Genomic DNA, 127351 nt, shown 5'->3' with positions numbered 1-127351 from the left:
CCAAAAATAGGATGGGATTGTTTAATTAAATTGATCTCAATATACTTGAGACTAGTGGCCCCACATTGTAAAATAATGCATCAGTTAACAGAGCGTTCTCCATGGTCCAAACTGTAGAGGAACTGCATAAATGCACACTTTGCTCAATATATTAGGTGAGGGTGTGCATACTTAGAAGAATGTCCCAGACTTAATAGAAGCCTCTTCTCAGTACCTGGTAGGGTTTTCCCAGGTTTCAATGCAGCTATTTTGGTTGTCTGCTGCAGCCTGGTAGAACCCTATTGACTACCAATAAGAGACTTCTATGGATTCCAGGACATTCTTCAGTGGATTCTAATTCATTGCCTAATTTAATAATGTTGAAGGTTTTTGTGGAGCCAAACCTGTCAGAATTCTGAACCTACTCATTTACTTTTTCTTTTTTTTTGGAAGTGCAGTCTAGTATATATTTTTTTCAACTTTTATACAGTAAATCAAATCAATATAAACCAAACAGAGTACTTCATTATAGTTTATTTTTAGTGATTTTGTTTTATAGTGTTATCTCTGTTAAGTGAAATGTACAATTTCGAAAGGGGAGATGTATGTCTGCTTAGGTCCTTATGGGGTCAATTTGATATTTATAAGTATATCACTTAAAATGTGAATACTCCCTAGAGTGTTATGCATTGTTCACATGTAGGACAGGTAATATAATGTTATAGGCAACTTTTTTTATGTCCTGTACCTATTATTAAGTGTACATTCTTATATCAGAAACGTGTTATGTTTTCTTTTGTTTGTCCCTCCTCACTGCAGTAAGTTGCCTTTTTAAAGAATTTAAATAAAGTTTATTTTTCCTTTAACTGACTTCTCAATGGGCTTATGAGTATTATTCAACATTTTGTTTGCTTGTGGATTCCTTGTATTGTTTTATTGTCCTTGCACCATAATTGCTTCAATAAATTGAACTTGTATTGTGCTTACATTGTCCATTTAAATATTACAACTAATAAAAAACAAAGTAAATATTGTCACAATTTTACAGTGCAAAAGTAAGGAGCTCTTAAAGAATTAGATAATCTTACTTACAAAATTAGGAAACATACACTAAACATTTAGTTGATCCAACTAGAGAGGTAATTAGTTCTGTTTGGCACGTGATGGAATATGGGTGCTGTGTGTGTGTGAGAGGTGCTCTGTGTGAATGTTTGTTAGGGGTGCTGTGTGTTTTAGGGGTGCTGTGTGCTAGAGGGGTGCTCTGTATGTGTGTGTATGTGAGGGGTGCTGTGTTTGTGAGGGGTGCTGTGTTTGTGAGGGGTGCTGTGTGTGATGGGTGTTTGTGTGTATGTGGGGTGCTGTGTTTGTGTGTGAGAATTGCTGTGTGTGTGTGAGGGGTGCTGTGTATGAGAAGTGTTCATTATGTGTGTGTGGGAAGGTGCTCTGTGTGAGGGGTGCTCTGTGTGAGGGGTGCTGTGTTTGTGTGTGTGAGGGGTGCTCTCTGTGTGCTGTGTGTGTGTGGGGGGTGCTGTGTTTGTGAAGTGTGCTGTGTGTGAGGGGTGTATGTGTGTGTTTGTGAGTAGTGTACTCTATGTGTGTGAGGGGTGCAGTGTGTGGGTGATGGGTATTGTGTGTGTGTGTGACTGTGTGGGCCTATATATTGGGGGGGAGGTTAAAAGTAATTAATCATTTTTTTTTTGTTATTACTATTTAAAAGAAAAAAAAAAAGCATAAATAAACGGTATGGCCCCTCTCTCCTCTTCTTACCTTTTCCTCAGGGAGGAAGGACATTGCCCTGGTGGTCCGGTGGAGATTAGCAGCACTACCCTGCCTGCAGCTCCTCTGGCTGCAGGCAGAGTTAAGTACTCCCGCAAGATCCTTGGAGCGTTGCTGTGGTAACCCGCGGCAACGCTCCGAATTGCCGAGCTCGCGGGAGGAACCTTCCGCCTCCCAGCTCTCCTTTCGTCCCTCCCTCTCCCGCAGGTTGCAAGTCAGTGCCTTTGATCTCCCCACTGGCCTATGAAGTACCCAACTCGTGTGGCCGCCATTACCAAAATTATTTTGCGTACCCACTGGGGCACTGAATTGTACCACTGGGTGTACGCATACCATGGGTTGGGAACCCATGGACTAGATGAAAATTCTTGTTCTTGGGTCGAACGTTGGCTTAAAAATACAGAGACATCATTAATGGTTCATTTTCAAGCTGGACAGAGGTGGCAAGTGGTGTCCCTCAGGGTTCTGTTCTGGGACCCCCTTCTATTTAACATGTTTATAAATGATGTTGAAAAAAGGATTGAAAGTCATGTTTCAGTTTTGCAGATGGCACAAAACTCTGTAAAGTAATACAATGTGAGCAAGATATCCACTTTGCTGCAGAGGGATTTAGATAGATAGAAATTTAATGTAGAAAAATGCAAAGTTATACACTTCAGCGTAATGAATGCACAAGCAATTTATACACATAATGGAAGTGAATTAGGGATAACAACACACGAGAAGGACTTGGGAATTGTTCTAGACAACAAACTATGCAATAGGCATGTGCATGGGGAAAATTTTCGGTTCGGTCAGGCATTCCGAAATTCGGAATTTTCGCAATTCGGAACTTCGGCAACTTCGGCACTTCAGCACTTCGGCAGTTCGACACTTCGGAAATTCGGCAACTTCGGCAACTTCGGCATTTCGGCACTTCTATTGCAGCCGCTTAGTAGATAACTCTCTAATTCCCACGATATTAGGGAGTTATCTACCAAAAGGCTGAAAGACCTAAATTGGTCTTTCAGACAAATTTACTAATACTAAGTAAAAATGACTTAGTATTAGTAAATTTTGCCCCTACTCGCTATACCGCGAGTAGGGGCATGTCTAGTAAACAGTGAGCAGCCTGTGGCTGCTCACTGTTTAAAAAAAAAAATTATAGGCCCCCCAGCGGGTGGTGGCCCTTAAGTAAATTGATGGGGGGGAGGGACCTATTGCCTCCCCCCCGGCCCCCACCCCTGAGTGGTGGGTTGGGGCCCTAAATTGGAATAAGGGGGGGACCTAATGTCCTCCCCCCTGGCCCCACCCCTGAGCGGTGGGTGGGGGCCCTAAATACTAATAAGGGGGGACCTAATGTCCTCCCCCTGGCCCCCACCCCTGAGCGGTGGGTGGGGGCCCTAAATACTAATAAAGGGGGGGACCTAATGTCCTCCCCCCTGAGCGGTGGGTGGGGGCCCTAAATACCAATGGGGGGACCTATTGTCCTCCCCCTTGGACCCCACCCCCGAGTGGTGGGTGGGGGCCCTAAAAAAATGTCCCGTCCCCCCCCCAGGTGACTAGGGGTCCCCAAACCCCTAGTCACCCCCTCCCCCTTGAAAAAAATGATCCCCCTACCTACCACCCTCACCCTAAAAATAATGAGGGGGGGACCTTTAACTAAGAACCTGTAAAAAAATTTAAAATAACACCATTCGATGTTTTCTTTCTTCTAAAATCTTCTTTTTTCAGCCCCAAAAAAGGCCAAATAAAAAACCATAATAACCGACGCAATAAATTCACCCATGGAGGGCTCCGCGCAGACTGAGCTCTGCAGGGCGGGGGAAGGCTTATAAAGCCTTGCCCCGCCCTGCAATTAGGCTCAGAGCATTCTGATTGGTGGGTTTAAGCCATCCAATCAGAGTGCTCTGACAGGTAAATGAAGAGACTGACAGGTAAGTCTCTACATTTACCTGTCACAGCACTCTGATTGGTTGGTTTGAAATCCACCAATCAGAGGAGTGCTCTGTGTCATTTTACACAGCGTGGGAAAGTTCTTTGGAATTTTCCCATGCTGTGTAATTTGACTCATAACTCTCTGATTGGTGGATTAAGTAACCAATCAGAGTGCTGTGACAGGTAAATGTAGAGACTTACCTGTCAGTCTCTTCATTTACCTGTCAGAGCACTCTGATTGGATGGCTTAAACCCACCAATCAGAGTGCTCTGAGCCTAATTGCAGGGCGGGGCAAGGCTTTATAAGCCTTCCCCCGCCCTGCAAAGCTCAGTCTGCGCGGTGCCCTCCATGGGTGAAGAAGGATTATTTTTTTTGCGCCGTGTTTTTTTTTTTTTTTTTTTTTTTATTGCGTCGGTTATTATTTTTTTTATTTGCCCTTTTTGGGGGCTGAAAAAAGATTTTAGAAGAAAGAAAACATTGAATGGCAACTTTTTTTTTTTCTTTTTACAGGTTCTTAGTTAAAGGTCCCCCCCCTCATTATTTTTTAGGGTGGGGGGGTAGGTAGGGGGTTCATTTCTTTTGGGGGGGAGGGGGTGACTAGGGGTTTGGGGACCCCTAGTCACCTGGGGGGGACGGGACATTTTTTTCAGGGCCCCTACCCGCTCAGGGGTGGGGGCCGGGGGGGGAGGACAATAGGTCCCCCCATTGGTATTTAGGGCCCCCACCCGCCGCTCAGGGGTGGGGGCGAAGGGGGAGGACATTAGGTTCCCCCCCTTTATTAATATTTAGGGCCCCCACCCACCGCTCAGGGGTGGGGGCTGGGGGGAGGACATTAGGTCCCCCCTTATTAGTATTTAGGGCCCCCACCCACCGCTCAGGGGTGGGGGCCAGGGGGGAGGACCTTAGGTCACCCCCCCTTTTAGTATTTAGGGCCTCGACCCGCCGCTCAGGGGTGGGGGCCAGGGGGGGAGGACATTAGGTCCCCCCTTATTAGTATTTAGGGCCCCCACCCACCGGCCAGGGGGGAGGACATTAGGTCCTCCCCCTTATTTTACTGTAGGGCCCCCACCCACCGCTCAGGGGTGGGGGCCAGGGGGGAGGACATTAGGTCCCCCCCCCTTATTATAATTTAGGGCCCCCAACCCACCACTCACGGGTGGGGTCCAGGGGGGAGGACATTAGGTCCCACCTTATTATAATTTAGGGCCCCCAACCCACCACTCACGGGTGGGGTCCAGGGGGGAGGACATTAGGTCCCCCCCTTATTATAATTTAGGGCTCCCACCCGTCGGTCAGGGAGGGTTGCGGGGAGGGGGGCAATTGGTCCCCCCTTTAGTTTAAAAGCACGGCTGCTCACTGTTTAATAGACATGCCCCTACTCGCGGTATAGCGAGTAGGGGCATCATTTACTAATACTAAGTAATATTTACTTAGTATTAGTAAATTTGGCAGAAATTTCAGCCTTTTAGTAGATAGCTCCCTAATACCGTGGGAAATAGGGAGTTATCTACTTATTCATTCCTGTCATTACATTGACTGGCCAAGTAACTTACATTTTAAGTTATAAATTGTTGTAAGTGTTGTAAATGCTTACAGCTGAATCCTGGCTATGTTTGTATACTTTTTATTTAAAATTGTATACAATGTAACATTCTTCTTCTTTCACTGGGTAAGTATATTAGTACTTAGGCAATACTGTGCTTCGGAACTTCGGCAATTCGGACATTCGGAAGTACCCGAATGTCCGAATTTCCCGAAATTCGTCCGAATTCATATTCGGACCGAAACGAATTGCAGATGTCTACTATGCAACAATGTGCAATGTCAATTAGCAGTGGCTAAGGCAAGTAAAGTATTGTCATGCGTGAATAAGGGCATTAATTCTCGGGATGAGAATATCATTTTGCCTCTTTATAAATCACTGGTAAGGGGGGCGGAGCCAACGGCACACCGAGGCAGTCGCCATCTCTGAGCGCTCTGCACGACCGGCACTAAAGAACCCAAAAAACGGGTACACCCGAAACCCATCGACCCAAACCAACGACGGGTACAGCGTCTAGGCACCCTGCTGAACACGCAGATGCCTTTTTTTCAACCGTCGGGCACGAAACGCCGGAGCAAGGGGCAAGGGGCCTATCGCACACGCGACCAATACCTCACCAGGGAGCTGACAACGTGGCTGGAACAAAGCCCGCAATTAACAGAGGTAGACTCCCCGGTAACTGCAGATATGGGACGGAGGTCCAACAAACTGACCGCAAGTACCCCCACACATAACAGGGAGATCAGCGGCATGCTGCAGCACCACCCGCCCGCACAGGCCCAGGCTCCCAAGGCAACCTCACCCAAGAGGTCTGACGATGAGGACTCAATACACAGCACTGCTGAGACCACTGCAGGCACCTCAAATGCACAAGCACATAGTGGAATAACCCCAGCGACGAAAATGGACATTCAGACCATGTTAATGGGACTCCAAAGTAACCTGCAAATTATGTGGCAAGCTGACCTGAAAGGGCTGGCAGCAGAGGTACAGACATTGTCGGCCCGAACACAGACCACGGAAAAAGAAGTGAAAGACCTGAGCCAAGCCCTGAACTCACTGACAGACAAGGTGGCCCAGTTGCAAACAACACAAGCTTCTGTCGCCAGGCAGGTAAACATCCTTGATGATAGGGGTAGGAGGAAAAATATCAAGATCAGGGGGGTCCCAGAATCAATACCATTGGACGAACTGCCCCATTTTGTAAGACGCTTGGTGGCCTCGCTCATCCCTAACAAGCAGGTGAAGCACTTTACATTTGACGGAGTATACCGTATTGCTAAACCCCAAAAGGCACCCAAGTCGGCCTCACGTGACATAATCCTACGCTGTCAAACCATCACAGATAAAATAGCCCTAATAACGGCCATAAAAGGGAAAACGCCATATGACTTTGAAACTCACCAAATCACGTTCTTTCAGGACTTATGCAGAGACACACTAGCATGGCGCAAGAGTTTGCAGACCGTAACCACCACCCTGCGCACAGCGGGTTTGATATATAGATGGGCAACCCCCAGAACGCTATGGGTGACAAAAGGAGAGCAGCACTACAGAATCGCCAACGAGGACGAAGGGCGGGCATTGCTGCACACACTGGGACTCTCCAACAACGCTGCCGGGGAAGACAACTCGCACCCAGAACCAGTCCCCTGAAACCTGGACTGTTCACACGCAAGACCTCCAGTTCTTGTTATTGTTAAAAGTTGTATTATGCTTTAATCTCCTGTCTCACGTACTATACCAAGTTATGTATAACATGTTTACAGTCAGATCTATTTCTCTAACGAAGTTAGGTCGTAATTGACCCTGTGCGTAATTGACCCTGTGCAGAATGCCGTATACCCCTCCCCCCCCCAATGCCTCAGGGTTAAGAGGCATAGCAACCGTTGGAACACATTACGCCCTGAATGGTCCAATCTTTCACTCACACAGACCTCCACCACCATCTTCGAGAACCCCATCTCCACACGGCTCAGACACAAATATCTTGGGTTATAGACCACCCACACATAGACGACACTCGAACCCCTAGTCCCTACCCTAGTACACTCACCTATGCCTTCCCGCGACTAAAGGGGACAGGTGGATTCATAGCGCAACCCCCATACCAGAACCATTTCGTCTTAGGTGCAACACCCTACTTTCCCACTAGACATGACACACATAGTCCATACTGGTATCGGCGACCATGTCGTTATAACTATTTAGCCTCATATGAAAAAATGTGTATGACTACTCCTAGCCCCAATGGCAGAATTTATTGATTGTTGAAACGCTTTGTACGTTTGCTGTTGTGGCATGTTTCAAACTTGTAATATTGAATTTACACTGAAAAATAAAGATTTACAAACAAAAAAAAATCACTGGTAAGACCACATCTTGATTATGCTGTGCAATTTTGGGCACCTGTTCTAAAAAAGGAAATCATGGCACTAGAAAAAGCGCAGAGTCGGGCTACAAAATTAATGAAAGGAATGGAACATATCAGCTATGAAGAAAGATTAACAAATGTAAACCTCTTTATTTTAGAAAAACGTCACCTCAGAGGGGATATGATAACATTACACAAATATATCCAGGATCAATACAAACCATTGTGTGGAAATCTATTCACAAACCGGACTTTACATAGGACACGAGGTCATGCATTTAGACTGGAAGAAAGAAGATTTAGTCTAAGGAAAGTAGTAGTTTTATCAGTCCGTACAGATGTTTAAACAGCAACAAGATGCATACTTGCATAACAGAATATTTAATGATATAATCATTCAACTGTAGGGTAATAGCTTCTTGGTCCAAGGATAAATCTGACTGCCATTCTGGGGTCAATAGGGAATGTTTTTCCTAGTTTGTTGCAAAATTGAAAGTGCTTCAAACTGGTTTTTTTTGCCTTCTTTTGGATCTGAAGCAAAAGCCAAATGTGAGGAAGGCTGAACTTGATGGACACACATCTCTTTTCAGCCTATGTAACTTGACACCATGTGTCAAGCTCAGAGCCAGAGATATGTGGAACTCTGAACAAGTTACGCTTTATAATATTTTCTAAACTGCAGTAACATTTCTTCATTTTACACTATTGGTATCCCTTTTGTGTCTTATATTTCTGTTGATATCTTGGAAAGACTTCAGGAGACAAGGTATGGTGCTGCCAAAAAAGCATTGTACAACAGATTGAGCTAAATATATAAGCTCTAATCAATATGAGTGGCTCTTAACCATCTCTTGCACTTGCTGTATTTACCATCTTCACTATATGTTTTTCTCCTATTTATCTCCTTTATGTATAATTTGATGAAACATCTACTTTCCCAAATATTGTAAAGGGCACCAAATAAAGATAATCATGGTGCTGTGAGAGGACATTAGAACGCCCATTGGAAGCCCTTGGTGCAAAGAAAGTGTAGACAACACAAGAAGGAGTTCTCTCAAAAAATTAACTGGGAGAAAAGTATCAACTTTGTTAGAAGAAAAGACCAAGGAGATGGGTTGTGAGAATAGCAAAGGGATAAATATGAAGGGGGACATCTGCTTGCATAGAGAAGAAATATTTGAAAGGACAGTTAAAAGAAGAGTCATGGTGACACAAAGAGAGGCAAGAATTGGACAAAATGATGTCCATGTGCCCAGGGGAGACAGCAATTTACGGAAAGTACTTGATGTAAATTATGGTAATGTTGAAACAATACAAGAAGGAGAGAAGGATAGAGAAAATAAACTTGCATCTGAAAAGAAAAATGTAACGTGCAACGCGATGACAAGTGAAAGAGGAGACCCCCTAACCAAGGTAGAAGGGGAGGAAGATGATATAGACTTGATGGTTCAGAGGAAAAGAGAAAACAAAGAGGAATAATGCCAAAAAAAATCTAGAGGGGATGAAGATAATGAGGTTGAGCGTGTCTCTTCAGTTGACGTCATGCAGCTTGCAAAAGAAAACCATAGTTCTCAAAAGCACATAGATCAAAATATTGTTGAGAAACAAACGTTGTTTTCCTGGCACTATTGAATCCATTTTAAACAAAATTAGGGTGACTACTGGATAAATTGACCATGAGTGCAGATATGAATCTTGAAGTCCCTGATTCAGAAGACTGTGAGTGGAGGTTGCAGGATTTGTATGCGTTTATATTTATTATATATTGCAACACATATTGGAATTAACTTACTAGCAACTCTCCCTTCCCCCCAAAAAAGCTCTCCTGTTGCTGAAAAGTTACAATGTTTTGCTATTCCTTAGCTGGTGTAATTCAGCAGCAACACACATTTTAAACACATTTTATGTGAGGCCAAAAAGCCCCAAGAAGATTATTCTGCTTTAGTAGTTGGTATTGGGAGATACACTCAGAAAAAATATTTTCTGGCATCCATGTTCATTTCTAGTTTCCAGAAACACCTGGAGCTTGAGCCAAAGGAAAACTTGAGGACCCCCAACAATAATAGAGAGGTAGAGATAGCCATGACATGTCCATGGCTTTCTATGTCATATCTTGTCCTCTAAACCCATGTACAGTGTGTGGCTTATGCTCTCCAGGATCTCAATGACAGCATAGCCAGAAACATTCACATGCTCCGTAGCCAGACACTTAATGCAATCCCACCTTACTACCCAACTAAAAGACCTCCGACCTCCACGCTAACCTCACCAGCCCCCGAACCCCAGCCTGCGACAACAAGACTCACCAGAACGGTGAACATCACACAGGGACCTCGGGAAGGGCCCGGCGAGAGGAACGACCAAAAGCCTTAACCACTGGTGCGCTGGCACTCGAGCAGCCCCGCCACGGCAGCCGTTCAGGATGCGACCAAACAAGGAGCTCCCACTGTACGCCCACAGCACCCCTTACCAAAGAGACCATACTGCCCTGCAAGCAGATGACCAAAGCAGCTCCCAGTCATGGACACAGCAAGTATCCACTAATGATGCCTGACACAGGCTAGGCTGACAATCTCCCTACAGACAATCCATAGCCCCCATCTAGCTTGCACTATTTACTTTTATTTACTTTAATTTTTTTTTTAGTCACTCTGGCGATATTAAGCAACCTGTCCCACGTGTTGCCACCTGGTGGACTCTTGCCTCATGTATCTGAGGATGTAGTGACATATCTTATCTTTATTTTTATCACCAGCTTAAAATCTCTGCTCCATGATTCATAATTCTTAATGTTTATTATACCATGTCTGTTATTGCTACAACCTTACCTACTTTTGGTAACCATATTGTTATTACTTAAATACAAAGTTATGTTTAGTTCAAATGTTCCCACCTCGGATGACTAGACAAGAATGTACCCTGCAACATGTTAGCTTACACACTAAACCTGTAATGATAAGACCGTTAACCTACACAGATCTCAAGTAGCCCACTGTGACAAAGGTAGTTGTAACATATGCCTAGCCTGTAAAAGTCTCATTACCATATAACTTCTTTTGTAGCCACATGCCTTAACGTTAAATATAGTCCACATTATTGCAGTGTGTGGCTCAAAACGACACACAGCCTTTAACCTGGGCCTACTACTTATGCCTTGCTGCGACTACCCTTAACCCCACAATACAGAGCATTTACTATAGCCTATTTTGTGTCAGATTCGCCACACTTGCTTTAATTATCTAATCTAATCTGCCTATATACATGTCTAGATCGTTAATCATTTGCAAACCTATGTCGGAAGCCTAGCTTAGATGTGTACTTCAAGCATGTTTATATAATCCTGATTCCAGTAATGCATTCAGTACACTAATACAACAGTTGCAGCTAATTTGTGTTACTATGCATACGTATTTTTTTTTTTTTTTTAATTCTTTATTTTTGTAGTGCATATCAGATGAACAGACGCATGTGAGGTGCCCCAACAGCAGTCCTCATGCGTTATTAAGACATATGTAACAATGGGGTAGTCAAGTATACAAGCACTTTTTTTTTTTTTTTTTAACAAATAGTAATATTCATAAGCAATAATCAACAGCTATAGCCAACATGAACTGCGGTGAATAGGTTATCAAGTCTAAGACAGTGTGTATTTTCAGGCAGCTACATACTGGAAAATATATTAAAGTACAGGGTCTGTAGCTTAACAGAGACTATCATTCACTTCCTATATCTACAGATGAAGCTTCGTTTACCAAGCTGTGTTTATCAGTAGGCTGTGAAAGTATGCATATTTAACTGGTGGTGTGAGGAATAAAAGGTTAAACCTGGTGGTCCTGAGCCGCTTGTCTGAGTATTTTAATCACGTTAACAGGCTGCTTAACCCTCGCTGATTGTGCTCTCGACTTATGTGTAGCATTCAACGTTAATCAAAGCCCTTTGCAAAAGGGGACTAATGGGCTGTGAGCCCGGCAGGGAACACATAGATGTGTAACTTAACGAAACACAAAAAGGGAAGCGAACTAAAAAAAAGATGAACACATGGGTAAACTAGTAATTGGGCTCATTATGAAGCTGAGAATGTTCATACAAAAGTAGTTAGCTGTAGGTAGGGTTAATTCTGCTTCGTGACCACTGGGTACTGGTCGCACCGTAAAGACTCTTAGGGATCAGTTAGTTTAATTTTTCTGCCCGAGAACTGGTGTACATTACGTGCCGTCCGTGTATCCTACACCTCTTGTGGGCCATCGAAGCTTGTCAGGCTGTATGGTCAGTCAGCCGACGCCTGTTCTGCTGGGCTGTGGTCGCTGTGTGTGAGCCTCCTGGGCTAGTGTTATCCCGCTTGTGTGCCACAGAGGGGCTCTCCAACTGTGCCTCCCGCCGGCATCGAGTCTCGCTGCCCCCTGGTCGTCGTTACGGCTGATACCGTAAGTTTGCAGGTGCTTTGTTGCGCCTAGCTGGATGAGGGTCGCTGGGGTGCTGGTGAGTCGGCGTGTTGCTCCCTGAGGCGTGGGGACGTGCCCGTTGGGGCCTCGGGTATCTGGTGCTGCTGTTCTCCGGCATCGTCTTCCCCCGAGAGCCATTTGGGAGGTGCGAGGGGCATTCCTGCTTAGGAGTCGCCGGGTTGCTGGGCGGATCCATGCTTCCACCTTCCTCATCGCCCTCTTGTATGTCCGTACCTCGGTGTGGTGCTTGGTCCAGAGGCCGGCGCGCATCTGGTCATGGAACATCCATGTATGCTTAGGAGGCTTAATGCGCACACGTGTGAGGGTCGGCTGTGAGTGAGCCGCCATCTTGTTTGGGTCCAGGTAGGCCCGATTTGCTTTGGGTTCCCTTGCGTGGTCATGCTTGATTGCGGGGGTGTTCGCCCCCATCGAGGACCGGGATATCCCCCGCCGGTCCAGAGGGGGGGGCAGCAGGGCTATGCCGTTTCTGGGCTTTTGTGTCGGTCCCTTGCCGAGGGATCGGCCGTCTCCCTCGGGCCGTAGGTTCCGTTCCACTACAGGCCGCATGGTCGGCCGCATGGTCTGCCCGGGCCATTCCGCCTCACTTTTGTGCCAGTCTGGTATCATTCTGTTCCTCTAGGTTTCGTGAGACGGATTCTGGTAACCTTGAGCCGCCAGCGTTAGCAAACCAGTCGATTATCGCTTATTTGTGTTTAGTGTTGCTGGAGCTCTGAGATTGTGCGTCCGGCCATCTTGGCTGTCAGGCCCCGCCCCATGCATACGTATTTACTCAAGTATTACTAACCTACCTGCTTAAACAAAAAATAGTGCATGTATTTTCAACAACCCCATTGTTACATATGTCTCAACATTGCGTGAGGATTGCCGTTGGGGTACCTCACACACGTATGTTAACTCAATATGCACTGCAAAAAAAATTAAAAAAAAAAAATTAATTAAAATATACAGTTATATTAATGCACTCATTTCAAAATTCATATTCAACCCGTTGGGGATAAAGTATCTAAATTAAAAATCCAATCCATCTCACATTTACTAAGGGTTGAATTAATGTCTAGTAATGGTCTGATTAATGGGATGTGGAGTGGTTACAGATGTCCCAACACAAGTCATAGCTAGCTCTCCTCCTGAGATACTTACCAATGTCAATCCATCCCAGTCTACATCAGACACGAGTTACTCTAAAAGTGAAAAGTAGAATTCTTATATTTGAAACAAGGGGTGTATTGGAAAGCAATCACATTGAGTTTGCAAAATGTATTGCTGATCTTATGTGTCTGTAACAAAAATATACCCCAACACACAGAATTCAACTAAACAGAAGACAAAACAGAGGGGAGATACGTCTACCGGACCTTAGAGTGGCCGGACTCGGCGTATATAGGAGAAGTACAGAGTCAGGAGCGATCCGAGGTCAAGGGCACAAAGAGACAGCGTAAACTAGGACTAGCCGGGGTCTGGTACATAGTAAACAGCAAGCCGGCAAACAGAACAGATAAGGATAAAGAGATAACGTAGTGAGAAACAAAGCCGAAGGTCAAGTACGAAGGAACACAACTGAACACAACAAGCGCTAAAGGGAACTGAAACAGAAACCACGATAGGGCAAGGAACTAAGGGAAAAAGGTGAGTATAAATGCCTAAACATCTATTTTGATTGGTCCCTGTCACATCCACGCCCCCAAAAGGTAAGTGTATGGGGAGTGTGGCATGACAGGGACCAATGGGAGGCCTTTGCCAATTTAGGCTCCCAGTGTCCCTTTAAGAGCGTGCCCGAGACCCGCAGCACACTCTTAGAGTCAGGCAGGACACATGACCGCTTCTCGCGGTCACTGCCCACATTCCTTTTGCAGCTGTCGGATGAGCCACACGCGGCTCGTGCAGCAGGAGAGCCACGTGCGGCTTGAACAGAAGACCCCGGCCGGCCCCTGGAAAGGGTAAGTACCACTACAGTGTCAGCACTGACTGATCTCCCATCCAGAAACAAACCATGGATAAGTCTACTTAGCTTTTCATACTTGCCAATGTCAAATCACCTCAGACTAGAGGAGATACAAGTGACATGCAATGTGAAAAGTAGAATTCTTATATTTGAAACAAGGGGTGTTTTGGAAAACAATCACATTGAGTTTGCAAAATTTATTGTTGATCTTATTTGTCAGCAATGACTGGTCTCCCATAAAGAAACAAATCATGGATAAGTCTGCTTTTTTTTTGTCACTATTGATAAATGTAAAAAATATATATTTTGAAACAGCAATTTCCTACTTGTACTTATAGCCCTATAACTTGCAAAAAAAAAAGCAAAAAAAACACATAAACACTAGGTGTTTTTAAACTCAGGACAAAATTTTGAATCTATTTAGCAGTTTTGTTTCATTAGCTTTCGTAGGTAAGTAAAAGATTTTTCAAGCAAAAGTCAAAAAACTTTTTTTTTTTCATTTTTTCACCATATTTTATCGGGTTTTTTTTAAAGCAAATTATATGACATGATACAAATAATGGTATTAAAGAAAGCCCTTTTTGTCCTGAAAAAACCCCAATATATAACTTGTATGGGAACAATAAATGAGAGAGAGGAACATTACAGCTAAACACAAACACCACAAAAGTGTCAAAACTGCTCTGGCCCTTAACGTACAACATTGCAAAAACAGGCCGGTCCTGAAGGGGTTAAACATAAGAAGTATACTTTTCACCTTAGGTGTCACTTGTGTCTCCTCTAGTCTGAGATGGCTTGGCATTGGCAAGTATCAAAAGCTAAGCAGACTTATCCATGGTTTGTTTCTGGATGGGAGACTAGTCAGTGCTAACACATAAGATCAACAATATGTTTTGCAAACTCAATGTGATTGTTCCTCCCCCCCCCCCCCCCCCTTTGTTTCAAATATAAGAATTCTACTTTTCACTTTTAGAATAACTCATGTCTGATGTAGACTTGGATGGAATGACACTGGTAAATATCAAAAGCTAAGCTGACTGGTTTGTTTCTGGATGTGAGACCAAACAGGATTCACATATGCCCATGCCTGTACTTGACAGAGAAATTGGGATGAGAAAGTGGTAAGATGAAGGATAGCAAGGGTGAGTACGATCAAGCACATGAATGAGAAATTGAGATGAGATGTAAAGCAAGCATGTCAAAGTGTGAGCTGGGTGCTGGAATATGATGTCATATTGTGGCATCACTAAGGACCCAAGGGAGATGCTACATAAGGTAAGGAGCAATAATGAAAAGTGTGTGTGAAATATTGCTGTGGTGGCTCAGGTTGATGGGAGTCAGAGTTCCCTGTTCTTCCTCCTGGTCAGTGTTAGCTGGGAGGAGTGCAGTTTGTGGTCTTGCTGTTAAATTGCTGCAGTGCTGAATGGGCCCCCTGACAACCCATCTCCATCGGATTAGCATGTGGGCTGGGGCCGCAAATGATGATGCGACTAGTGTTATGGGAGGTAGATAAGGGGAAAATGGGTGGTTTGTCAGAGGGAGGGGGAAATAAACTTTACAGTTTGGAGAACTGAAGTAATATGAGACCATAGAAATCATAAAAATGTGAGTTTGTCCTGAAGCAGCACTTTGTGGGAAGAAGGTCGATGTGGACCAGGGATCAGCCCTGGCAAATATGTTCGGTTGGAACATGAGCCTGAGTTTTGTGACAGATGACATTGACAAAGGAATCCCCAAAAAGGAAGCTTTTAGTATGAGCACCTGGTACGGTGAGCACCAGGTTATCAATTTGGACTCAATTTTAAAGAGGACAGATTTGTGGAACTCCTTGGATCGCATTTCCAATCAGACAACCCAATCTCTGGATCCATGGATCCAACCTCAAATGGTTACAGGTCGACCACGTGGCCAGAGGCTGAAATCTTGGAGAGAAATATATGCCTCTCTTGGGCTTCCAACCAGTCTTGCTAAGAAATTTTAGGGTCAACCATGGATCTCTTACAGATATCATCAGGAAATGTGGGGCACCTTTTCCAACAGTTCGCATACACGGGAAGCAACATAGCGTGCAACGTGTTCAGAGTGTGACCAGCTGACTGTGGACGACGCAAGTCATAAGGGTCAAACAAGGGTTCACCCTGCGGATCCAGTATTTTCCCTTTAATACCCAAAAAAGGGCAATTCAGAAGTATTCTCTATACTAGTCTGTGAGAGGGGATCTGCCCCTCCCCGCAGCACATTCACAATCAGAGTCAGAGAGTTCATCTGACAGGTCCAAATAGCACTCATGGGAATCCTCCTCTACATCATTGAAATCTTAATCTGATTAATCTATTTGGGCTTTAGCCTGTTTCCACAGTCTAGCTAATTTTGACAGGCTAGTGGCTCTATTGCACTGTGGTTAAAATTGTGCGCCATCAGTGACAATCTTAAGCATTTTGTAGGAATGCTTAAATTTGAACAAGGCCTTACGACCGTGGCGTGCAGGTTAAGAAGTAGGAAATGCCACTATCACTTGAGAGGTTGAAGGAACCCATCTCTGGACCTGTAACAAGGCCAGCGTGAAGGTCTAGGAAAGCGAGCTGGACATAATCCTCATTGCAAATACCAAGGCTTTAGTCATGGATCTAGACATGGAAGAGTCAAACATAGCCTGCATTTTCTCAGAGACTGGAAAATCAGCCTCATGCCCAGATGCCATAAGGGAAGTCCCTACAGGGACCTGAGGGTGGCCTGTGGCTAAGAAGGGAGAGGTAGTTATTTATTAGACTGCATGGTACCCCAAACAGGAGGAGTAACTGAAAGACTAAAATAGCCTAAACCCAAATAGTCTAACCACTTAAAAGACTTAGTGTTGAATAAACCAGAGTGAGGAAATGAGAAAAGAGGAGTGTAGAATGCTAGAGGTTGCAGGGAGTCCAAAGTCATCCAAAACTAAATACCAACTCTGAGTTTAGGGCAGTCAGGGGGCAAGGCAGAGCAAAAGGGCGCAAACATGCCAAGAAAATGGCTGCTGTAAGGACCGGACAAAAACTGTAAAGATGAAGATGGCAACCGCAGATAGTATATGGAAACCAACCAAATGGCCACCGCTTATGTCTTAAGTACGCAAACGCAGGTGTGGCTATGCAAATAGCGTCTGAGAGCATGATTTTTTTAAAATGTTATTTCTTTGCTGTTGAGGGAAATAAAGAGTGGAGCATAAAAGGAGCACCAGTGTCTTTAATACAATTCTGCTTTCAGGCTAAAGCTCAGGTTCCCTTAGGAAAAGAGCCAGATTACCCGCTAGGTAAACAAGGCTAGGGCCCAGACTGAGAACACAAAACACCCCCTACTGCAGCTCTCACCCTCTTCCACACACACATCACTCACAGAAACAGAGCCAAAGGCTCAAGGAGAGGGCCACATCTGGCAACTTGCCTAGAGCTCTGGGAAATCTTAATCCAGCTTTGTTTAGGAACCTAGCAACTCCAGGTAAGGCTCATTAGAACACCTGTCGCAGGACCTGCACTGACTTAAAGACAAACTAGGCACCCAGACCCAGGGCCGCCACCAGAAATTTTGGGGCCCCTAACTCAACTCAGGGTCTGGGCCCCTGGGGGCTCACCTCCAATCCCGCCCACAGGGTCCGCCTCAAAATCCCATCCACAGGAATACATACACAGACACACACACTGATACAAAAGGACACAGATACATAATAACAGACACACATACTGAAACAGACATACACGCATATAGGCATACATATTGACACACACATACTGAGACATACACACATATATAGACACACAGGCATACATAGTGACAGACAGACACATACTAACATACATACAGACACACATGGATAAGGACATACAGACACATACATACACACTGACATACATACAGACACCGACATACATACACACAGACATTCATTCATAATGACATACAGACATACATACATTCATACTGACAGACATACATACATACATTCATACATACAGACACTGACATTCATACACACATACACACAGACATACGTTCATAATGACATGCAGACATACGTACATTCATACTGAGATACAGACATACTGACATACATATATACATACATAAAACATACAAAATATGGCGTATACTGCGCCCAAGGGTAATACGTACATACACCTCTGAGGGGAAGGTTGGTAAAATACCTCAAAATAAAAACAAAGGAAAATAATAGTGCAATACAGTTTGTAACAGTGCAAGTATTAGTGCTGGGTAACTTTAGGAAAATCACTCACATAGGGTAGAGCTATAAAAGAGCTCTACTTTGTTCAGCGTGGACGGTATAATCCCCGTCTAAGGATACAAGCTGGTACAGATGATTTTGATCCTCCAGGTGAGAATATATAAAAAACAAGAGGGAGAGACACTCTGATAGTGTAGTAAGTACTGTAAATCCGGGATAGTTGAATAAAGGTATTGTACTTACAATTTGTAGAGCAAGACCTGCTCTAGTGATTACAGCATGGGTGGTACTATCCCCACCTAAGGATATGATGGAACACACATATATAGACACACAGGCATACATAGTGACAGACAGACACATACTAACATACATACAGACACACATGGATAAGGACATACAGACACATACATACACACTGACATACATACAGACACCGACATACATACACACAGACATTCATTCATAATGACATATGGAACATCATATCCTTAGGTGGGGATAGTACCACCCATGCTGTAATCACTAGAGCAGGTCTTGCTCTACAAATTGTAAGTACAATACCTTTATTCAACTATCCCGGATTTACAGTACTTACTACACTATCAGAGTGTCTCTCCCTCTTGTTTTTTTATATATTCTCACCTGGAGGATCAAAATCATCTGTACCAGCTTGTATCCTTAGACGGGGATTATACCGTCCACGCTGAACAAAGTAGAGCTCTTTTATAGCTCTACCCTATGTGAGTGATTTTCCTAAAGTTACCCAGCACTAATACTTGCACTGTTACAAACTGTATTGCACTATTATTTTCCTTTGTTTTTATTTTGAGGTATTTTACCAACCTTCCCCTCAGAGGTGTATGTACGTATTACCCTTGGGCGCAGTATACGCCATATTTTGTATGTTTTTTGTTTCACTAATATACAAGGTTTTTGGGAATACTTGTATTGTATACAGCAGCCCTCACTGATTCACCACGTTATAGCGAGCGCCTATACACTCTGTTTTTTTCCCATATATACATACATGCATACAGACATACGTAATGACATACAGACATACATACATGCATACAGACACACAGACATACATACATACATAATGACATACAGACATACATAATGACATACAGACATGCATAATGACATACAGACATGCATACAGACACACAGACATACATAATGACATACAGACATACATAATGACATACAGACATGCATACAGACACACAGACATACATAATGACATACAGACATACATAATGACATACAGACATGCATACAGACACACAGACATACATAATGACATACATGCATACACACAGACATACATAACGACATACAGACATACATACATTAATACATACTGACAGACACACACACAGAGCTCATTTTCCAGCCACCCTCCTGTTTCTTACCTTTTCTTTGCAGGACGGTGGCTGGGGCTGATGGGAGTCGGTGCGGCTCTCCCTCTTCATTGGCCTCCATGCTGGCTCTCATCCCGCGCAGAGTGAGCAGCACTTGCGCTGCGGCTGCATTTTTATTTTTTTTAAAGGGCCCGGTCGCGCTATTACGCGGCCACAGCGCTGACCGGGCCCCTGAAGATATGCAAGTGTGTGGGCCACCCGGCGGGCCCCGGTGCAACTGCGGCAGTTCTGCTGCTACACGTGGGGCACGGGCGGCCGTCATGGTTGTCACCCCCTGATGGCGGCCCTGCCCAGACCTGTCTGTCTCATTGAAGTGGTCTGGGAGCAGTATTCCGGTTCTATTAACCTTACAAAGGCAGATGCTCGATCCAGCGTCAAGGGACATAAGTGCTGGAATTGGGTAAGTGTAAAACAGGTTGTTTTTTTAAAACCTTTATTTGCCATGGAGGAGGGCAGGAAAGATGATACTATAGTATTAGGAATACAAAACAAACACTATTATTTTCCTTTAGTGTAGAACGTTCCATTAGCAGTATGGGAACTATAACGTTTTAACTTAATAGTTTCAGTTCTTATACAGGACTAAAAATTGCAGGATGGGGCCTCGTTCTTTTATCATAAAATGTCTAATTCTAATCCTTACTGATTTAAGGCAGTATGGTCTGTTAGCAGTGTGTAAACCAGTCTGTTTATTCTGAGTGGTCTAGTGCCCACCCTAGTCATACAGGAGCTGGCCACAAGTGAAACAAGGTCCATTAGCAGTATGGGAAATCGCATATTCACATTGAGCTAGTTCCATACTCAGAATAGACTATATCCATGTGAGTGATGGAGAACCAGTTACAACCCTACTAAAACACACAAACAGCTTGCTCTCAGAACACTGGGGAATGGAATGTATTGTTTTGTGTAAATAAAGTTTGAGCTGAGCTGCTCCCCCCTCCCCCTTGACTGGGAGGTCAGCTGACTGGGCTTGCTCAGGCAGTCACATGACGCGCCTCATTCCGGTGTCAGCAGTCTGAGGCCGAGTTGCGGGAAGGACGTATCGTATCACTCATTAGGGACTGAAGATGGCAGGCCTGGCCAGGGGGAAGCTGATCGCGGTGATCGGAGATGAGGATACCTGCACCGGGTTCTTGCTGGGCGGCATCGGAGAGCTGAATAAAAACCGCAAACCGAACTTCTTGGTGGTGGAGAAGGAGACCAGCGTGACGGAGATAGAGGAAACCTTCCGGTGAGCCAGCCGGGGTGTGAGAGGGAGCTGGGCAGTCGGATACCGGGGAGACATTGTGATTACTGGGAGCGGTTCATATAAACATCAGGTGGAACTCTATGAGGGTGATCAGATAATATAGAATACTATACATAGAGCAAGCTCTGTCCTATGGGTTAATCAGATAATATAGAATACTATACCAAGAGCAAGCTCTGTCCTATGGGCTAATCAGATAATATAGAATACTATACCAAGAGCAAGCTCTGTCCTATGGGCTAATCAGATGATATAGAATACTATACCAAGAGCAAGCTCTGTCCTATGGGCTAATCAGATAATATAGAATACTATACCAAGAGCAAGCTCTGTCCTATGGGCTAATTAGATGATATAGAATACTATACCAAGAGCAAGCTCTGTCCTATGGGCTAATCAGATAATATAGAATACTATACCAAGAGCAAGCTCTGTCCTATGGGCTAATCGGATAATATAGAATACTATACCAAGAGCAAGCTCTGTCCTATGGGCTAATCAGATAATATAGAATACTATACCAAGAGCAAGCTCTGTCCTATGGGCTAATCAGATAATATAGAATACCATACCAAGAGCAAGCTCTGTCCTATGGGCTAATCAGATAATATAGAATACTATACCAAGAGCAAGCTCTGTCCTATGGGCTAATCAGATAGTATAGAATACCATACCAAGAGCAAGCTCTGTCCTATGGGCTAATCAGATAATATAGAATACCATACCAAGAGCAAGCTCTGTCCTATGGGCTAATCAGATAATATAGAATACCATACCAAGAGCAAGCTCTGCCCTATGGGCTAATCAGATAATATATAATACTATACCAAGAGCAAGCTCTGTCCTATGGGCTAATCAGAGAATATAGAATACTATACATAGAGCAGGCTCTGTCCTATGGGCCAATCAGATAATATAGAATACTATACATAGAGCAGGCTATGTCCTATGGGCTAATCAGAGAATATAGAATACTATACCTAGAGCAAGTTCTGCCCTATGAGCTAATCAGATAATATAGAATACTATACCTAGAGCAGGCTCTGCCCAAGGAGCTTATCAGAGACATCTTGTAATGGGGGCATGTGATGGAGATCTGTCAGCCCCCAATTTACCCCTCGAGGAAAGAAGGATCACCCATTGAGTTATCAGGACAAAGTGCGGTCTAAGTGGGATTACATCACCTTTATCCTGGGGCCTTGAGCACCCAGTGCTGCTGTGTATTTATCTTGCTTTATCCCTGGACAATGCATTTCAGATTGTAATTGGACATGGGTACAAAGAAACTATGAAGAAATTAGTGTTGAATCCAGGCAGTTTAATATTTTAAGCATGTGTACAGTTTGCCAACAGGGATGTTTTTTTGTTTGGTTTTTTTTTTAACACTCTGTGAAATACCTCGATTTGAAATCTTAATCTACAATAGTTTAATTGATGTCAGTTGTGCTTTCAGTTTTGGTCTAAAATGTAAAATCCACTTGGAATAACCCTGTTTGGGATTAATTTACTAAACAACAAATTGTATTGGTTTTGCAAAATTTGGGACAAAATAGCTGGTGTGGAAAAAAGTAATCTAGACTTTAATTTTGCAATGCCATTTTTATTTCACTTTCAAACGGTGTTTAGTGAATAAACCCCTATATTTCTTTTGCTCTTCCTGCATGAAAAAAATGGTTCCTCAAACAACTTACAGTAGTGTTAAAGTGAATTTGTCATTTTTATGACCTTTAATTAATTTTGCAAAGACATCTGAAGTTGAATTCCTCATTCGTGGTTAAGTGGCCCTGGGTGAACATGAGTGGCAATTTACATACCTACAAGACAGTGGCATCCCCATAGATCAACTCTCTCAATGAATAATAAGATGAAAATTATCAAAACTTTGATGACGAAAAACTGTCTTTTGTTAACCTCAGAATAGATCATCCTTACTTTGTCTTATAACTTTTGATTGTGTTTTAATTCCAACACAGTCATTCTGAAATACTCAGTAATATTGCTCTTATAGAGCCGCTTTAATCATACTGCCTTGTTCCTCTTTCGTCTATCCTGATTGTGAGATTTGACCTCTGGCCTGCAGTGTAGGGCATCGATTTTGAAAAGCTGGAATTTTTGTGTTTTGTATATCACTAGCTGTAATCATAAAAACTGGCACTTGTTGGATAAAACAACTCCTGCTTGTTTTTGCAGGTTTGAGACAAGAAGTGGTTGCATTGCTCTTGTGCCTGGAGCTATTTTTCTGCTGGACACCAGCTTTTCTAATGTTATTTATTGCAATGCAGCCAGGGAAGTCTGTTTAACATACAAACATGGGATTTGATATGAGATAACCAATCTACCAAATCAAAACTGCCAGCCCTTTTAAAAATATAGGAAATGAAAACTGTTATATTGGTGTAAACAGTATAAAACCTGCACCAGTTTTAATCATAAAATATGAAGACTATTCAGACAGTTTAAATTCATATTAACTGCAGCTACAAAAGCACACATTTACAAAAGTTAAACAATTTATTTTTCATGAACTTGGAATTTTTAGTTTTTGAGTCCTGATTTGTCTTTGTAGTGTTTTAAAACAGGTAATTTTTTTTATCAGTTTTGTTGAATCTACTACATTGTATAATGTTTCAAAATTCATATTTTTTACTCTGATGCGAATTAAAACTTTTATATTCTGTTATTAAAAAAAAAATAATAACTTTTAATTTATGCATTCTGCCATTATGACCTTGCATTCAATACTCCTTAAACCACTCAGCCTTTTATATGAAATAAACTGAAAGTAGCTGTTGTGATTTACGTTCTCGGCAGTGGAGTTGAAGGGACTATCTTGAACTTTACGTTTGGTAGTTACTTTAATTTCCTTTCTGTAAATTGTACATTTTGTCTTTGACCATTTATAATTCCTTCTCATGAATTGTATAAAAGGGAAACTCCCCCGGACATAGATCAGTTCTCTAACCTGGGGAATCTCTCAAATCCCCACGCTAGAGAGCTGGTTGTAAGTCCAAGCAGTTGTAAAACAGGTAGGTCGTAAAGTAAGGATCACCTGTACAGTGCTTTCATATGGGGTTTCGGGTAATGCTCGATGTCATCGTACATAGCCAGCGTAAGGTGGCCAAATGTCGACTAACAACCCGAAAGTACCTCAAGTGGTTGTCTGGTAGACAGCCACTAGAGGTGGAGTTAACCCATGAAGGTAATTATTTCAGTTAATCTGCAATAATTACCTTTCCAGGGTTAAGGGACCTGGAAATATGCATCCAGACCACTTCAATGAGTGTGTGGTTGAAGATTCAATTTGACCCTTTTGGTCTAAAACTTTCTGTTTAGTGAATTAATCATTAAATTGGTTACTTGCCTGGTTCTTGGATTTTAGATGGTTTAAAGTAGCTACAATATTCTGAGCCTTCCTTTTCATTAGCATTGATTTTTACATGCATTATTTATTCCTGCAGGAGTTTCTTAAATCGTGATGATATCGGGATTATCTTAATAAACCAGTTCATTGCTGAGATGATCCGTCATGCTATTGATGCCCACAATCTTTCCATCCCTGCTGTGCTTGAAATTCCATCCAAAGAGCACCCATATGATGCAAACAAGGACTCCATCCTACGCAGAGCCAAAGGCATGTTTACCTCTGATGACTTGCGGTAACTCTGCAGCATAAGTTGTAGGTCTCAAGTTAACTCTTGCTGAATCCTTCAGTCCTTCCTGTGGCATTTGGTTGAATTAAATCTTAAGTGTGTACTTTCCTAGAAATGTTGAACGTTTTTTTTCCTGTTGTCCAAACATTCCTATATATCCAAAACAGTTGATAGCATTAATATATTATAAGTAAATAAATTTTAATGAATGTTTTTTTTTGTCTGCACAATAAAACTAATAATAATAATGATGTATGTTTTCCTTCTATCAACAAACATAAGGTATACGTTATATAGTGGAATTGTGTTGATACAAATTATTTCAAATAATACTTTAAACTATTGTGTAAATGTATATTATCTAGTTATTCATATAGTTTATGAATGTTCCAATCTGTTACCAAGGAGGAAACTTCTTTTATACATACATGCATACATACGTTTCTTGCATAAGAAATTAAGGCACTGTTCTAGCAAACAGAATGGAGACGGTTTATAAAACAATAGCTTACAGCTGATGACCACCACCATATTGAATAATTATATAAAAAGCTTGCACCCTCTATCCATGTCAAGTTCCTATGATGCATCTCCATTGACTTTTAATGGAAATATATATTTATAGTTTGATGACTTTGCTTGGGTTTATATCCAAAGTATGTATGAATATATATTTAGGAGTTTGCTGGGTGAGAATGAATGGAAATAGAAATTGATTTGTGTTAAATTTAAGTTTTCAGAAGCAAAGTGTTTGTGTTAAGATATACTTATTTTAGAACAGTTTTCCTTAAACATAAACCATATACAGTTTTCCACACTGAATGGGAGTCACGGGGACACTTCCTCCGTATTAGAGTACCGTGGGCGGAGAAGAGGGGGTGGTGGGAGCACATAGACTACCTGAGGCGGCAAACTCCTCAGCACAACCGAAGACGACGATGATGAGCTGGCAGAGCAGATGCCAGGTTTATTTGGGGAGCGACCCACAGGGACGAAGGCCCGGGCAACACTATAACCGCCGATGCGCCCCACACAACACCCTGTGGACCCGCAGACAAAAAAGATTAGGGAAGTTGTATACTCCTTAATTGTATTACACTAGATTGCATAAACACGTGGATAAAACGATTACATTCCCGTGTAGGTAGTTACCTCCAGAAAGGCATGATAGGTAGCTGGAGAATGAATGAGCAAAGTTGGTAAAAATCATGTCAAACAGAAACAGAGAACGCTGTTATACATGTCTCATGCTAAACCTTTAAAAGTCAAACCACAGATACGTGTTTTTACGGCCTGTTGAGAAATCTGCGCATCTCGATTTGTCTGACATGAACCAAAGCCTAAACCTGCATGTTTCACCATACTAACCTAATGCATTTCTTTCTTTCTTTCTTTCTTTCTTTCTGTAATGCCACAAAACTCTTTAATAAAACAAAAATTTACCAAAAAAAATAATATACAGTTTTGAGCGCTGGATTAAAAAAATACTCATCTTGAATGCAATAGGGTTGCTTTAATATCAATGTACCATAAATTGTCATTGAAGACCTTTCTTACACACTTCAAATGAACTTTGCTGGATCTTGCATATCCTTAATTTTAAATACCACACTGTAACAAAGTGCCATGTGCAATATTCTCCCTATCTATTTTAAACATCTAGCCATGCAATATAGCAACTGATATTTATCAAGACCAGTGCTAGAGTAATGTGCTATAGCGATAAATCATTTTACTTAAAATATTTTTGTTGCTGAATATATACTGTTTGGTGCAATGTGGTAGTTGATTTCCCCCTGTGCAGTAGTGAATTTTATTTATTTCCCTGATTTTATGTACGTTGCACTCATTTTTGTTTAAGCTGACATATTTGCTTTAATAAACATGATGATGGTCAATACTTGTGTTTCTTCAGTACCTCTTTGACTTACTATTATATACTTTGTCCACAAATCCTTGCTTGTTTACACCAAAAACATAATGTATACAGTAAACAATGCTTGCTTTGTACTCCTCCCTTTCCTCTCTTTTTTGAGATGCATTGCTTATTAGCTTTCAGAATATTGTAGACAAAAGGTGCGCCAGGGAAAATACAAATATGACCACTGGAAATGGATGTGAGCAGTTGCATCTACAGCCTCCCATCCTCAAAGAAGCCGGCACTATGCATTTTGGGGTGCCATTTTAGTTGTACAGATATGGCTGCTGTGATTTTAGCTACTCAAGTTAATTTCCAGCAGCTACTGTGGAGGAGAGACATATGACCTTCTTCATTATGACTGCTAGAGCATTATGGGATATGTAGTCCAAAACATCTGGAGTGCCAAAGCTCGCTGCAAAAAAAACATCTAGGCTGCAAAAATAGTTTCTGGCGGAAATTCTATATTTCACATGAAACTTAAAAGGCACTAAATCATGCACAGCTTGGTGAACCTAACCCATTTAGTGCCACAGCAGAGCGCAACGTACCGTGCTGGCATTTTCTAAAGCAAGTTAGAGGACAACATATGTAAAATTATCACTTAAAAAAAAAAAAAAAAAAAAAAAATTGTTTAATGAAACTTGCTTTTTTATGATTTATATTTATTTATTTAATTTGGCTTTGTCTTTATCTGGCCATTTTGTGTCAGACTCTACTGTTATCTGACCGACTGCTGTTTAATCCAGTTTGTTTGCTACTGCGATTGCTCTCTCTGAAACTGCAGCAGCTCACAAATTAGGTTGATCAGCAGTTGGTCAGATAACAGTAGTGTTTGAGTTAGAGTATTGAAGAAAATATACATAATTAAAAAAAAAATTGTTTTAAGTGTAACAAATGGCAAGGTTCCTTGCATAGCAATGGGAAGGAGAAGGGGTGCATTTGTTGAGTAAATAGGAAACTAGTGAGGAGTGGAGTTATTGTTATGTAGGTTAGTTTTAGAACTTTGAATTGCATACGAGGAGAAAAGGCAAGACCATAGTCAAAAGTAATGCCAAGGCAGTCTGGAGTTGGGGTAGTAGGTGTTCCATTGACGTGCACATAGATAGATGGAGGAGAAAATGAAATGGATTGCAGTTTTAGACAGATTAAGTGCTAGAAAGCAGGAAGTCATTCAGTTGGAGATGGAAGAGAGGCAGTTTGTGGTGCTTTCCATGAGGGTAGGAGAGAGGTTAGGGGTGGAGAGGTAAATCTAATATTGTCAGCATATTGATGCTGTCGAAATCAAAAAGAGTAAGTAAGGTTACTGACAGAGGCAGAGGGGAGGAGGTGGCTCCAGAGAAGAAGACACTTAATAAGTGCTTCAAAAGGTAGGATGAAAACCAGGAAAGTATTGTCGCAGAGAAGGGGAGGCCAATGTTGCAAAGGGTGAGGAGAAGAAGCTTATTTACCCCAGTGTCAAAAGAATCTATTCTTTTAAAGTAGTATACTCTTTACCATAGGATTTTTCTGTAATTAAAGGACCACTATAGGCACCTAAACCACTTCAGCTCAATGAAGTGGTCTGGGTGCCAGGTCCATCTAGGGTTAACCCTGCAGCTGTAAGCAGCAGTTTCAGAGAAACTGCTATGTTTACATTAGGGTTAAATCAGCCTCTAGTGGCTCTCTCATTGACAGGCGCTAGAGGCGCTTCTCACAGTGAGAAGACGCCAACGTCCATAGGAAAGCATTGAGAAATGCTTTCCTATGGACTGATTGAATACATCGGAAGAGGGAGGAGAGTCCCCAGCGCCGAGGGAGCCCGGTGCTGGAGAAATTTAAGTGATTAACCCCTTCCTTCCCCTTCAGCCTGGCGGGAGTGGGACCCAAAGACCCCATCGAGGCAGGAAAATGAGTTTGTTTTCCTGGCACTATAGTGGTCCTTTAAGTCATTGGTCATCATGTTTAGAGCAGTTTCAATCAAGCTGGCAAAAACAGATATGAAAGGAGTGAGTTGGTTTCATCGAAGTTGGACAGGATAAAATGTTCTAGTGTTTCTGTCAGCAAATGGTAGAAGGAAGGTGGACCAGTACCTGGATGGAGATAATTCATCAAGTTAAGTTGTTTTTTGTTTATTTTTTTTTAAAGATGTAGGGATTCTTAAATTCAGTGGGAGATATACCAGATGGTATAAAAGCAGATGGCAAAGACTGACTGAGATAAGCAATATGGTCAAGAGGACATGTGGTAGGGTGGCAGGACTAAAGAAGAGTGGAAATCTTGACCTCGGTAGAAGGTGATAGAGAGCTTAGGATAGATGGGGAGTCAGGATACAGAGCAAGTTGGGCAAGGGCAAGGTTTACGATATTTTTCCTTTTCTTTAAAACAGGATGCAAAATCAAGAGACTGGTGAGAGACAGAGCCACAATAGAATGAAGTATTGTGTTTAATATTTGGAACAGGCATCCTGGGGACATAAGAGTAGATGATGATTAAGGCGATAAAGTAGAAGTGTTTTACAAGATTAGAGTACGGAACTATAAGAGTGCAGCACAAACGTATAGTGCCAGAAGGCAAATGTAGCGTATAACTCCCTCCAGGTACACTCAGCCGTTCTGGTGCACATTTGAAGGTATCAAGATAACTTAAGTGACAGTGTTGGAGCTTTGGCTTTGGAAAGGAGTAAATTGTTGGTAATGCTTTCTCAAGCAAGGATGAGAGGTGATATATACACGCGAGAGGTTCCTCTTCTATACTAATCATTTATTTGGAAATACAGCATACTAAAACATTATTTTCATTAAATACAAGCAGTCCCCATTAAGTACCAAGGCAAAACAAAACCACACAACAATCAACCTCTAACTATAGTGCATTCCTATCTACAATAACTGGATAAGACTAGCAGTCCCCAGTATATATTCATCAACACACAGCCATTGGGACAAGATGGAGATCTCTGAACAGCAGAGCAGGAAACAGACTGACTGAACTAAAGAAGAGTTACACATTGTGAACCTGTGGACCCCTGCAACCGGGGTGGCCACTGGCCATGTCTCGTGGCCCCAGCCCACGTGGTATAACCTTTAGGGCCGCGCATTCAGGTGCCCATGCTATTACCAGGGGGCCTGGTCATGCTGTTAAAGGTGTGATGAGGTCAGTTGGGAGGAAGTGACAGCACCGGTCATTTATTCCGAGCAACCACCGAGAGCCACTCAGGAGTAGAAAGGAGAGGAGGGAGTCAGAATGGGAACTCCCATCAGCCTGAGCCAGGCACTGGACCCCAGTTAAGTCACCCTCCTGCACCTAAAAGGTAGGAAATAGGAGGGTGATTAAAACATTTCGCATGTATGTCTTAATGTATGTGTGTGTGTCTGTCTATGTTCGCAAACGGGCGACCGCCATATACTTCAATAGGCAGGCGAATTTTAAAACCCACAGGGACTCTTTCTGGCCACAATAGTGATGGAAAAGTTGTTTCAAGGGGACTAACACCTGGACTGTGGCATGCCGGAGTGGGATCCATGTCAAAATCACCTAACATTCCTAAATTGTTTGGAATAACGTGCTTTAAAACATCAGGTATGATATTGTATCGATCAGGTAGTGTAAGGGTTACGCCCACTTCACAGTGACAGACCAAACTCCCCGTTTAACGCACGTTAAACGTTTATTATTTACATATATTACTAATATGTTTCTGAACATATATATTATATTATTCACTCACTCACTCACTCTCTGGGCCGGCCTAAGACATCATGCTGCCTAGGTCCAGCGATAAATGACTATGAGGGATAATGTATAATAAACACAGGTTACTGGCTATGGTGGGGATAATGTATAATAAACACAGGTTACTGGCTATGGGAGGGATAATGTATAATAAACACAGGTTACTGGCTATGGGGGGATAATGTATAATAAACACAGGTTACTGGCTATGGGAGGATATTGTATAATAAGCACAGGTTACTGGCTATGGGGGATAATGTATAATAAACACAGGTTACTGGCTATGGGAGGATAATGTATAATAAACACAGGTTACTGGCTATGGGAGGGATAATGTATAATAAACACAGGTTACTGGCTATGGGGGGGGGGGGTAATGTATAATAAACACAGGTTACTGGCTATGGGGGATAATGTATAATAAACACAGGTTACTGGCTATGGGAAACAGAGGTTCCTGTCCCGCGTTCCGCGCCGCCCGGCCACGCTACATTGGCAAGAGGGAAGAGGAAGAGGAGGGTAAGGACCACTGGGGGAGGTGGGAAGGGGGACACTAAGGACCACTGGGGGAGGAGGAGGGGGGACACTAAGGACCACTGGGGGAGTAAGGACCACTGGGGGAGGGGTAGGAGGAGGAGGGGGGGACACTAAGGACCACTGGGGGAGTAAGGACCACTGGGGGAGGGGTAGGAGGAGGAGGGGGGACAAAGGACCACTGGGGGAGGAGGGGGGGAACTAAGGACCACAGGGGGAAAAGGGGGGACTAAGGACCACTGGGGGAGGAGGGGGAACTAAGGACCACAAGGGGGGTGGAGGGGGAGGGGACACTAAGGATCACTGGGGGAGGAGGGGGCAGTAAGGACCATTGGGGAAGAGGAGGGGGAGTAAGGACCACTGGGGAAGAGGGGGGGGGAGTAAGGACCACTGAGGGAGGAGGGGGGAAGTTCCACTAGGGGTTTGCCAGAGGGAGGACCACTAAGGGGGGGAAGAGGGGAAGGACCACCAAAGGGGAGGGAGGGAGGTCCACTAAGAGGGAGATGGGGGAGTGAGAAGACCACCAAGGGGGGACTGCAGAGGGACAGGGGGCCAAGGGAGAACACTGAGGGACAGGAGGGAAGGGGAAATCACTAATTGACAGAAGGGGAGAGCACTACGATTTAAAAAAAAAAAAAAAATATTACTAATATGTTTCTGAACATATATATTATATTATTCACTCACTCACTCACTCTCTGGGCCGGCCTAAGACATCATGCTGCCTAGGTCCAACGATAAATGACTATGGGAGTGATAATGTATAATAAACACAGGTTACTGGCTATGGGGGGATAATGTATAATAAACACAGGTTACTGGCTATGGGAGGATAATGTATAATAAACACAGGTTACTGGCTATGGGAGGATAATGTATAATAAACACAGGTTACTGGCTATGGGGGATAATGTATAATAAACACAGGTTACTGGCTATGGGAGGATAATATATAATAAGCACAGGTTACTGGCTATGGGAGGATAATGTATAATAAGCACAGGTTACTGGCTATGGGGGGATAATGTATAATAAACACAGGTTACTGGCTATGGGAGGATAATGTATAATAAACACAGGTTACTGGCTATGGGAGGGATAATGTATAATAAACACAGGTTACTGGCTATGGGGGGGGTAATGTATAAGAAACACAGGTTACTGGCTATGGGGGGATAATGTATAATAAACACAGGTTACTGGCTATGGGAAACAGAGGTTCCTGTCCCGCATTCCGCGCCACCCGGCCACGCTACATTGGCAAGAGGGAAGAGGAAGAGGAGGGTAAGGACCACTGGGGGAGGAGGGAAGGGGGACACTAAGGACCACTGGGGGAGGAGGAGGGGGGGACACTAAGGACCACTGGGGGAGTAAGGACCACTGGGGGAGGGGGAGGAGGAGGAGGGGGGACAAAGGACCACTGGGGGAGGAGAGGGGAAACTAAAGACCACAGGGGGGAAAGGGGGGGACTAAGGACCACTGGGGGAGGAGGGGGGACTAAGGACCACAAGGGGGGTGGAGGGGGAGGGGACACTAAGGATCACTGGGGGATGAGGGGGGACTAAGGACCACTGGGGGAGTAAGGACCACTGGGGGAGGAGGAGGAGGAGGGGGAGTAAGGACCACTGAGGGAGGAGGAGGGCGGGGACAAAGGACCACTGGGGGAGGTGGGAGGGGAACTAAGGACCACTGGGGGAGGTGGGAGGGGAACTAAGGACCACTGGGGGCGGAAGAGGGGGGACTAAGGACCACTGGGGAAAAGGGGGGACTAAGGACCACTGGGGAGGAGGAGGGGACTAAGGACCACTGGGGGAAGAGGGGGGGACTAAGGACCACAAGGGGGTGGAGGGGACTAAGGACCACTGGTGGAGGAGGGGGAGGGGACACTTAGGATCACTGGGGGAGGAGGGGGGGGGACACTTAGGATCACTGGGGGAGGAGGGGGGGACTAAGGACCACTGGGGAAGGAGGAGGGGGGACTAAGGACCACTGGGGGAATAGGGGGGACTAAGGACCACTAAGGGGGAGGGGACTAAGGCCCACTGGGGGAGGAGGGGGAGGGGACACTAAGGATCACTGGGCGAGTAGGGGTGACACTAAGGACCACTCGGGGAGGAGGGGGCAGTAAGGACCACTGGGGAAGAGGAGGGGGAGTAAGGACCACTGAGCGAGGAGGGGGGAAGTTCCACTAGGGGTTTGCCAGAGGGAGGACCACTAAGGGGGGGAAGAGGGGAAGGACCACCAAAGGGGAGGGAGGGAGGTCCACTAAGAGGGAGAGGGGGGAGTGAGAAGACCACCAAGGGGGGACTGCAGAGGGACAGGGGGCCATGGGAGAACACTGAGGGACAGGAGGGAAGGGGAAATCACTAATTGACAGGAGGGGAGAGCACTACAATTTTTTTTAAAAATAAATAAATAAAAAGCTGCTCCCCTCTCAGTCCCTATCCTACCCCACAACCCCTCTCTTTTACATTACACACATACACACAGAAACATACAATGCATCCCTTACACTCACACAAACACTCATTCTCTTACACACTCAATGCACCCCTTACAGGCACACACTGCATTCAATTACATACACAGAAACACACCTTGCATCCCTTACACACACACACACATACACACAGAAACATACAATGCATTCCTTACACGCAAACACACACTGCATCCACTATACACACACTACATCCCTTACACAAATTGGTATCCCTATACACTACATTCTATAAGAACACACACATTACATCCTCTACAATAACACATAAAACATCCCCTACACACATACACTCCACTACCTGTGAGAGAACTCATAGGTGGGCCATGTAGGTGGATTTATGTGTGGGCATTGTAGGCATACTCACGGTCAAGCCCTGGGGGCCCAGACCTTGAGCTGTGTAAGGGGCCCCATAAAATGGTGCTGCTTCCTGTTCTACACCAGACCTGTGGAGCCAGACTGAGCCCATCATCAGCCTATTGTCCTCATTTGGTGGTAAGTAGGCAATCCAATATATTATTAGTGGCACTAATCTCTAATTTACCTCACATTAAATGGATACTATAGTTACCAGAAGCACTACAGCTTAATGTAGTGGTTCTGGTGTCTATAGCCTCTGCCTGTAGGCTTTTTAATGTAAACACACTGTCTTTTCAGATAAAAGACACTTTGTGCAGACTGACGTTGGCCCATATGGCAGAGCATATGAGCGGGGCATTGTGATGTCACATGGTGGGCAGGACATATGGGGGGGCGGCAAATTTTTTTTTGCCTAGGGCGGCAAAAATCCTTGCACTGGCCCTGGGCATATCATATCCCAGTGAGCAGAAAAAAAGGTGAAAGCGCACAAACAGTGGAATAGAGAAAAATACATCTAAAACAAATAATGAAATACCTCTTATTTTAAATTATGCGACCAATGTCAACTCTTTAAAGGGGATAATTAAGAAAAATTGGCATATTTTAAGACAAGACCAAGATATTTTAAAGCATATAGGGTCAAAACCTAAGTTTGTTTTTAGGGGGGCAAAGAATTTTAAGCAGATCTTAACAAAAAGCTATATTGATAAAGAGAAACCAAAGAATTGTTTAACAAATTGGGCAGAAATACAGAAAGGTTTTTACTATTGTGGTATGTGCAATGCATGCAAAAAACTCTGATTGCACTAATAAAACTAAAAAAAGTTTTGTATCAAACGTAACTGGAAAATCTTTTAAGATAAAATCCCCCATCACGTGCCAGTCAAAAGGAGTGATATACCTTTTAATATGCGAATATGGATTACAATATATAGGAAAAACCACTAGGGCACTTAATATACGTATAAGTGAGCACATAAGATATATTAAAAAGGGTTTTATTAACCATAGTGTATCCAAACACTTCCTTGAAAAACACAACTCCAATTAAAAAAAACTGGAATTCCATGCTATAGAAAAAGTTACTACGCATTGGAGAGGAGGGGATTTTAACCAAAAATTAAGTTTACAAGAAACCAAATGGATCTTCGAAATGTGCACTTTAACACCTAGAGGGCTCAACATTGATTTTGAAATGAACTGTATTTTATGATTTTTTAATGTATTTATATTTGTATGTATTTATTATTTACTTCATACGTTTGGGCGAAGGATATAGTTCTTATTAAAATAGGTATCTGTTAATACATTGTCTTTTTAATGAAATTATTTTTACTATATTCTTTCTCTCTTTTATGGTTAAATTAACATATACTGTGGACTATCTGGCATCTAATTGGAGATTCATTTGATCTGGACGATATACATATTGCCAGATATATATTACATAAAAGACTGCCGTTCTTTGAACTAATATTTATGGAGAGGTGGAGTTTGAAGAAAGGAGGAGCCAACTACTTAGGAAAAACGTGACGAAAATATGCCGACCGGAAGTAGGCGCATGGCTATTTTGGAAAACAAGTTGACCTGAAGTAGGCGCAGTCATTTTGGAACCCGGAAGATGCTCACCGGAAGTAAAGTCACCGCCATTTTGGAATCCCACATAGTATATAAATGAACATATATATGAACACATATAAATTAACATGTGTTTTCTTTCTTCCCCCCCTTCCCTTCCCTTTTTTTTTCTTTCTTCCCTCTCTTTATTTATGTATGTCAAAACAGGAAGCACCACCATCTTAGTGGTGGCGAGATGCTTCCTGCAATGACCAAATATGGACATTCAATTACCATTTCCTGCTGCTACACCTGTCTTCAATATGGTAAATTGGAGGCATATATAGGTGTTGGTCAGCATATGGGAGGATATACTGCACTTGAAAAAGACCCTGGAGGGTCGAAACGCGTTGTGCTAGCTGCTGTGTCAGCAATTTCTGCTTTTATTATTTTATACCAAATAAATGTTTATTTTAACACTTCACCTTACCTGGTTCCTGAGTTCCTGCTAAGAAAAACTTCTGCAAACATCTAAGAGGAGGATCAGATCCAGTGTATCCCTTGGTGGATGAAATACCTTTACAGTCCAGAGCCTAACTTATGTGGCTCTGGAAAGTGTGAGTGAACCTTTTTTATTGTCCACATATTGTAAGTAGGTTTCAACAGTATACACTATGTTGTTTTCTTGTATATATTATATATAGGGTCCACAGTTACTGTCTGTTTCTGAAAATAGGACCTATACAAGATTTTAAAGGTAAAATATTCCACTGTTTGTGCGTTTTCACCTTTTTTTTCTGCTCACTATATCTCTCATTTGGTGTAATAAGTGACTGTACACCAAGGTGTTTTTAAGCTGCACCAGTTGTAATATTTTGTGTATAGCGCCCTTGTCCCTTCTATTGTGTATTTCTTATATCATATCCCAGGTTACCAAGATGTTCAAACGTAGTCCGCCAGAGAAATCAAGTACAAGTGAACAAGAAATCCTTGTTGCTTGAAAATTGAAATTTATTACAAAATAACCATAAATAAAACAAGAATAAAAGCAAACTGCTCTCCTACAAAAAGTCCCAACCCTACGCGTTTCGTCTGACAATTCAGACTTCCTCAGGGGTAAAATAAAAGTCAGTCTCCTCTATACAGTCTTCTCTGTATAAAATCTCTTTGCCGCCAAGCTCGGTATTTAAATCCATTAAGCCCCTCCTCCGGATGCCATCAGCTCATCCGTGTCGAGGGGATACAGCTGCCGCTTATTCTGTTGAGTATGTGTTCCAAGCCTCGCTTCTGACCGCATTAGCGGTCACGTGAGCGTTCCAAGAGATCTACCTGCGTTCCAAAGGAGACCTGAAGAGAACGCTTGCGTTTCAGCAGAAAAGCGTTCAGAAATTGGGTACTATACTTGTCAACTCAAAAAATCACAAAGTTTTCATCGGGCCATACATAAATAGGAAAAAGAAAAAATATGTATCATGATCTTAATTTAATAATAATACAATATACAGAAAATCTAAATAAAAATATATAAATTCTTCCAAATAATTCATACATATTCTTTGATAAATATCAATACAAATAAAAATAATAAAAAAAACGTAATCATGTAAATAATGAAAAATTCATAAAATATAATAAATAAATATTACTCTCAAAATAATTGTAATGTATATATATATATATATAGGAAAAGACTAAAGTGAAAATGGTTGTTCCATTAAAGATGGAAAAATTGGACCCCCATTTCACCAAAAGATATCTCTAAAAAATTAGAATAAATATACGGTATAACCTTTATTAAGCCGCTTACGGACAAAACAAAAAATAAGTGAAGTAATAGTGATACACTCGTGAAAAATACAAGTGAATTAAAAACTGGGTAGATGTAGTATGGATATTGTCCAGAGGTGATCGAGATGGCAATGATATCCGAAATAAAGTTAAGGTACAAAGTACAGTATGTAGTACAGTATAAACTAGATTGGATATCACATACGCCACATTCCTCTAGAACTAAGTATCCCCAGTCTGTAGGACTGTATAGGTAGCTCGGCTATAGAGGTGGGACTACACCGTAAGGCTGGAGGAAAGTGTATAGCGGTACTATCACTCTATGCTTAAATTGAGTAATAGTACATAGGGAGCTGTTTAGTCAATGAAGAACGTAATGACAGCACCTATGTATATATACGTATACACAATATCCAGTGAATACTATCTGATATCCAAGAGTCTCCTTGTAGTCGTGTAATATAGCCTGGATATAAGTTTGGTAGTGGATAGATAGTAATTCACTAAATAGAAACAGCAGTGAAGGAAAATATCTCAATATATCAATAGAGGTGTGAATATATAGTACCTAAGAGTAAGTTTGTGAGTATCCCAAAATAAATGGTTAGGAATATACGTCCTATACACAAACTGGTACTTGCCAACCACACAAAACTCTCCCAGATGCACAGACCACTTCAGTAGATATACAACCAATAAGGTTGATATTAAAGTAAAAATAAGGTCTAGCTCATGGGTAAATTCCCTACACACTGCTGCTTCAAGGCAGCCTCACACTGACCAGAATGAACAGACTGTCTAACTGACTAAGGAGAGTAGCTGCTTCAGGAACGTCCAGCACTGAAAGGGTACACACCTACTATCATACTGGCTGAAAAGAGTGGCTCGGTCTGTCTCCTAATACCCTTGAGTGCTGCTGCTACAATCATTTATCATACGGGCAGTCTGGTATAACACATGCCTGAACATTACATTCGATAGTCTCCTATAGGTATAGATATACAACCAATAAGGTTGATATTAACCTTATTGGTTGTATATCTACTGAAGTGGTCTGTGCATCTGGGAGAGTTTTGTGTGGTTGGCAAGTACCAGTTTGTGTACAGGACGTATATTCCTAACCATTTATTTTGGGATACTCACAAACTTACTCTTAGGTACTATATATTCACACCTCTATTGATATATTGAGATATTTTCCTTCACTGCTGTTTCTATTTAGTGAATTACTATCTATCCACTACCAAACTTATATCCAGGCTATATTACACGACTACAAGGAGACTCTTGGATATCAGATAGTATTCACTGGATATTGCGTATACGTATATATACATAGGTGCTGTCATTACGTTCTTCATTGACTAAACAGCTCCCTATGTACTATTACTCAATTTAAGCATAGAGTGATAGTACCGCTATACACTTTCCTCCAGCCTTACGGTGTAGTCCCACCTCTATAGCCGAGCTACCTATACAGTCCTACAGACTGGGGATACTTAGTTCTAGAGGAATGTGGCGTATGTGATATCCGATCTAGTTTATACTGTACTACATACTGTACTTTGTACCTTAACTTTATTTTGGATATCACTGCCATCTCGATCACCTCTGGACAATATCCATACTACATCTACCCAGTTTTTAATTCACTTGTATTTTTCACGAGTGTATCACTATTACTTAACTTATTTTTTGTTTTTTTTGTTTTGTCCGTAAGCGGCTTAATAAAGGTTATACCGTATATTTATTCTAATTTTTTAGTGATATCTTTTGGTGAAATGGGGGTCCAATTTTTCCATCTTTAATGGAACAACCATTTTCACTTTAGTCTTTTTCTTTTAATGCCATACGGGGTCCATGCCCTCTTGATATCTCTGTAACCCTTTAGGAATTTCGAGGTAGACTTTGTTCACCTCTAATATTTCCTCTCTTTTTTCTATATATATATATATATGCAACCTAAGATTATAAATGTGATGCGAGAAAGGACACTACTAAAAGATCAAAAAATGGTTCTAGCATGCTAGCTTGAAATAATCCAGCTATTCATAAAGAGAAAAAAATGATAATAATCTAAGAACCTAGAAATGGAAATTTAAATTTAAAATTTCAAAATTTCTTTTTAAACTTCTCGTCGGGGAACCATATTGAAAAGAGTGGAATTACAAAAAGACTCAATTTGAAGGGAACTCAATTTAAAAAACAAACAGGATCAAAGTCTATGTTCATACCTCTTGGTTGTAAAGTTTTTAACCTATGAATCCAAAAGCCCTCCCTCTTTCTTAGTTTTGGCATCAGATCACCTCCTCTTAAATCTAATTGCACCTGTTCAATTGCTATATAAGTAAGATTATTCTCAAAAGAGGAACACAAATTGCAGTGTATGGGTACAGAATGTGTGGTGATCTTTTTCCTCACATTATTATAATGTTCTAGGCATCTTACTTTGGCTTTTCTCCCGGTCCTTCCTACATAGTGTGCCCCACACCCACAGGTGATGAGATATTATTTATTTATTTATTTATAAAATATTTTACCAGGAAAGATACATTGAGATTTCTCTAGTTTTCAAGTCCTGGGATACACAACATGCGTCAAAGAACACAAGATATGGCTATTAATTTTAAAAACTTCAGAGGTCTGGGTGCTCTTTAACTCTTTATAAACCCTGTACATATATCTACATGCTTTACAATTACCGCATGTATGGAAACCAAAATTACCTTTTTTCTTTCCTTCTTCCCTTTGGAAGGTACTAGGGGCTAAAATATTTTTAAAATTGTTACATTTTTTAAAAATAGTACTTGGATGCCTAGGGATTTTGGTCTTCAATATATCATCTTCCAGAAGGAGTGGCCAATGTTTCTTAATAACACGCTGTATATTAAAAGCTTTGGAGTTATACTGGGTATTAAAAGCATATGTCTTCTTTTATATTTTTTAGAGTCTTCTTTTATATTTTTGTGATTTTGAAGGAAGACATCTCTGTCTTTCTTTCCTATTTGTTCTATTTCTTTGTTTAAAAAATCTTCAGAATAACCCTTCTCTAAAAATCTTTTTTTTTTAAAAATATTAGTCTGCTCAAAAAACATATTCCTGTCCGTGCAGTTCCTCTGAATCCGCGTAAACTGACTTCTTGGGACACTAGATAGCCATTTAGGATGATGTCCACTATTCGTGTGTATATAGCTATTGGTGTCAGTATCTTTAAAACAAGTCTTAGTTTTGATCTCCAAATTATCTATATAAAGACTAAGGCCCAAAAAATCGATTTTATCTTTTCCAAAATTGGCTGTGAAATTAAGACATAAATTATTATTATTAATAAAAACAATAAAATATTCCAATTATTTTTTGGTGCCCTGCTAGATTATTAAAATGTCATCAATGTACCTTTTGCAGAGCACCAAGCCAAAATGATTGTTACACCATATCCTTATGGACAATAGTTCATAAAAATATTGGCGTAACTTGGCACGAACTTGGTGCCCATGGCGTTACCCTTGATCTGCAGAAAAAAATTGTTATTAAAAACGAAAAAATTATGAGTTAAAATAAATTCAATTGATGACAATAAAATTTTTTTTAAAATTAGAATCTATCTCTTTATCACTTTCTAAATTGACCCTAACTGCTTCTACCCCTCTAGAGTGTTCAATAATGGTATACAAGGAGGTCACATCTAGAGTGACCCACATAAAATTGTCTTTCCATACTATTTGTTTCAATTCTTGTATGAGATGTTTTGAATACTTTAAGTAAAAGTTGGCCTTTTGGGCATATTTTTGAAGAAAAAAATCTATAAATTCTGAGAGCTTAGAAGTAATGGAATCTATCCCACTAATAATTGGTCTACCGGGCGGTTTTTCCTTACATTTGTGAACCTTCGGTAAAAAGTAGAAGGTAGGTATTCTTGGGGATTCCACAAACAGAAATTTAAAAACTTTATCATCTATAATGCTCTCCTCTCTAGCTTGTTCCAAAAAGCGCCCAAGCTCTCTATTTAACCTTTATGACAGCTGACAATATACATTTTATAAGTCGTTCTCAAATGGTTTGACCCTAAATGAGGATCCTCTGGTGCCAAAGGCCAGCCCCTACCTCTTGCTCGAAGTAATGCTACTGCATTAGTCTGAGCAGGCATGAGTAGCTGTGATAGTCTAGGAGTGTCAATGCTGCCCATTGCTGGGATAAGTTGGTATGTTTAAGCAGAGTGTAACTGCACTTTAATATACAGAAAAGTGAATAAAGCCAGCTCCTCCTTGGGTAGTAATAAGGTTCCTATAGTGGAAAAGTTAAAACAAAACCCATTCTTTATTTAAAAAAAAAAAACATGAAAAGTATAGAGTTCTTTCACTTAATGCTAATGATTCCTTTATTTAATGGTGAAAGGAAGCTGTCAGAGTCCATGCCATGATCAAGTGCACTTAGTAGCACAAAACAGGTTAGGCAATTCATAATATTAATTAATTTTTGAGTGCTTTGATTTAAAAACATATAATTAGAATTCTTTGGATTTTAAACTTCCCTAAAGCGATAGAGTTGGTATGGTTGGCACTCAGAATTTAGATAAACTGTTGCACATTTAGGTGGCTCACCCAAAACACCACTCAAAATCTAAACCAAAAATCAAAGTAAAAGTGAAGCAGTGTTGTTCAGTGTTGAAAAGTTCTAATGGAACAGCGTTTAGGTGGAAAAGCCCAAACTAAAACCTCAGTATTCACAATATGAGCAGTAGATGATATCAGAAACGATCCTCTCATTGCATATAAATATAGAGGAGAGAAAGAACAATACAAATAATAGTGCAGATGGTCTAAATAAGCAGCCAGTATGATGCATATAACATAATATAATCCTTACATTGGTGTAAGTAAGCTAAATAAATAACTAATATGGTGTATAAGTGATAGATTATTATTTTTAAAAATCCATGCGGTGGGGCTGTGAAAGTAACTTGATATCCTTGTGTATTCCTTGGTGCGGCAAATCAATACATCTGATTTCCTTACCTCCGTTTCACATCTTAAGTCGAGGAGTCTCCGCCCCCCACGTGTCGTGTATGTGACGTCGTCTAAGCGTTTCGCCAGTTACTTCTGGCTTCCTCAGGACTTCCTGCTTGACAATGACAGGGTTGAGGATTTCATTTCTTAAAGTGTGGACTTTTGTCTACATAATAAAGAAATCTTTAACTATATTAGAATAAAAGGTTATCTTCAAGATCATTTAAGTATGGATAGACCTGTCAAACATATCAAATTAGAAAAAATTATTAAGAGCATGAAAATGAATAAATTAGTTGCAGACTGTATGGATCTGATTAAGGGGGACCCTGGCAAACCTATCTTACCTGTGATAAAAAAAAGTGGGAGCAAGAATTAAAACATTTATATTATTGAGAAATGGATAGAATCACTGAAAATGTTTTACTTTTATTAATTTCCATCCCAGAGTTTTATTATTAGAATTAAACATTCAAAAATGTTTTGGTTCTGCTTCAACTATTGTGATACACATTTTGGCTGATTGCCAAAAGCTGGAAGATGGCTTCAGCCCCTTGCTGGCATCAAGTCAAAATTTAAATTATCAAATTAAAATGGAGATGGGTATCTTTAGAGCATCATATGATGTGTACAAAACCTGGTTGGAGCAAGTCAAAAAATTACAAGTTAGAGATAACCCGTGATGTCAGGCAGCAACTTCTTTTCCTATGGTTTTCATCTTATGAATTGACTTAGATAAGTCTGTACTCCTCTCCGTATGAAACTTGTTTCTATGTTTTTTTGTTGTTGTTTTTTTAAATATGATGTCAATAGATACATTATTTTTGGTTTTAGGTCTGACCTACCACATTAAATGTATGTATAATATGAAAACTATTAAAGATTATATATATATTTTTAAAAATACTTAAATAATTTATTTCAGTAAAACACCCTTGCAAACATCCCCACACACACATACACACACAATATACACATAACACAACAGACAGCACTCTCACGCAACCCCACACACAGTCCCCATCACACAACACCACAGACATCCCAGATAAACATACACAACACCACAGAGAGGCATGCAAAACACAAATTTCACACTCTGGCAACCTTATATCCAGTACCCAAGTACCCAACTCCTTGCATAACATAACAGTATTACTGGATCCATTGCTTGTGTTTTAAATAACTTGCATGTGTTTATTTGTTTTTTGATAAGACACGTCAGCATTGAAAAAATAATTAAATAAACTGATTGCTTTTGTGTGGGCTGTGCTACTGGATAATCTGCTGTTAGCAAATAACAGGTTTGGGCATGCCCCCCAAGAAACCAATCTTAGTTAATCAAAAGTCCATTCCTGCCAGGGCACCACTAGGAATTTGGTTACATTAAAGAGAGCAGACAGCCATGCATAGCAGATAACATATTATTAACACATATTAAGGCTTCAGGTTTCAATAAAACAAAAACAGTATTAAAAGTGAGTTAGGCAAAAAGCACGGGGCCTAACAGGAGTTTGTGTTTATTGAATAAATTGCATAACTGTTCCTCTATTATACATAGAGACACATTTGAAGCTGTAATAGGACACCCGTCTGTGAAAGGATTACAGTAATGTAAAGAAACTCTCATTAAGTCATATAAACTCAGAGAATTGAAACCTCTGATATCCGTGAACCCTCGATAACCACAAACCTTACATTTTTATATAACCTTTACACATACGTTTTGGAAATATTGAACTAATTTCTCTCTTTAATCTCCAGAGCACTCAAGCATATACATGATTATATTATTTGCAAAGGTTTTCTACAACTGACTGGCCATTATAATATCACTGTATATTTGGGGGAAATCTGCAATGAACTTGGTGGTGGCACCTGAATTATAGGAATTCCACTTCACACTACTGGAAATCAAGTTATCACAAAAGCAACAAAGGCCTGACCCAACAGGGTACTATATTACTATATTATAAATCCTATACGAGGTGTGCACTGTCCTAATTAGGTCAGTAAAAAAAGTTAGATACAAATATGTACTAGTTACTGTATTTTTAAAAATTCTTGTATGGTGCCATAAGCATTATACAAACAAGCAATCTCATTTTAGTTATATTATGCTTGGCTAATTGTATGACTTTGAGAAACATTATATAAACTGTAGGACCAGTTCTAGTTACACTACAGGTAGATAATAGAGTGACATCTATGCACTAAACCAATTTGAAATTGTTGGACATCAACACTATATGAAAGGGAGCAAAGACATGGACAATAAAGGGTGGTAACATGGGCGTCCACGGGGGGGGGGGGGGGAGGCGGGGAGGCAGCTTTTTCTGCTATTTTTTATGTGAGATTGAAAATACACTGCAATACCGGCACCGTCCAGTAGGAGAGATCGGGATAGGAAGCTACATCTTATCCCAACTTCTCTCTCCTGACTGAATCCGCAGGGGAGCAGCACATGCAGCCAGCAACCCAGCCTGCAGAGAGAGCCTACAGATCAGGTAAGTGAGGCATGGGGGGAGCAGCCTATAGATCAGGGAAGTGAGGCATGGGGGGCAGTCTATAGATCAGGGAAGTGAGGCATGGTGGGCAGCCTATAGATCAGGGAAGTGAGGCATGGGGGGCAGCCTCTAGATCAGGAAAGTGAGGCATGAGGGGGCAGCCTATAGATCAGGGAAGTGAGGCATAGGGGGGTGTAGCCTATAGATCAGGGAAGTGGGGGATGGGGGCAGCCTATAGATCAGGGAAGTGAGTGATGGGGGGCAGTCTATAGATCAGGGAAGTGAGAGATGGGGGATCCACCTACAGATCAGGTAAGTTAGAGATGGGAGATCCACCTACAGATCAGGTAAGTGAGGGATGGGCGGGGAGACAGCCTATAGATCAGGGAAGTGAGAGATGGGAGAGACAGCCTACAGGAAGGGTCAGCAAGGAGCAGGAAGGTAAAGTAAGAGAAGGAGCAGAAAGGAGAAGGAACAGAAATGAGCAGGGACATCAAGGAGCAGAAAAGGGCAGCAAGGAGCTGGAAGGGACTGCAAGGAGCACGAAGGGTCTGCAAAGAGCACAAAGGGTCACAAAGGAGAAGGAAGGGTCAGCAAGGAGCAGGAAGGGTCAGCAAGGAGAAGGAAGGGTCAGCAAGAAGCAGGAAGGGTCAGCAATGAACTAGAAGGTAAAGCAGCACAGAGGTAAAGTAGGAGGAGCAGAAACGGTCAGCAAGGAGCTGGAAGGGGCAGGAAGGGACAGAAGGAGCACAAAGGTGAAGTTGGAGAAGGAACAGAAATGAGCATAAAGGGACATTAAGGAGCAGGAGGGGTCTGCAAGGAGCAGGAAGGGTCTGCATGGGGCAGCAAGGACCAGGAACGGTCTGCAAGGAGAATAAAGGGTCTGCCAAGAGTAGGAAGGGACAGAAGGAGCACAAAGGTAAAGGATCAGAAAGAATCAGAAGGAGCACAAAGGTAAAGTAGGAAAAGGAGCAGAAAAGGGTAGCAAGGAGCAGAAAGGGACAACAAGGAGCACAAAGGTAAAGTAGGAGACAGAGCACAAAGGGAAAGAGAAAGGAGCAGAAGGGGGAGCAAAATAGGCAGAAAGTAGTAGAAAGGTAAAGGAGCAGAAGGAGCCAAGGAGGAGAGAAGACAGTGTCAGAAGAAAAAGAAGACTGTGTCAAATGAAGGAGTAGAAAAGGAGATTGGAACAGGAAGGACAAGTGAAGTGAACCCTCTACTTTATTCTGGACACCACATCATAAGGCTTTGGTACCTGGGCCTGGCAGGGAAACTTTGGACCTTCTCATCTCCCCAGGTAAAAAAAAAATATCAGTGTTAATGTGTTCACTTTTATTTACTGACTGTCAGGAAGCACAGAGTGCTGCTGTGTAGGGGTGTCGCTGATTGGCTTGTGCAGTCAGCTGGCACTCTAAGCCAATCAGTAGCTCCCCATTCATAACAAAGTAAAACATTTTTATGAACCGGGAACTAGCGATTGGCTTAGAGCGTCAATTGACCACTCTAGCCAATCTGTAGCACCCATGCCTGGCGTCAATCTGCACTTCCTGACACTCAGTTTCAGAAGCCGAATACCACTGAGTGACCTAAAGATCTGGAAGAAGCCTTTGGGGTTAAACCATTTGAGAGTGGTTTAACCCCTTAAAGGAAAGAGAGCACCCAGGGGCTTCCTGGCATCATAGCATTTTCATTTAGATGAAGTTGTTATGGTGACCAGAATGTTCCTTTAATTTGCTTAAAGGAACACTATAGTGTCAGGAATACAAACATGCGCTATTCACCCTGGCTTTATTTGATAATGACTATGCCCCTTCCCTTTCATCACACTGTCAAAAAGGGACCAAGCATGGATGTCATTACGATTATGCCCCGCCCTGGAAAAATTCCTGTGGACGCCCATGGGTGGTAATGCCCCAAATTAGCATATCAATGGTTGTAACTGTAACAGAGCTCCCTGTACCCTGGCTGGGTACCTCCACCAAAGGACCGCTTCCTAGCTGGAACAGGATAGGGGACTAGCTCAGTGCCCTCCCAGGGACCGGACGACACACAGTCCTGAGAGCTCTGAGTCCTTACAAGGACTTTCCCCGCCGAATTCTCCAAGTACTGGAACAAGCTGGAACAGTGATTAGCCCTTTCCCCTCCCAGTAACGACACATAGTTCTGGGAGTACAAGTCAAACTGAAGTTTATTGGAACACACACAGCTTTTATGTAATAGCCCCTACAAGGGGTTTCCAATCCAACATTATAGGGAAATCCCTCCCACGATCCTCTGTGCCTGAGAGATAATTACCTGAGCAAACACTTATAATTTAGTTATCTCTCAGGGACAGAAAATACAACAATTTATAAAACACCCCAAAATACACATAAAATACACGAAAACCCCACAAAGGTCACATCCCCAGATAGCCCCAATCTTGTTGACGAACATATCCAAAAATCACCCAGATCGGTTCAGGGGTTTGGGTTTTCCATGGAAGTAATGTTTTGACCGACCGCACATGTGGCTTAAGCCCAAAAAAGTTTTATGAAATCAGTGCAAGCGGTCGGTCAACTTCGGTAACATAAAAACAAAAGAATTACTTAACGTAGCCTATATTTGAACCATGGAGCTTGTTCCCCTCATCCAGTCGAACGATTCAACTGAACAGTGTTCTTCTAAGATCTACAGAACCGAAAGCAGGCGATGATTGAAGTCCAGCGTTCCATGAGTCCATGAACTCGACGACCAAACACCACTGCCTGCGTTCATGTGAACAAGATGGCCGCCACCTTGTGGTCGTTCAAAAAAATTACGGCCACCCAGACGAACAATTAGAACACTAAGGTGAGAACCGTTACAAGTTGTTAATAGGGTTTAACAAGCTCACAGGTGATGCCTAGTTTGTGTGGTTGTTCGATTCCCGATTGGTATAGGGAAGTTACATGAACTAAGCCTTTTAAACAGTCTTTTACAGGTTTCCCTGCAGGGCCCATAGTCTGTGGGCAAGGGGCTGGCAAGCAGGCTTCTACAGAAGGCCCAAGTCTAATTAAATGCTTTTGAGTTGAAGACTCTAAATTATGCTGCGACCAGAAGCAGTTTCAGTACTCACTCCAGTATACCTGCTGAGATCCCAAGATAAATGAGCCTTTATTATGGAATATCTATTTAAAGACAGTTATAACTCCCAGTGGTCCAAAGCAGAAGGACAAGGACTCCTAACATGCTTCTGACTAGACAAATCTCACTTTAGGTCAGTAGATTAGTCCATCAGGCATGGTTGACTAGGCCGCAAAGTCTGCATTCTTTGAGTGTAAACTGGCATCACTTTACATGATTTAGTGTTTTAATATCATTGCCTATATAATACAGTGTATGTTCAATGTAATAAATGGCTCAATTTTCATTCTACTGTACTCTTTCTGTAAAACCAATATACTTTTAAGCTACAGGCAACGCAAATGCTGTCACTCATGTAATTGAGATTAATATGTACCTTGCTTAGAAGCTTAAATATCTACAGAATGTTTGATCTGCATATTGTATATAAGATTTCTATTTGTAATCCAGTGTATATGCATGTGTCACAGAGTTGATGTTATCACCCTGGAAACTTACAGCAATATCAACAGTGGTAATGAGCCATGAAATGACTGCAAGAGTAACTTCAGTGGTTCCCATCAAACCAACTCTGACTTTATGGCAGTGACTAATCTCCGTATGTAAGATGCACATTACAAAAGAGGAGGAGACAAATCAACTTTCCTTATGAACATCATAGCATTGCAAGCAATTCTGTTTAGAGAGACATTCTAACATTCTATCTTAGAATTTCCAAGTATACTGAGTTTAAATTGCTGCATCACATATTCTGTAACAGCAAAACAGACATATAACCAAACCTGCATTACTCTGGATTAACTGAGTTACGAAAGGGGACCTAATGTAGTAAGTATTTTTGCTCTTACTATCTTATTATTCAAAGTCTTCTTTATTGATCAATTATTCTATTGACAAAACATGTTTAAAATGTTTGTGCTGCACAACATTTACGTTATTTTTCTCAAATTCTTTTTTTTTATGTTTTTGTTCCTTCTGCTGTTTAATAGATTTTGACTTTACCCTCCTCTTTTTGTCTTCTTATTTAACAGGTACTATGACAAAGTGTTAATCAACATTTAATTCAATTGAATCTCTCCAAGGGACAATTTCTTATGTTGATACAATTTGTATAATTCCCTACCAGTAAACTGCACACTTAACAGAATCCAAAGTTGGAATATTAAAGAATGGCTCGGTTGGTAAGTCTGACGACACAGCAGCAAGATTTTATAAAGGAGTCATATATAAAGGAGATCATGTCACGTGTTAAATGGCAGCATCGCTATGGCCCAGAAATACAAGTCCAAAAAAAATCAAAACAAAAACCCAAAACACAGATTGATATAAAGTTGCCGATAATAAAAAACTCGAGCATGATGACTAGACAGGAACAACAAGAGCTCAAAGACATTGATCAAACTGTAAATGACTTTGAAAGAAGAGGTAAGGATCTGCAAAGTCAGCTGGCCACCATTACTGAAGCAGACATGAGGCCAGTCAGTCCCAAGACGCAGAGCTTACTCTACCAATGCAGATCCAGAGATGGAAAAGGAAGAAATGAATATCTACGAGTGAGGAATCAAATGAAGCCAGAGGAGAAATACTTCTACCCTTTAACAAGTAACTGGGCTTATGGTTGGCAAATAGGTAGGCATGAGTATAATATGATGCTACAATTTTTTTTATAAAATAGATATAAAAGTATTCCTCAGAACATTGAATTCTTATTGTTTTGTGATGACTATAGCTCAATGTAGTGGTTATGGTGCAAATAGTTTCTGGGAGCCATCCCACTTTTTTATTTTTAGTCAAACGGTTTTGGAGTTGTTTGACAAAAAATGTGTCTCTTTCTATCATCCAGGAAAGTCTTCTACTTATTGGCAGTTGCTATGCCTATGACTTGAATCTTCAGTATTAAATAAACTTTTATCTATAGTTTTTACAGTGTTATCATGTATGATGTCTATATAAAACTTGATCTGTATATTGTGTCTATAAAATGTTGCAATGTATTTAGCACAAGAGAAAAAAAAACTCAAATAATGTTTCCTGTTTAATTACACATATTTATCTATTTTAATATTCTGACAAAAAGTCTCTTATTTTCAGGTAACATTGACAAAAGACAGTCCCCATTCTTTCGACGCTGTCATATTGTGAGTGATACATTCTTCCGGAAGAATGGTGTCCTACTTGAGATACATCCAAGAGATGTTGCCTCCTAACTATAAACAAATTATGCTGATCTTGAATATATCACGTATGCTTTCTTATTGTGTAATTCACCAATTTTAGTCAACACTTTCATAATAATGTTAACATATATTCAAGTTTATCCTATGCTGTTAAATTCCATCAGCCGAATATAGCAGTTACTCAAACATATTTGAGGACTTTGAGGCAATTTCAATTTAGATTATAAGCACAAAAAAATAATGGGTGGACAGGGTCTCAGTCCAGTGAAATATTGGAATTATAAACAAAATAATGTATGAATTATATGGTGTTATGTAATCTACCTACAAGCAGGGTCGACGAGGGCGCCTTATGGCGCCAGAGGAGGTGGGCGCAAAAATCCAAATCCCCAGGTTCTGGCTGGGGAGTCAAATTTTTCAAATCACTGCAGCCTACCTCGCTCTCCCTGAAGCCAGCACACAGCAGATTGGTAGTAAAATCAGCCAACTCCTGATGATGTCAGAAGGAGGGCATGACTTTCACTGCTCTTCTCCCAGACTCCCTAGCAGACCTGGGATAAAATTTAACCCCTCCTTGGCAGGGGTGTATCCTGGTTTTGTGCTGCCCTAGGCAGGACAAAACTCAGGTGCCCCCTCACCCCCCCCCCCCCGCCACCCCCACCCAACCCTTCCCCCGCCTTCTAAATACACACACACTGACAGATACGCATCCATTAGCTAACTGTTAGCTAATGGATGCGTATCTGTCAGTGTGTGTGTGTGTGAGTGTATGAGTGTGTCTGTGTGTGAGTGTGTCTGTTAGTGAGTGTGAGTGTGTCTGTTAGTGAGTGTGTCTGTTAGTGAGTGTGTCTGTTAGTGTGTGTGTCTGTTAGTGAGTGTCTGTTAGTGAGTGTGTGAGTGTGTCTGTTAGCTGCTAACAGACACACTCACACACTCACTAACAGACACACTCACACACACTGACATACACACACTAACAGACACACACAGTCAGACACACACACACACACTCTAACAGACACACTCTCACACACACACACTCTAACAGACAAACAGACACACTCACACTCACTAACAGACACACTCACACACACTAACAGACACACACAGTCAGACACACTCACACACACTCTCACACTCACTAACAGACACACACACACACACTAACAGACACACTCACACACACTAACAGACACACTCACACACACTAACAGACACACACACACACACTAACAGACACACTCACACACACTAACAGACACACACACACACACACACACTAACAGACACACACACACACACTAACAGACACACACACACACTAACAGACACACTCACACACACTAACAGACACACACACACACACTAACAGACACACACACACACACACACACTAACAGACACACACACACTCACTAACAGACACACACTAACAGACACACTCACTCACATTAACTCATTTTTTTTTTCATTTACCCCCCCAGCCTCCTTACCTTTGGGAATGCTGGGGGGGTTCTCCCTCTCCCTGGGGTCTAGTGGGGCTGCCGGTCGGGTTGCTGGGCGGGCGGCTGGCGAGGGAGCACTTCCTCTGAGCTGTCTGCTCAGCTCCCTCGCGCGCCGCAGAGTGAGGCTGGGAGGCGGAGCCGGAATATGACGTCATATTCCGGCTCCCAGCCTCACTCTGCGGCGCGCGAGGGAGCTGAGCAGACAGCTCAGAGGAAGTGCTCCCTCGCCAGCCGCCCACCCGCCCAGCAACCAGCCCAGCAGCCACCAGCCCAGGATGTCTGTTAGCCGCAAGGCTAACAAGGCATTTGCCCTGGGCGTTTGGGGGCGGCTTTTTTTGCCGCCCCCTGGAAAATGCCGCCCAAGGCAAATGCCTTGTTTGCCTCGCGGCAAATACGCCCCTGCTCCTTGGCCCAAGGTAAGCCTTAGGGAGGTGGGAATTGACTATTTTAGTTTTGTTTTTATTTTTAATCAAAAAGATTTATTTTTAAGCAGCCCCTCTACAGCCCCTGTGCCCACTTCTACCGCCCCTCTGCCCCCTCTACAGCCCACCTGCCCCTTCTACAGTCCCTCTGCCCCACCCACCACCCCTGCTGCCATCTACAGCCCATTGCCCCCATCACAGCCCCTGGCCACCCTTTACAGCTACTGTCACCAACTACAGCCTCTGCCCCTCTCTACAGCCCCGGGCCCCACCACAGCCCCTGGTCCCATTCTACAGCAATTGTCACCCACCACAACCCCTTCCTCCCTCTACAGATCCTGGCCACCCACTACCCCAGGCCACTCTGCAGCTATTGTCCTTCCCTCTACAGCCCCTGTCCTCGCTCTACAGCCCCTCTGCCCCTACTCTACAGCCCCTGTGATCACTCCACAGCTCCCCTCCCTTTTACAGCTCCCGTTCTACCTTCTACAGCCCCTGCTCCCCTCTGCAGCCCCTGTGCACCCCTCTACAGCTCCGGTGCCCTCCCCTCTACAGCCCCTGTGCCCCCACTCTACAGCCCCTGTGACCACTCCACAGCCCCCATCAACAGCTCCCCTCCCCTCTACACTAAAGGGGGTATGGGGTGGGGGGGAGGGGCAAAATGCATATTTGCCTGTGTAGCCAAAAATCCTTGCCTACAACAACAGACAGACTGATGACCTCATTAAAATGTGGACATTAGCCGCATTCAGTCCTGGCAATACAATATAATTTATATGGAAAACTCTTCGCTAACATACAGAAGTAAAATACTAAACTCAAAATCCCATGGCATTTACTTTGTTTCAACACATTCTTAATTTACAGATTGTCACTTCCACATATTTAAACTACTCTAAGCAAAATATCTGTAACTATAGTACTTTATATATGAATTTTATTTTGAACAATACATTTATTCTACACATTTTGACCTTAGATTTGAAATTCACTTTAAATTCTATTTGAATTTTCACTCTAGGGAATAGCTGTGTGTGTGTGATATGTGACAGGTCTAGGTTCTCTCTGCAGTGGTACATGGGAGCAAAATCGTGCTTGGGACCTGATTTATTGAGCAGTTTTGAGGTAGTGCTATTATCCAGCAGTGTTAATTTTGTCGACTAACAATTTTAGTCAACAAAATTTTTTGAGATTTAGTCAACTACAACTAGACTAAAACTAAAACAATTCAGTTGACTAAAATACGACTAAAATTAAAGTGGCTTTTTAGTCAAAAGACTATGACTAAAACTAAATTGAAATTTGCCGCCAAAATTTACACTGCACAGAGGGGCTGTGGAAGGGGCAAAAGAGACAAACCAGGGCTTGGGAGAGAGAAACCTAAAGGGGCTGGGAGGGCACAAAGAGACACAGAGGGGCCTGGGAAGGGCCAAAAGAGGCAAACCAGGGCTTGGGAGAGAGACACCTAAAGGGGCTGGGAGGGCACAAAGAGACACAGAGGGGCCTGGGAAGGGGCACAAGAGACAGATAGAGGCTATAACTAAACCCACTAGATTTTAGTCGTGTCAACTAACATGTACTGGAGATTTAGTCGACTAAAGCTAGACTAAAACTAAAATAATTCAATTGACTTAAATACGACTAAAACTAACATAGCTTTTTAGTCAAAAGGATATGACTAAAACAAAATTGAAATTTGCTGCCAAAATTAACACTGCTATCCAGAGGGCTTTACATATATGCAAAAAATGGAAGGTAGGCTACTGAGTTTTTGTCCATTCTCAGTACTCTCAGAATGTCTGTTTGTTTTTGCCTCGCCGATGAGGTTTATAAAAAAAAAAAAAGGCTGAAGTGATCATTTGAGGTTTTACTATTTCTTGTAGAAAAATGGCTTGCTGGCAGGATTCAATTTTCACTCGCGACTAGCCATTGGTGGGTGAATATTCAGACCTGGTGAATATAATTTAACCAATGGGTAGTGTGCTCCAGGCTTGCAGTAGCTATTAGTGAGTGAATATTCAGCCAGTGTGAGTACAAATTAATCCCTGGTGAGCGTGGTACTACTGGTACTGGCTCTGTATCTGGAGTTCTCTTGTTGGTAGGATCAGTCTAATGGGCACCAGGCCTAGTTTTCCTCCATAGTGACATATATGATCAAAAACTTGAGACCTGAGCAGGGACTAACTAAATGACAAGCTGTCATGATAAACACATGAGGTGAAATGTATTTGCAAAGTCAAGGGTTACATCTGGTTTGTGACCTCTGGAAAAATCCCCTGAAGTGGACAGCAAGTAAGACTTTATCTATTATTTTACTATGTGTAAACTAAATGATTCATATGAGTTTATTGGTATATGGTTCTATGGTTGTGTGCACGGAAACTCCGGACCCCTAAAAACTTAAGCTTGCTGAAATGCTTTATGTGTGAAGAGTGTGTACAACACTTTGCGAAGTGTAAATGGCAATAGAAATGCTCACCTTTATAAATTTGCCTTGTTGTATCCCCTGGCTTTAAAAGCAAACAATGGGTCCTGTTACTTCCTGGTTTGGTTAGCTCAGTGGAGCTAAACTCAAGGGGCAGCAATTGCCCAGAATACATGCCTTGCAAAGACTTCTCATTTACCTTCCCATTGGGAAGTTTTTGATTGGACAGCAACAGAAAATATGGGCAGAGTTAGACGGGGAGGGCTTGCAAAGGCTTCAGACAAGAGATTTAAAGTTTTTTCAAGCTATTTTTAGATATACCCTAAATGAAAAATGCATAATTAAATGAATGCAAGTTTTTATTTGGTGTATATCTACTAAACATTTTATTTTTATTTTTTTGGACTGTGGTGTATCCCTTTAAATACTGGAGGATTATTAATCATGACCTGAGCAGTCATAGCTTGAGAAAAAAAAAACACAATATTTGCAACGTACAGTTTAAGTTCTTCTAATGTTCACTCACTTTCACTTTTGGAAATGTTTTTGGCAGCAATGTAACTTGTAGGTCATTAGACATCAAATATATACTTCGGTGTCAAATTAATTGTCTAGACTCACAGAGGTGATCAGACCAGTTTACCAAGAGAACAGGTGCACCCATACAAAATATATTGCATTATATCTAATTATAACTTTATACACTTAAAAGCTTTGTAATTCAGTTTGAGAGTCAAATTGTATTTTTTGATTTTTACTTTCCTTACCAAAGGCAGAAAACACAGTTACTTCACTAGGGCAGTAGTGCATACTAACTGGTGAGGTAGCTCAGTTGGTAAATTCCCTAACCCTATAGCCTGTTCAAAGAATGCAAGGTCGCAGGGTCAACTCAGCCTTTCATCCTTCAGAGGTATGTAAAATGAGTACCATCAACTGGATAATAATAACAATGTCTATTACTATTCAGCTGCTGATTTGGTTAATTCTGAGATAGTGCACTGAAAAGCAGTTTGAGTCCCACCGGGAGAAAGGCACTATATAAATATTAGTTATTATTTCTGTTCATGTCTCCATTTTAATTGTGTCTATTTGGTGTAAATTGTTTGGTAGTATATATTATTTGTATTCACTGTTACTATTTTTGTTCATAAAAAATGTTTATTAAAAGTTTTACCTCTGTCTGTTATAAGACTCATGTGACTATAAATGTACTGCCTTTTATTTCAGGTGTGGGGACACACACACACCTTATTTTGCCTTGGTGACATACGACTCCACATATTTAAAGTATCTTGGTGGTGGCAGCTCTCATATTATAATAAGTGAGGGTGGTGTTAACAAAGATTTTTCGTCATTATTTTGGGGATAGAGAAAATAAACAGCGATATTTAACCATTTCTCCAACTGAAGCAAGTCGTGCAAACATGGAGTAGCATTGCTTGTAACATCAGTTTTAATGCCTTTGTTTCGGGTATTCCATAAAAATGCAATATATTATCTGGGATTGCTGGTATATTGGATCTGGGCTGCCATTGTGGGTGGGGCCAGTCCATTATACATTTATACATATTACTGTAGGGTTATGGAGCTGTTTCACAAAACAACCCTAACCTCTTCTACAGGTTTTGCAGCTAAGCTGATCCACCCACTTTCTGCCCAGCCCTAACCTCCTTGGTAATACTGAGCAGTGTCTAATTAAATTCTTCTCATTGAGCAGCATTGTGGACACTGTGAGCATACTTAAAAACTGTAAAAACACACATGAACATAAATATTATAATAAAAAATGATAACATTCTAAAGTAATGCAAATCTCAATAATTTCTAATGGCACCTTTTTCCGCTTTTGGTTAATTATATAATGTCTGAACTTCAGAGACAATCAGATTGTTATATTAACTAAAGGTAATGCTGAGGTTGCTTAAACAATGTGGGTGTATCTACAAACACCCAAATGTGCAGATAGGTTTTCAGATTTTGGTATAGTGAACGGTTGGAAATAAAAAAATAAATAATAATAATGTTCAGCTTCAATTATTTTATACAATTAATTCTATACAATATACAAGAAAAAATTCCAGCAAATGTTCAGATTAAATGTTATACTTAATTGATGGTTTAATATGGGTTTGTTCAGTAAGATTGTCACAGTTCTATCCTTTAATTACATGCATTGCTTTGTTGGATTGCATTACCTTTATAATGCATTAAAAAGTCATCCCCAGCTTCTTAATAAAATGCTAAATGTTATTGTTAAAAGAAAACACTGCAAACAATTACAGCACATTAGCAAATAAATCTTTATTTTTTGTTCTGTATGCACCGATTTAAAGATCTGTTCTAAATGACCATATGCTTTTGAGGGCCATGTGTGATGCATCTAATCCAACTCTCTACAAAAAAGCAGCCTCATGGCAAACTACCATAAGACTTCACCACCGCCCCATATTACAGTGCTAAGACAATCAAAACATATTCCTCAACGACTGGCCGGGTCAGAGGTCAAAGGGCCAAATGGTATATGGTCAAAACCTGCAGGTCTGCAAATTAAAAAATAACTAAAATAGACTAGACTATAGGAATATACCAAATTAAAAAAATAAAAACAAGATGATTAACATGAAATAACAAGACTAAATTTAAATTATTTTTCAGAACCAAAGATTTCATTTCCAATTTGAAAATAATAAATAAAATATGAACAATTTTAAAAATATGGAAAATGTAATCATAATGCAGAATTGTAATAAGGTGAAAATAAAATTTTGAAAGACATTAGGAGTAACACATAATTTTTTTATAAAGTGTTACATTTTCTTTTCATGCCTTTTTAAGCTATAAACAAAACAGATTTTTAATTAAACCAATGAACATAATTTTTATTTTTAGCTACCATTTTAAAATGGAACTATATTTAAGATAAAATCCAGAAAGGGATCTGGTACATAGATGTTCCAGATTACTCAGTGTGCATTTTGTTAATAACCAGCAGTCATCTCACATAAAGACTCATTGACCCCTGATACCTTATTTGACCTTTCACCCCCCAAAAAACATCCCGTCTCCCTCCAATAGAAAAAAAACACATAAAGCGCATATAAAACATGACAGGAAGCGACTTTAAAAAAATAAAACACCAACCGGAATATAAAGAAAAAAATGTAAAAAGCAGAAAGGACACGGGCATTGTGGGTATGTGCATGCTTGTTGCCCTTTTCCCTTCCCCCTCCTCCCACCCACTTATTGCTGTTGCTCCAATACAACGCCCTCATATTATGGTAAAATCCATATATTGGATATACAAAGGCACTTGGTGAATTTATAATTAGCTATTGTGCCATTACAGTTTTTGTTTTTATCAGTGCATTTGCATAAAAAAGGGAGGCGTTTGTTCTTGATTGGCAGGTTGGTAGGCTTTAAGTGATGCCCCCAATGATCGAAGGTGAAAGAGTGCTTCAAGGTACAGAGACTTGGAAGGGACTCCCAGGTACATTTTGGTCTCCCCATTTAACGATGAGGATATAGTCCCCTTTGTCCTTCACTGTGTAGGTCACATTATAAAGACGGTGGCCCATGTGCTTCACATATACCTCCTCACAAGGGGTTTTGGGACCATGTACTCCAACCATCAGCATGTTGGTGCCTGTAAAATCCACAAAATATCTAGTTAAATACATCTCTTTTACTGCCAAGCTAAACCACCACAAAAGCTATTCCATATCATAGTCTACAATTCATAGTGATTGAAAAACAAATTAAAATTCTCACTTAAATGACCACTATAGTGCCAGGAAAACATACTCGTTTTCCTGGCACTATAGTGCCCTGATGGTGCCCCCACCCTCAGGGACCCCCTCCCGCCGGGCTCTAGCGGGAGGAAGGGGTTAAACTTACCTCTTTCTCCAGCGCCGGGCGGGGAGCTCTCCTCCTCCTCTCCGCCTCCGATCCTCCCTTTCGGCTGAATGCTCATGCGCGGCAAGAGCTGCACGCGTTCAGCCGGTATCATAGGAAAGCATTTACAATGCTTTCCTATGGACGCTTGCGTGCTCTCACTGTGATTTTCACAGTGAGAATCATGCAAGCGCCTCTAGCGGCTGTCAGTGAGACAGCCACTAGAGGATTTGGAGGCTGGATTAACCCTCAGTATAAACATAGCAGTTTCTCTGAAACTGCTATGTTTATAAAAAAAAAGGGTTAATCCTAGAGGGACCTAGCACCCAGACCACTTCATTAAGCTGAAGTGGTCTGGGTGCCTAGAGTGGTCCTTTAAACTCTTTGAATTTAGGAAATACATAATATCTGAAGATAGAATGTCACTGGAAATTATCAATTAATTTTGTGACAAATAATATATCGATATATTTTAGCGATAGATGTTTCTCTGTCCTTACCTGCTTTGCTGCAGTCTACTGTGAAAGTGTTTTTTTCTCCAACAAAAGCCTTTGACAGCCCAGGGCCACGAGACACTACTTTGCTGGCATCAGATGTAAATTTGGGAACAGCCATACCATACCCCCCTACAGAAGCTGAAGATTTGGTGACAGTTTCCACCAGCACTGTGGATGTTTCATGGAGACTGTGGCCTCCCGAGAGACGTGGACCTGATAGAATGATAGAGGAGAAAGACATTTTTAAAAAAGATGTTTTAAAAATCCTGATTCCTCTGATATTTGTTTGCAAACATAAATTTTTCTTGGACATTAGACCAGATGAGACATTTCTTGACAAACACTATCCAAAAAGAAAATATCAAACATTTTGGGAACATGGGCTTAATAATTTCTCTAGAAGAATCTAGTATTGTGTACAAAATATTCTGTGACTGTGAACGATCAATATAATATATTGCATTCAACAAGTGAACAATATTTAATAAAACACAATTAATATATTTCTTACATATTTTATATTATATACAACTAAAAAAAATGTCCTTGAACAACTTTCTGACTTTTATTTCACCTTAATAACAATATTTTTTCTTGTTTATATTTAGTAGAACTTTTTTTCCAAACATGTATTTAGTCCATTTTTGCTTATGTGTTTTTGTTGTCCATGCTCGCTGTCACTCACCTGTTACTCTAGCCTTAAAGGGACTTCTGACAATGTGTTGGGGACCTCCATATTTGATGGAGATAAGATAATTTCCTGGGGCCATTGGGGTATATGTGACTTTGTATCCTTCAGGGCAATCTTGGCAATCCAGCTTAACTTTGGAAGGTCCATCAATTGTCACAGAGAGAGACCCAGATCCAGCATTGAGAGTGCTTACAATGAAATCTGAGGGTCTACCTACACAAATTGGAAGGGATAGAGAGAAGGTGTAAGGGTTTTGTGCTAGCAACAGGTAATAACTGATACTAAATCATGTTATTGGTGATGGTGAAACTGAAGAGTATAGTACTTAGCAATGAAAACAGTTTACATACATTACATGAATCATTATTACCTGTGACTCCACCCTCAAGTCCTGGGCCATACGCTGTGACAAGACCAGGATCTCCAACCTGATTCTGCTCTCCTACACGAATCTTGAATGGACTTCCTGGGATATGGCGCCCATTGAACTTAACATCGATTGAGTGCACTCCATTCACATTAGGAATGAAACGGATTGCGTATTTGTCTGAAAATAAAAAGAAGAATGCAAGAATTAAACAGCAACAGTCACTGAACTTTTGTTATGACATCATACCCCAAGATTCCCTTTCCTTACCACTATCTACTTCAGACACGTAGCATTCCTCTACAGCTCCTGATGGTGTGTGTACTTTAGCATCAATCACGCCACGAGCACCATTCAACTGTACAGCAAAAGAGGCTGGCTGGTTGACTATTAAACCTGTTTCCTGTAAATTTTAAACCAAAGATATGTGTGAGATATCTTATGAATGCAAAGATAACAATTTCTAAATCCATCCATGCTTCATTTGTTTAGTAGTATAATTCATATGCATAGCACCTCATGTCTATCCGCCAATTATCTGTCTATATTTTTGAGATTTTTTTATAGCTGTAGATATAAAGCACCACACTCACCTGGAGGCTTGTGACGGTCAAACGACGGGCATCATCAGATCGAGACGCCACTGGGACTACAAATGGGCTGTCAGGGATGTGTTCATCATTAAATTTTATAGACACCTCATAATCACCTGTAACACAAAGGATAAATACTTACATATGGCTAAACCAGCAGATGTTCCTTTGCAGAAAGACATCTCATTAATATGATGGAAGTAACAGATTATATGTTAGGTAACATTATATACAAGATAAGTGCATATCTGTTAATGTCTTACAGGGACACACTATGTCCACTACAGTTCATCTAGTGAATATGGTCCAACAAGTCTGGCCTGGTTTTCTGTCAAACACCCACCGAGCGTAACTTCTAAATGATCTGATTGGATGCAGAGTCAGTTTTTATTTGTTTTGAAAGCAAACATAGGTGTGGTACCCAAATACGCAGTTAAGTATAACCATTACAATAAGCTGTAGTGGTTATAGTGCTCAGAGTGTCCCTTTAACTACTGCGATATTTGTCTGAAGAATAATTCTCAATAGAAAATCAAATATTTGCTTTGCAAATATAGCAACATAACTACCATAGCAATGAATAAATCTATGAATTAATGTGTACTATATATTGCATTCCCCTTACTAACAAACTCACCAGCTTCTTGTACAATGTAGGACACTCCACAAGAACCATCTTTACGGTCCTCAAAAGAGATTTCTGCCTTACTAGGGCCTTCAACAGCGATAGACAGACCTCCAGCTCCAGCCTCTCTGGTCCAAATACTGAATTCAGCTATGAAAATAGACATACAATCATTACACTTTCACTTTTGTTTTCTATTAATATCATTTGTATCTTTAGTTTAGTACTTTTTAATCTAATATTTTCAAAGGTCTGCCACACTCTCTTACTTGGAACTCCAGCAACTCCCCTCTCCAAGCCAGTGCCTCCAGCTCTGACTTTGTGTGCACCGCCTTCCCCCATAGGTCCAACCGTGAATTGGAAAGGGCTCCCAGGTACGTGCTGTCCACGATACTTCACACTAACAGTGTGAGATCCCATCTCCTGTGGCACGAAGCGTACACTGTATGTGCTGTCTTCACCATCAATGATCTCGGCATCTGCAGTTTTTCCTGAAGGACTGGTCACCTGGGCTGTCATATCCTGTGAACCAGCTTCACCTTAATGAGAACAGAGACAGTACTTAGTACAGTACATGAAACCAAACTGTAAGTGCTATTTTTCTCTAATAATTGTGTTAATAACTATACATTTGTATATTTCCAAAATTTCATTTTTTTCTACTGTATTAAGGCTTTCTTTGCAATGGGGATATAAAATGTCCAATAAATGACAAACCAATTCATGTGAACAGGAGCAAGACAGAATGTTAATTCTCTTTATTAAAGATTTAGTTAAGCATCAGATAACTACTCATTGTATGTTTTGCTTATCATATACAATAATACCTATGACATGTACATTCTGCTCAATGCTTACTAAATATAGCAGTAGAAAACAGAGGATTCACATTCCACAGAAAGACACCAAGAAAATGACAGGGACTTGTGTTCAATAAAGAGAGGATTTAGCGATTTGTCTGTCCATAAATCACACCTAATCTCCTAAAATGCAGTTTGATTGTATATTTTTATTCTGCTAACTATTCCGCAAGTAATCCTGCATTTTTTTTACGTTGTTTTCAACAGGTATTGTTATGTTATGTTTTCATGTTATGTAAGTAGGTGTATGTAATGTAATTATGCTGTGTGGAACTCAAGCCGTTTCTCTATGATTCTGTATAGATTTGTGCTTCAGTTGTACTTGGATTCATTTACACATTGTACATTAATGAACAGTTTTATAAATACTCACCCTCTTGTCTTGCAATGGTACTAAAAGTTCCCAGGCTCTCCCGTCCCAGAAAATCTCCAAACACGTTATGGAATGGATCTCCTCCAACCTGCGTTGATTCCTCTACTCGTACTTCCCGTTTTGTTTCACCTCCTCGGGTCTTGCTGATCTCTGTACGTTCTGTGCGTGTGTACGTGTGACTGCTACGTGTGAACGTACGAGTTAGGCGCTCTTGTGCTGAAACCATCTGGAACCAATTGCCTAATGGGGAAAATAGAAAGAGTAAGAAAGGCCTATTCATTTGATATTTTGTGAAGGAATCTACACTTCTTCCATTAATCTACAGGTGTAATAGGTGTAAAAAAAAACAACTTAAAATATAATGTCATATTAACAACAAATAGGCTCATCTAACTTATGAATTAACTATGAAGAATGCTTAGCAAACTGTTTTACTGTCATTATTAGAGGCTACTCTATACATGAACCAAGTTTAAAAAAAAGTCAAATGCTGATGCACGATGGAAATTGCTTTAATTTGAACATGTTTGTAAAATAAGTTTTCAGGAGATTCATCTGATAAACAGCAAATTCAAACCACATAATGAAATCATGGAACACAATATACTCTATCATTATCTAGACAAGTTCCAACGCTGTAATAATTTTAAGTAAGCGTATGTTATGGTTGTTACTCAACTAAGGAATGTCGCTTATGGAATTTACATTTCTAACTAAATATAGTTCAATACCTGGGATCTTGAGATTGAGGTCACATGTGCTGCCAATGCTTGCAATGGAAGGAGCCTGGCGTCTTCTGGTTATACTTTCTTTCATTCGTCCTTCACCTGTAACCTTCACCATAAATGGACTTCCTGCATTGAAAAATGACAATGCTGTGTCACCAAGCCAAAAAAAAAGCATTTTCATGATATATCTGTTTTAAAAGAGGTGTATGAAAGCATGGATATAGAAATTGACTTGCCCATGTATTAGAAAAAAATTACATTCTCTGTTTTTGTTTTTTTTTATTGTTTTCTGAGTGTGTTGGATGTAGCTTTCTTCGGATGAGTGTTAAAGAAGGATCACCAAAAGCACAGCTGACAAGTAGCTGTACATTGGAAAGTTACCTGCTGACCCACCTGGTACATGTTTCTCTGCAAACTTGATGTTAATAATATATGTTCCAGGCTCAGTGGGACTATATGATACTTTACATGTCCCATCTTCAACATCTTCACAATTAATATCGACTTTACTTGGACCTTCAATGGACAACCCCAAACCACCGTAACCTGAGAGGCACATAACGAAAGAGGACGAGTTAGAAGGAAGATGGACATTATGGTTAAGGATAATGAAACTGGACTTTATCAAAAAGTCTGAAATATAGGAAAAGAGACTTAGTGCTTTACCTGCATTCCTGGTGTCCACAATAAACTCCGATATCTCAAAGGTTGTTCCTTCAATTAGTCCTTTTCCAGACACCTTCACTTTACTTGCATCACCAATCTCAGACTGACCAACCATGATTTTGAAGGGGCTGTTTGTAACGTGTTTACCATTTTTTTTCACACTCACCACATGCTCACCCACTTCTTTTGGAGTGAAGGAGATGCCTGTAGTATTAAAAGATAGCATTGTGAAGTGATAGCATCCACAAAATAAGGTCACCTCTTTTTCCAAAGAAAGTTCTTATTACTATTTAAATGTTATGCTCACACCCTTGTGATTCCTTTCTGTATTGTGATTATCTATTTTCTTCCTAGTCCCATACAAGTGCACTTGGTGTTAAGAGATAACAATAAGCTTTTAAGAAGTACTCACAAGCAATATATTTTTTCATAGATATATATTTTGATTACATCTATCATATTTAAGTGTTTTTTTTAAAATATTATTCAAAGTGACATGTTATAAATATGTTGTTGATGTTTGATTATATAAGTTTAAATAAGTGTTGATCTGTTTAGTTCACCTGGATCCTTTTAGTACCATAGTTTAGATTCATTGGTGACTCTGTGATCTCTATCCCTCATCTTGACTCATTTCCTGTCCCTTCCCTTACCTATGTGCCTGTTCGGCAGCCTCTTAAGTAGACAGGGCTCCTCGTTGCCAGATGGTGCTCTGATGCTAGCAGTCAGCAGACTAAGGTCTGACTCTGAGATCTTCAGAGAGACATCTGCTGATGTCCCTACATTAAGTTGAGAAGTCCTCATGGAGTCATCGCCTGATGGGATAATGGAACATATTTAATGTCAATAGAGAAAAGTTAAATTCAGTAGGATAGATATCTGGGAACAGGAAAAGTAAATACTATGATACAGTGATGCACTAGTATGCAATATCCGCTGTATTTCTGACAAACTCTCTTTTCTGGCAATATTAAAGTTGTCCTTCACCTGTTATCTTGGCTGTAAATGGACTGCCAGGGATGTGCTTATCATCAAACCGCACAATAATGTTATAGTCTCCAGGAGCTGTGGGTAAGTAAGATACAGTGCAAGTTCCATCCTTATTGTCCTTGCAGGTGATCTCTGCCTTTGATGGACCTTCAACAGCAAGGGATAAGCCACCTATGGAAGAGAAATAAAATATAAAATATACAAAAAAGAAAAGTCCAAGTTTTACTAATTTATTTAGAACAAGAAGCAAAAAAAAAATCCAAATGTCTGTAAACATGTACAATAATAGGCAAATATTCCTCTATAATACAAAACAAATCAATCTGAATAGCATGTAGAAAGATATTAACTACCGGTACAAATCCTGATACATTAGAACCTTAAAACAACCTGGTTACCAAGATAAACACTAGAAAGGAAAAAATGTATCACAATCACATTTAGCTACAGGAATGGATATTTGTTCCCTCACTAAAAACACATACCTTCTCCAGCGTCCTTTGTAACAATAGTGAATGCGGCTGGTTTGTTCACCATGCCGTGGCTTAGGCCTGGTCCATATGCATTTACATGCCGACTGTTAATAGCATCCACGTAAAATTGTAGTGGACTCCCTGGAAGATAAATGTAAAGTATAAGAAGACTTTTAACATACCAACTCAATTCTGTTTATCACATTTGCATAATTGTAACCTGCATTGTGTTTCACACAAATTTATTCCACCCACCTGGAATGTGATTTCCATCATACTTAATGTCCATCTCATGCAGTCCTTTCTCTACAGGTGCATATTTTACAGTGACCGTTCCGTCTTTGTTATCAGAAATGTTGGGTCGAGCAGTTTTCCCAGATGGCATACGAACTTCCCCTAAGGTTCCAAAGACATAAGTTTGGAAGTTTAAAGGGTCAGAATTAAGTTCATGTCAACATTTTACTAAGGCTTCATCTAGCGATGGGGCGAAATACACATATTGCTTCATGTAATTGTAAACAGTATCTGGCATGTGGAGGTCTATGGATAATAGTAATAAAGTTCCAGTTTCAGACGTGAACAAGGATGCAACAAAGATTAAGTTTGTCTCACAGAGGGGCGTTTCATCTCTGACGTAGAGAGGCAATATAGGGGCAAACAATAAGAACATACTGAATTCTGCATATATGAGATATTTCGCTCAGATCTACCAGTAAAACCAAATGTTTTTGTTTTTTACAATACAATGACTATTTTCTTTTTACCATCACTTATGACTTAAAGTGGCTTTGAAGATGGTTGTCCTAATGCTATAAGTATCTCTACACAGACTGTTACATGCTTTGCCGGGTTCCTTAGGAGTCTTAAAAGTGTCACAATCATAACGTAAACCATTGTAAAGGTTTTGCATTCAATTTTTGCTTGCCCAAGAATTACTCATTTTACAGCTACGCATGTGCCATTGATATTGGAAGTGGTTACACGGTTATGCACTATTAGTCTTCACAATTTATATGCTTAATATAATAAAGACTCTAGGGTTGGCAGTCCCTTGTAATATGTTAAAATACTCTGTTTATAGATAGGGATTGATTGAGACTTGCTGTAGTGTACCTGTGATCTCTCCTTTTTGCACAGTGAAAGGAATAACTAGATTAAAAGGTCTCAGCATAGTATCCAAATTATCCACAGGAACAACAGGCTCTTCAGTGGCCTACAGGGGGCAGAGGAGGAATATAAGTGAAATACATCTTTATACGAAAAGGGAAAAGTGACATGACAATAATAATAATGTGTTCTCAGGGCTGCCAGAATAGAAACACATGCATTAGGAAAGAAAGTTAAAGTGAACATAATCCAATATAATGTCGCAAGTAAAAATAAGCCATGCTCTGTGTAACAAGAAGATAATGGAAACATAAAATAGCAAGAAAAAAATAGCAGTAAGTAGACAGCAGTGTCATATCAGGAAAAACAGCTTTCTAAAAACAGTAATAGATGAGAAACAAATAACCATAATTATAAAAAGGGAATCCATAAACTAGGTAACACAGTTATCAAAATAAATATTTTTGATGGGGAAAAAAGCACAGAATCAAGAGCAGAAAATGAAAGTAGATCTCAGGAAAAAGCACTTGAGGAGTGAAAACTCCTTTGGAATGTACAAACTATGAAAAAGGACAGCACTTCTAGGACAAGAAAAAAGTTGTTTTAGTTTCACAAGAAGTCCAAAGAGTGCTATATTGTTTTGAATGTTTGTGTGTTTGTGCGTGCATGTGTATGTGGTCATTATGGAGAAATAATCATCATACTTATTAACTAAAAAAATAGGGAAACCTATATTAAGTGATTTAAATGTGCTTCCTAACATAGAGCACAATTAAAATATTAAACCTTCGATATTATTGGTGAGATTACAATGCTTTAGATTTTAAGGCATGCATTTTCTTTTTTTCTGACTAACCCACCTGATTACACAACATTATACATGGCAGCAGGTGATGTGTGAATAGCCACTTTTTTATACAAATATTACATTCTGCAAAATTGTGTTAAGGAAATTAGGCTCTGTGTGGAAAGAATGTTTGAACAGGGTATTAATTATAGAGAAGAACCCTTATACTGTAGACTAATGAATGGCAGTGTTCCCTTTCCCATGCCTGTGGCATTAATTCATTTATGTCATACAAAAATAAGAAAGTTATGATGCACTAGATTATAGAACTGTGGATGATGGATAGAAATACAGAATGGATGTTTATAAGAAGGGATGCTGAGTGGAGAATGATTATGATAGGAATTTAAGTGGTACAGGAGCAGAGAATTTTCTCTGTTATACCCAGTGAGTTGGATAGCCGGGGAGATGTGCAGGGTAAGGCTGGTGTAGCTGTACAGTGTCACACGGTTCCTCTATGATGGGAATAGTATCACATGCCTAATGAAAGGGAGGGAAGGCACACGTTACATGCGGAGTGTTAAATGGAGAGAATCTCTCACCATGTCTAGTAAACTTACCACGACATGGAAAGGACTATTGGGGATGTGCTCTCCACCAAAACGGATAGTGATGACATATTTCCCTGGCTCAGGTGCAGTATAGTATATGTCAAAAGTGCCATCTTGGTTTTCAACCACATCTACATCTAGTTCTGCTCCATCTGGAGTTGACACCTTGCAGGTCACCTTTCCCTTTCCTGCAGCCTTGGCATCCACTGTGATGACTGTCTCCTCTCCAATCTGGATAGTAGGCCCAAGACAGGCTCCTGCATGACCCACACACATAGTTATTCGATACATTACCACATGGAATTCCAAAAAAACTGATTGCTTAATATTAATTACTAGTCTAGTTGTTATTCATCCCCCTGTTATGTACATAGTACTAACCAAGTAATATAAAATCTAAATGATATAATGTCTAAATACATTTAACTCTACATACTCAGCTACAACTGTGCAATTGATATTGATTGTTCACTTGAAATGATTTCTAAATTATCATGAGAAACCCCAAATTTTCTCTACATTTTTAAATATTGGTTGTGCTATGTGGCCAAGAATATGGTTATAGAAAAGCTCCGGGCAGCTGGTTCTATCCAGATGGAATTACCCAGTCAGAAATACTATAGGAACCATTTTCAAAATTATACAACAATTCACATTTCTGGAATATAACATCCGATCCACTGAATCGGATTTTTTTTTTCTGTAAAACTATAGTTTACAAGAATCCTATGGGTGGTAATTCGCTCCAATTCCTATAATCATTAATGTTGCTTCTCATAGTACTTTATGTAATTGGAAAGCAATAAGTGTACAGAAGTATAATTAAGGCTATAAACGAGAAACCTACCAACTATATAATCACTTTGAATACAGACACCATCTTTAAATATAATATAGCTATTTATCAACTTACCTAAACCATGTCCTCCGATGGACACTGCAGGGAAAACAGAAAAAAATAGATTTTTTACATTATGTATGCATTTAGGAAGAAGTTGAAACAGCAACCATTTTGATGTTAAAATTAGTGATGCTATTGAAGTGTATGCTCTCTGCCATCCATCCTTCACCATTTTCAAGTAACTGGCACCCCAACCTACCAGTCATGAATATCTCATCCAGTTTTAGACTTCCCTGTGTCAGCAACATGTTTGTCAGATAAGGTTAAAAATCTATACTTCAACACTCACCAGTCACTAAGCACTTGCTGGCATCTCCGGTAGGCACTGCATGGATACGGAATGGAGAGTAAGGGATCTCATCTCCACCATATTTAATGGTGATGGTGTATCTTCCTGCCATATCTGGCACATATGATACTGTGTAAGTACCATCTCCATTTCCTCGAATGTTGGCTTTTTTGGGTTTTCCCTCAGGATCCTAGAGAAGAAGAATTAAGAAAATCAATCTATTTATTTATCTAAGGCACATTCCTAAAACTTTGCAAGTGTTCTCCTCAGAAATTATGACATGTTAATTTTAAGTCATGTCTCCAACCACTCCCACAACTCAGTCATGCATTAGCAAGTGGTTGAAATTTCTAATTTTACATCGTTACACTAAGAGATGCAATTCACTTTACACCCACTATATGGGGCTATTTATCTCTAAACTGATGAACAAGACCTAAATATGAATGAGCTCATTCCAATAGGATGTCTAAATTGCCCAGCTGCTTAAGGAGCACGTTAGGGGTCATACAATTTTATAAATACACCAAATGATCAAAATAGAGTTGTTTAAATAAGTAGTGATTCCATTAACTCTTCATTCTGTCTGATATGCTGAATGTGTGATGTGTTTTTATCATAAGGCATCTTTATCTGGAATAAGATATATGAAACAACTGAAGGAATTGTAGGCAGGACAGGTTTAAGATAGGGGCCCTTGGAGCAGCAGCTCCAGGCCCATTGCCTTTGGAGGCTAGTAAAGTTTATAAGTGTGAGGTAATACACTTCACAGGCAGCCCACACGTAACTCCATTTACTGAACCCCTGAGCCTATGAGTCATCATGCCCTGTTCATTATCATAAACTGATAGAAACATTTATTTGGTAAATGAAAACCTTATGAAATATGCCAAAAAAAACAACATTCTTAAAGTTGGTTCAATTGTAAAACTATATAGGTGAAAGAAAAAGAGTAGATAATAACTGAGGATGTAAAAAAAATGGTAGGTTGATGCCCCTCCTTCACTTATGGATATATCTCCACTGCCCAAACAGCCACAATATGATTTTTACCTGTATTTATTATGAAACAAGGTGTTGTCACTACAATGTAGTTCCAATATTATCACACTGTCTCTTTTATTTATTAATGTGCACAGTGGCTGGGTTTCATATTGTGTGCAAAACCTCAAAGCTGATCTGACATTGTGATCACAAAGGGGGAGGGAGAAATTCCGAGGTAGGACTTCTACATGTCAGACATTTAGACCATAATCTCTATGACAATGAAATGTGAAATTAGCTTCTCTCATTAGGTCCATCAAAATTTTAGTTCCATGTAGCCCAAAAAACAGTACTATTTATATGGCGGTAGTGTATGAATCTATCAAATATAAGGTGTTTTAAGGAATCATAGAGAGAAATATATAGAGTCATTGCAAGAGGAAGTGGATAATGTACATATTGTATATCAATATATTTAATGAGAAGTAATTTATTTGTAATATTTACCAGAATCTGAACAGTCAGCAGCCCCTCTCCGGCATCACGGGCATCAATGGTAAACTCCACAGGAAGGCTAGCAGGTATACCAGCTGTGTTTAATCCTGGGCCACTGGCTCTAACTTTGCTGGCATCATGGGTAGGCAGCACCTTGATCTTGAATGGGCTGTGTTTAGGAAGAATAAGATCGGGCTCAGTTTAAATTCTATGGCCTCTCCTTCAACTTTCATATTTAGCCACAAAATCCTGAATAGCAATACAGTATAAGCTTTCCTGAATCTCACCTGCGTGGTACCTCCTGGTCAGCATATCGAACAGACACTGTGTATGGTCCATCCATGGCTGGGGTGTACTTCACAGTGTGAGTTCCATCCCCATTATCACGAACATCTACTGGCTCTGCCAAACCTGACACAGAAATAAAAATAAATATTCCCTGATTGTAAATAAATCATACATATTCAGGTGCGTCTAAGAAAATGCTTATAAGTGTCCTTCTATATGATAAAATACATTTTAAAAACAAAAACTTTAAATTAAAAAAAGGCTTTGTGCTAGACAATCATCCTATTTTATATTTTCTAGGTTAACTGGTTTGTGTACAATATTATTCCCTGCGCTATATTTTCTGTCTTGTAGTTTCAACCTCCCCCTTCAAGGGTACCTGATGGTCCATGCACCAGAACCTCAAGTGGTGCCAGTCCAGCTTTGCTGCAGTCTACTGTGAAAGTCTGGGGCACATGGGCTCTCACTCCAGCACCAAGACCTGGTCCTGAGCACTTCACTTTGCTTGGATCCACAACTTCCTTTACTGGCACACGAAATGGACTTCCTGTAGAATAAAACAGAGTTAAATCACTCTCACCGTAGTCTCTTTATGAGATATTAAAGCTGGGATTGATTTGCAGTGGTTTATGTGGAAATAAATATTTAATTGTTTTTTCGTATGAGCATCTGTGTGGCGGGCTGGCATCATTGGGTTTTTCTATTTGTGAGAGAGACACAATGGGTGTCACTGTTCTTTTGCACTGTAGCGGTACTTACCCTCTCCAGGGGCCGGCCGGGGTCCTCCCTTCTCGCCGCGCGCGGTCCTGCTCCTGCACGAGCCGCGCGCGGCTCAGCCAACGATGGGATCAGTCAGGCGGGCAGTGACCGCGAGAAGCGGTCACATGTCCCGCCCGACACTAAGAGCGCGCCGCGCGTCTCGGGCGCGCTCTTAAAGGGACAGTGGGAGACTAAATTAGAATCAGTCTCCCATTGGCCCCTGTCAGGCCACATTCCCCATTCACTCACGTTTTGGGGGCGTGGATATGACAGGAGCCAATCAAAGTGAACCTTAGGGTTTTTATTCTCACCTGTTTCCCCTTGCTCCTTGCCCTATCGTGGTTTCTGTCCAGTTCCCTTTAGTGCTTGTATCGTTCAGTTGGTTTTTTGGTGCTTGACCTTGGCTTTGTTCCTGACTCCGCTCTCTCCTTATCCTTGCTTGCTTATCCGCTGTTTTGTCCTCTGTGTACCAGTCCTCGGCTTGTTCTACGTTACGCTGTCTCTCAGTTCCCTTGACCTCGGCTTGTTCTGACTCTGTCTTTCTCTCGTCCTAGTCCGGCCATTCTAAGGTCCGGTAGACGAACTCTGTTTCTTGTCTCTTGACTGTGAACTATTCCTGCGTGTTGGGGTATATTACCGTGACATGCACATATTTGTGATAGGCTTTTGGTGAATCTGTACATCCATGCTGTGTTTATATGTCAGGTTAATAATGTGTGATGAGCTATGCACTATCAAAGTTTGTATGAAAGCAAACATGGTACAACGAATGTGAGAAAAGTTTGTATTGATGCTGTATTTACTAGAATGGGGAAGGATTCACAGTGCTAAATTTAGAACCATACCTGGTATGGGACGTCCACCAAAGGTGATATTGACATCATAATCTCCAGGAGTGAATGGTATATACTCCACACTACAGCTGCCATCTTTGTTGTCCTTGCAGGACATCTTAGCCTCAGAGGGACCTTCTATGGCCAAACCAAGACCTCCAGTGCCAGCTCCCCTGGAACAAACAAAGGACAACATAAGCATCATAACATGTAAAATATAGGATGAATAGTTACTATGGCTTTTCAAAGAAAACTTCTGTTTTTTACCTGGTCTCCACAGTGAAGCGATTGGACTTATTAAGGAGCCCACCTTCTAGACCTGGACCATATGCTCGCACACGAGTTGGGTCACAACCCTCGGTGACAGGAACTCGGAATGGGCTCTTGGGAACTGGAACATCATCATACAAAACTTCCACCAAATGCACACCTACAGGATGGTATCACAGATGAGAAAATGACTACCCAATGCTAATATTGTACAACTCAAAATAGCATTACAGTAATTCAAAGGCACACTCTGCACTAGCTACTAACAAAATGCTATACTTAGAATATGTAAGGAGAAAGGTATTATGGTTATATTGTTTTTTCCAGTCCTTGTTTGACTTCTATATATTGTTGGCTAAGAGATTAAACATATATAGTATTATTAGCACCTTATATTTAGCCACATGTTTATAAAGCTTAATAAAATACAAACTATTTATTGTCCACCATCTACTACCATTGTGGGATAGTCATGGTTTTCTTACCATCCTCATATGCTGTATAATGTACAAGGTATGTCCCATCTCCATTGTCTGAAATTAAACTTTCAGTTACAGCCCCTGATGGACTGAGCACACGTGTGGTCACGTGACTTCCACCTGTCTTCGTCAGAGAACGAGCATCAACTGTGAATTCTGTTGTGACCTCGCGGAGAACACCTGGGAAAAAAGTAAACAGATTAATATTCTGTCTACTATGAACCATCAAATTTGCAACAGAAGTCCAAAATTGTACTAGCAAAAAAAAAAAAAAATTCTGCAGCAGTAGCAGCTAGGGAATTGTAAAGATGGTGGGGTGTTAGACTCTGCCCTTGACCTGTTGGGCTTTACTCATTTAACCCTATGTACTCAACCGCTGACAATGTGAGAGAAAAACTCCTACAACACCATAAACCTACAGATACATGTATTTTGGAAACAGCCACCTTGAAGGGGTTTGATTCCACCCCCCGATACTGCTACCCAATCACAGCTTAGAAGACAGGACAATATGCAGGCCTATCTTTTAGAGTCTCTAGGGTCTGATGCCCCAAATGCAAAGCCAATGAGTTAAGTCTAAGCAAGTCTGAGAGGCTTATACCCTGAAATTTGGGTGTTTTTACACAATGTTGCTCTGCCTCTCTGCAGCATCTCCAGCCATCAACAAAGGGAGGGCAATAAACTGCAGATATAATCATAACAGAAACATGTTTCTTCTAAACCATACTTATAATTAGTCATTGCCCCTCCTGTAGGACATACTAATTAAATATTCCTTTAAATTACTTCTGGCCCATCATATTTCTGTGTCAGCTTTTATGGAAATAGCTTGTTGTTGTTTTTTTCCCCTTAAAATATGTTTTGTGATAGACATCATTACCAATTTAATATGTTCTAAATGCAGTTAATCTACTGGATAAATAGTATACATTTATTTGTCCATTACCTCTTGGTTCCACCCCTGGACCAAATACTTTTACACCACTGGTGTCCACAGCTGGCTCCACATTGACACGAACAGGAAATTTTGGTACAGCATGTCCTCCATATTTGATAGTGATGGTATAGGCTCCAGGGCAGGAAGGGATGTAGGTGATGCTGTAGGTCCCATCACTATTATTCTGGATCAGAACTTCGGCCTTGGAACCTGAGTCTGACAGTATCTCTATGGTAAGCTCAGCCTCACCAGCTTTTGAGCAGTCCACGGTAAATGTGGCTACTTCCCCAGCTTTTCCTCTTTCCAGACCTGGCCCACTGGCTGTAACTTTGCTTGGGTCAAATACAGGGCGGATGTCTGCTTTAAATGGAGAACCAGGAATGTGGGATTCTGCAAACAGGATATTGATGGAGTACTCTCCAGGTTCCGTTGGGAGGTAGGACACTGAGCAGGAGCCATCACCATTATCTTGGCACTCGATCTTGGCTTCACAAGGTCCCTCTACTGTTAAGCCCAGTCCACCAGTACCAGCTCCCTTAGTATCAATGGCAAATGGTGCTGGTTTACCCACAAAACCGCCTTTTAATCCTGGGCCATATGCACGAACCTAGGAAGAATTGGTGAAAAACAAAATTGAAACATGTTAATGTCTAATGCCATATTATTTATAATATTACAACTAGTCATTTAGAAGTGCACAGCTCCAAATGACCATTATCATTTCATGGCAATGGGATGAAAAAAAATAAAACAATGAATTATATAAAATAATTAAATTTAGTTTTAATCCCTATGCTCTATAAAATGGTGTCAGTTATATGTCTCAGGACATATAATATTATATAACAATTTTGTATGTATTTGCTAAAATGTAACATAAAATGACATCTGTAATTAACTCGGTGAGGTCAGGATTTTAGTTATTTTCTTTCTTTGCTCCTTAGGAAGCTCCTGTAAGTTCTCAATCTAGAACATGTAAAATGCAACTTTAACTACAAATTATGCATTTACTCCATAAGAACATAGACTCTATGTGACTTGTAGCAGATCATGTTCCAAATGACTTCATATACCGTAGTTTACAATTTGAGATCCAAAGTCATACAAAAATAAATTAATGAATAGTTTTGTTTGCCAAAAATTCAAACACGTTAAATACATTTCATTACAACCACTCTAGCTGAATTGTGGTTTGACACAAATATATTTTTCTTGGAGAAAAGCTTGTGTTATGTATGCATGGCTGACAGCCCAATATGGGTGGGTTTTTGAATTTATGCAAGAATTTTAAGTTTGGAATGATGTGTTTATTTGTTTAGTATTTGATTTGTAGTTACACATATCAGCAAGGCAACAGTTTGAAATCATTTAAGTTTGCTTTTGTGGGAGATGATTTACAAACACAAGACACATATCAAGAACATCTCTCGCTTTCATTGCATCTCATTTCCTCATATTATCCTCTAAAATAAATATTATCATGCTGTTCCTCACATTGTCGGGGTTTCTATTTCCCGTGGCAATGTCTAAATAAACAGTTAGCTTTACTCAAAAGGCAGTTTATGATAATAATGGTTCCCGTCCTTTAATTTTTTTTTCTGTCTCCAACATGTCTTCATGTTACCTTTGAATCCTCTGCATTTGTCCTGGATTTGCATACTTTATACTCCTATATCCCATCCTGTTATTCTCAATAACATAAATCTTTATTTCTCTTTTCAGTTTCTTAATTTAATCTGTAAATGTTTCACATAGCTAATTTTAATCATTGTAACTTTGTTCAACATCATGCAATTCTCTACACTGCCTTGTTTGTCAGTGAGGCTCATACCATGGTCCTTAGAAGGATACATTCTAGGTCTATGTTATATACTTTTAGAAAATGACCACTGTATAGGTGGTGAAGACTACCTCTTACTGGATTTTTCCTCACCGGGAAATGAAACTAATTTTGTAATTCCGTCATGCTTTGAGAGTCGATTTTGCTGAGACTCTATGTAGCCTATTACAATGTTCTTGACCATTTTGAAAAATACGCATCAAATATGTCTTTTGATTCTTATGTACTTTGACACTTTCATTGTTCCATATCTGTAAGCAGTATAATTGTTACTATATGTAAACTTTAAAATAAAGAATATTGGGAAAAAAGGGATACATTCTGTGACAAATTGTTATCTAGAAATTCCTCGCTTTGTATTAGCAATTATAATGATCATTTATTTATATAATTTAAGTTCAGCACGGGGCTTCTAAATTTGTCTGAGGTCAGAGAAAGATGTTTAAACACCAGTGTTCTATTTAAAATCCTTTGCTCAATAATTCAGAGAACTACTCTTATTGTTGGATTACTATAAGTCCTTTAGAAGTATTACCAGCTATGAAAAAAGTATTGCATGTTGTGATTTATATTTTATACTGCTTTTCTGTTCATTGAGAAAGGATGCAGCTCATTGCCGCTATTGTTCCCAGTTCAACATTATCTTTGGCAGCGAATGGGTTACCGGAATGTAAAAGCAAAGAAAGAATATAAGATGCATGTGTGTTAAACTCTATGGGACAGAGGGAGCTGTTGACCTATGATCTCTGGTGCAGGAGGGCTTCAGAGATGTGTGAGATTTCTTTGGAGGAGGGGGTGGGAGGTCCTTTCACGTCTTTTGAATCTTATGTTCCCCTTGGGGTCAATTTTCAGAGCTAAGCTACGGTTTTATTTAAGCGCAGATATCTATCCCCCCTCTCCTCTGGCTGCTCTACCCTGACACTCACTTTGCATCCTACACACACAGAAATGAAAAACACATGGCAGGAAACGCAGAGTGTGCCAGGACATAGAACAGCAGAGAATCGAAGAGACAAAACATGAACAAGATGCAAAGGTAGAGCTGCAAAGAAATATAACTGGGATATAAAAAAACCTAAAAAATACATATACAAGGTAGCGAGCGACAAAATACTGATATTAACATATGAGGAGCACAGGAGCTACAGAGGGTGATAATGCTGCTGTCATGTTGAAACTGCCTTTTGAGCAAAGCTAGCATGTTGTAATCTTGAAAAGAATTTTGAACAATGTCTAACATGTTACTAATGGCGTGGCAAACACAGAGTAATGGATGAAAACCTGTTACTACCATACATTATTGTATATACAGTATTAGCATTCCTGTATAAATATCAGTTCTGCTGTGATGCAAAGTGCACGCTAGTGCAGTGATTATATAAAAGTACACCATCTTCTGTGTACTGGTAAGTTTGCCACAGTTGCTTTTGCATTCCATGTAACTGTATCAGGAGCTAGACATTCTACACATTAATCAGAGACAAAGGTCTTGGCATTCTTCTGTAATGTACCATGTCTACGTACCAGATATGCTTTTTTGAAAAAGTAGCTCCTCCAACTCTACTTCAAAAATATGGTCAGAAATTCAATATAGCAAATTTGCAATGATCTCCATAAAAAAATGAATTGTGCAGTGATATGTGCTGACAATGATCACCTTCGTACTGACATATCAGATAAGCTAAAATGTTTCCCAGGATCCCTTGCAATTAGTACCTTGGAAGGGTCAGGGGGCATTACTGCTTCCACAGAGAAGGGACTTCCTTGGATAGGATGTCCATCGTAGCTGATATCCACCTTGTATGGTCCTTCCTCAGGAGGCATATACTTTACAGTGTGAATTTCGCTGGTGACTCCAGTTTCCACCTTGCAGGGGATTGGACGGCGTGAGGGAGATGTGATCTTCACATCTACCTTCCCTTGACCACCTGCCCCACTAGTGTTAATGGAGAACTCCTGGTCCTTCCCAACATCCACCTCTGTGAGAGAGGAATAGAAATAACCAACATGTAGATCTGGTTCACACACACATGCATAAACACACACATGTATAAAAGCACACAAACACATATTGGGCCTGCTTTCTTCATAAACTAAAACAAACATAGATTATATAACCACAGTTCTACATTATATGAAAATAAACAGGGCACATGCAAACATATTACTCACTATTATTGAGTCCTTGAACTTTGACTTTGCCCAGGTCAAGTGGTGGGGCCACATTGACAATAAAGGGACTCTTGGGAATCGGATCCCCTCCATATGTCACTGATACAGTTATATTACCCTAAAACAGCAGATGGCAGAAAAGTAAAATTGTTATTATATGGAAACCATGCATTTACACTGCAGAAATGTGTTAGAAAGCTATTACAGACTGAAGCTTTCTATAATGATTTATTGCGACTATATTTCAAAAACATTAAATAATTCTACCACTGGTTACATCAGTTATACCGGTCTGGTGTGGCCATCTACCCACATAATTTAAATTTACAGATTTTTTTATTAACTCATTATGTTGGATTTTTAGCTGATATGAATAAAAACAAACAAATATTCAAGCTGTCTAACATTATTTTTTAAATATATATTTTAGGTTTTTCTGCTACAATTTATTGATATCATACCTAAAGCAACAGACGCAACTCACTATGACGTTTTGCAGGAACTGTCAAACTGAAGATGCCTACCCTGATGGAATGCTAGAAACCCTGTTCACAGAACTCCATGCTGTAGCAAGTAATGTCATTTAATTTGAATCCATCAAGCTATTTTCACATTTTAGAGTATGATATCTTTGAAAATGCTGTCTTCTTTTCCTATAATGTGTCTACTTTGTTTCTTATTCTATAGAACTATACATGGTAAAATAGCATTGCCTATATATATCTATATGTATTTTATATATTTGTGTTTGTGTGTATGTATATATATATCTTCTTATTCAAGTTGGCACCTTGACTAAGTAGTCCCTCTATATTGTTTACATAGGCTATCTGAAAAAAACAATTCCCATGCTTCTTTCCTTTTGTTATCAATGTAAAAACAGTTACATTGATAACAAATTCCATTAGTCAAACTACAGCTACACAGTTTAGGTCAGGGGTGTCATATTAGCAATGACTACTCCATGGTAAAATGAAGTTTTTTCATGAATACTCATTAGGATATCAGTCCTTATATTGCTCTTAGGATATCGAAAAAATCCAGGCACTCCAACAAATTCCAAAGAAAGGCAGTTTTATTGGACCCAAGAACCAGCAAGCAACATTTTGACCCCTTAGGGCGTTTGTCAAAGGCCCTAAGGGGTCGAAACGTTGCTTGCTGGTTCTTGGGTCCAATCAAACTGCCTTTCTTTGGAATTCGTTGGAGTGCCTGGATTTTTTCGATATCCAAATTCTATATTTGGTTCTTTCTGGTACTGGGACCTTTCCAGTATAGCACCCAGGATTCCAGCACGAAGGGTTGAGTGCACTTCCACTATCTATATATGGCTTATATTGCTCTTACTGAAACTGAAATATGCTAACAATAAGCACCATATGCAAGCAATATTGTTTTATATATCAATGTTGAAATCTTTTTTTTCTCTTCTGAGCACATTGATAAGAGTGCATTATGGTTTTGATTTGTATTATTCAAACAGCAGCCAAGCTGCATGCTTCCTTAATTCTATATATAAAGAAAAAAAATAATTTTCATGTAAAGCTGCATTATCTGGCATTCCAAGTTTCACATTTTCACAAGGATGCCTGCATGATTCCTGTTATGTGACTACCTAAAAACTGAATTGCACTCCAAGTAGTTGGGATATGTAATTATTTTAAGTGACGCATAACATAAAATGTCTTTGTTCGTTTGAGAGACATTTCATAAGATCATACAACTTGTAACAAAGACATGCCAACGCTCCAATCCAATCTTTGTTTTGTTTAGTGCCATTTAGAGATACCTCCAAATCTAACAACTACACATAACTCTAGAGTATCTTATAGAAAAAATGGTTTAAATACCTGCTGCACAGCTGTATACTTCACAGTGTATGAATAGTCATGGTTGTCAATGATTTCAAAGTCTTGAACGACTTCACCTTTTAAGGTCCCTGTGAACTGAACATCCAGCTTCGCTTTCCCAGCACCCTTCGTGTACACGGTAAAGTGCGTGGGTTTTCCAACTTCCACCCCTATATCAGGAAAAAGCGTGTCAAATGGCTGCAGGACCTTAATGCCTTCTTACGGCTTTATAACGAGCTACTCAATTGTCAGAGATGTAAGTAATTCTTATTTAATGTAATTGTAACTTATGGGGAAAAAAAAACAAAAAAAAAACACACCACCTTATTCCCCACTCCTAAATACTATTTTTTCATTTATTTTTGATTACCCACATTCTGAACCATTTAAATTCAGCAACATTTCTGAGTGGTCTGTTCATCAGAGTTCAAATGGAAATCTTTTAACAGCTATAACATGTAGGTCTAAACTGTGCAAGTCAATTAATTATCAAATAACCACAATGTATTCCTAAGTTACTATTTATCATTAATTTGTCAGTTATTATTTTTGATTTACATTTAAGCCAATGTGTACAAAGGCTATCATATATGTCCCAAATATATTTATAGCTAATTTTCCTAATAATTATATATAGGACTACTCTATTCTAATCTACGTGAAGTTATACATTGTATTCCAAACTGACATGTCTCATAATTTTACCTGTGCGATTAAGTCCTGGACCCTCTGCACGGACTTTATTGGCGTCATGTGATGGGTCTACCTTGACACGGAAGGGGCTGATAGGTATCTCCTTTAAAATGAAAATAAAAATGATCAGTGATTACTAACAGAGAGTGAGAAATATATATAATTATGAAATTATTGTTCATTTAGATACACACACATTCATATGTCTGCATCACATCGAGGTTCTGGTACTTAATTATGTATAGCTACTGTATGTATAGTCTGCTGTTAGTAATTGTGTCATACCTGGTCAGCAAACAGCACCATGATGGTATATTTCCCAGCTCCAGGGGGCATGTATTTCACAGTGAAAGTGTCATTGTCATTCTTAATGATGTCAAAGTCAATATCTGCCTCTGCTGGTCCCACCACCCCAGGAGCACACTTAATCCCAATGCTGACATCACCTACAGATAAAGACAAGCAATGTTATTAGTTTATTAAATCTTGTATCAGCAGCATTGCCATCAGCAGCTGACCATATCTATGTATTCAGATCTCACCTTGTCCAGCCTCGCTGCAGTCCACAGTGAAGTAAGTAGGCTCATTAGCTTTCAGCCCTGTCTTCTCAACCCCAGGACCATAAACTTTAACTTTATTGGGATGACTCCCTTCACCCACCAATACCTGGAGTTAAGAAAGTAAAGGTTATCAACACAAACATATGTTAAAATTTGTTCCAAGAAAAGGTAGAAATGTAGAGAGATTACTAGAAACTCCAGTGTCACTCCTACTCACCCGAAATGGGCTGTTTGGAATATTGACCCCTCCCCACGTGATGATAATGGTATGTTTGATTGCTTTGGTTGGTACATAAACGCAAACGTATGTGTTGTCTCCATTATCCTTTATCTTGATGTCAATGGGCGATCCCTCGGCATCCTAGCAAAAGTGGCGCACATAAATGAGAGTTCTTTTTATTCACACTTACAGGATTATTGTTGAAATTCAGAGTGAATTCAAAGTGAATTTCAAAGTGTTAGCCTAGTTGAATTAGAATTACCTGGGCATAGATCTTAAGCTCAGCAGTACCAGCAGCACGTGCATCAATGGTGAATTCAGCAGGGTGCTCTACTATGCATCCTGTGGGTTCCAAGCCAGGACCAAATGCTTTAACCTGTACAAAATAGATGCATAAGCTGACATTTCTATGAATCCTTGCAGTGGGGTGTGTATTTGGAAAAACAATGTACTTCACATACACTCGTTACATTCGTAATCAATCATGTGAAAACATACGAGATTATTTTGCTTTTTTTCTTCTTTAGCCTAATTTTCTGTAATGTTTTGCTGCCTTTTCAATATGCATGGTATACAAGCTATATTGTTAAATTTAATAGTTCCACTCAAATATTTTAGCTCCCACCCGATTATTTGACTGTTATTTTATTATGTATGATTGAGTTATTCTTCTCAAATTCTCACCTTTTTTAATTATTCTTAGTATCTTCTCACTTCATGTTTCATCTACCCTATTCCTACTATCTTACATTCCCCCTCAACTCATTCCTTGCCAAAAAAGAGGCCTTCATGTTGGACTTTAGCCCATGATGATCTCTCTCTCTCTCTCCCACTCTCTTGAGATGTCTACCCCCTCCCAACCATTACTGAGTCCATGCGCCAGAGATGTTCTCTGTGCCTTTGATGTTTGTAATAGTTTCCTAGTCATATAAATTATGTTTGGAAAGTAGCGAGGGATTAGAAGATGAGTCTCTAAATGTCAAAACTCCAGTCAGACAAATGCGTCCTCCTCAATATTTTTCAACCCCACCACCAGCAGAACATAATCCATCAATGCGTAAAAGAACAGCTGGTGGAAGATGGACAGACAGTGATAGCTAAGAAGGGGGGGGGGGGGGGGAAGTACATAGGAGGAGAAGATAGTTAAAATGAGAGAGTAAAATAGGAGTGGACTACAAATTTGATTATTAGAGGATAGAAGAACTGGTTAAAAAAGAAAGATGAGATATATAAGTGAATAGTGGTATTATTTACTATCAGAAAATTATTATCTATATCAGCAATGTTGAATTGCCAAAGTAAGTATGTATTAAGAACCTTGTTATGCTGAGATATGCAAACAGTATAAAACTACCATTATTATTATTATTTATAAAGCGCCAACAAATTCCGTAGCGCTGTACAATGGGGGGACTAACAGACAAATATTTGTAATCAGACAAGTTGGGCGCACAGGAACAAAGGGAATGAGGGCCCTGCTCAATGAGCTTGCGTGCTAAAGGGAGTGGGGTATAGTGACACAAAAGGTAAAGGTAGAAAATGAGGTTGCTAGGATAGTATTCATTGAGGGCTTAGTGTTTTGTTTTGATGACAGTTGCAGGAGATAATTCAGGGTGTGGGGATGGAAAGCTAACAGACTTGCAAAACATCCACTTATTAATAGATATTTTTTGTTAAAATAAGCAACAAATAATGTATATCTGTCTGTTTAGATCCATTCATCCTAAACATGACTCTCTTCATTTACATGTTTCAAATCCACATGAATTTCAACACAGCTTGTAGACTGTTTTAGTACCTTCTCAGGGAAACCTTTCTTGCTAGCTGGTAGGATGTGTGCAATGAATGGGCTGTCCTTAATATCCTCATCATCACAGATGACATGTACTGCATACTCCCCAGGTTCAGTGGGCCAGTATCGCACATCACATGACCCATCTCCTTTATCATCGCACTCAATCTTTGCTTGGGAGGGTCCTTCAATTGAAAAGCCTAGGGAGGGAAAATGTGCGGTGTGAGTCAGAACTGGAGGTCTAGACTTGAGAATTATGGTGGCAGAGTTTTCCATGCACGGCTACACACAAGGCAATGATTAATTGATACAGGTATGTTTTTTTTTTTTTTAATAACTTACCAAGTGTCCCTACTTCTGTACCAATAGCCTCCACAACAAAATCAGCTGACTTGCCCACCATGCCAGTCTCCAGACCTGGACCCCAAGCTCTCACCTTCTGCACTCCAACTTCTGGGCTGATGATGACCTCAAAAGGACTGTACATTCCAAAGCAAAGTACAAAATTATTTATGTATGTATTTATTTTATTTAAAAGTTAGAATAATTAAAAATTTTATAATCATAAAGATGATTGTGTTTTCCTGCTACTTAGCAGAGATGTAGAAAAATAGCAAATTCATCAAACATAAGTGTTAGAAATACAATAATAAAGAAAGGCTGATAATTACGAGATGAATCAGGTAGGCTGAAACAAATCACAACTCAGCTTAATAAGCATAAAGATGAAAATAGGATTCAGTAGTCTAGCCATGTAGTCATCAGTTGTATACGTTTCATGCTCACCTTCTAGGAATGGCAAATCCACCCCATGTGATGGTTACTACATATTTTCCTGGAATTACTGGGAAATAGTCACATTCGTACACACCATCTCCTGCATCACGGATTTTCACTGGCTCCTCTGTGCCTTCTAGAAAGCCATGGGACAAACAAGTCAATGTCAATCTCATAATTTCTTGCTTCATTCAATCATTATTGGTCTGTCATGCCATTTTCTATACGGTTAACTTTATTTTTTTATCTATATGTAAGTTCTGTATTAACCTACTGGCCCAGCTTCCCCCTCTTTACTTACTTGGCCCTTTGATGGTCACTTTAAGCTCTCCACTTCCTGCTCCCTTGGTGAACACTTTAAAGTCTGCCACTTCCTTCACACGCACTCCTTTCGGCTGCAGTCCACGTCCAGATGCTCTACATGCACTAGGGTTACATGCTGCAAAAGAAACAAAAGGTTTACTGTTAGGCCCATTCACTGAGCAAGCAGGAGGCTAATCAGCCATACTGCTGATGTAACAAACATGTATCACCCCGTTTTCACAATTATTGGTTACAGAATATTATTCCTCTACTCACAATACTAAACCCAGATCCTACGACAGGCAGTAAGGCTGGTCATAACGGAAAAACCAGCACAAAAAACTGGCAACCATAAAAAAAGCACACGTGCAAAGTGTACTCTTCTGTGAAGAATATCAGACATTTGCACTGTTTTTAATATCAATAACAGCAATGCCTCATGCAAGTGCAAAAATAGACACTTGAAAATATTACTACTGTCATGCTACTAACTGTGTAATTTTATACAAATAAGTTTAGAGCTAGAATATACAGTACAGCATATCCACTAAGAAGAGAGAAAAAAAAAACAGTACTACTCGGTGCACATGTTTCTTTTGTTTAAATATTTCTCTTTGTAACATACAGTTGGAGAAAAGACTATTTCACTATAGAATGAAATCACTGCGTGAAATCATACAATGAACCCTGCCTTCATTTTGCCCTATATTTCCCTACATAAATATAGCTACTAAAGGCTGGCATTATCAATTTGATAATACACGCAAAACAAAAAATAAACCAGAGCAAACAACAGACAGCATTTTATTTGGTTTCTGTATCAAAGTTCAAAGGGAAACACTTGTCACGTTCACACTTTGTAAATACAAAGTGACCATGATTTCAGCCATTTTGTATTAGAGGGTATCAAAGGTAGGAAGATGTAAACAAAGTGGGTAATGTATGAAATGTCTGGGAATACAAACAGACATCTAGTAAGAAAATGGACCTGCTCAGACCACTAAATTTACCTAACAAAATTAGATCTTACAGAGAAAATGCTAGCTCAATTAAAGCAAAATGTGTTGGAGCTGTTATCTTATTTGTAAAGATCTGCAGTAGGGCACTGTTCATTTGAGCAGTTGAAAGTCCACTCACTCTAGTTCAAGGAAGATTCTGCTCACACATTGCCCACGCATACAGAGTTGGTTACACTTCAATGCCAAACTCGGACAATGCCTACTAGACACAGCAGGCCATGCTAAAGCTGAGCTTGATCACATATAGAGGCAGTGCCTATTATTTTTTCCGAATTGTCTGTGTTCTCTATAACAAAAAAAAGCCATGCTCAGGATGTGCCTTCTCATTCTTGGCAAGCCATGCTCAGGCTGTGCCCACTTCTTTTTTTTGTAGGCCACGCTCAGGCTATACTAACTTGACTTGCGTGGTTTGGGTTTGGGTGGAGGTGGAGGGGCCACTTTCTTGGCTTTGTCAGGAGGTGGGGTGACAATGGCCTGAGGGGTGATCTGCAGGGGTGGGGTGCTGGGAGCCTGGGGCAAAACAACAGCTATAGGGGAAGCAGAGAGACATGGGCAGAGAAAGTTAAAAAAAAAAAAAAAAAGCGGAGACAAGGGTTTGCACACAGTGGCACAGCATGACATACAATTACTCGTTTACATCTAAAAAGTATTTATTCATATACAAAATGTCGTACACTACATGCACAGTGGAATAGATTTACACATATCCAATATCCTGTACACCACTGTGTCTGTGTCCATACAAAAAGATTAAATCATTCCAACTCAGCGCTGCCATCTCCCTTTCTAAACATGCAAACATACATACATAGTACCAGGCAACATAGCCACATTTTTAAATACTCCCTAACAACTCATTAATGAGTGGGGGTACCTGAAGAGTGATGACCTGTGCATGAAATCAGTCATTACTTGTTAAAATGCCTACTTTTCTTTTCCAGATACATCAGTTTTGAAACACACACAAATGTGTTCCTATCCATGCATAGCAATTAAGAACAACTGCTACATGTAGATATCTTGCATCAGTGGTCATTTTAAAATGTTTCACCAAGTGAGGGATCAATGTTGGTCATTATGAAGATATAGATTGAATGTAGAAACATTTTGAACAAGAAAAGGGTGCATAATATGGATGCCATATCTGTTATTTGCTGTACTGTGCTAAGACCACTGATTATGATAAATGGAGAAAGCCGGCTTATTTCTAGGTAAATTATGACTATGTCTAAATTGACATATTTAGCTGACAGGAAGATGCTCTTCCAAAAAACAAAATGGACGTCACTACAAATTAGATTACTTTAGACTACTACCATATAAACCTAAGCATTATGTTTGTGAAGAGAAGACAATGTTACAGATGTAATGGGCTTATAAATGGATGATGGAGGGCGTAGTTGTCTAGGCTGGGAAAAGACTGAAGTCCATCAAGTTCAACCCTGAAAGATGTCATAATCACATAAAGACAGAAACAGCAATCTGATGTTCGTAATGTAAATGCAGCACAATGAAGGCAGTACTACGTGTGCATGGAAAAATCACAGAAGTGAATCTAGAAAAAATGCCTTACCCTCTGAGATATTCACAACATAAGGACATTTGGGGATCTGTGACCCAGCAAAGGTAATGTAGATCTTATGAGGTCCCTCGATGTTGGGCCTGTAGGTGCAGCGATAGATACTGTCCCCTTTGTCTTCTAAAACCACTTCCACTATGTCTTGACGGTTTTGGGGATCTACAATGATCACTCCAACATCCCCAGAGCCAGCCCCTGTTGAAACAATTATGCAAATTTAATTGAGCCTACATAACTAATTACTGGTGACTAACTTGTAAAAAAAAAAAAAAAAAAGGAAGATTATGCATTACCTAGCTATGGATATCATTTTATTTCGTCTTAGAGAGTTATGTATGATATTTACCTGCAGTATAGATATCAAAGTAAGTTGGCTTGTTGGCAACATTCCCAACAGGTTCCAATCCAGGTCCTCTTGCAGTGACTTTATTGGCATCACCCAATGCCATGGCAACATTGACATTAAAAGGACTTTTGTTGATGTTTTGTCCAGCAAAAAGCACTGTGACCTACATAAGGAAAACTAGGTCAGTGCCACTTATAATTATTAGTATTAGTAATAGTAGTAGCATTTATATAGAGCCAAGATTTTACACATTGTTACAGAACGAGGATATCTAACAACACATAATGGACATACACAATAATACTGACAGAGACAAAAGGTGAAGAAAGTTAGTTTGCAAATTTGTAATAGCAAAAAAAAGAAACTCAAGTATGTAGGAGTGAACAACAATTCTCCAGCTGTTGTAAAACTACAAATGAAAGGATTGACAGTCTATGGGTGGATGTCCATCATTTGAATTGTAGTGTTGAATAACACTGATCTACAAAACTGATCCAGTAGGGATTATAGTTAGTACACAGACCTGTCAGACTGAGGGACCTCAAAGATAGATATAAAAACCGGATCGATATGTTCGTAGAGTAGCATATGATGTGGGTTAGAGTGAATTGATAGACTTCTATTAAAGAACAAAATGTCAACCATATGGTTCAAGATCTTGCGTATGGTGTGCCAGTACAAGTGTAAATAAATATAGCTGCTTACCTTGTGGAGTCCAGCCACTTTTGGAATATAGCTGACTGAGTAAGTTCTGTCTTTATCATTATTGGGAACAACTTTGGCCTACAAAATAAATTATGATCATGTGATTTAGTGCTACAACTCAAGATATTTAAAATATGGGATTGCAGTCAGCCACCAAAAAGAAATCTGAAGACAGAGTTATACAACCACTATAAATGCCTATTTTATAGACCCTACATTTATAACAGTCTTTATAATACAGTGAAAACAGCTGGAAATAATAAATACTACAGCACTACTTTTTGGGCAACAGTTATGCTACATTTTAACCAGTAAGTTGTTCTTATTTTTATACTGTTATCTATAACTATGGTATTCATGATATATCCATTAGCAGACATACTGGAGCCTTTAAAGTGATGAAACACGAAGAGAAGTATTTATTGTGGTCTATCGGATGTAACATGTCTGCTATACATCATCTACCACTTTACTTCGATATTATTTTCTTCTGTTAGTCTACTCTAAATTATTTGAAAACTGATCTCTAATTTTAACCTTTTTCAAAACCTTTCTCATACTCATCAAAATGATTCTTCTATTCATGAACACCTTCACACATAGTTGAACCCCTCCAGCTCACCTGGCCTAATATTTTTCTCCCTGTTTGTAATGCACAGTCATCTTACTTTTCTAGGTTGTGTGTTTTTTATCATTCTGTCAGAATTTTAAGTTACACAATCCAGCAACAGAGTTTATTTTATCACATATTTATGAAAACATTACTTTTTTGAAAGCTTTTCAATAATATTGGTTACTGTGACAGATCCATCTGTATAGACTAGTATTGTTGGTTCGTCTGTTGGTCTTTATTTTCGCTGGATTTCCTGTCCGTATGCCCCTGTTCGTGTGATTCTGGAATACCGATTGAAACTACCGAACAGATGGCCACCCAGGAGAGGAGTGTGCTGCTGGTTAACCTCTTGGCCCCAATTAGAACGTTGTGGTTAACCGCAGACACCTCTCCATTCCATTCGTACAGGTGGTCGTCGTTCGTATGCCGACCACAAGGCGGCGGCCATTTTGGGACACGAGGAAGATCCGCGGTGTTCGGTGCAAATCTTATGGAACTAAAAACGGACACTTTATCTACCGAACACCGCTGGAAACTGCCGCCAGCCTTCTATTTCGTTGAGGCGTACGAACACTGGTCAGTTCGGGAGTTTTGTAACATTCGTATGGACTTTACCCAGATAGCCGTCCCATGGAGTCATTTGTATACCGAAGAACTGGTGAAAAACTTTGACTCCATGGGGATTGAACTGGGTACATCGGATCTGAGCGCTATTCAGTAGAAATATGCACTCAGATCCAGGCTATCTGGGGATATATTACACAAACCATATTTATTCGGTATTTCTTCATTTATGTATTTTACTGTATTTATCTTATTGTATTTTAAAATGGCGATTATCTCTATCCTGGGAGATAATTAGGTTTCTTCCCAATTATCTCCGGGATAGAGAAGAAGGATTTATGGGTAAGATGGGAAGGGCTTATGTTGAAGCCACTGCGATTGGCTACTGTCCAATATGTTTTACAGTCTTCCACAAGGTCCCCTAGGGGAGTGTCCACCTTGTGGAGACCTGCATAAATACCGGGCAGGTAACCCCATTAAACAGATTCCTGTTTGAACCTCAAGACGGAGCTTGGTCTCGTTTGTGGGGGGAATTATTATTGGGACAGCGCTTTCGTTATTTTTAGCTGTGGAAGGAGTTCGACTGATTTGCTGATCGGGAGTTGCCGCGTTCGTATGCTCCGTTCGGGAGTTTGACGATCGGCTGGATGAAATCTGCATTTCTGGAGAAGGGGATTATTTACTAAACGGTGGCTTCATCTACCTGGCGGTGAGTGTCGTAACAGTTCCTCATACTAATATGACTATTGTTGATTGTGAAATCACATACATTACATACAAATTAAATATCAGCAGTATTATTATTATTAAAGGACCACTATAGTGCCAGGAAAATAAACTTGTTTTCCTGGCACTATAGGGTCTTTAGGTTCCCCCAACCCTCAGGGCTCAACTCCCGCCAGGGGGCTAATGGGGTTAAACTCTTACCTTTCTCCAGCGCCCGGCGCTGGGGAACTCTCCTCCCTCTTCCAACATCAGCGGCGAATGCGCATTCAAAATAGTCCATAGGAAAGCATTACTCAATGCTTTCCTATGGACGTCAGCGTCTTCTCACTGTGATTTTTACAGTGAGAATCGCGGAAGCGCCTCTAGCACCTCTAGCGGCTCTGAAACTGCTATGTTTACAGCTGCAGGGTTAACCCTAGATGGACCTGGCACCCAGACCACTTAATTGAGCTGAAGTGATCTGAGTGCCTTTAGTGGTCCTTTAATATAATTTTATTGGTATAAAACTCTCCCTACAAGATATGTTACTATATTGCAGAATAACATTTTATATCACACCTCTTCCGTGTGTCCTTCAGGATCTTCAACAAATACTAGAACTTCACCCAGGCCAGCAAGGATGGTTTCCACAGTGAAAAAGGCGGGCTTCAGAACTATGTTTCCCTGAGGCTCGATACCTGGAGACACAAATAATAGAAAACACAGCTAAATGTCAAAGAGCAACATAATAAAAAAATATGGCATCCAGCCAAAGGAGCCACAGCTGCAATACAACAATGGGCACACAAGGAATAAATACATCATATTACAATGCATACAGGAAGGTTTACTAAGTGTTGGAAAATTCCAAGGTGGAAACTCTTATTTTATTGAGCCTAATCATCTGCTTAAAAATAGTTATTGCTTGACGATAACCATTGTTTTTCTTCAGAGTAATGTTTCTCCCAACTATTCACCACTTATAAAAACTTGAAATGTTTCAATATGAGGCTGTTACTTATTTAATATGCTTTTGACATGTGAGCTTACCAGTATGATAAAGCAGAAAAAAAAAACACTTTATGGATATTGCTGGAAGCAATTTGGTGTATTTTGTTTTCCCCATCCAGTTCAGTATAGCTCCACTGTGCTGTGTCTTTAAATGGACACTATAGGCACTCCTGAAAATGAAACCATTTTTTCCATACTGGCTGTCAGTCACAGCCGTAGGAGGTGTGACTACGTCAGCATGAACAGAAACAAAACTGATTTAACTCATGAATGGAAGTGAGACTGCAGGGGCATGATCTACACATTAAAACGGCTTCATTAAGCTAAAAAAAAATGTAGTGCCTCTAGTATCCCTTTAATATTACACAAGCATTTATGGTGGAAATGGGGTAATTTTCATACCCATATATACATTTATTTTTCAACATATAATGCCTATGCATATTGTGCATACATAATATCTACAACATATATTTACAAAATGTTTGTAGCAAACTGAAATCTGAATGGCAAACTTTAGACTAAAAAAGGCAACAAAATTTTTATCAGTTATTTTTGCCTACATTTTGCCATTCAAGTTCACTTAACTCAAGTTTAGTGGCTAAACCCGAACGTTTCAGTGAACTTCTCTAAATTATATGCATGCGTCTATATTAAATGCCTTATTTATCCCTGGAACTAAGGTTCCTTTCTGTTCATACTTTAATGCTCGAAATAAATCAGTAGTTGAATTGCATTGACTGCTAGTGGCTAAATTAGAGAAGAGTTCTCTTCCTGTTGATATATAGTCTGATTTATTTGTGTTTACGCTGATGTAAGTTCTTATTTCACATTACTTGGCTTTCTACGGGGACTGAAAAAGGCTGTTCTGAAGTTCATGTTTTGGTGCTGGCTGCCTTCTGATTGTCCACATTTGGGAGTTTTGGCAGCATCATGTTTGACTGCTTCAAATCAACATATTGTAATAATCCTAACACTGCCAAATGGAGATGGAGCAGAGCAGATTGAGAATATGAGGTCACACAGACATTTTGTTACAGTGAGTAAGCCAGCAGTTAGAGAAGTGCGGGGGGCCACCTGACATCTCATAGTAACCCCTTCTTTCCAACACATGAACTTATTTTCATTCAGGGATATTTACTAAAGCGAGAATTGTTGGAATTCCAAAATGTATTTAATATAAATTACAAATTTAATGCCAAACCAGCAAAACTGGAAAAATACTTTGGTCTTACATTTGAAATTTACTTTAACATTCCTAACCATTTCCTACTCTAGTAAATAACCCTGTATGTCTCGAGTATACAATCCTAAACCAAATAGAATTTAGAACATCAGAATATCCTAGGTATACCACATTTTCCACCTATTGAACCCTTTTGAGTATTCACGGGACAATTGATGTGGCCTTGAGCGTTTTTTCATACCTGGCCCATATGCAATGGCTTTCTTGGGGTGCAACTGCTTGGAGCGAAGGGGAGCACCTGGCTTCAGCTTAGCTTTAGGGAACTGGGACAGGTAGGTCATGACTGAATGCTCATCCACATTGGGGTCTACAATCTCCTCTGGTGCAATGACCTGTGACAGGGAAACACATCACTAATTATTTCATATTTTATCTTGAAAAAAATCTACATTAACACCAATAGATTTGACAGAATCTTTAAAATGAGGACAAGTTCTGTAGCAAAAATAGGTAATATATAACAGAATAGCATAATCGAATAGAAAACCAAACATTTCCAGGGATGGAAAAATGACAGCCTCTAAAAACAACTGGATATAATTCTGGCATTCATGTTGACTTGCAAGTAAAAAAAACGCAATGCAATGCTTGTGATCCAACATTTTTAATTTAGTCAAAACAAGGAAGAAGTTGGTCTTTGTACCCCAAGATAGTCCACCTTTCTAACACTTATTTTTTTTTTTTTACTTAAAACTTCACATTTTTGGAAAACTTATTTTTTTTGTATTCTACAAGTCCATGAATAAAATACTGAATATAAACAGAGTTAGCGTTGTGAGCCAATAATCAGTTGTCTTCCACTGAGATATTCTACTTTGTCTCAGTGGTACATTGGTTATTATCACATCAATATCCTAGATGAAATCATTGTGTTTTTTTCTCATTGTTTTAAAGTTACAGACTAAAAACTAATCTTCAGGAATTGATTTGAAACATCCTTACCAGTCCAACAAGTTTACCATATGTAACCAAGATGTGGTTTGGCATACTACAGCAAAGGTTGTGAAAGAAAATACGTGTGGTTTTCTGCAAATTGTATTTTTCTTCTAGCTTCAGAAAGCAAATATTTTAAATCTCCAGCTTTATCCAGTAAATCACCGTTATAATGCATAATTATTGCACAGTCATGGGTTTTCATGACCTGAAGTTCCCTTCATTTGTGGTTTAGGAACTGTGTTATCCCCCAACTCATCATTTTCCATTTCCTCATCTCTGACGTACTCTTTTACAACCTGATATTTTCCCTTTAATTCTGCAATAATTGGAATATATCATATCTGACCTTCGATCTAACTCAAGGGCTCTGTTGTGTTATCTATTGTCTCTTACCTGAGGCACCCCCAGCCAATCATCAGCTTGTTGCATAGCTTCTCTCGCATTCTCCACGGGCTGGTTGGGATCCCATGCTTCCCAGTCTGGACATAGACCTATAAGACAAAGAAACATTGAAATCAGGTACAATGAGCAGGGAAAGTGGTACATGGCCACACTAGATGAAACAAAGTACTAATAACTCTTGCATGGACAATATATTTGAAATATTCATGATACTTTATATGCAGTGAGACCCAGTCTATGCCATGTATGTGATGTTCACGTTGAAGTGGGACAAGGCCTAAATATGGAGCTTTATGTTTTTCAAGATTATCGTGGAGCCTGGAGAATGTTTCAAACTGGGTAATCAATTGTGGTATTGTTGGTAAGGTCTAAGAAAATATTGGACAATGCTTGCAGGGTTATCCACTAAACTCTAAAAATAAAAATAAAATTACAAATTAAAACTGAATGGAAAAACAAGGCAAAAGGCTAATCTGAAAAAAAAAATCTCCAACTGAGCCATAGTCACAATTCTGTTTGCCTAATCTATCCATTTGGGTTTAATTTTCAATAATTTGGAGTTTAGTGAATAGCCCTGATGGCCTGTGGACATTGTGAATTCGACAACCTTCATGACCTTGTCCCAGTCATGGAGCCATTAAGGATTGCTCTGTCTGTTTGTCTTGGGGTTATGTGTTTTAAAAATATTAATTGGAAGAACGTATTAATTGTTTGCAGTTGTATATGCATGCTTCTATCTATGTGACTACAGACTGTAAAACCGTTTCAGCGTTTAAAAAAAAAATAATAATCAGGAAAGAACTGCAAGTCTGGCTTTTACGAAAGCAAACATATAAATGCAGCTTCATGATTAAACTAAACCTTTCTAAATCGCTCCTTAAAACTCTGCATGCTATATGAAAGGTTGGGCCTTCGCTGACGTTGTCACCCTTTAATGTCAGCTTTACTGGCTGACTCCTTTTGAAGAGAGTACCATGAATGGATTTCATTATATATACCATGCTACTTATCCTTTTAATAGATATAGATCACACTTCATATATATATATATACACAGTGCAGCATGAAGTGTGATCTATATCTATTAACAGGATAATAAAATATATATATATATATATATATGTAGTCAATCAGGAGCACTCTCTTGTTTAATCAAGTGTTAGTAAATCACATCAACGTTTCGACCCTACAGGGTCTTTATCAAGATAAAGACTTTTGGACAGTGTCTGTGTGCATATTTATATGTATGTGTTCAGTAGGAGTGGTTGAAGATTTGAGTGCTCTCAGTCTTTTGCCTTATATGAGATTACACACTTCTCTGTCCTACTCCCCCTCCTTCCTCTTTGGCAAGCCGACAGACAGTTTAGCTGGATAGTGTTGCAGTCGCATTTCATCCTTGTCATGGAATTGAACGGGCAAAAGTATACAGTTACATTCAGAATGACTGTACAATTCCAAACAAAATAACATAAGTGGAGCCCTAATACAATTGCTGCTTCCAACAACCTGATCTGGACATGTCCAAAATAACTTCAGTATAGGTCGTGAAAATGTGTAATACTGATAGCTTCTCGGTTTATTATATTTCTAAGATGATCTAACTCCCCAGGCAAATCAGCTTATATGGAGCTTTGATTTAACCATGATAAGTGAATGTTTTAATATATAGAGACTCAATGAGTCTACTGAGTGGGAATGATCAGGTTCAAGGTAATTACCGTTATTTACCCCAAATGAAGACCCACAATTAACAGATATCAAATTAAATAGATTAAGTGAATGGAGATACTCAGTGGCATTATATTGTAAACGGTCTTTAACCCCTTAAGGACACATGACTTGTGTGACATGTCATGATTCCCTTTTATTCGAGAAGTTTGGTCCTTAAGGGGTTAAGGAGATCATGAGAGCAGTGGGTGTGGGTTACCTTCTCTATTTGGAAATGATAGTTGTAATTCCACAATCTACTCATAGTTCAGAAAAAGGTGTGTAAACACGAACACAGGTCTTGTAAAGTGCAGTTCTGTGTACTGTGTGAGTGTATAAATAAGAAAGACATTGAGATATATCAGGCGCACACACAGGGTTGTCAGCTGTTCCTAGACCAAGGGGCTGGAAAGGGGCTAACTCAGGGGGCTATCTGGGATATTTCTGTCTATGATCTAATACATTTATATTACTGATCATCAGCAAAAGGGCGTGGGCTCTTTAAATAATACTTATTAGTGGCTACAGCAGCCAGTGCATGTGTTGTCAGTGGAATTACATAGAAACATATTAAATGTGGCAGGTGAGCACAAGACGTTACATTTATGACTTTACACAAGTCAGTGATGAAAGAATAATGGTAATGGTAAATATCTAGCTTTAAGTGAAGATCAAATGATCACAAAGTTCGCCCTTAGAGGCTCTAGATGGGGGTGGCAAAAATGTAGACTCCCAGCTATTGTAGCGAACGCTTGCATAAAGGAAGGTTGAGATGGATGGAGCATTTTACAGCTGGGGTGAATGGTGTGCAGCTGGGCTCTATAGGATATTATAGTCACCAGAACAACAACAACGACTTCATGTAGATGTTCTAGTGTGTATAGTCAGTCCCTGCAGGCATTTTGCTGTAAACACTGCATCTTCAGAGAAAACACCGATTGGCAGTGTTTACATTGCTTCCTAGGGACACCTCCAGTGGCACTTAGACGGCCACTAAAGATGCAGCACTGACGTTCAGCGTCTTCACACTCCGCATGGAGATGCTGAACTTTCCCCATAGAGATGCACTGATGCAATGCATCTCTAAGATGAGATGCTAATTGGCATGCAGGGCATTTGGCTCCACTCCCTACCTCCCTACTTCCTATTTAATAATTCTGATGACATCGGCCAAAGATGAGAATCGGGTGAGGAGCCAGTGCCAGCAGCCCGCACGGCGCTGGGATAAAGGTTCGGTAACTTTTTACTCTATTTAGATGGGGCAAGAGGGGACCAGAAACCTAAATATTGTTTTTAACACTATAGGGTCAGGAATACACATTTTTATTCCTTACCCTATCATGTCCCTTTAAGACAGGCTTGCAATAACTGCAGGTACTGATCAGAATCATATACAGTTGAAACCATTGAGATTTTTTGCAGATTGCAGCCTAAACCTATCTAAGACTATTGATAACCTGCAGATGTGACTTGTTATAAGATAGTGTGAGGGTTCCTGCAAATCCTGAAATTGCTTTATATAAATACATATTGCAGCACATAGACAACCATAATGGTTAATACACAAAATCTAATACATTGTAAATTCTAGTGAATATGTATTCCCTCATAAAGTGATGTGATTGAGCTCATGCTATCAGCCTATCTGTTTATCTGGCCAGTTGGACAGAACTTCTGTTTGGCAACACACTGTCCTTCCAAATGAATCAAAAGTATATCTATTAAGAGTGAGGTCTGCGTCACAATAATGAATAAATATTTAATAAGTCAATGTTTTAATTATTATTATTATTATTTTTTTTACAATTCATCATTGTTCCCTCTTTTATAAATATGTTATTGTGTGTAAACACATATCACATAAATAAATGATACAAAACCAGAAGTGCTTTGTGCTGCAAGGGGTTAGTATTGTGCATATGTAGTCTGACAGGGTTCAGCTTGGGGGTCAAGATGACACAATGGTCCAGCAATATAGCACACTACAAATAATTCTGTTGAGCAGAGACTGTTCCAAGAGAATTCTAATGGCTAAGTAAATCTACCATTTATTAATGGGACCCGTATGCTTGCTGTAATCCAATGTAGCATGTGATGCCTGTGACGTTATGCACTGACTATTGCATTGCACCAATCCCTCAACTCAAGTGTAATAGTTTGTTCATAACTGTTGCTATATCTGCCAAATGATGTAATAGATAGAAAGTATAAAATGTTTGAATCTATGGCTGATCTAGCTCAGTGCAGAGTATCCAGCAACGGCTTTTGGAACTTTGACTTACAGACCTTCACAGCAAACATTGTATAATTCTGCCATGTGTTTTTGCCTACCTACCCAAGTAATGAATTGGGCAGGGTGAAAAGTGCAGAGCCCAAATGATATTACACAGAAATGTTTACCTGGGGCGCAGTTGTCTACGAGAGCACCCAGAGCTTTGCCATCCTGCCAGTCCCGATGGAAATTGGTAATTGGAAGTTGTGGTATCTTGTTCTGGATCCATCCAAGAAGTCTTTGTTTTGGTGTCTGTTTCTTGGCATCTTCTTCGTCCTCATCCTCCCACATAGGCATGGAGATAGAGTAGTGCAGAATGAGTGTCCATATCAGGCCCAAGATCAACTTCAGATTCCCATCAACAATGGCTTTTGAGTCTGCAGAAGGAAAGAGGTATTATTGGACATGATTAAATATGCACAAATACTGCAAAGAGCACACGAGCAACTGCTCAGATCCAGTATGTAAAAAGGTATAAAATCATTGAAATTAACGATTTTAATTTTGTTATTATAGTATAATGTTGCAGAGGTTTCACTGCTGTAATCTGAATATGAGACCCCACAGAATGACAGCTGCTGTCTGAGCTCTAGATATCCACGTCTAGCTATATGTGCCCACGTGTCATTCTACTTTTTTATTAGTTACAACAAGAGATGACCTATAAGCCATCTTCCTGTCATTGTCTCTGCAGAGCATTTAAGTAGAAGACATGCAACAGGGATTTTTGTCCTTTGGTGTGCAAGGAGAGACTCACTAATTAGAGGCTTAAATCTTAATGTAAAAGTATTCCTAATTATGTTTAAACATGCATAACCTGTTATTAACTGGGGTCAAGCAATGAATCAGCATTGTATATGCTACATATATGAAATGTGGATATTCTTAATATGGCCCTAACACAATTTACTACTTTTGCAATTAGCCTCCATAGCTGCTCATTCTTTCTATCTCGCAAAACTATACAAGCTTTAATTCACCACCCTAGACAAAACTAAACCCTAGACAAAACTAAGTACACCTGTATCAACAAAAACTAAAGAGACCAAACATTTTATTCTTTCCTCAGGAGTGTGAGATTTAAACAAAAACAACATATTAACCTTTCAGGTGTTTTTGTCTGCTGCTATGACAGCGTAGCCTTCAATGCTGTTGGTGTTCTTTCCTTGTGTCACATGACTACAGGCTACAAAATCAGAGCACGAAGGAAAAAAAGAGGGCGAAATTTAACATAAGAGAAGGACTTCTTCTATCTAAGGGCATTAAAGGGTAGTTTGGATTGTGCTGGTATTTGCATAGTTATAAAGTATATTCAGAACTCGCTCATTTGGATTGAAGATTCCAAGGGGGTACTACAAGGATTTTGCTATTGGCAAAGTGCGGCCCTGTGTCCCAAATGAAATACCAAATGCTAACACCGTGTCTGTGTAGCATACATGCAATATACATTACTTTTCAAATCAGAGTATGTAACTCTATACCGCATGCAATATGAACACACATGCTACTTAACAGCAAAGCATATTTAATGATGATTTCTATTTAACGGGGTAGAATTCAAATGAGAATTGTCAGGAATTCAAAGTGAATTTCAAATTTAAGGCCAAATTTAAGGCCAAAAAATATGTAAATGAAAACAAATATGCTTCACTATGCTTCCAGTTTGGTTATTGAGGTCTAAAATTTGGAAAATAAATGACAAAATCTTAAATTAAAATATTAAGCATCTAGTTGAAGTGATGTCTTCAGCAACACCATTACTTTATTTCGGGGATTAGGGATTCCACTGATTAAAAAGTGAATTATGGTAAATTCAGAAATATTGTGCAAAATGTATACATTAATAGAAGTCAGACAATGTCATGCTAACAATGTAAATGTTTACCCTTTCTCGACCGCGGACGTGCTAGGTACGTCTGACAAAAATGGTCCTTATGTACCTAGCACGTACCTAGTACTTACCCGATTGCCGCCGCTCCCCTGTCGGCGATCGGTGTTCCACTCGGTCTGGGGGGACTGTCTGACAGCCCAGACAGTCCCCGCTCGGCAAAATAGGCCCCCGCGGGCCATGTGATCGCTCTGAAAGAGTGGTCACATGGCCGCAATAGCCTTCCATAGCGCTGCCTGTAGGGGGACTGCCTGAACTGACAGGCAGTCTCCCTACTTCTGTAAAATCATAAAAATAATGTTAATAAAAAATATATATATATACTGTATATATGTATGTATATAATATATATACATATATGTATATATGTATATATATACATATATATATATATATATATATATCTTAGGTATAACTTCATACTAAGTGTATTTTTTTATTAATATATACATATATTAATATACAAATACACTTAGAGTAAAATTACACACATATATATAATATAAATAATAATATAAAAAATAAATAATAATTCAATAAAAATAAAAAATGTAAAAAAGAATGAAATGTAAAAAAAATATATATATATATATATAATTTTATTCTAACTGTATTTTAATATTAATATGTATATCTTTAAATCAAAATACACTTAGAATGAAATTATATATATATATATATATATATATATATATATATATATATATATGTATTAATAAATAAAATAATATGATATATATATATCCAAATACATAATTACATAAATAATTTCATAAATATACACGTAGACTTCAAATATATACATATATTTAAATTCTATGTGCATATTTATGTGATATTTTTACATAATTAAGTAATTTTATTGAGGGACCTGTCTGACAACCCAGGCCGAATGTCCAGAGAATTTAATTTGCTAGCACTGTATTTAACCCTGTAACTTTCCATGAGATCCTAAAACCTGTACATGGGAGGGTACTGTTTTACTCGGGAGACTTTGCTGAACACAAATATAAGTTTTTCAAAACAGTAAAACATATAACAGCGATGATATTGTCAGTGAAAGTGACTTTTTTTTGCATTTCTCACACACAAATGGCACTTTCACAGATGATATCATTGTTGTGATACTTTTTACTGTTTTGAAACATTAATATTTGTGTTCAGTGAAGTCTCTCGAGTATAACAGTAACCCCCATGTACAGGTTCTATAGTGTTTTTGAAAGCTAAATTGTCAAATTTAAGGCTTGCATTTCAGTTTTTTTTTCACATTGAAATTTTCCAGAATGGTAATTTGCCTTTGAAACTGTATGGTAGCCCAGGAATGAGAATTACCCCCATGATGGCATACCATTTGCAAAAGAAAACAACCCAAGGTGTTGCAAATGGAGTATGTTCAGTCCTTTTTAGTTTCAAACTATATATTTTTAAAATGTATCAATAGTGACATTGTAACACTGTTATCTGTCATAAATCTCTGAATCATGCCTCACATGTACATATTTTTTTTAAACTAGACAACCCAGGGTATTCAATATGGGGTATTTACAGTCTTTTTTAGTAGCCACTTAGTCACAAACACTGGCCAAATTTAGCTTTCATAATTGTTTTTTGCATTTTTAACACACAAACAAATATAAATTCTAACTTTAGTCAGTGTTTGTGACTAAGTGGCTACTAAAAAAGACTGTAAATACCCCATATTGAATACCCTGGGTTGTCTAGTTTAAAAAAATATGTACATGTGAGGCATGATTCAGAGATTTATGACAGATAACAGTGTTACAATGTCACTATTGATACATTTTAAAAATATATAGTTTGAAACAGCAATGTCCTACTTGTATTTATAGCCCTATAACTTGAAAAAAAAAGCTAAGAGCATGTTACCATTGGGTATTTCTAAACTCAGGACAACATTTTTAAACTATTTAACATGGGTGTTTTTGTCGGTTGTAGATGTGTAACAGATTTTGGGGGTTTAAAGTTCAAAAACGTGTGTTTTTTACAAAATTTTCATCATATTTTATAATTGTTTTTATAGTAAATTATATGATATGATGAAAAAAATGGTATCTTTAGAAAAGCCATTTAATGGTGAGAACAACAGTATATAATATGTGTGGGTACAGTAAAAATGAGTAAGAGGAAAATTACAATTAAACACAAACACCGCAGAAATGTAAAAACAGCCCTGGTCCTTAACGATAAGAAAATTGAAAAACGGTCTGGTCACTAAGGGGTTAAAGGACCACTAAAGTCACCCAGACCACTGCATCTCAATGAAGTAGTCTGGATGCAGTGTTAGCCCTGTATTGTAAAACATTGGCATTTGATAGAGATGACAGTGTTGCCATTGCCGGGTAAACGCACCTCTAGTGGCTGCATAACTGACAGTCGCTAGTGGAGATTTTACTGTGAAAACCGAGTCAGACAAAGAAGCGAGGCCTGCTGGATGATGTCACAGGAAGAGGAGCGGACGGCTGCAACGAGTGAGTCTCGGCACTGGAAAAAAGGTAAGTTAAAACTTTTTTTTCCCCTTTAATATAATTTAGGGGGCCCTGAATCTAAATGATGACGAGGCACTGTAAAGTTAGGAATACAAGTTTGTATTCTAAACGTTATAGGGTTCCTTGAAACAAAAAAAAAAAGGAAAGTTTTTTTTTTGTGTAATAGATTTCCAAAATATATTACAGAAATACAGAGTGCAAAACCAATCAAATCAAAACCTCATTAGTTCTTAGCTGTACAAGGACCTGATACTGAAGTGGTTACAGCTGTTCTCTGTCATATGGTACATTTTGTATATAGCAAGGGCCGCCCTATAGTGCAGTACTCAGCATAGTTGATATCTGGTTATGTCACATTCCCAATCTGCACAAAGAAAAATGAGATACAAATGGGTTTTGAATGTGTATGTTGAGGCCTTAGATCTCTGGGGGAGGCTGTCAGGAGTGCCACAAACAAATGTTCACAAAAACACTTTTCAAACTACCATATGCACTATAAGGATTTTGAAGCTTTGTGATAAGATGCATAATGCTATACACAGTATATGGACTTAAACACAACATTCATTGAAGGTGATTATTACATAGATTGGAGCTCCATTTGTCCAGTTTTATTTCCACTGTAGAATAGACTACTGTCATATTTGTTTACACTATTCATGGCAATTTATTGAAAATATAATCTGTGACTTTATTTCCAAATACTAAATACTTTATACTGTATGTGTATCCTGCATAGGGGACCTAAATTATTTTATTCTTCTTTACTGCCTGCATCACAGAGCTCCATAAAAATAATACTAACAGAAATGCACAAAAGTTTTATTTTAACTTGTATTCCATTGATGGATAGAAAGGTTGTAATAATTTTGCTTTCTGACCAGTGTATCTAGATTAAGTACATTCCTTGACATTCCTTGCTATACTGAGTCCTGACATCTGATCATTATGGAGCCTTGTGATGACAGCACCAAAGAGCGCCCCAACCAATCATCAGCAGCTGACAATATGGGAATTTGAGAGTCTCCCACTATTGCAAACAGTGAGTTACTACATGTCTCTCTGTTACTGGGGACGACTACATGTTTCAATGCAAGGCACTGAGACCTAACATGATAAAATCATGTGCATTTTATAAAATATATCCATTTTATGCCTACACTAGGTGCGTTTTTTGGTTTCTTTTACTTATTTATTTAAGGGAATGTTAACTAGAGATTTAGTAGTTCTGTAAACCGCAGTAAATATGTTAGATAATATTTGAAATCAGTGTCTGTAAATGAAAATCATGTGCATTTTATAAAATATATCCATTTTATGCCTACACTAGGTGCGTTTTTTGGTTTCTTTTACTTATTTATTTAAGGGAATGTTAACTAGAGATTTAGTAGTTCTGTAAACCGCAGTAAATATGTTAGATAATATTTGAAATCAGTGTCTGTAAATGAAAATCATGTGCATTTTATAAAATATATCCATTTTATGCCTACACTAGGTGCGTTTTTTGGTTTCTTTTACTTATTTATTTAAGGGAATGTTAACTAGAGATTTAGTAGTTCTGTAAACCGCAGTAAATATGTTAGATAATATTTGAAATCAGTGTCTGTAAATGAAAATTTTGTCCAAAATGATTTAACTACGCAAATTGTAGATCACAACTCCACCTAAATATTCCCAAGAATACCCAACTTCTGATTACACCACCCAAACTTTAACAAAAGGGTCCTTCATTTGCCAATTGTGAGGTATGTAGCCATACATCACCTGTCTTTTTTGGAGGTTTGCAGCAACTGCCTTTATAGGCAAAATGTAACTCACCATCTGCTGTAGCCTACATTTCCTACTTTAGTTATAATGTGTGGCCTCTCTGGTAATCATACTGATTAATGATTATAGCGTATTCTAACTAGAGTGGATGTGACTCCCTGTCTATATATGTGTGTCACTTTTCTAAACAAATCAGATGAAAAGTAAGCATTCCCCACAGTTAATAGGCAGTAATGGAGCAGTCTGATTTTGTCATTGCTAGATGTAGGGATTTTGATAGGTTCTCTAAACACCTTAGTAACATGCACATACATTGAGCTATGCTTTTCACTGTTTCTTATGTCTAGAGCACACGTTATGCCCACATCTGTGGCAAACTGTACAACCATCTAACTGTTTGGTTAGTGCGTTTTGATTTACAGAGAATGACCATGTTTCTAATCACATGCCTGTATCTAAGGGTTATTGAGGGGTTACATTAGTTGTAAGTTAAATTATATGAGCAGAGATTGCGGTTTGTCTTTAATTATCATTTTGCATTACACTCCTTCACTAACAAATCTATATATGTAGAAACAAATAATCTCCGTGCAAATAATTTGCACAACCTCCCTGTTGCACTCTAAGGATAAATGCATGGTAGTCAAGGAATTACAGACATATTCTATGACATTCCCACAGGTCCTTTAAATAGGGGATGTAAAAAAACAACATGCACACACATCTCAGAATGTACTGTAATATGACTATGTATGGTGCATTTTATATCTTGACATCATGCTCTTCTCCTAAAGTTAAAGTGCACTGAGACAAGCTCTTTAACCCCTTAAGGACACATGACATGTGTGACATGTCATGATTCCCTTTTATTTCAGAAGTTTGGTCCTTAAGGGGTTAAACATATATTGATCATATTATTGCAGGTGAACAATAGCAAATATGAGTGTTGCAACTATTACAATTATGTATGTATATATATATATATATATATATATATATATATATATTGTTTTTTTCAATGACTTAGTTAAAAGAAAATGTATCAAATATTTTTATTAACAGATACTAAATAAATCAAGGATAATTGGTCCCACCACATAGAGGGGCATTTACAGCAATATTAGCTTAGCTTTAGCTCGGGACTTGATCAGAGAGAAATTGAAAGGGAGATTAGACAACATGCACATTACTGCTACTTCCTTATATGCAACACTGTAATAATAACCATAACAAAAGTCAAAAACAGAAAATACACTAGGATTTCAAATATTTCAGAAGCACACATGGTTTGATTTGAAGAAACATGCCTTTATAGAAAATATTTAAATATTGACTATTAGCAGAAAAGCAACATTACTTATATATACTGAAATAGTATCTTATTCTTATTGTGGTTATAAATCTAAGAATAAGCGACCACTGGCAATTTGTCCGTTGTAGATTACAGTTCTCATCGTGGTCAGAAGACCAGCTATACAGTATCCCGTTTCCTTCTATCTGGAATATGCATGCACATATAGTGCAACATAAAAACATACCTGCTGACATGCATTAAAACATGTATGTCTAAAGTGTATACACACACTTACTTACAAACATTATGACTCATGCAGGCTAAGCATTCTACTCTGTTCTCAATTTTTCCATTAAATTATTGAACAAAAGTAGTTAGAATGCCCAGTACTAAATAGGGTGCGGAATGGAAAAAAGAATCGCAAGTCCCTAGTCAGCTGGAGGGCAAGTGAAAAAAAAAAGAGGGGATTACAGGATCAACTGTACATTGGGGAGATACATGATCACACATTTAAAAGCTGTTCCCTGTTAAATTGCATGCCAGACCCTTTTCTTGGCAAACACTTTCTCATACTTCAACAAGTGAAATGTACACCAAACTAGTTGAGGTCTATCCATCCTATCAGACTATCTCAGTCTGTCCATCCAACCCTCCTGTCAGTCTACCTTTGTCTGTCTGTCTGTCCATCTACCCTTCCATCCAGCCAGTCTGTTAGTCTATCTTTCTATTTATCCACCAAAATACCTATGCGTCGTGTTTGACTGTCTGTCTGTCTATCTTATTATTAAGTTATGGTATGTATTATGGTATGTATGGTATACATTATCGTATGTATGGCAGGATGTCAGGAGCAGAAATATTTCTGGACTGGGGACCTCATGTTAGGTGTGTTACCAGGTATGTACTAATATCAGAAAGTAGAAAGATCCTACGATTAAAAGCTGTGTCTGGGACCACCCTTGCGTTAAAGAAGCACTGGATGGGATAAATTAAAGCAGACTTGTTAATAACCCATCGGAGGGGCAGATGAAAAGTGATAACAAGTAAAAGACAAAGACAAGGGGCTGGTATTTCCAGTAAGGCAGCTGCCATTCCTAAGAATTCTGTTGTGACTCAATAGTCATCAGACTTTGGTGTTTTCAGCTGTTTACTGCTGGAGGATCGCAAACAACTGTTTAAGTGTCGGAGCCAACTGTGTTACACCTGCCACTGACCGAGCAAGCTCCGAGCCACCTGCCCCTTAAAGAAACAATCTCGGCTACAGCCTGTGCAAGCAGGAGGGGGTTTCAGAATGGTCTGTACATCTTTAATTGTTTTGCTGAACACACTGCAAACATAGGAAATATAACATGAAAAATAAATATATTTATTTTTAACATTAGACAGTTTTTTAGATTACTTTAGATAACTGCCCTTTTTTACTACTCATAGTCAGATCCTGCTCTTAATGTTATAGAATCTGTTTTGTATGATTCTAATTTGTTCCTAATTTGCATTAGATTAAGGACCAGATACATTTTGGTGTTTATAATCCGCCTTAAACTTTCATTGTAGCAAATTAAAAATACATAACTTTCACTCACAAATTATTTATCATTATTAAGCATTACGTTACAGAAGATAAGCTGCCATAAATGTGAAGTAGTGGGTGATGCAAAGAGTGTCACTTGGTGTCTGAGTGGCACTCTTTTCACATTTTCATGTTTAATCAAGTCAATATGTGAACCCTGACTGCATCCTACAGTCATCAGGTTGGGTGAACAACTGAGCAGCTTGTTTGTGAGCCAGCACTTCCATGCTGCCTCTCATGGTTCAATGCTAGTCATCATGCTCATACATACACCCCTGTGTAGGAACAAACTAAAGTTGCACTAACAAACAAAGATGAGCTAGCTGTTATGCTATGTGCCACAAGAGCTATTTTATATAATGCTGTTGCACACTTGAGCATGGCCACTTGCCATCTTACTCTGCCCATAACTGCTATTTGCATACAAGTGTTAGGCTTGTTATTTTTATCTTGTTCTGTCGAGGGCCACAAGGGAGACATGCAGTGTACATTCAACCCTGATCTAAAGCTAAACATACCTAAAATATTCATCCATGTCTAACCATAAGACCCGGAATCTAAGGAATTATAAAAGTAGCTTTTAGAGTTGCAGATTATAGTTATATTATTTTCAAACTGAGCCTTTTGCTTAATTATTTAAAAGTTAATATTTTGAGATGTTGCTGGATGAGCTAATCTGAAAGGTTGTGATATCTATATTCTACATTAGGCAATTTACTCCCACCAAAGTATCATGCATTTTTTGTATATTTTACATTCAGACATTTTATTAGCTTGTAAGGCCAGGTTCACTCACAATACAACAGAGTATATACAAAATAGAACACATAATACAGAACAGGGAAGTCCTTTGAAATGAGATACCGTACTCTAAATACGCAGCAAATATCGAATTTTAAGAACTTTTTTGAGATTTGAACAGAGCTGGTGGAAGGTAGATATAACTTTAGCATGAACTTCTTCCTCAATATTGGGCATTAAATCAAGGCTGGTTTAATAAATCAACAATGATACACTCAGGAGGTTGGGTATGTAGAATTATTATAAAGAACACACTGAACTGTTTAATTTATATAATTATAATTGGATTTACCCCCGGAGTTGTAATATCACTATATAAATCTGGCAGATGAGTTTTGTATTCTAGTGTTCTAGGATTGCATGTGTCATTCCTGTTCTCCTTGTGCGTCTAGCTTTTCCCAATGTGACCTTCTCGAACACTCCGTGCTATTTGCTGTGTCACTGGCAGATATATTTTATGTCTCTGCTTTCAACTGGATGAGCACAGGAGATCTGTGACAACTGTGTTCCAGGACGGACGGAAGGAAGGGTCTATGCCAACCAGTCTCTACAGGAAGAAGATCAGCAATTCTACACCACAACTACCACACTCAAGAACCACTAAATCCACCAGTGCAAAAAAAAAAAAACAGTCTTTGCCAGATATTATGATCATGGAATAATCTGAACAATCTTTGATAAGTCTTAAGTTTACAACAGGCTACAAATAAAATACTAGCAGATTTCACCTAGCTTTCACTCTTTAACTTTTCACCTCTTAATAAAGCTAGCTCATTATCAGAATCTTCTTTATGTCACTAAGCTAATTCCTATTTTTCTGTCCATATCAAGAGTTATGCACTTCTTGACTTCTCTCTGTAAATTGATCAAATGTTTTTTAAAAACATGTGCTATTCATAAAGTTTGCTATTAAAAGCTGCCTCATCACCCTAATCATAAACAGTGTTTCCAGCACAAAAAAAATCCAAACTGATTAGCAGATTGAAAGTTCCTTTGGGGCCGTAAACACTCCGTTCTCATGACAGAAGAGTTAGTAATGTATACAGTAATTGGAATATATTGCCATTATTAATATATTCTGTGCTGTATGTCTCTTCAACATATGGCCTAAAGGTTTGGTGAAATCCCATGTGATTGGCGGCTCCAGCTAATTAACTTGCAATGGTTTAAAAGGCAGCAAAAACCAGGGCTCGAGCACCACTAACAGGTTATATTTCAAACACACAGCGTAAGTTAATTAACCACAGACTTTAGTATATCTACATTTTACGTGAATGATTTTAAGGAGAGCTTGTCTTGCACACATAGTTGGGGCTTTTAAATAATAAACGGTTACATAACTATTAAAGGGACACTATAGTCACCAGAACAACTACAGCTTATTGTAATTGTTCTGGTGAGTATTGTCAGTCCCTGCAGGCATTTAGCAGGCATTTAGAGAAAAGGCAGTATTTACATTACAGTCTTGGGGTATCTCCAGTGGCCACTCTTCAGATGACTACTAGAGGTGCTTCCTGGGTGTGCAGCACTGACATTCAGTGTTTCCACCTTCTGCATGCAGACACTGAACTTTCCCCATAGTGATGCATTGATTCAATGCATCTCTATGAGGAGATGATGACTGGCCAGGGTGGTGTTTGACTCCACTTCCTGCCCTACTTCTTTGGCAATATCACCCACTCCAATGCTTTACTATGGGAAAGCATTGTGATTGGCTCCGAGCATCACTTCCAAGGACGCAGATTGGGCAGAGCCAGCAGCAGAAGACTGAAATAAAGGTAAGATTCTACTATTTTGGGGGAGCAAAGGGGGCTAGATAGTGTTTTTGACACTATAGGGTCAGAAATACACATTTGTGTTCCTGATCCTATTGTGTTCCTTTAATGTTACTTTAGAAGGGGTAGTTCCACAGGGCCTAACAAATCTTGCACCCTATTTGACACCTGAGCATCTGTAACTCTGCTGAAACTCAACTCTCCACCCTCACTTCCACTCCAATCTGAATCCGAGTGGAAGCATATTGGTGTGACAACGGTGACATTATAGTTCTGTGCATTCGGAGGGAACATGCCCTGCAAGTCTCCACTGCCCCGTCCTGCAACTGTGCACAACTGCTTGTGCAAATTATGTGCACACTTCCATTTCAGGTTGATTAAATTAACACTCTAATAATTACTATAACCTATTTCACTAGATATAAGGATCAACTTGGTATAGTGCCTCCAGTTTGTATCCAAACAGGACAAGCAGTTAGTTTTTCTGATTCTAGATTGTATTTTTGGTGCCTACATTTTCTAATTTCTTTACATTAATTTACAATAATATCAGAGAAAGCTGTATCCATCCACTGTATTATCCACACTTATTAATTCCTCTGAAGTATCCTTTATTCTACGTTCAGTATGCATGGCCTGGCAATCATGGGGTCTCATTAAATTAGGTACTCACATACCATCTGGAGCCCAGCAGGGTTGCCACGAGCATAGTTGGAATGTACATTTTTTCTTAAAAAGGAAACACAATAAATGAATTTGGGAAAGCCTCTGCTTGCCTAAACAATATTTGGTCACTACATTTCAAATACTACTGGAATATACAATACAAAAGCATAGAGATATCTATATTTATTTTCTGCACTTGTGATATTTTCACATATGTTTCTCAATTTTATGTTTATTTGTTTTTTTATTCTGCTGGACCTCCCAGCAATATTTACATTGAAATGAGTAACCATCTGTTTTCACCTAGATCCACTGGAATTCGACTTATTATTCATTGTGCAATATGTAAACATTGATTTATGGTTTGTTTGGTTTTACAGGGAAATTCTCTATTGATCTACAGTATCTAACACTTTCTCATACTTTAACAACTGAAATGTACACCAAACTAGTTGAGGTCTATCCATCCTGTCAGACTATCTCAGTCTGTCCATCCATCCTTCCTGTCAGTTTATCTTTCCGTCTATCCAGCAAAACACCTATGCTTCTTGTTTGTCTGTCTGTCTATCCATCCATCCATACATCCATACATCCATCCATATGTGTTTATTTTATTCTAGTTAAAAGGTTTGCAGCCACATGTTCAAGGCACATGCTGGTGTCTTATATTCTTGAACAGTAACAAAAAATGTGACACTACTGTATGAACATGCAGCGTAGGCATACATACACTTTTATTATGGTGTTTTAAGTGTTTTAATTTCTGCATCTAAAAGGAACACTTCAACTTTAGAGAGTTTCTTCTTTTAAAGGAACACTAAAGCTTTCGTGTTATTGTCACTATAGATGTCCCAATCGCCCCCTCTGTGTGTCCTAAAATAATAGAAAAAACTTTTTATTTATCCTTTCCAGTGCTGAGGCTCCCTCTGCGCTGCTTAGCTTTCCACCTCATGCAACATCACGGAAGAGGCACGACCTAGCCACTAGAGGTGGACTTAGCCCAGCAATGAAAACATTGCACTTTCTAGAAAAACACCAATGTTTTTACATTGCAGTGTTAAAAGATGAAGTGCCCTGGGTAACCTAAGTGGTCCTTTAATTCAGATTTAGGAAGGCCCACCAAGTCTCTGAAAAATGAATTGACCTATCTATAATCCAGTGGTGATGCCATCAACTCGCTGCAGTTCCTCTCCACATCCGAAAGAACATCATTAGGAATGATCTCCTGGCCAATCCAATGCTTCTCATAGACAGACAGAAGCATGCATGTCAATATTGCTACATTAGCACTTTTTTTCTGATGAAACCACAACTTGTCTATGAGAAGTACTCACTTTTAGAAAGCACATACAAAGAATGAGGAAGGGAACACAAGCCTTAATATCTCTTCAGATATTTGGTCCATTGGGCGAGGTGGACCTCAATGGAAACATTTTTTGGTGCGACCACACATTAATTAACAAGATATATACTTGTTGCTCAATTAAATCGTACTCCGTACATCAAGTGTTTTCTAGGCACAGTTTTAAAGTTGCCGTTAACTAAGATGTAATGGTATTCAAGAAAACATTAAATGGTTAAATTAATTACTTTCAAATAAAGGTCTAATTCTAAAATGAGGCTGACAGCAGGCCTCCTCTGGCTTGGATGCATGAAATCTCTGTTATATTTTTAATATTTCACACATGCTGTGGGAGGGGGATGAGAAAGACAGGTGTCATGCTCATATTAGTCTGGACCATGTCCAACTTGAGTGGATATCTCTGAAAGAGAGCTTGTATTATTAGTAACATTTGAAGCATTGATAGTGAACTCCAGCCCACTAATGTGACTTACAGGCCAGATTTCATAAATATCTCGGCTCTAGCACAGCTTGCTCTGTTAATGACTGTTATTCTGATTGATCCTGCTGTGCTCAAGTCAAAATGGGAAACATTCCCCTTTGCAAGGTATGGATTTCATTACACGTGATCAGATGTACGTTGGGTTTCTACTTGGTCTGCATTAGATCAACAAGCAGATAATAATGTGACTTGACACGGATAATATATCAGCATAGAATGGCCAATCATTTTAGAAGGAAACTTACATCCAAGAACTTTAATTTTAGTGTTTGCAGTTGAAAACACCAACAACATTCACCTTAAGAGATGTTTGTGAATGCTATCGATGATGGTCCTTTATACCGAGCAAAATAAATGAATTATATAATTTAGCAGACAGTTTTCCAAATTCTATCATACAGTGTATCATATGGGCATTAGCAACTCACTGGTCGTTTCGACCATGCCACCCTACAACGACTCAGTTTACCTAATCCCGAAAGATCTAAGGGGACCTGATAGCTGACCTGGACTATTCCATGAAATATAACTAACACATGTTACACTAAATTACTCAAATCAAATAATAAAAAATATGTATTTTTTCTAATATGGCAATATTAATTTGAGACATGGGATATAGAGGAAGAATTATTGCATAAGACAAAAACAACAATTCTGTGTCCAGCATTCTGTTTTTTCGGATATAAAAAATAAATGTATTTAAAATTTAACTTTTAGTTTATTTTTCATAATTTAAAAACATATTAAGGGATATTTGTCTCGTAGCTCTCATCTTGCATTATTTCTATCACAGAGGCAGTAAAACGTTCTTTGTCACATACTGCTTACAAAATCTGGTAGGATTTTTGAAAATGTAAATCCTAAAAATGCCACCAGAATGCAAGAATAATTTCTAAATGTGATCTTAATGTTCATACACTTTTGGCTCATATGGCACCAAGCCATATGTACTATACACAGCATTCCAAATATAGACAGGCTGACTAGGGCTCTGGCAGATAAATGTGTTGCTCTTCATGGTCAAATAACTATCAAAGAAATGTCTCCGGGGACCCTATGTCAAAGAGTGGGGACTTTATGGCAAATTTAATTTTGCATTGCTTTTGAAATAAAATACAAAACAAAAATGAGTCCAATTATGAACAGTGTGAGAGTAAAGGGATTAATGATCTGAATAGCCAGACCATGCTTAGTACAGCATTACTCCATTTCTGCTCATTGATCATAGTCCCGAGTCCTGAAGTCAGACTGTATTTTCACTTTGATTAATAGCAAAGTGAATAAATGTGATATAGAAAATAGTTTACATTGCTTTCTTAACCTGGTTATTGTCTGAAATGAATACAGTTGTTTTTGGTTTTTCGTAATTTTACTGTGGAAATAACTGACTATTTAGTCTAAGATAATGCTTAGTGAGATTTGGATCATATAGTATGCTGTAAACGTGGAACTGCGCCATGCTAGTTTTCCATGTGATTAGCATGTGTCAACTGTACTTTCTCCCCTCCCCATCCATTCCTTTAAAACACAAGCTGTCAACTCACATCATTAAGTGATTTGCTTTGTGTCACACACACCTGCTATATCAGTTCCAGCCAGTGGTGCGCAAAACAATATAAGACAAAAAAGGCCACAAAAAAAATCTCTGAAAACTACCAAACTAATCTGGAAAACTCTCAAGTTAAATATATACTTTAAAATTTATTGTGGAACAAATGCATTTTTAGCCATGCATAATAAAATGGTTTAGGTCTTAGACGTGATCTTAAAAAACATATGGCCAACAGGCCAAAAGAGAAGATTCTGAAAAAGGCTACTAATGACATGTAGTCAAGGCTTGGCTATTTAAGCCTGAATAATGAAATGAGGTTTTCAGTTCACCACAATTCACTGCTTAGTCAATCGCCCGTATATTTGTAAAGAGTGCACTCAAATTGAATGCATTTGTATACTAAAAATTGTATACTAAGAATCCTTTCTGCATTTGTATACTAGTAATTGTCTTTACAGTTATATGCTGTACACCAAACTCATCTTCCATGCGTGTGCACAAGAACAAAATATTTACACTAACTAGATAGGGGTCCAACGCCTGTTTACTTCCCATTAGTTGCAACTATCTGCTAACCAGTGACTATTACAGTGTACAGACATAACTATAATTTATATTAAAGTAAAAATACAGTCAAAATGTGTGTCTTTGCATATGTATATTGACTAAACAGCAGAGCATAATTATTCATAAGGTGATGCTAGGTGGCCACCTAGGGCCTAGTGGTTAGAGAGGGAGAACCATAAATTTGCTTTAACCATCAACCATCCCGATGGAAAGAATGAAGGGTGGAGGTCAAATTGATAATCTGAATAGGACCCATGGTAGCCTAAACCTTCTCAGCTGGACAGTGAGCTGGCAACTGACTCAAAATTTAGACCAATTTGTTTCAGTATTAAAAAACTTCAAATTTCCTATAGCTTGAAATACTTCCAACACTATTAATTTCAGTCTAAGCCTCTAATATCTCATTACAGTTCGCTGTTTAGTAAATAGGTACCCACATTCTCTTTTTTAGTACTTTTAGTACATTTTAATTGTTTTACCAATGTTTCCAGTCTCAGGGTTATTTGCTAAAGTGACAATTGTTGGGAAGTGAATTAAAAGAGAATTAAAGTGAACTGAAAGTGAATTTGACCATGTGACCAAGTTTTACTCTGTCAGTGCTTCTAGTGGCTGTAAGTGTGACAGCCACTTGTGATGGATTTAACCCTGAAATGCATTTACAGTGCATGATTACAAGGACAGGACCACTGCATCCAGGTCACTGAGATATTTAATTTGTATCGTGAGATGGCAAAATGTCAGAGAATTTAAGGAATTTCCCCAACGACAACGGGTGTTGTTAAATAAACAAAAAACAAGCAATACACACATGTACATTCGTGTATACAATGTAAGTATGATAATTGTTGTAGAGCCAAATTGTTTAAATGCCTAGACCCTACCTACTAGCAGCTGATGCTGCAAGAATAGATTCTTGTCCAAATATGATCATATATATATATATATATATATATATATATATACAAAGTATATGTCTATAGATAACTATAGATATATATTTTTAACATGCTTCAAGTTTCACTGAAGCTTGATTAGTTACGCCTATACAGTAATAGTAATTGACAAGAATAAGGGAGCAATGCTATGTATAAATACAACGGCTGAAAATTTGCAAATTATGTAATACAATGCATTAAAGAGAGACTCTAAACACAAAAACTACTAGATCATAATATAGTGATTTGGTACATCGATGCTGTTTCTTTTCTTGGACAATGTAATATATCGCTGTTTCTGAGATAAGACAATTTTTACAATCGGTCAAAAATACACCTCAAAAGGCTTCCTCCTTAAGAATTACAATGTTCAAACAAACATGACAAGCAGCATGACAACAAAATGCAGCTAAAGCTTCTCAAAAGAAACATTGGATTGAGAGCTTTTGTCTGTGAAGCACTGCAATGGCGGATCACAGTAATAGCCACTCATATGCCATAGGTCCACAATGCTTCTCTATTGCACACAGAGATCATCATGATTGATTTCACTGTGGGCTAGGCGAGCAACAGAGGGGAGACTGTCCCTGTGCTGGATTACAGAAAAAATGCATGTTTTTGTAACCTTTTTTTGTTAAATCTACACTAAAAACGGAACACTCTGGTGTTAAAAATAGATTTGTTTCTAATGTCAGTGTTCCTTTAAGTTAATGACACAATTGTTTGTCTTTTTCCTTATATAACTGGATTCTGTTTTCTATGCCTTTTAATCTTATCTGGCAAGATAGCATGATTATTATTGTAGTAAACGAGTCAGACACACATTAGCAGTCTTGAAACAGATCCTTCTGTAAACCCCCACACACTGTGCGTAATGCCATCATTCTACCCATCATGACCATAATCAGCATTCTAACTCCAGAAAAAGCATAAGCATAAATATATAGAAACTACATCTAAATTGTAAATTGTTAAAAATATTAAAATCCTGTCCTAATCTGCAATCTGGACAAGAAAAAATATCTGATCCACCTTCTGAGATTAACTGCAAGTCAAAATTTGATTGAGCAATTATTTGAAAGTCTGTAATCTACTTTAAGAGAAATATAAGAACATCAAATATGGATGAAAAAAAATCACATTGTATTTGATTTGGATATTTTAGCTGTGGGTCTTAAAGGGACACTATAGTCACCCAGACCACTTCAGCTCAATTAAGTGGTCTGGGTGCCAGGTCCCCCAGGTTTTAACCCTTCAGATGTAAACATAGCAGTTTCAGAGAAACTGCTATGTTTACATTGCAGGGTTAATCCAACCTCTAGTGGCTGTCTTCCTGAGAGCAGCTAGAGGTGCTTCTGCGACGCTGGATGCAAAACAGGGTGCAGAACGTCCATAGGAAAGCATTGAGAAATGCTTTCCTATGGCCTGTTAGAATGTGCGTGCGGCTCTTGCCGCGCATGCGCATTCGGCTCCACTCGGGAGCTGACGTCGGAGGGGGAGGAGAGGTCACCAGCGCTGAGGGAGCCCGGCACTGGATAAAGGTAAGTGGCTGAAGGGGTTTTTAACGAGGGGTCACCAGCGCCGAGGGAGGGGGATCCTGAGGGTGGGGGGGAGTCCTAAGGATGCTATAGTGTCAGGAAAACGAGTTTGTCTTCCTGACACTATAGTGATCCTTTAATTTATAATTATTTATAATTTTTAATTCAGCCTTCTGGTTATACAGTAATCTTGTAAAGCATGAAATAAGATATTTATAAAATCACAGAGTTCATGGCAGTAATCCTTAGGTCCACATTATGCTCCACCTTGACTTCATGTACAAAAAGTGAGACATGATAAGAAATTGTAAGAACTCCCCTTGCGCCTTACCCAGTCCCTTGCAGCGGGGTGGGTTTAATCGATATAATAACCAATGGGAATATGTCCAATGATGGCCTATGTTTGCACACTCTATGTTCAGTAGGTTAGGGATGATGTAATGGAGCAGGAGCTAGCAGCTTCTCTACTTCATTGAGGGAGAAATTTTAATCTTCCAGTTGTACCATTTTCCCATCATCCTCGCATATTATGGAGGTAGGATGTAAGTAATGTCTCTCAGACTCTCTAATATCCAGGATTCCATTCCACTTTGCAACCTCTTGTGTTTTTTACCTGGATAAAAAAACATTTTGATTGGCTGTGCTTTTTCAGCCAATCACAATCACCTATTCATTTTTCATACAGTGAATCAAGATGATGATCCAGATCTAAGAGTTATATTTTTATTTCTTGGACTTGCAAATCAAGCATTATTTTGCAATAATACCCTTGGACCCTGAAATCAACCATTGTTATATCAAAGATAATGCAGTGAGTACCTTGCAAAGATAAGTCCTCTCTAAAAAGAATGTAAACAAGCAAATACGGGAAAGGAGTGCCTCGACAAATCTACTTCGCTCATTGACAGGAGATGTCACATCACCAACTGTGATTTACAGGTGCAATTTAATAAATTAAAAAGCATTTTGGTGGAATAATTGTCATTTGAGCAGTTACCACATCGCTGCTGATCACTGATCAAATCATGTTTCAGTTCTTAAAGTGGTTTCATAATATTGTAAAGCGCTGCGGAATTAATTAAATACCAATAATAATAATAATAATAATACATGTTTGGACCTATTAAACAATCAGCTGGCATCGTGCCCTACTATATTAACTGAATTTTTGCAAGTCATTTGTGAATGAAGTGAACCTGTAGATTGTGGCCTTCATTACCTTTCCCTGAATGAGGAGGTCAGGTTCTCCTCCTCACAATAAGATCAGTAGGCACACCTCAGAATAAACGATCAAGCTGTAATATGATTATACCGAATATTCTCTGACTGTGTAGGCTTTGTATTTGGTGCCCCCTTCAAACAGAATAGGTGAAAAAAGTTCCATAAAACTGTTCATTTTCTGAAGAATTTTGGCTACAGCTCATTTAGAATTTTGCCAGGTATAGGCATTTTCTACAGTAACTAGGAATGGATTTACATTGCTGTCCAAAAGGGGAAAAAAGGAGAAAGCAATGTGAATGCAGGCAACTCACTAAATTTTTTTTTTTCAGATTTAAAGTAATTTTCAGATTTTGTCTTTGATTCCTGATTGTAATATTTTAATATTTTTCATATGCATCCCCCCCCCCCCCCCAAAAAAAAGTAAATTATGCCGTGAAGCAAAATATAAGTATATATAAAGTAAAAAATTATTCCGTACACACAAACATTACCATATTATTTTAGTATTTTCACAATCTTTTTACAATGCCTCTGGAGGACTGTGATCTGTGTTTCTAATAACCACGTCTATAATCCCCAAGATTTTATGATCATTAAAAAAAAATACACACATTCAGGAGAGAATTATTGATTGATCATAATTATTCTACTTGACATTAGCATGACTTCATCTAAACCTCCCACGTAAGAGTTACATCATCTTTAGATCTCTAAATCTCTAAAGGTAGCCCTGGAAGTTACACTACTCCATTTAACTCTTAAACAGAACTTGGTAAAACGTAAAAAAAAGGTCCAAACTAAACATAATAACTTCTTTAAAATAAACATCCTTTCAGAAATGTAAGGGAGTACTTCAAACTATAAAGAATGGCCAGATCTTGTAAACAATGATGTCACAAGCAGTCCTGGAGCCTCCAGTTACTAAAGATTCTTTACACAAGGGGGGGAAGTGATTTTTAAGAAAGCAACTATGTAACAGGCATATTTTACAGTTCAGCACCTCTGCTGTACACACCCAGTACTCTGGAATCACACCGCTACCTAATTCAACCAGCATCTAAACAGATGCTTTTCATTCATTGTCCATTATAAGTTTATCCCAAACTGTGTATTTTGTTCTAACTACCACCACCACCACTTCAAAAGAATTATCAAAAAGTGTTTTATTCCCACATACATGTGCATATAGCCAGTCATCGTATATGAATATTAAAAGCAGCCTGTTTTAAAGCATCTTAATAAAGACGCATACTATACTTGCTGTTAGTTAAAAGAAAGAGAGAGAGAGAGAGAGAGAGAGAGAGAGAGAGAGAGAGAGAGAGAGAGAGAGAGAGAGAGAGAGAGAGAGAGAGAGAGAGAGAGAGAGAGAGAGAGAGAGAGAGAGAGAGAGAGAGAGAGAGAGAGTGTGTGTGTTGTTTACGTCTGGGTAGATAAGCATAGCTATTTTGACCTTTGAGTGGCAGGAGGTTTAAGTATCCTTTTCACCGTCTGTCATTCAATGGGTTAACAATGATTATAACCATAACAGATACTTTGTAACTCCCCCCCAGGCCCCCAGTAACCCACCTATAGACACTAGTTTGATGTGCTCCCTGTCCAGGAATTCCAAGGCAACGGATACATTTTCAAGCTTCATTTGTCTGAAGTTGGGTCTGGAGTGATACTTTCTGTACATCTTCTTCTGACTCAGGACCTCCAGCAAGCCTATGAGCTTCAAGCCATCAGTCAGGTCTTTTTGCAAGTCCCCAATGCGTTTGTTCATGCACTTGAGATGTTCATTGCACCACCTGGTGAAGGTGTTCTGCTGAATTTTCTTCCAGGGGGCATCTTCAGCCAAGTCCTTCTCTGTGGCTGGCATCTCATCAGCTTCCTCACCTTGGTATTGGTGTTGGTCGTAGTAATCGTTGCTGCTCATGATGGCTTTGGATTTGTAACTTTCTGCTTTTTATATGAGGATCAGCAAGAGAAAAAAAAAAGGGTGGAGATAGGAAAGTAAGTAAAGGCTCTGGGACTGCTGGATCCAAATCTCACTCTGTGAAATCGAATTAAAGCTGCTAAATCTGACCTCAACAATCAAATTAGTTCCCTTATTATTTGTCCTCTTGTTGGAAACAGTGAGGTGATTTTTGGCAGGGTCTGGTTAACCCCTTCACGTATCTCCCACTCAACCTTTTGTAGTGGAGCAGAGCAGGGAGGGAGAGTTTGGGTTATCACTGTATAATCCACTTCCACCTTTTTCTTCCTGTCTCCTGTTTCCTTTCAGTGAATCCCTTGTTTTTCAGGGAGTAAGAGGGGAGGAAAGGAGCACAAAATCAAAGTGCAGCAGGTCAGATCTGTGGCTTGGGATTTTTTTTTTTCTCTTCTTGTTGAATGAAAGGAAAGAAGGAAAAAATGAATCATAAAACAGAGGCAGGAATTCTTCACTCCCAAAGCTATAAAGGTCCCAGCAAAGATAGGCAGAGGGGGAAAAAAAGAATGATATAGAGAGTAAAAGCTCAGAGCAGAAAGCTGCAACAACTTTGAAAAGTGTGGAGTGCAGGATGGAGTTGGTTTTAAAGAAAACTGATGCCCCCTCCCTCCCTGGTCTGCTCTCCACTTCCCTCCCCCCCAACGTCAGAGGCATGGACTCCCAGGAATGCCTTAGCCATTACCATATACAACTAAGATGAGTATTTTCCTAATCCCCTTTGAGATAGTGAGCACGAATTGGATTGGGTGCTATGGATAGCAGGGGATTGGATTGGTTTAGACGTGTCCATGCTCTAACTGCTTCTAACATCTATGTATTTTTAGACACCCCATGTCACAGTCTGCTGTGAGGGAAGGGGAGAGGGGTCAGAGGAGAAGGAAGGGAAGCTTACAACACAAGTTAACAAAAGCAACACATGTAATGCAGAGGAGACCCCCCACCCTCTGTGTTCCCCCATTATATTATGTACAAAACATACTTATTACATTAACCCTTTAAAGTGAAAACAAAATATATGAAAATAATATGTGCTGGGCCCAATGTAAAACAAGAGAACTATGATAAATGTGACAATTATCTTTTATTTTAAGACATCTTTCTGATTTTGTTTTATTTTTGTTCTATAACCCAGACGATTATGTTAAAATTCTATAAACAATAATAGTGAAAGTGAGTTTTGTTTTACTGACTTGGGTGACATATTCTAGCCTTTGTATGAGTCTATATAATAATCACTTTATATAATATTTTTTTATTTGTAAAGCAACTCAGTTATTGTTTTTCTAACTTTGTTATTGTGGCCTAAATTTTGCAACCGACGAGTATATTCACTAAACGTCAAACTGAAAAGGATTGATAACAGAAAGTGAACAATTTAAACAGCTGATTTAGAAAGTAAACCAGCTCAGTTATTGTCACAGCTTAGCTCTTTAAGCTTTAAATGTGATTTAAACTCACTACCGCACAGTGCTTAAGGGTTAAAAATACTTTTGGAATCTATACATATATCACTGTTTAGAGAATAAACCCAGTAGCAATACCTGGAGTGGTTGGCAATACACAAGTTTTATTGCTTAATTCATTAGACATTGACGTTTCATCACTGGTCAAATTCTCCTTAATTTTATCAAATAATTGTGTTGGGGTGTTACCTTCACAGTATTAAATTTCATTTAATTGCCTGCTTTAATACCATGCAGTATAAAACTAAAATAGCTACAACACTAAAGAAGATAAATCCCTTCTTTAGACACCCACTTCCCACAATTACTGTCAAACCTGCACATTGTTTTGTCCCTATGAAAATTAATTATGTCATTCTACTAAAATCACAGTCACATCATGCTCCCCCACCCTCTGGATGGAATACACACACCCTCATTTTCTTAGTTTAAGTTGATGGTATCATTCATTTCTTTCATTTCTCGATGGTTCTTTTACACATGTTTGGCTTCCAGCTAAATGCATGAATCTGAGACATCTGCTGCGGGGAAAGGTCACTAATTCATGCCTAAGCAGAGATGGGTCATTGCCAGGCCTGCAGTGAAAGGGTTGTAATACTGAGTGCTGATTCACAGCAATTACAAGGCTAGATGAGTGTGTACCACATGCCACTGTGTATATGGTGTAGAACATTCTGTGGCCAGCATTCAAGCAGTTAATCCAGTCTACTACTTGACATTAACTGTCTAGGAATGCTGCTAATTTGATCACGAGAACGGGGATCTACTCAAGCCTTTTTACATAAGAAAAGTTGCCTCTTGGCCTCTGTTAAAACAGACAATGCGCTGCCAAGTGTAATAGCCTAATATGGGTATGTAAAGTAACACAAGATTCGGCCTCTATGTAAAGTAATAATGGAGCAGAACCTATACATTTCAGGAGTATGAAATAATGCCAGATCCAGTGACTGTATGCATGAGTACCTTTCAGATGTCATGCCTAAATGCCCACAGTGACAAATACAAGTCTGTACCTCATAGCTATATATATATATCTATATATAATAAAAAACGAAAGACAATAAAAGGCAATGGTCTTTTACGTGCCCGACAGTTCCAACATTATCATTGTCATTCATTCGTTTTCATTCATACATTTAATAAGCAATAAAAATTAGTTCATGCAGCAGTGGAAAGACGCGGTCAATACACTGTAAAGCATTGTGAGGAGTATGTTTAAAAACCAACAATGGCAAATGTATAGTGCATCAAACTGTTGCTACAGCAAGGTATCCAAATCTAACCTGGTAAAAAGGATAGGGTTCTGGGAGAGGATGACAAAACTACAGCAAATAACCTGTTTGGTGCTACACTACTGCCCTGTTTGGTGCTACAGTACCACCCTGTTAGTAAACATACCATAATTCACAGGGACTCTCTTCGGTGACAGGATTTTTAGAGCAGTCTTATATTCTGAGTGACATGTCAGGTTCTGATTTGTACATTGTAAAGTCAAGCTTGTGTATTGATTTATTGATATTTATTATGATTTTGAAATCGCTGCTTGAATATGGATAACTGAATTCATATATTTGTCTAAACTTTAATTTGTTTAAGAGTTACTCATTGGCACTCTAAGCCAAGGAATGATTGGCAGGATCGACATTCAGTTTCTGCAGCAATACAGAAACCGGATGCTGTAAACCCTGCTTCAAAAGGAACCAGGCCCCTGGCGTCACCAGGAAAGAGGGCAAAGATTTGAAAATTGTTTGCCCCATTACCAGGGAACTGTGCCAGGGTATTCCTACTATCATAACTGCTACGTCAGGTTTTAAGATTTCCATTAAGTATTTGAAGCAGTTAAGATGCCATAAAAAATAAAATTCAAATAAAAACAAAGTCACAAACATCTTCCATAAATTGAAATACATTCTCTATACGCAGAGGTGCGTGATGACGTAGAGCGTGCGGATGTTTGGGCGGGGCATGAGTCCGTGAGGAAGAAAGGATGCGTGCAGAATCCCCTGCTGCAGACTTGCTGTATCTTATAAGTGAAAAAAGGAATAAAGGTTAAAAGGTTTAAAAATGTAGGTGCTCCTAAATCACCAAATGTGAGTCTCTTATTCACATCTAAAATAGTACAATAGAAACAACAAAAAGTGATAGGTGAGAGCACTCAATACTACTTTACCCTTTGTCACATGTAAATCAAGCAATCTTGGAAAATCTGCAAACAAGATACAGCATACATAGGGTAATAACATAGCAATTAAGAAGGTATAAAATAAATAATCAATCAATTGATTTTATACCTTCTTAATTGCTACGTTATTACCCTATATACGCTGTATCTTGTTTGCAGATTTTCCAAGATTGCTTGATTTACATGTGACAAAGGGTAAAGTAGTATAGAGTGCTCTCACCTATCACTTTTTGATGTTTCTATTGCTGTATCTTAGCTGCAGAGCTGCGTGGTATATAGAGGCTTACTCTAGGGGTCTGAGAGGTCAGCACGAGCTGGGTCCAAATGGACCATTTCTTCAACTGCCCTCATTAATCCTAACCGCGGCAAGCACTGTAACGGTGTTGAGAGCTATCAGCCACGCTATCATCCACGTGGCAGGCTGAGAACACGCTGCTTATGCTAACTGCTGAGACACACAAGGAATGCCTCTATGTTTGGGCTTATTAAGCTGGTACCCTGGGAAAAAAAATCAACTATACTCCAACAATACTTCATGGACACACTTTTAGTTCCTTTGCCACAGAGGGTAATGTAAATGCTGGCTCCTCAGATAAAGTAAGATAATGCTAAATGCCAATTTTAATGCTATATAAAGGGAAAAAACTGAGAGAAAAAAAAATGCCCAAAAAAGCTGGAAATATAAGGGAAGAGTATTTAGAAACATAGAACATAAAATGTGACGGCAGATAAGAACCATTCGGCCCATCTAGTCTGCCCAATTTCCCAAATACTTTCATTAGTCCCTGGCCTTATCTTATAGTTAGGATAGCCTTATGCCTATCCCACACATGCTTAAACTCCTTTAATGTGTTAACCTCCTGTGTGTGGTCTCCCTTCGGTAGTTTGTTAGTTTCACGAACAGTGTTGAAATTCACTGTTCGTGAAACAATTGTATGAATGCTGGCGGTTTTTCATGCCGCCAGCATACGAACGCTATTGTTCGCATGGAACCTATGCAGCATACATATACTTGGTTCTTAAAGGAATATACACATCTTTATGAAAACACAATAAACAGTGGCTAATCCGCCACAATGCTCCCCCAGAACCAAGCCGGCATACACAGTCTGATCCTAACGGATCGGCTTGGGGATGTCCGGAGGAGTACTCACAGATCATGGTTCAATGTCTGTTTGTCTGGACAACCCATCAGCGTTGCCATTTTGTTTCCCAGGGCGATAGTGGATTGTAAAGTCAAAGGGCTGCAGCGCCAAACTCCAGCGCAGCAGCATGGTATTGTCTCCTGACACCCTGTTCAGCCACACCAACGGGTTGTGATCTGTGAGTAATGTAAACGGTTGTCCATATAAATAGGGTTGCAGCTTTTTGAGGGCCCACACCACAGCCAGGCACTCCTTTTCAATGGCGGCGTAGCTCACTTCTCTGGGGAAAAGTTTCCGGCTTAGATACGCCACAGGGTGCTCGCCGCCATCTGCTCCGACTTGGCTCAGTACTGCTCCCAATCCAAACATAGAAGCATATGTATGGACAAGAAAACGTTTAGTTGGATCAAGAGCAGAAAGTACAGGTGATTTACTGAGCGCCGTTTTGAGCTGTTGAAACGCCTGTTCGCACTCTGGGGCCCATACAACTATCTTGGGGAGGTTTTTACGGGTTAAATCTGTGAGGGGTTTCGCTATGGTGCTGTAGTTGGCTACAACTTCTGTAGTACCCTGCGGTACCGAGGAATGCGAGCACCTGGGTTTTGGTGCGGGGGTTGTCCACTGGGCGACTGCTTCTTTCTTAGCGGGTTCGGGTTTCTGTAGCCCGCTGCCTACTCGGTGCCCTAAGTATTGGACTTCTGCCATTCCTATATGGCACTTGCTGGGCTTGAGGGTTAGTCCGGCCTACCTAATCCGGTCTAGTACGGCTCCTATGTGGGTCAGGTGTTCGGGCCAGGAGCAGCTAAAAATGGCGATATCATCCAAGTATGCGCACGCATACTCCTGAAACCCGTCCAGTAGCTGATCTACCATCCTCTGAAAGGTAGCCGGGGCATTTTTCATCCCGAATGGCATGACCTTAAACTGATACAGGCCAAACGGGGTGACAAATGCCGACTTGGGGATGGCATCCTCGGCTAGTGGAATTTGCCAGTACCCTTTGCACAAATCTATTGTGGTGAGGTACTGACCTCTGGCCATTTTGTCTAGGAGCTCGCCTATCCGGGACATAGGGTAGGCGTCTGAGGTAGTTTTATCGTTGAGCCTCCGGTAGTCCACACAGAAACGGGTCGTGCCGTCCCGTTTCGATACTAGTACTACCGGAGAGGCTCAGGGGCTGTCAGAGTGTTCTGTTACTCCTAACTGCAGCATTTCCTCAATTTCCCCCCGCCTACTTCCTTTAACAGATTTGGGTATGCGGTAAGGGGGTTGGCAAAGGGGAGTCTGGTCTAGAGTTTCTACCTTATGAGTAGCTAACGGAGTGTACCGGCTGGAAAAAGTGGCCCCCTTTTCCTGGATAAGTCTTTGGGCCTGGGTCCGCTCCTGGGGGGTTAACCGTTCTCCTAACTGTACTTCTCCCAGGTCTCCCTTCTGGCCCTCTTGGTCTAGGACAGGGATAGGCAACCTCCGGCACTCCAGATGTTGTGGACTACATTCCCCATAATGCTCTAACACACATAATGATGGCAAAGCATCATGGGAGGTGAAGTCCAAAACATCTGCAGTGCCGAAGGTTGCCTGTGCCTGGTCTAGGAGATCTGGGACGGGCAAATTGTTGTAATCTTCAGTGGCAGGTGCACAGATCACGGTTACCTCTTCTGTGCGCTCATGGTATGGCTTGAGCATGTTCACATGGAGCATGCGCTTGCCTCCCGCGCCTGTGACCGGACCGATCACATAGATGGTATCACAGATCTGCTCTACCACCTTGTATGGGCCCTGCCAGGAGGCCTGCAGCTTGTCCTTGTGGACGGGGCGTAAAATTAACACCTTTTGTCCCACCTGAAAGCTGAGGTCCCTGGCTCCCTTATCGTACCATCTGCGTTGCCTTTGTTGGGCCGCCTGGAGGTTGTCGCGTACGTTCTGGGTCAGCACCTCCAGGCGGTCCCTAAGCTCCAGCACATAAGGTCCGATGGGGGTGCCGTTAATAGTCTCTTCTCCCTCCCAGTGTTCCCGAATTAAATCCAGGGGATCCCTCACTCTCCGCCCAAACAATAATTCGAAAGGAGAGAACCCGGTGGATTCCTGGGGTACTTCCCTATATGCAAATAGTAAGTGGGGTAGGAACCTTTCCCAGTCTTTCTGAGTGTCTATGAACGTTCGGATCATCTGTTTAAGTGTTCCATTAAACCGTTCACAGAGCCCATTGGACTGGGGATGATAGGCGGAGTTCAGTATCTGCTGGACCCCACATATCTTCCAGAGCTGTTGTGCGACTTCGGCGGTAAACTGGGTGCCCCTATCCGAAATAATTTCCTTGGTAAATACCACCCGGGAAAATATGTGCATCAGGGCATCCGCTACCGTCTCTGCGTGCACATAAGTTTGGGCCACTGCTTCAGGGTATCTGGTGGCATAGTCCACCACGGTCAGGACATATTTCTTGCCAAAGGGGCTGGGTTTAGATAAGGGTCCTATAATATCTACGGCCACCCTATGGAACGGTTCTTCATTTATGGGAAAAGAACGGAGCCGGGCTTTATATCGGTCTTCCCTCTTCCCTACCCTCTGGCAGGTATCACAGGTCTGGCAATAGCGCCTGATGTCCGGCCTGTGTTTTGTGCGGCTGATCCCTAAGTGCCCAGACAGAGGAATGTCATGGGCGATACGTAGTAACTCTAGTCTATACTTCCGAGGCACTATTAATTGCTTAATGGGTAGGGGTATAGACCCGGACACTACCTTTTCTGTGTGACGGTACAGCAGCCCCTTGTCCCAGGTATATCTCTCCCCTTCAAATCCTGCCTGGTCTTTATTGCTGCGCTCTTTGTAGATCTGTAGGGAGGGGTCGAGGGCCACTTCAGAACCAAATTCTAGGGGGGATGCCCAGGGCGTGACATTGGGCATGGGGGGTACATTGCTTACCTGAGCCTCAGAGTGGTTAGGCGGAGCCGTGGTGCGGGCCTGCTGCCGGGTCACAACCGGGTACGCCTCTTGTACTGCGGGTTGAGGAACAAAAGCTGAAGTCAGCTCCCCCAGGTCATAGCCCAAAATGACGTCAGCGGGTAAGTCCTGCATCATCCCCACCTCCACATTGCCATGCCCCGCTCCCCAATTCAAATGTACCTTGGCAGTCGGTACTTTATAAATGGCTCCCCCTGCCACCCGTACAGCAACACAGTCTCCCGTTAAGTTGTTCTTAGGTACCAGGTGGTTCCAGACCAGTGTTAAGGTGGCCCCAGAGTCACGAAGTCCTTGCACCTTTTTCCCTTCCATATGGACTTCCTGTCGATGACCTTGTCGGTTGTCAGAGGCAGCTTGAATGGGGTTTACTTCATGTAGTGTCCCCAGCGGTTCTTCCCAGGGAGTGATGTTTCTGGTGCTCGATAGGGTTCTGCACACAGTGTACGGCCGCTCGGTTGCTGGGTACTGCATTATTCCAGCTGGGTTTGAGTCGGTTGCGTGAACAGTCTCACTGAATGTGCCCTTGCTGGTTGCAGGTGTGACACCGAATTGGAGGACGTGCAGGATACCTGGGGTTGTAAGTGTTTTGGCTTACCCCAGGTCGTGGCTGGAACGTGGAGGTCACAGCGGGTACCGTCGGGGTAGGTTTGTAGGTGGTTTGGTTTTGCGTGGGCTGGTCCCTCTGGGTGTCTAGGTATTCATCCGCCAGCTTGGCTGCCCCTTGCAGAGTCTGTGGCTTGCGGTCCCTGACCCAATCCTGTAGTTTGGGCGGTATCCCCTTGAAGAACTGTTCCATGACCATTAACTGGAACAGGTCCTCCATGATGTTAATTTGC

General features: G+C 39.8%; 3 protein-coding genes across 6 annotated transcripts; 2 read left to right on the top strand and 1 right to left on the bottom strand.

Moving 5' to 3' along the window:
- Positions 1–20615: 20615 nt before the first annotated feature.
- ATP6V1F (ATPase H+ transporting V1 subunit F) lies at positions 20616–26202 on the top strand. The gene is made up of 2 exons (XM_063448334.1): positions 20616–20875; positions 24352–26202. The coding sequence occupies exons 1-2, from the start codon at positions 20712–20714 to the stop codon at positions 24551–24553; spliced, it is 366 nt and encodes a 121-aa protein (XP_063304404.1). The 5' UTR covers positions 20616–20711; the 3' UTR covers positions 24554–26202.
- Positions 26203–48578: 22376 nt separating this feature from the next.
- SPMIP1 (sperm microtubule inner protein 1) lies at positions 48579–50268 on the top strand. The gene is made up of 3 exons (XM_063445476.1): positions 48579–48957; positions 48997–49161; positions 49624–50268. The coding sequence occupies exons 1-3, from the start codon at positions 48702–48704 to the stop codon at positions 49737–49739; spliced, it is 537 nt and encodes a 178-aa protein (XP_063301546.1). The 5' UTR covers positions 48579–48701; the 3' UTR covers positions 49740–50268.
- A 6069-nt stretch (positions 50269–56337) lies between these two features.
- FLNC (filamin C) lies at positions 56338–119328 on the bottom strand. 4 transcript variants are annotated; one of them, XM_063448330.1, is made up of 49 exons: positions 118359–119328; positions 96993–97241; positions 92877–92974; positions 91729–91879; positions 89870–89988; positions 87409–87486; positions 86704–86866; positions 86352–86552; positions 85174–85305; positions 83758–83895; positions 83466–83592; positions 83022–83158; positions 82686–82879; positions 81150–81263; positions 80885–81028; positions 80650–80773; positions 80393–80553; positions 80120–80210; positions 79415–79584; positions 77568–77685; positions 77112–77374; positions 73565–74162; positions 72625–72798; positions 72137–72299; positions 71882–72042; positions 70657–70824; positions 70277–70400; positions 70002–70158; positions 68511–68700; positions 68234–68257; positions 67330–67577; positions 67154–67249; positions 65929–66028; positions 65071–65211; positions 64828–64956; positions 64340–64513; positions 64006–64167; positions 63353–63556; positions 63080–63232; positions 62690–62812; positions 61959–62198; positions 60995–61264; positions 60738–60875; positions 60101–60216; positions 59778–59910; positions 59511–59687; positions 59135–59353; positions 58453–58662; positions 56338–57704 (listed from the first exon to the last, which is right to left on the bottom strand). In XM_063448330.1, exons 1-49 carry the CDS (start codon positions 118705–118707, stop codon positions 57517–57519), a joined length of 8301 nt encoding a protein of 2766 aa, XP_063304400.1. In that variant the 5' UTR covers positions 118708–119328; the 3' UTR covers positions 56338–57516. The 4 variants fall into 4 exon arrangements, with proteins under 4 accessions (XP_063304400.1, XP_063304401.1, XP_063304402.1 ...); XM_063448331.1 differs by lacking the exon at positions 67154–67249; XM_063448332.1 differs by lacking the exon at positions 85174–85305.
- Between the last annotated feature and the right edge of the window lie 8023 nt (positions 119329–127351).

Source organism: Pelobates fuscus, chromosome 3 (genome assembly GCF_036172605.1).
Source record: "Pelobates fuscus isolate aPelFus1 chromosome 3, aPelFus1.pri, whole genome shotgun sequence".
In the NCBI taxonomy this organism is placed as follows: domain Eukaryota; kingdom Metazoa; phylum Chordata; class Amphibia; order Anura; family Pelobatidae; genus Pelobates; species Pelobates fuscus.
The sequence above is the reverse complement of the archived record's forward strand: the minus strand, read 5'-3'. Positions and strand labels throughout refer to the sequence as shown.

What these genes read in the sequence shown, in the direction of transcription:
- ATP6V1F (XM_063448334.1), top strand. Translation starts at nt 20,712, where the DNA reads ATGGCAGGCCTGGCCAGGGGGAAGCTGATCGCGGTGATCGGAGATGAG. An exon ending in GAGATAGAGGAAACCTTCCG is followed by an intron (nt 20,876 to 24,351) that starts GTGAGCCAGCCG and finishes TTATTCCTGCAG; the next exon opens with GAGTTTCTTAAATCGTGATG.
- SPMIP1 (XM_063445476.1), top strand. Translation starts at nt 48,702, where the DNA reads ATGGCTCGGTTGGTAAGTCTGACGACACAGCAGCAAGATTTTATAAAG. An exon ending in AAATGACTTTGAAAGAAGAG is followed by an intron (nt 48,958 to 48,996) that starts GTAAGGATCTGC and finishes CCATTACTGAAG; the next exon opens with CAGACATGAGGCCAGTCAGT. An exon ending in GGCTTATGGTTGGCAAATAG is followed by an intron (nt 49,162 to 49,623) that starts GTAGGCATGAGT and finishes TCTTATTTTCAG; the next exon opens with GTAACATTGACAAAAGACAG.
- FLNC (XM_063448330.1), bottom strand. Translation starts at nt 118,707, where the DNA reads ATGAGCAGCAACGATTACTACGACCAACACCAATACCAAGGTGAGGAA. An exon ending in AGCTTAAGATCTATGCCCAG is followed by an intron (nt 81,029 to 81,149) that starts GTAATTCTAATT and finishes CACTTTTGCTAG; the next exon opens with GATGCCGAGGGATCGCCCAT. An exon ending in TGCCCCCTGACCCTTCCAAG is followed by an intron (nt 74,163 to 77,111) that starts GTACTAATTGCA and finishes AATTCTTCCTAG; the next exon opens with GTTCGTGCATATGGCCCAGG.